General features: G+C 43.0%; 1 protein-coding gene across 2 annotated transcripts; it reads left to right on the top strand.

The window, feature by feature from the left end:
• Positions 1-30,873: 30,873 nt before the first annotated feature.
• Positions 30,874-118,979, top strand: GPR149 (G protein-coupled receptor 149). 2 transcript variants are annotated; one of them, XM_085880091.1, is made up of 6 exons: positions 30,874-31,800; positions 68,940-69,144; positions 71,466-71,681; positions 91,707-92,080; positions 99,843-100,208; positions 116,512-118,979. In XM_085880091.1, the coding sequence occupies exons 1-6, from the start codon at positions 30,874-30,876 to the stop codon at positions 116,854-116,856; spliced, it is 2,433 nt and encodes an 810-aa protein (XP_085736217.1). In that variant the 3' UTR covers positions 116,857-118,979. The 2 variants fall into 2 exon arrangements, with proteins under 2 accessions (XP_085736217.1, XP_085736218.1); XM_085880092.1 differs by lacking the exon at positions 71,466-71,681.
• Positions 118,980-144,179: the final 25,200 nt, after the last annotated feature.

Genomic DNA, 144,179 nt, shown 5'->3' with positions numbered 1-144,179 from the left:
ATGGGGTTCACACAGGATGAACCCGTCAGTGTTCCAGACTCCATGTTTTTTTTTCTTTTTTTTTTTTCTTCGGCATGACGGTGATCTTGACACTTCGATTTATAGTGCGGTTATGATTTAAATCGTTGAGCGGCAGCCTATTAATTACATTATATTATAACCGCACTAGAAATCGAAGTGTCAACATCACCGTCATGATGAAGAAAAAAATAAAATAAAACCATGGAGTCTGGAACACTGACGCTAAACATTACCTCGACATGTTTCGACTTATGAGTAACTTACAAGTAACGTGTGTCGACGTGTGTCAACGATCGCATAACGTGCCTACAACTTATGGCCAGCGTATGCGGAATGTGTGCGTCATACGCTGGCATACGTCGAAAAATTTTGAGCATGTTAAAATTTGTCGACAAGCTCGGTGTACTACGACGTATGCCAGCGTGCTCTTAACGTATACAAAACTTACCCATAACGTATTCGACATGTGCCAGCGTATTCGGCAAATTTTTCATACGTCGGCATACGCTGGCTAAATCGTCAGGGTGTGACAGCGGCTTGACACTTCGATGTCCATCGGCACACAAAATTACAGCTTTCTACGTGACCCGAAAGGTACTGATCTTTAATATCAGTCAGTGAGTCAGCGAGTAAGTGAGTCAGTGGTTAGAATAAGCTTTATATATTAGATATTGTTTTCGAACAATCCATAGATGGACATGACCAGAGATAATGCTGTTAAGAGGCTTTGAAAATCAAGAGGAAAGGAAATAACAATTACCAAGGCGAGATCAGGTTTGAGAGGAGAGGAAAATGAAGAATATTGTCAAAATACTTGTGGGTTTTCAACTTTGAACAGGTGATGGATGGATTACAATGAGAACGATTTGCTGTGAGATCACAATGGGATCATAGAAACAGACCTATGACTCGTCTGCCACGAAAGAAAAGGAGATTATTTACAGTTAACCGAAACTGTGCTTTGCACAGTGAACTTAATTGCTTCTCTCGGTGAAAGATCAGCAACAGGTGTCTCAAACGAGGAAGAAAATATTCCACTCCATAATGGGGACCAACGCCTCATTACAAAAGAAAAGCATACCAGGTAATGAACGACACTGAAAAGGTGACCTTTATGAGAAACCACGATTAAAACATGAGCAGCACAAAAAGGTCAACACAGATTATGATGGGCCCATTCTCACCCTTCCTTTGCACCGGAATATTTCAGATCCTGTGACTGTTTCTTGGCACAGAGCTTGAATGAGAATGACAATAAAATGAGATGCAGCAAAACGAACATGGTACGCATTGTAAAGATTAAGAGGGAGAAATGTTTTTCATTGCTGTTCTATTTTTCAAAGGGAATTAAAATAGATTCACATATTCAAACGGATTTTTGCTACACAACGTTTTCGGTGGATTTTTTTTTTTTTGAAACCTTCTCCTTTTGCCGCACTACTACGACATGTGCTTTCAACCCAGCAGGCCATTTCCTCACCCTGCTCTGTCAAGTGGGGGGAAAAGAAGAAGTTTCAATTTTGAAATTGAACAATTTGATAAATGGCCCGGAAGACGCAAACATATATACGAGGTGTGTTCAAAAATTATCCAACCTTAATTTTTCGTGCGTAAACAAATGAAGCTCGGGAGGCGTGGTTTGGTGCACGTATGTAGGCGATCCTAGTCCATATGCGTGAATATTTTCCCCGCCTGCAGAAGCTGTCAGTCGCCGACAGACCGCCGATGAGTGAGGAAGTGTAAGTGAGCGCCGTCGGATTTTCGTTTTTGACAAAATGACGGAAAAACTCGAACAATGCCACTGCATCAAATTTTGTGTAAAGCTTGGCGATTCCCAAGTGGAAACAATCCGCAAGATTCAACAGGCCTTCGGGAACGAAGCAATGGGCACCACACAGATAAAATAGTGGTACAACCGCTTCAAAGATGGTCGCACATCAGTGGAAAGTGAAGCACGTTCTGGTAGGCCCTCAACATCCCGAAATGAGATCGTCATTGACCAAGTCAGGACCCTGCTGATGCAGGATCGTCGAATCATGATCAGAGAACTTGCAGACGAAGCGGGCGTCAGCATTGGATCCGTTCATTCCATTGTGACTGAGGATTTGGGCATAAGGAGAATCTCAGCGAAGTTCGTGCCAAAGCTGCTAACGATCGAGCAGAAGCAACTCCGTTTGGAGATCACACAGGACATGCTGGGGACTGTGAACAGCGATCCCAACTTCTTCAACACAGTGATCACTGGAGATGAGACCATAGTGATCCGTCATTTTGGCAAAAACGAAAATCCGACGGTGCTCACTTACACTGTTTTTTTGTATACCTTGTCGAGGCTCGTATGAGAGCGAACACACAACGCACATCAAGGGGGGCATGAGACAGGAGGGGAGGGAGTGGGAAGGACAAATAGTGGGGAACAGAGACATTTGGAGATCTGTGGAAGGGAGAGGGATGGGACAGGGAACATGGGGAATAGGAGGGGGACATTACAGGGACTTTCATGAAGGAGAGTAGGAAATTTGAAGGAGGTGGGATTGGGTGGATTATCGGGGGTAGGAAAGATCGAGGATTTGGATGGGGGATGATAAGAGATGGTGGTGAACAGCTGTTTTGAAGGCCTGGAGGGAAGAATGGGAATGAATAGAGTGAGGGAGTTTATTCCAAAGGCGGGAAAAAAGAGGAATGAAAGAGTGAAGATGAGCAGTGATTCGTGATTTTGGTAGTTTTACCAGAATGGGGTTATTGGCGGACCTTGAGAGGCCTGTGGAAATGTGGTGGGGACAAATCGCAGAGAGAGCGGGGGGGGGGGGGCGAGGCTGGAGAGTAGATGGTAGAAGACAGAAAGACCACCGACCAACCTGCGGTGATTAAGTGAGAGGCCCAAAGACTCAGCCTCATTGCGGGAGATACCAATGATCCGAAATGCCTTGATTTCTACAGCGTGAAGCCAAGAAAGATGGGAGGCAGGAGCACCAGCCTAGAGGGGAGAGCAGTACTCCATCAGGCTGTGGACAAAAGCTTTGTAAGTGGTCAGGAGCTCAGGTGAGCCGAGGAAGGACCTTGCACGCTGCAGGATTTCCAGTCGGCGACTGGCTTTGTTGGCGAGGTTTGAAATGTGGCTTTCCCAGGAAAGGTCATGGCAGATAGTGAGACCCAGAAGCTTGAAAGAAAGGACTTCTTCCAGAGGATTGTAGTGAAATTGGATGGGGGGGGGGTTCTAAACGGTCCTTTCGAAGAGACAAAGTGAGAGTGTGAGATTTGTCCGGATTGAAAGACATGTTTCACGTGTTGGACCAGTGTGTGATTTTATCCAGATCTGCAGTGAGCGAAGAAGCTGCTGCTTGCCGGTCTGAGGGATGACCGATGGTACGGCAGAGGGTGGAGTCATCAGCAAAGAGATAAAGAGGATTTTCCAGAGAGTCAGAGATCGTTGATGAAAACCAGAAAAAGAACGGGGCCCAGAACGCTACCTTGAGGAACTTCAGCCTGGACAGGAAGGGGGAATGAAATAACTCCATTTAGAGCCACACGTTGACTGTGACAGGAGAGGAAGTCTGCGAGCCATGAGTGGAGATGGCCTTGGATACGATAGGAAGAGAGTTTGGTGAGCAGGGAAGGGTGCCAGACTGTGTCAAAAGCACGTGATATATCCAGGGATACGGCTCGGATTTCCTGTCTGGCATTGAGGGCTTCCATCCATTGTTGGGAGAGCAGAAGCAGCATATCCAGGGTAGAGTGACCTGGTGTGAAACCAAATTGATGATCATAAATCAAGCCATTGGAGAAGAGGAAGGATTTGATGTCTGAGGCGATGATGGATTCCATAACCTTGCTGATGATTGGGAGAAGGCTGATTGGTCTGTAGTTACAGGGATCTGTTTTTGCACCTTTTTTATGCAGGGCAGTGATGTTAGCAGATTTCCAAGCAGATGGCAGATGACCTTGGGCAAATGAGAGGGTGAATAGAACAGAGAGAGGGTGAGCAAGAGCAGAAGAGTAGGCTTTGAGGAAACGTGGGCTGATGCCGTCTGGACCGGTTGCAGAATCTGAGTCGACTTTTGACAGCAAGCTCTCCACCTTGTCAGGAGAAAAGGACACAGAGTCCAGGGACAGTTGGGTGCGACTGGGTAAGGTGGGTAGAGAAAGTGATGGGTTTTGGACACAAGATTTAGCTGCAAACACCGAGTTTAGACATTCAGCTTTTTCACGTGTGGTATCAGCAGTGCTGCCATTTGAGGTAAGGAAGGGGATGGAGGGGGAATATACACCAGAAACAGATTTGATTAGATGCCACCGGGATTTTGAGGAGGGAGAGAGGTTTGAGAGTTCAGACTTGTGATGAGAATGATGTTGTTATCTGACTCTCCTGAGGGTAGATACACACTTGTTCCGAGCTTTATGGAAGGAACTGAGATTGCCCGCAGTTGGGTTTGCTTTCCATGAGGCAAAGGCAAGTTGTTTCAGGACAACTGCCTCACCACAAGCTTCAGTGAACCAAGGGCGGGAGGAAGGGTAGGACAACTGAACACGAGAGGGGATAAATCTGTGCATGAGGGAGAGCAAGTTTCTTTGAAAGAATTCCCAGGATGAGTTGATGTTGGAGAAAGTAGAGATAGGAGACCAGTCTATAAGTTTGAGGGCTGCCTGGAGACCCTGCCAGTCGGCTTGAGTGAAATGCCAGACTCGACAGCAGCGAGGTGGTTCTCTGATAATAGCCAGAGAGATGTCCACTTTGACAAGGACGTGGTCAGAAAAACCAATTGGATCGAAGGAAGAGCAGCAGATATTGTCAGGGATATTTGTCAAAATCAGATCCAGAAGAGATGGAGTACCATTGGTTGAGATCCGGGTGGGGAAGTTGACCAATTTCGTCAGTCCCAATAAGTCGCAGAAAGCTTTTGCTGAGGTGCCATGACAGGTGAGAGAGGTACCCACACCGAGCCAACTGGCATGATGACAATTGAAGTCGCCACATATGAGGAAGAGAGAGTTTGGATGAGAAGATAGAAGTTGGTCCATGTTTTCAGATAGTAAGGTGTAGATGGAGTCATCACTGTTAGGTGGACGGTAGAGTACACAAATAAACATGAGGAGGGAGTTGAGGGGAAGCCGTAGCCAGAGGTATTCCTGGGGGGGAGTGAGGGCAGTGCATGGAGAGTGAGAAATAGAGTCTTTGATGAAGAGAGCAACTCCTCCACCAGGGCGAGGCTCAGGTCTGTCAAACCGGATGAGGGAGTAACCAGGGAGAGATACTTGGGAGTCAGACACGTGTTGGGGGAGGAAAATTTCTGTGAAGCAGATTATGTCTGGTTTGTCAGTGGCAACCTGTATGGAAAGATCTGAAAGGTTTGAGCGAAGGCCCCGGATATTTGAGGTCCATACTTTTAATGAAGAGGTAGGGGAGGAGGCTTTGGGTGCAGGGGTGGGGGGGAGGCGGAGGTTGGACAAGGGACGAGGGGGGAGTTAAGGAGTGTTGTTGAAAGAGTGTGGGGGATTGCAGAATAGCTAGGGGAGGGGGCCGAATGAGGAGTAAAGGCTCTGTGGTGCTGGGGGAGATGGGGGACAAGAGAGGGGGGAAGAAGGCAGTTGAGGATTTGAGGAGGTGGAGTGAAGAGATGGAGGTGAGAGGGCAGTGAAAGGAGGCAGCTTTGTGGATGGGAGGGGGGCAACTTTGGGAAGGATGAGTGAGGGGGATGACTGGTGGGAGAAAGGTGAGGGGGGAGTTTTTGAGAGAGGTGAGAGGCAGGCTTGGAGGGAGAAGAGTGGGATGGTTGCTTTGAGAGTGAGGGGTGAGAGGAGTGAGTTGGCACTGAAGTTGGAAGAAAAGAATGGTTGATGGAAAGCAAACATTCATAGCAAACTGGGGTTTTTATAAGTTTTAGGTCAGTTATGCGATTAAACACATTTCTTGAGGGATGCAATAAAGGCGAATTCAGAGAATGGAGAGAAGAAACACTGAAACAGTTGGATTTTTTCGGCAAGGTATGAAGGAAAGATCGAATTGAGAGCAGTCTGTTTAAATAGCAGAAGAGTAATGCATTCTGATACAGTCAAGAGTACCACACGTGTGAAAGAGGAAGATGAAGCATTATAAGAGATCGTTTTTGTTCTTATTATTAATGTTTGAGAGTTTTCAACAGATTAGGTCATGTAAGTGTTGTACAAAAAACGAGGAAGAAGAAGAGGAGGAAGAAGAGATGATGAAGAAGAAGAATCAGAGAAAGGTCGCGGTTTTTTTTTTTTTTAAAGATAAGAAATAGAGTGATTAGTTGGGATGGGGGACGTTAATAAAGTGGGAAAGATAGAAATTGAAGATAATGGGGAGAAAAAACAAATAAACACGATCGTACACCGATGGGGAACAAAGGGTAGGCCTCAAGCCTCAAGGATAGGCCTCAAGCACCCAGAAAGACAAGTTCGACGAAATCTCACAAAATAGCACGATTTTTGAAACAAAACCGAGCTAGGAACACACAGTAACATGTTGCTGAGAAAATAAACAGTTAAAACGGGACAGATAACGACCGGAAACTTAACTTTGAGATCGTCAGCAGGGAGCCCGCAAGGAGACCTGCCAACGCTCCAAACCCAGAACCGGGAGGACATTTCCTCACTCATCGGCGGTCTGTCGGCGAGTGACAGCTTCTGCAGGCGGGAAAATATTCACGCATATGGACGAGGATCGCATACATACGTGCACCAAACCACGCCTCCCTAGCTTCATTTGTTTACGCACTAAAAATTAAGGTTGGATACTTTTTGAACACACCTCGTGTATATATATATATATATATATATATATATATATATATATATATATATATATATATATATATATATATACATATTTTTATATGTATGTATATATACATATTTTTATATGTATGTATATATACATATTTTTATATATATGTATATATACATATTTTTATATATATGTATATATATATATATATATATATATATATATATATATATATATATATATATATATATATCCACACACACACACTCACACACACACACACACACACACACACACACACACACACACACACACACACACACACACACACACACACACACACACACACACACACACACACATATTTATATGAGCAAATACAACCCGTCGCTTTGCTGAAAGGGGGTATTAAGAAGGGGGGTTGAGGGAGGGAGGAAAAGGAGAGAGAGGAAGAGAGAGAAAGAGGGGAGAGAGAGGAGGCAGGAGGGAGAGGAAGCTCGTGAGGAAGGGGTGAAGAGTGAGGAGTGGGGGGGGGCGAGGTGGGGAGAGCTACGCCTCACCAGATGTTGCTATACCATGGGAGGGAGAGGATGCAAGGAGTGGGTGAGAGTGGAATATATATATATATATATATATATATATATATATATTATGAAAAAAAGAAGAGAGAAAGGTGAGGGGTGGAGGTGGGGTTAGTAAAGAGAATGATATGTTATGCTTCATGACCAAACGCACACAACAAAAACAAACTCATGCCCGAACAGTTGTGTGATTTTGTACTTTTTGGATGATGGCAAGCAGTCAATGGCAGTGATTTTGGACTAAACAATGCAGAAATCAAGAAAATGACCAAATATCCAAACCACAAGAATGAAGTGAAAAGATCTTGGAAGCTGAAGAATGCCAAAGTTGTACCAGTGATAGCTGGACCTATGATGACAAATGACCTCACAGTGATATTAAACATAGGGGCAGTACCCGTGGGTGCTCACCTGATTGTGGCTGGATAAGATAACCAGTGAACCACTGGTCGGCATGGATGACCAACAAAATATATAATGGAGAAGAAAGTAAATACCGATGGATTTATTTTTTAATGTCATTAACAAACCTTGGTCCATCATGGGTGATAAAGGTTGTGGTCAAGTGTGATCGAAATTGTGTGTGTGGTTTCAGAAAATAAAGCAAGAGAGATGGACAGGTGGGGGGAGGCGAGTTCGCCGAGAGAAAATGTTTTGCTTTGTGAACACACACGCGCGCGCACACACACACACACACACACACACACACACACACACACACACACACACACACACACACACACACACACACACACACACACACACACACACACACACACACACAACACACACAACACACACAACACACACACACCAAACACACACACAATTAGTGCTTGGCCGATGTCGGCAATTCTGCAGGAATTGGCAGATTGGAGTCAGTGTGATTACCGACTACAATACATACTGCATACAACCCAAAAACTGGGTGCATCTTTCACTTTATTTTGGTGGAATTTCAATGAACAAAATATACAAACAATATTGCATTATAGACATTTTAGGGAGATGTGCAAAAACATTAATTTTTCTAAACAGCTGCCAATCATCATGTGACGGGTGGGAAAAAAGTTTGGCGCTGTAATTTAGAAAGCATGTTAATATGGCAAATAGCTTGGAAATCCGGTGTTACCAAACATATTTTGCTTTGTAACTCACAAAGAGAAATCATATAACCTTTGTAAACCATGTACCTCTACCTTGTAGCAAATGCCGACTGTACCTCCCGATCGAGACACAAACTGTATTGCGATCAACTGCAGGGTGCACGGCAAATGGCTTAAGCACTCAAGCAAGCACTCCAATTTGTATTAGGTGGGTTGATAAGGAACGGCTGGCCAGGCTGTGGATGCATATAGGATTCTTTTAACTGCATATAGCTTCATAAAGGATTCCTTTACCTTTAAAGCCGGTCTTCACCGCACCCACAGCAGTTAAAAAATTAAATAAATTCGTTCAAATAATGACTTTATCTACAAAAGAGTGGCTGTTTAATGTAGAACGACCTTGGAGACATCACAAAGTTGAATTGCCCGTGAAATAAACATTGCAGACGTCTGCCACATTGCCTGCTCGTCTGTGAATGCATCACGTGGTGCATTGTTCGTGGTCTGCGTAAACGTTATAACTTTTGTTAAAACGTCCATTTTTCACCAGATTTGCTTTGATCCCCGGCAGAACACATTGCAATGCCTCCGGAAATATATATATATATATATATATATATATATATATATATATATATATATATATATATATATATATATATATATACAGATCTGGCTGGCAGATGCTATGGGTGAGCAGTCCTTCTGGGAGACAATACATGAAGTCTTGCAGTGAATGCATTAAATCAAACATCTCAAAGAAGCTGGTTAATTGTGCCATATTCTTCAATCATTTGTTCACTCAATATAATTCTCCAAACAGTTGAAAAATATTAATTTAATGCCTTGGAAATTTCACATTTTCTTGGGAAAAAAACAAAACAATATATCTATGTATATATGTATATATATATATATATATATATATATATATATATATATATATATATATATATATATATATATATATATATATATATATATATATATATATATATATATATGTATATATATATATATATATATATATATATATATATATATATATATATATATATATATATATATATATATGTATATATATATATATATATATATATATGTATGTATATATATATATATATATATATATATATATATATATATATATATATATATATATATATATATATATATATATATATATATATATATATATATATATATATGGAGAAGGAGGGAACATAGTCTTGTTTACTTAAAGTAAATAGGGTTATAGGCTTCGTTTTAAGACTCGTTATTTCTTTCAATTATAACATTTCACTCCAGATTTCGACACTTATTTAGGCCGGACAATATCCCATCCTCAAAACCGAAATAATATTTCGAAGATATATTTTAATTAGTCCATGGGAGTCTACCGTGGAAAATCGTATCATATAATGCATGAAATCGCTCGAAGCTCCTAATTTGAAAACTAGAGTACTTGCAAAAGCAATGTCTACATCAATTCCTAATGATGATGAACAAGCATTCGATAATGAGTGAATAAAGTGAAAAAAAACTTTATCGTTCGGAAGTTATTGCAGCCTGTTCCAAGTCAAGGCATGGTTGAGCAGGCCAAAAAACATGGCGGCTTCAGAACCCAGTGAGGTTACCCAAGATACGCCTTATGACCCATCGAGAGCGGTGACCAAGGATGCACCTGTTGAAGGATATAATTAAATAAGGCCCGATATTATCTTCAAAAGGGGTGTTTCAATCAAACCAGCATTTGTGGTAAAACTACCAAAATCACGAATCGCTGCTTCCTTTCACTCTTTCATTCCTCTTTTTTCCCATCTTTGGAATAAACTCTCACACTCTCTTCAATCCCACTTTTCCCTCCAGGCCTTCAAAACAGTTGTTCACCACCACCACCTCTTATTGTCCCCCATCCAAAACCTTGATCTTTTCTACCCCTGTTAATCCACCCCAACCCCCCTCCTTCAAATTCCCTGCTTTCCTCCCTGAAAGTCCCTGTAATGTCCATCTTGTATTCCCCGTGTTTCCCACCCTATCCCTCTCCCTTCCACAGTTGTGTCTCTGTTCCCCACTGTTTTGTCCTTCCCACTCTCACCCATCTTGTCTCATGCCCCTCTTGCTGTGAGTTGTGTGTTAGCTCTCACACGAGCCTCGACAAGCTCTACCAAAAAAAAAAAAAAAAAAAAAACCCCCCTCCAACCCCAAGTCCTCAATTCCACCCCCTCTTCCCAACATCTCAATCTCCCTCTTCCAACTCCATGCACCCCCACCCACAACTCTCTGTCCTCCCTTCCCCGTTTCTTTCTGTTCTTAACAACGTTACAGAAGGAACTTTGGCACATGAGCAGGCCATTTGGCCGATATCATGCCTGCGTTGTTCCTGTCCCTGTTTGTAAAGAACAATGTTAAAAGTGGATAAAGATGGAACATTAAATTCACAATAACTTCTTCCTTTCTTCCCTTGTCCTTCCTATAATTCACGGACCGGTCTTTGTCTGTTTATTTGTTTGTCAGGCTATTCCTCCTACAGTTCTGGGCCAATTACATCCAGACTAGCTACATAGGATCAGCATGAACCCAATTAGTGTATAGGGGTGTTTTTTTTTTATCTCTGCCGGTGGTCTTGGGGGAGGAGTGGACACAAATTTTCTATTTAAACGTATAACGTGTAGCGCCACCTCCAGGTGGTGGAGGGTATTACAAGCAACCACCATTTCCAGTGCAGTGTTCCTGTCCCCACGTTTTCCAGTGCAGTGAGGTGTATTGAATTATAAGCAGTAGGTATGTTTTGCTTCATGCACATAACCCACATTGTTTTTTTTTCTTCTACAGAGCTGTCAATTGCCTATCCACCGCCCCAATAAAGGTATGTGTCAGAAGAACGTGTTGCATGCTTGCAACAAGATCGCCCATACGACAGGTACTCTGCTCATTTGTACAAGGTGGTTCTGTCAAAGTTAATTTCTGTAAAACAGGCTCCGATTGTCCTGACATGATTTGGTTAAGGTAACAATGGAGTTTGAAATTTTCTGGAGGAATTAATGCTTCATCAAAATTTCATTTTGATTCAGGAGTTAGTATGGCTACTCTTAACCCCTCTTGTCATCAGGTGATGACATCAGCTTCCTCTCTTAGGAATAGGACATTCCCAGGCACCCACCCAAAGGGACCGCATCAGGTTAACCCGAGAAGACCGCCGTCTGGTGGACGACACCTCAGTACCACCCCGACACACACTTCCGCAATCTGACCCGGGAATGTTACCCTGTGGTTTCCCTCCTATCAACAAAGATTGGGTGTTCCGAAGGCTTTGCCCCAATCCCGTCATCCAGTGAGCGGCCCTGCGAAGGGAATCTGCACAGGAGGTACTCTCACTGAGTGGGTTTTCCAGATTTTAAAAAATAATTTTGGAATGTTTTGTGGAATGAAGGGTTTTACGGTGGCCGGAGTGGAAATCCTGCCACCAACCTCCGAATAAAAAAAGTAACCCAACTGCAGGAGGACGTCCGCAGACACAGTTGGGCACGAGATATGGATGGCCGTTTGCTCACAAGGAGCTCCTCCGCCCTTTGACAGGTTTTTGGGTGTCCATATCATACACCCTCCTCACCAAGAAACCAAGAAACTTGGTGAGGGAGACGGTTTCGTCGCCGACAACCCGACCATGGAACAGGTTAGTGTAGCAAGTAATACCTGTAGCAAGTCACAGATGTAATTTGACCTGACGTGACTTCCAATCCACCAGCAATCAATTCAGAATCATAGTCCAGCAGGTCTAGCTCCGCAATGGCGGTTTCAGAGTAAATATATCTGACAGGTCTTCGGTCAATTACTCTTTGTCCAAGAGGATGGTGCAGTGTTAGCACACTCTTACCTATGAAATGTCTACCCCGGGATAAATTCCGAACTCGGCTATACTGTCGTATTGGTGCTTCGCAGGCAGCCGTTGCAACCAAAGGCATGCCTTCCCTCTGATAGACGTTAATCTTTGGCACCTCTCCTCCGGAATTAATTGCTGGTGGATTTAAAGACACCATGCGTGATGTCGTTTTGTTGAGGATTTGTGAGTTGGTTGATTTAGTGAACTCTAATCTTGGCCAACCTCCAGATTCCTGCCGTGACTGGCCACCAAACCAATGTCCCGAGTTGTGGATCTGGCACTACATCATACATCCAATGCAAGCGCATGCAATGACAAAAGGAATACGTGTATAAATAAATAAAAATTCGGAAAACAGCACGGATACATGTATCCATACATCACACACGGAAAAATATAGCATCTGATGAATGTGGTTCAATGCTATTGCAAACACCTTAAAGCAAGAACTTCAACAATATTCAATCATACATCAATCATTAAATCGGGTGATAGATACCTCTCCGAAAAAATGATTTAAAAAAAACAAGTTTTGCGACAAAATCCAAATAGAAAAATGTATGCGAGTGTCTTTTGACTTTCACATTTCTTACAAAAGAAGTTAAACTCCAATTTCAAAAACTTAAACACGAATTTCAGGGATATTGGTGGAGAAGGATCAACACCTCTGGTTTGTGTTTTACCAGGTTGTATTTACTTGGTGAATCGTGCTTTTATTTTTCCTGACCAGGTCTTTCCGGTATTTTGGAGCGGTCTTGCAGACCGTATAATGTGAATTGGAGACGAATTTTGAAATTGAGTAACTATTGCTTTCAGTAATAACACTGCATCATCTTCACTTATTTTCGGGAACTAATTCAAGTCACTTCCACTCATTTAAAACATGCATTTGACCTGACTTTTCCCTCCACTCCCTTTCCTAATGATGTGCCTGATTTTATCACAACTTAAAAGATGCATTACATACTAATGAGGCATGCTTGCATACTGCAAGCATGTACTGGGGTGCATCCTACATGCAAACAAAACAAATATTGGCCTCATATATTTGATGAAGTGGATTGTGCTTGTGTTGTGAAAACAGCTAAATAACTCCAGTAAATCACGAATGAGTGATCAGAATGAGCTCTCTATTTAACAGTTTAAGATATAATTATTTTTCATGGAAAAAAATGTCAAAAATTATAACACAAAACTGTTGTTTACATTCTAAAGGGATTTTTGGAAATGCATTAAGTTGAATTTATGATTTCAGGTCAAAAAAAAATTAAAACGTTAATGGGTGGATCTGGAACTTATAAACTCAAGTGGAAAGCAAAAAAGTAATTTTTATATTCTTGTATCCGCTCCTATGTTGCACGTCGTAAACAACGGAGCCAATTTGAGTTATCGTGTCAAGTTAACATCTTTCCCTTTGTGATGCGTTCATTGAATTTGGATTCGTAACAACTTACATAATAGGCTGCAAGAAAGCTGGCGATTCTGTGTCTGGTGTGTTAAACCACTGCAAATCGCACAGCCAGTGATTTTCCATTTCCAAAAAAAACTTAATTCCATTTCAGAAAACGAATTCCATTGTGTGTTCTCTCCAGGCCTCTTCTCCCAGACTCTTCCAGAATCCTGGGCAGTCCTATTTGTCTGTCACGATTTTCTAACCATTCATTATAACCGGCGGACTTTAAACAAAGGTCCGACTGCATATGCAAATGTGCATGTGCAGTACTTAAAATATGTCCTGCAACACTTACCACTACACTGTCTGTGAACCATAAATGCTTACTACTTCCAACCACTCACTAACCATCATCGACTGTACAACAAAATCTCACAGACACTTCTTAAATCATGCTTCCATAAACCTGGAAGCATTAAGACTGGAAGTCTTTTGCTCACAGAGTAGTTACTGCATGGAATGGTTTCCCTGGATGGGAAGGGGCAGCAGAAATGGGAGATACAGTGCCTTCATAAAGTATTCACAACCCTGGACTTTTGTCACATTTCGTTGTGTTACAGATTGAATTTGAAATATATTTGATGTAAAAATTTTTTGTCACCGATCAACAAAACATACTCCAAAATGACAAAGTGAAAAAATGTTTTTAGAAATTTTTTACAAATTACTAAAAAATGAAAAGTGGAAATGTCTTGCATCAATAAGTATTCAACCCCTCGGGTCAATACTCTGTAGAAGTGCCTTTGGCAGTGATTACAGCTTCGAGTCTTCTTGGGAATGGATGTATCAGCTTTACACTTCTGGATTTGGGGATTTTCTCCCATTCTTCCTTGCACATTTCTGGGGAGCATCAGTGAACAGCAGTCTTCAAGTCTTTCCACAGATTCTCAATGGGATTGAAGTCTGGGCTTTGGCTGGGCCACTCAAGGACTTTCATGATATTGTTCTGAAGCAATTCCAGTGTTGCTTTGGCTGTATGCTTGGGGTCATTGTCCTGTTGGAACGTAAATCTTCACGGCAGTCTGAGGTCTTTTGCACTCTGAAGCAGGTTCTCCTCGAGGATTTTCCTGCATTTGGCTCCATTCATTGTTCCCTCTATCCTTTCAAGTCTCCCAGTCCCTGCAGCTGAAAAGCATCCCCGTAGCATTTTGCAGCCACCATCATGCTTCACGGTGGGGATGGTGTTAGATGGGTGATAAGCTGTGCTTGGTTTACGCCAGACGTAGTGCTTTGCATTCAGGCCAAAAAGTTCAATTTTCGTCTCATCAGGCCACAGAATATTTTGCCTCATGCTCACAGACTCTTTCATGTACCTTTTTGCAAACTCCAGGTGTGCTGTCATGTGCCTTTTTCTCAGGAGTGGCTTCCATCTGGCCCCTCTGCCATAAAGCCTAGATTTGTGAAGTGCTGCAGAGATTGTTGTCCTTCCGGCAAGTTCTTCCATCTCAGTCACGGAACTCTGTAGTTCCATTGGAGTGGTCATTGGGTTCTTCGTCACCTCCCTGACTGAGGTCCTTCTTGCCAGGTTTTTTCGTTTAGTCTGACGGCCAGCTCGAGGAAGAGTCTGGGTTGTTCTATATTCTTTCCATTTCCTAATGATGGAGCTCACTGTGCTCTTGGGAACTTTCAACACTTTATAAATTGTTTTTTATGCTTCCCCACATCTATGTCTCTTTACAATCATATATCGGAGTTCTATGGACAGTTCCTTGGACTTCATGGTAGCGTTTCTGCTCTGACATGCACCGTCAACTGTGGGACCTTATATAGAAAGGTGTGTTTCTTTCTAAATATTGTCCAATAAATTGAATTGGACACAGGTGGATGCCAATCAAGTTGTAGAGACAACTCAAGGTTGATCAAAGGAAATTGGATGCATTTGAGCTCAATTTCGAGCGTCGTAGCAAAGGGGTCAAATACTTATTGACTCAAGACATTTCAGCTTTTCATTTTTAATTAATTTGTAAAAAATTCTAAAAACATATTTTCACTTTGTCATTATGTGGAATTTTGCGTAGATCAGTGACAATTTAAATTTTTTTTTTTAATTTAATCAATTTTAAACTCAGGCTCCACAACAAAATGTGAAAAAGTCGAGGGGTGTGAATACTTCCTGAAGGTGCTGCATGTAGCATGATATTTCGATAAGTTGGGGATGAGTTATGACAAAACTTGGTGGATGAGTTTGGTAGATGACAACAAGAAGCCAATTAGATTTTGTTGTTTCTTCTTCTGGAATTGTGGCTTCGAGTTGCATCAGTATGAAAAAATTGCAACTTTCCGAGCTCATTTGGATGAATCCACCAAACATCTATACGAGTTATTTCAGTGAGTGGTTTGAAAGAACTTTATACAGGATATTACATGCTACTTAAAAACAAAACGAATTTCAACAACAAAAGGCCACTTCATGTTTTTTCAATCCTCATCTCGTTATCAGAGAATGCTTTGAAAATATGCACAGGCGTTGTTTTATTCATTTATCTCGAAATGTTTCAAAAATATTTTAAAAATAACAGCTCGGTTCAAAAGCATTATTAAACATGAAACTTTCTTGGTTCGGTCTGCGATCTCGGCTGCCTGAGAAAAGGCCGCAGGCCGCTTCTCTCCTGCTTCCCACTCCCTTGCGTCTTCCTGACAGCTCTTTTCATTATGCTCCCACGATGTCACATCAACCTGTCTTTGATGTTTTCCAATAATGACATTGGTGCACTTTGTTCGATCTCATTGCAGACAGCACACCATCCCTCCTCCACTTCCTCAATGTGGAACTACTCTCCTTATTCAGCATAATTATGCCAAATTACCTCATCGGTTATACATGCAATGTAAGTTAATCCAATTTTTTGGGGACTTACTCAGTGTTGCATGTCTCATTGTTGGCATGTAACACGATCTTGTACCCTACTTTTATATGCTGTATTCCACTTGATGAATTGTAAAGCTGCACTGCCAACGAGCAAATATGAATGCCTCGGGAAAAGCACCGCACGTTGCTTATTTAAGGAGATTAAGGTTAAGACATCAAAGAGAGACCCCAGGGTAAATGGCTCATGTCTCCTCAGTGTGTGTAATGCAGAACAAAGTATAGTGCAGTGGGGTTGGATATGATGATGAGTAAGTAGAGTGTCGTGCCTGTCGCATAGTACATTGGACAGTGTAGTGTGATGCATGCATTCTGCTGGCAGAATGGCCTAAAGGTACACACATGCCACTTTGAGCCGTCTCGGCTGGTTTTGAATCTCAACCCAGGGGTAAACCGTCATCCCAGTGTTTCGCAAGCAGGGCGAGACATCAGTGTGTGCACCATCCCTCGGATGGATGTTAAACCCGGCATCCCATCTGCCGGCCGTAGTTGGTGGATGTCAAAGATCCTTTGGTGTCCTTCATGAGGATTAGGCGAGTTATCGCCGGGACTCTGAAAAAATGACAAACTCCTACCCACACCAACTGCAGTCGAACGTTAGGCCTCACCAGCCATTTTGTAAAAGAATTGGGCCAATAAATTTCCTCGGCCAACCCCACAGATAATGTGGGATTAATTGGAGCCACTCAAGAACTAGTAATTTGCAGTATGATATTGTTACGATTTTGGAAATGTACCCCAGGGCATTCATGTATAAGTAGGATTTCTCAGAATGAGTTATTTCATTAGTTTATGTGGTCGGGAGACCTTTGCCCTTTGTCCGGGGGATTGAAGGGGGAAATGTGTCGTGAGGTGAGTCTGTGTATTCCTGGTGTGATGTCTCCCCATTTGCCGCTCTCAATCTCTTCAATCCATCAACAATCTGCTTCACCAAACCTCAATTCCACAATCCCTCATAAACCCCATCAGTTTTTCCTTCAACTCCGCAGTCGGTATATTCTCATCCTTCAGTCCGTCTGTGTCCATCTTCCTCCCCACTCGATTCACTCATTATTTTATCTTTTCACAATCAACCATCTGCTCGTCTGTCGACAAATCACCATCCCTCCGTCGAACCCCATATGAGCTAACAATTCCCTCAAACAATTCATCCTCTGGACCGGTCGAATTACCTTCACCCATTCTTCCTTCCCTGCACTTCCACATTCATCACACAGGACAACGCTTCTCTCATACACACAGTTCAAAGGAGCATTTGTGTGTGCAAAGGAGTGGCAAGATCACCGGTGACTGCTGAACTATTCGAGTGTTCGCGTGCGCGAAGGGAGAGGAGGGACTGGGGGTGCCCGTGGCTGTCAGACGTCACCTGACCAAAACAACACGGGGTTTTTTCACTACTCCCTCGCTGAACTCTGCCCATCGGATGAGCACCAATGGGAAGGGTGTGTGCAGGGTCAACAGATGCTCGCATGAACATTGCTTCCTCGAAGCCACACCCAGCCTGGCCATATGTCGGCCAGGACATGGCTCAGTTTGTGGCTGTTGTGTTGTGCGCTGGGAACTCGACCAGAAGACTGCCTGTCTGCTCGGAGAATCATCTGCCAGAATGAACTGTGCTGAGTCCGGGACAAACTGCCCTGGGTCCAAGGTCCTCCGCTGGGTGAGGGGGGCGTGAGTCGAGGGTGTGGTGACCCCAATAATTCCCTCGTGCAATGTGCAGCTGAAGAAACACTCCCACTATCTTTTTCTTGCTTTCTTGAAGCACGGCTAACCGTCTACTTTTGATGCAAAAAGAGAATCAATCGTCTTAAGGAGTTATCAACAATTGCCCTCTGAGCCCACGTGGGCGAGGAATTGTTCGCACCTCACACCTTTCCTCGAAACCGATGCTATCACTACACTGCACTCTCAATGACACCGCATCAACACTCCACCTCCCATCCTCCCATCCTTTCCCCATCCCCCCTAACATATTTGGACTGACACAGTCCTGCCTGGTTGCGTGAGGTTAAGGAGTCGTCGTCCCCATGCTCCATTCTGCTCCTCTTCTTTACAGAATGAATGATGGAGCCATGTCTTGTGTGTCTAAGTAATCTCACATGAGGGGAAAAACATACGTTTTCGGGGTAAGTCTGATTCTCCATGTCTTTGCCTGCCTGCTTGCTTTGTTGTAAATATGTGCTTTGATGATTGCCTGCTTATAAAATGAGAAAGATTGCTGTTTGTTGCTATTTCATGAACAACTTTCAAACCTGCTCACTCCTTTCTTCCATTGGTCTGGCATAGCATTTATGTAATGTATAGATGGGAAGTTTTTGTCCCACACATTGGCTGTGTGATTCGCCAATGCTGTACTCAAGGTCACTTGTGCTCATTTTTAGCTCAGCCGTAATAAGTACTCGGGTGTGCATTGAGGGCGCTGTCCCCAGTTGAGGTCATTATTTCGCCAATAGGTAACATGACATTAAAGGTGTGAGGACTTTGTTGGACCTAATTATCCAAACCGGCATCCATGGTTGCTTAACAACCTGTCAGGCCACAGAGTTATGCATGGCTGGCGGCCTCAGGGTTAGGGGGTCGAGCGGCAGGTCCATCAACCACCCCTTGGACCTCGTCCATACTTGAAGCAGACCCACAACAAGATATTGGATTAAAAAAAAAATACTTCGAAGGGCTTTAAATTGTTGTTCATATCGAAGAAGCTGCAACAACCATTGATATTCAAATCATAAATCCTCCATTGACTGCAGGCTTAGGAAAACGTTTTCAGGGACTGGATTGGAATGGCTAATTCATGGTGCTGATCTCTAATACAGAGAACTCCTGCTGCTGCGTCTAATTGATTGGGTCATTGAATTGTTTTGCCATTTAATTGATGCATTTTTGGTCACCAACATTATCATCATATAATCAACATTATCATCATCATACTTACCTGCCCAATGGTTGTTTTATCTTTTTCAGCTTTCTTGGCGAGGAAAATATGTTGGGTGGTTCGCCATTATCTTCTCACAGAGCCGGGAGGATGCCATTGTCTTCTCACAGAGCTGGGAGGATGCCAGACAGGAAAGGAATTTACAATTCCGCTCAGAGCCCTTAGTGACCCACTCCTTTGGAAAAGGAGGCTCAGAATCTTTCATGCCCACCAGTGAGCGATTTCACATGAGACATCCACTTTAACATCCCCTCCAAAGGACCACACACACGTTGACACAACGCTCGGCCTTCAAAGCATGAGGACGAAAGTGCACATTGGTAGGATTTTAAACTCGGACTAAACACATCAATTTATTTATTAGTATGCAGTCCGTAGCTGTGTGGCTGCATCATTTTTTCTGGGGGTGCAGATGTGCCATCCATCCATTGGGACCATACTCTGAGCAGAGAGTTGGTGCTACCGAAGCAGTCTCCCAGGCTCTTGAGCACAATCCTGGACGGGTCGTCACTCCAACACAGGATACCAGCAAGGTCGACTGCGTTTTGAACTCAAGGCTCGATGATCTTCAGCCAGCAACCTAAACCCGATTTAAATAATCTTGCATGGTGACCCTATTTAAATGATTTTGAATGTTGAGCCAATTTAAATGATCTTGAATGTTGACCTGATTTAAATAATCTTGCATTCTGACCCTATTTATTTAATCTTGAATGCTGGCCCAATTTAAATGATCATGAAATGTGACCTGATTTTAATAATATTGCATAATCTGATTTAAATAATCCTGCATGCTGACCCTTTGTGAATAATCTTGCATGTTGACCCAATTTAAATAATCTTGCATGGTGACCCAATTTGAATGATCTTGAATGTTGACCCTATTTAAATAATCTTGAATGTTGACCCGATTTAAATAATCTTGAACGATGACCATATTTAAATAATCTTGAATGTTGACCCTATTTAAATAATCTTGAATGTTGACCTTATTTAAATAATCTTGAATGGTGACCCTATTTAAATGATCTTGAATGTTGACCCTATTTAAATGATCTTGAATGTTGACCCTATTTAAATGATCTTCAATGTTGACCCCATTTGAATGATCTTCAATGTTGACCCGATTTAAATCATCTTGAATGTTGGCCCTATTTAAATAATCTTGAATGTTGACCCTATTTATATAATCTTGAACATTGTCCCAATTTAAATGATCTTGAATATTGACCCTATTTATATAATCTTGAATGTTGACCTAATTTAAATGATCTTGCATGGTGAACCTATTAAAATAATATTGGATGTTGACCCTATTTAAATGATCCTGAATGTTGACCCGATTTAAATAATTTTGAATGATGACCTGATTTAAATGATCTTGAATGTTGACCTGATTTAAATAATCTTGAATGTTGACCCTATTTATATAATCTTGAATGTTGACCCTCTTTATATAATGTTGACCTAATTTAAATGATCTTTAATGTTGACCCTATTTCAATGATCTTGAATATTAACCCAATTTAAATAATCTGGAATGTTGACCCTATCTATGTAATCTTGAATGTTGACCCTTTTTCAATGATCTTGCATGGTGACCCAATTTAAATGATCTTGAATGTTGACCCTACTTAAATGATCTTGCATGGTGACCCTATTTAAATAATCTTGAATGTTGATCCGATTTATATAATCTTGAATGTTGACCCGATTTAAATGATCTTGAATGTTGACCCGATTTAAACGATCTTGCGTGTTGACCCAATTTAAATGATCTTGCACGGTGACCCTATTTAAATAATTTTGAATGCTGACCCGATTTAAAGAATCTTGCATGTTGACTCCATTAAAAAAATCTTGCATGTTGACCCTCTTTCAATGATCTTGAATGTTGACCCCATTAAAATAATCTTGCATGTTGACCCTCTTAAAATAATCTTGAATGTTGATCCGATTTAAATAATTTTGAATGTTGACCCTATTTAAATAATGTTGAATGTTGACCTGATTGAAATGATCTTGAACGTTGACCCTATTAAAATGATCTTGAATGTTGACCTTATTGAAATGATCTTCAATGTTGACCCGATTTAAATAATCTTGAATGTTGACCCTATTTAAATAATCTTGAATGTTGTCCCTATTTAAACTATATTGCATGGTGACCCAATTTAAAAGATCTTGAATGTTGACCCGATTTAAATAATCTTGCACGGTGACCCTATTTAATCTTGAATGTTCACCCTACTTAAATGATCTTGCATGGTGAACCAATTTAAATGATCTTGAATGTTGACCTGATTAAAATAATCTTGCATGCTGACCCTATTTAAATGATCTTGCATGGTGACCCTATTTAAATAATCTTGCATGGTGACTCTATTTAAATGATTTTGAATGTTGAGCCGATTTAAATGATTTTGAATGTTGACCTGATTTCAATAATCTTGCATTCTGACCCGATTTATTTAATCTTGAATGCTGGCCCAATTTAAATGATCTTGCAATGTGACCTGATTTAAATAATATTGCATGATCTGATTTAAATAATTTTGCATGCTGACCCTTTGTGAATGATCTTGAATGTTGACCCCAATTTAAATAATCTTGAATGTTGACCCGATTTAAATAATCTTGAATGTTGACCCGATTTAAATAATCTTGAATGTTGACCCTATTTAAATAACCTTGAATGTTGACCCTATCTAAATGATCTTGAATGTTTACCCGATTTAAATAATCTTGAATGTTGACCCGATTTAAATGATCTTGAATGTTGACCCGATTTAAATAATCTTGAATGTTGACCTTCTTTATATAATGTTGACCTTATTTCAATGATCTTTAATGTTGACCCTATTTAAATGATCTTGAATGTTGACCTGATTTAAATAATCGTGAATGTTGACCTGATTTAAATAATCTTGAATGTTGACCCTATTTAAATAATCTTGAATGTTAACCCAATTTAAATAATCTCGAATGTTGACCCTATTTATGTAATCTTGAATGTTGACCCTTTTTCAATGATCTTGCATGGTGACCCAATTTAAATGATCTTGAATGTTGACCCTATTTAAATGATCTTGCATGGTGACCCTATTAAAATGATCTTGAATTTTAACCCAATTTCAATAATCTTGCATGGTGACCCTATTTAAATAATCTTGAATGTTGACCCAATTTATATAATCTTGAATGTTGACCCTATTTCAGTGATCTTGCATGGTGACCCTATTTAAATAATCTTGAATGTTGACCGTATTTTTAAAATCTTGAATGTTGACCTGATTTAAATGATCTTGAATGTTGACCCTATTTCAATGATCTTGCATGTTGACCCAATTTAAATGATCTTGAATGTTGACCCGATTTAAATAATCTTGCATGGTGACCCTATTTAAATGATCTTGAATTTTAACCCAATTTAAATAATCTTGAATGTTGACCCAATTTATATAATCTTGAATGTTGACCCAATTTATATAATCTTGAATGTTGACCCTATTTCAATGATCTTGCATGGTGACCCAATTTAAATGATCTTGAATGTTGACCCTATTGAAATGATCTTGCATGGTGACCCTATTAAAATAATCTTGAATTTAAACCCAATTTAAATAATCTTGAATGTTGACCCAATTTATATCATCTTGAATGTTGACCCTATTTCAGTGATCTTGCATGGTGGCCCAATTTAAATGATCTTGAATGTTGACCCTATTTAAATTATCTTGCATGGTGACCCTATCTAAATAATCTTGAATGTTGACCCTATTTATTTAATATTGAATGTTAACCCGATTTAAATGATCTTGAATGTTGACCCCATTTCAATGATCTTGCGTGTTGACCCAATTTAAATGATCTATAATGTTGACCCGATTTAAATAATCTTGCATGGTGACCCTATTTAAATGATCTTGAATTTTAACCCGATTTAAATAATCTTGAATGTTGACCCAATTTATATAATCTTGAATGTTGACCCTATTTCAATGATCTTGCATGGTGACCCAATTTAAATGATCTTGAATGTTGACCCTATTTAAATGATCTTGCATGGTGACCCTATTTATATAATCTTGAATGTTGACCCGATTTAAATGATCTTGAATGTTGACCCTATTTCAATGATCTTGCCTGTTGACCCTATTTCAATGATCTTGCCTGTTGACCCAATTTAAATGATCTTGAATGTTGACCCTATTTAAATGATCTTGCATGGTGACCCTCTTTTAATAATCTTTAAAGTTGACCCTATTTAAATAATCTTGCATGGTGACCCTGTTTAAATAATCTTGCATGTTGACCCTATTTAAGTCATCTTGCATATTGACCCTATTCAGATAATGTTGCATGTTGACCCTATTTAAATAATCTTACATGTTGACCCTATTTAAATATTCTTCCATGTTGACCCTATTTTAATATTCTTCCATGTTGATCCTATTTAAATAATCTTGCATGTTGACCCTATTTAAATAATCTTGCATGGTGACCTTATTTTAATAATCTTGAATGTTGACCCTATTTAAATAATCTTGCATGTTAACCCTATTTAAATAATCTTGCATGTTGACCCTATTTAAATAATCTTGCATGTTGACCTGATTCAAATAATCTTGCATGTTGACCCGATTTAAATTATCTTGCATGTCGACCCCATTTAAAGAACTTTTCATGTTGGCCCTCTTTAGATGATCTTGAATGTTGACCTGATTTAAATAATCTTGCATTCTGACCTACTTTAAATAATATTGCATGATCTGATTTAAATAATCTTGCATGGTGACCCTTTTAAAATAATCTTGAATGATGACCCTATTTAAATAATCTTGAATGTTGACCCTATTTAAATAATCTTCAATGTTGATGCAATTTAAATGATCTTGAATGTTGACCCTATTTAAATGATCTTGAATGTTGACCCGATTTAAATAATCTTGAATGTTGACCCTATTTATATAATCTTGAATGTTGACCCTATTTAAATAATCTTGAATGTTGACCCTATTTAAATGATCCTACATGGTGACCCAATTTAAATGATCTTGAATGTTGACCCGATTTAAATAATCTTGAATGATGACCCTATTTCAATGATTTTGAATGTTGCCCCTATTTAAATAATCTTGAATGTTGACCCTATTTAAATGATCTTGAATGTTGACACTATTTAAATGATCTTGAATGTTGACCCCATTTAAATGATCTTGAATGTTGACCCTATTTAAATAATCTTGAATGTTGACCCTATTTAAATGATCTTGCACGGTGACCGTATTTAAATAATCTTGAATGTTGACCCTCTTTAAATTATCTTGAATGTTGACCCGATTTAAATCATCTTGAATGTCGACCCTATTTATATAATCTTGAATGTTGACCCTATTTAAATAATCTTGAATGTTGACCCGATTTAAATGATCTTGCATGGTGACCCAATTTAAATGATCTTGCATGGTGACCCAATTTAAATGATCTTGAATGTTGACCCGATTAAAATAATCTTGCATGTTGACCCTATTTAAATAATCTTGCATGTTGACCCTATTTAAATGATCTTGAATGTTAACCCGATTTAAATGATCTTGAATGTTGACCCTATTTAAATGATCTTGAATGTTGACCCTATTTAAATGATCTTGAATGTTGACCCAATTTAAATGATCTTGAATGTTGACCCAATTTAAATAATCTTGAATGCTGACCCTATTTAAATAATCTTGAAAGTTGACCCCATTTAAATGATCTTGCACGGTGACCCTATTTAAATAATCTTGAATGTTTACCCTATTTAAATTACCTTGCTTGTTGACCTGATTTTAATAATCTTGAATGTTGACCCTATTTATATAATCTTGAATGTTGACCCTATTTAAATGATCTTGCATGGTAAACCAATTTAAATGATCTTGAATGTTGACCCGATTTATATAATCTTGCATGTTGACCCTATTTAAATGATTTTGAATGTTGCCCCTATTTAAATAATCTTGAATGTTGACCCTATTTATACAATGTTGAACATTGACCCTATTTAAATGATCTTGCATGGTAACCCTATTTAATAATCTTGAATGTTGACCCTATTTAAATGATCTTGAATGTTTACCCGATTTAAATGATCTTGAATGTTGACCCTATTTAAATTATCTTGCAAGGTGACCCAATTTAAATGATGTTGAGTGTTGACCCGATTTAAATAATCTTGCATGGTGCCCCTATTTAAATAATCTTGAATGTTTACCCGATTTAAATGATCTTGAATGTTGACCCTATTTATATAATCTTGAAAGTTGACCTTATTTAAATGATCTTGCATGGTGACCCCATTTAAATAATCTTGAATGTTGACCTTATTTAAATGTTCTTGCATGGTGACCCAATTTAAATATTCTTGAATGTTGACCTTATTTAAATGATCTTGAATGTTGACCCAATTTAAATAATCTTGAATGTTGACCCTATTTATATAATTTTGAATGTTGACCCTATTTAAATGATCTTGCATCGTGACCCAATTTAAATATTCTTGAATGTTGACCTTATTTAAATGATGTTGAATGTTGACCCGATTTAAATAATCTTGCATGTTGACCCTATTTAAATAATCTTGCATGTTAACCCTATTTAAATAATCTTGCATGTTGACCTTATTTAAATAATCTTGCATGTTGCCCTGATTCAAATAATCTTGCATGTTGACCCTATTTAAATTATCTTGCATGTCGACCCCATTTAAATAACTTTTCATGTTGGCCCTCTTTAAATGATCTTGAATGTTGACCTGATTTAAATAATCTTGCATTCTGACCCTATTTATTTAATCTTGAATGCTGGCCCTATTTATATAATTTTGAATGTTGACCCTATTTAAATGATCTTGCATCGTGACCCAATTTAAATATTCTTGAATGTTGACCTTATTTAAATGATCTTGAATGTTGACCCGATTTAAATAATCTTGCATGTTGACCCTATTTAAATAATCTTGCATGTTAACCCTATTTAAATAATCTTGCATGTTGACCCAATTTAAATAATCTTGCATGTTGCCCTGATTCAAATAATCTTGCATGTTGACCCTATTTAAATTATCTTGCATGTCGACCCCATTTAAATAACTTTTCATGTTGGCCCTCTTTAAATGATCTTGAATGTTGACCTGATTTAAATAATCTTGCATTGTGACCTACTTTAAATAATATTGCATGATCTGATTTAAATGATCTTGAATGTTGACCCGATTTAAATAATCTTGAATGTTGACCCTATTTATATAATCTTGAATGTTGACCCTATTTAAATAATGTTGACCTTATTTCAATGATCTTTAATGGTGACCCTTTTTAAATAATCTTGAATAATGACCCAATTTAAATAATCTTGAATGTTGACCCTATTTAAATAATCTTGAATGTTGACCCTATTTAAATGATCTTGAATGTTGACCCGATTTAAATGATCTTGAATGTTGACCCGATTTAAATAATCTTAAATGTTGACCCTATTTAAATAATCTTGAAAGTAGACCCTATTTAAATGATCTTGCATGGTGACCCAATTTAAATAATCTTGAATGTTGACCCTATTTAAATGATCTTGAATGTTGACCCGATTTAAATAATCTTGAATGTTGACACTATTTATATAATCTTGATTGTTGACCCTATTTAAATAATCTTGAATGTTGACCCTATTTAAATGATCTTACATGGTGACCCAACTAAAATGATCTTGAATGTTGACCCGATTTAAATAATCTTGAATGATGACCCTATTTAAATGATTTTGAATGTTGCCCCTATTTAAATAATATTGAATGTTGACCCTATTTCAATGATCTTGCATGCTGACCCAATTAAAATGATCTTGAATGTTGACCTGATTTAAATAATCTTGCATGGTGACCCTATTTTAATAATCTTGAATGTTGACCCTATTTAAATGATCTTGCATGGTGACCCTATTTTAATAATCTTGAATGTTGACCCTATTTAAATAATCTTGCATGGTGACCCTATTTCAATAATCTTGCATGTTGCCCCTATTTAGATAATGTTGCATGTTGACCCTATTTAAATAATCTTGCATGTTGACCCTAATAAATATTCTTCCATGTTGACCCTATTTAAATAATCTTGCATGTTGACCCTATTTAAATAATCTTACATGTTGACCCTATTTAAAGAATCTTACATGTTGACCCTATTTAAATAATTTTACATGTTGACCCTATTTAAATGATCTTGCATGTTGACCCTATTTAAATAATCTTGCATGTTGACCCTATTAAAATAATCTTGCATGTTGACCCTATTAAAATAATCTTGCATGTTGACCCGATTCAAATAATCTTGAATGTTGACCCCATTTAAATAACTTTTCATGTTGGCCCTCTTTAAATGATCTTTAATGTGACCTGATTTAAATAATCTTGCATTCAGACCCTATTTATTTAATATTGAATGCTGGCCCTATTTAAATAATCTTGCATTGCGACCTACTTTAAATAATATTGCATGATCTGATTTAAATAATCTTGCATGCTGACCATTTGTGAATAATCTTGCATGTTGACCCAATTTAAATAATCTTGAATGTTGACCCGATTTAAATAATCTTGAATGTTGACCCTATTTAAATAATCTTGAATGTTGACCCTATTTAAATAATCTTGAATGTTGACCCTATTTAAATGATCTTGAATGTTGACCCTATTTAAATGATCTTGAATGTTGACCCTATTTAAATGATCTTGAATGTTGACCCAATTTAAATAATCTTGAATGTTGACCCTATTTAAATAATCTTGAAAGTTGACCCTATTTAAATGATCTTGCACGGTGACCCTATTTAAATAATCTTGAATGTTGACCCTCTTTAAGTTATCTTGAATGTTGACCCAATTTAAATAATCTTGAATGTCGACCCTATTTATATAATCTTGAATGTTGACCCTATTTAAATAATATTGAATGTTGACCCTATTTAAATGATCTTGCATGGTGACCCAATTCAAATTATCTTGAATGTTGACCCGATTAGCATAATCTTGCATGGTGACCCTATTTAAATAATCTTGAATGTTGACCCTATTTAAATGATCTTGAATGTTGACCCAATTTAAATGATCTTGAATGTTGACCCTATTTAAATGATCTTGAATGTTGACCCTATTTAAATGATCTTGCATGGTGACCCTATTTAAATAATCTTGAATGTTGACCCTCTTTAAATTATCTTGAATGTTGACCCGATTTAAATAATCTTGAATGTCGACCCTATTTATATAATCTTGAATGTTGACCCAATTTAAATGATCTTGAATGTTGACCCTATTTAAATAATCTTGAAAATTGACCCTATTTAAATGATCTTGCACGGTGACCCTATTTAAATAATCTTGAATGTTAACCCTATTTAAATGATCTTGAATGTTGACCCAATTTAAATAATCTTGAATGTTGACCCTATTTATATAATCTTGAATGTTGACCCTATTTAAATAATCTTGAATGTTGACCCTATTTAAATGATCTTGCATGGTGACCCAATTTAAATGATCTTGAATGTTGACCCAATTTACATAATCTTGCATGTTGACCCTATTTAAATGATTTTGAATGTTGCCCCTATTTAAATAATCTTGAATCTTCTTCTTCTTCTTTCGGCTGCTCCCGTTAGGGGTCGCCACAGCGGATGATCCATTATCCGCATAGTGATTTGGCACATGTTTTACGCCGGATGCCCTTCCTGACGCAACCCTGGTCGCCTCTTACGACACAGGGATATGGTACACCTATTTTAACCGGGGTATACACCGGCCCAGTATACTGGTACTCCTTTCGCCAACCTCGGAAGGATGACAGGCTGAGTCAACCCCCTGGTGTATTAATTCAGTGGCTCAACGGGGCTTGAACGCAGGACCTCTTGGATCCCAAGCCGCTGCCCTAACCACTGCACCAACACCAGGCTCTTAAATAATCTTGAATGTTGCCCCTATTTAAATAATCTTGAATGTTGACCCAATTTAAATGATCTTGCATGGTGACCCAATTTAAATGATCTTGAATGTTGACCCGATTTACATAATCTTGCATGGTGACCCTATTTAAATAATCTTGAATGTTGACCCTATTTAAATGATCTTGAATGTTGACCCGATTTAAATGATCTTGAATGTTGACCCTATTTAAATAATCTTGAATGTTGACCCTATTTAAATGATCTTGCATGGTGACCCTATTTAAATGATCTTGCATGGTGACTCTATTTAAATGATCTTGAATGTTGACCCGATTTAAATGATCTTGAATATTGACCCTATTTAAATAATCTGGAATGTTGACCCTATTTAAATGATCTTGCATGGTGACCCAATTTAAATGATCTTGCATGGTGACCCTATTTAAATGATCTTGCACATCATTTGACATCCTTGAATTTGAGAAGCCGGTGATGAAGCGTTTTTATGATTCATGACACATCAGCACATGAGCGTTCAGAGACTGTGCGCAATGCGATCTTTCTACTCGTCTGTACCGGACGAGCAATTGCCCTTTAATCGTGTTTATTGTTGGACACAAAACATATCAGTTTTGTGTGTTTTAAAAAGTACTGTGTTTCCATAAATTAAGTGCAGACAGATACAAAAGTAATTTTCTTTGGGTAATCACAAGAAATACTGCTGGCACGAACTTCATGGCTCATAACACAACGGTACTCTGCTCTTTGACTTCACAATGAATGTCACTGGTCATGGCGCACTCTGCACGCCCTCCCTCAAATTCATGCCAGATTCATGCCCCCTCCCCACCACCCACCGCAGTCTCTGTTCTCCCTCCTCGCATCCGCACTCCTCCTCGCCATCTGCATTGCTATAAACCTCCGAGGGAAGTGCTCAACACCCAGCGAGGTCTCCATCCACAGCACTGTGCAGTTGGGCTATGGGCGTGACGGTTGAGGCGTCGGTCGCCAGGGCAACAGCGAGTACCAGTGACACATCGAGTCATTTTCTCTTCTTAACGCGTCGTCTCACAATGGCTGGGGATGGGTCGTGGGGTTCCGTGGAGTGGGCGTGAGTGAAGGGCGACCTCAACTCCTAATGCCCTCCCCATCAGTGAACGACACATAAGGAATGGTTCTCTCACAAGCCAGCTCCGACCACTTGAGATGAGGGGCACCTTATGAATACACGTGGCATTGAATCTCTGCAACTGCTTATTTGCACTTTTCTTGCCCTGACGTGCTGCAGTCAACGAACTTGGAACGATGAGCATGAGTCTCACACGCAATGGGACTAATGCCTCTGCTCACACTGATGGAGGCACGTTCGGTCCCCCTGGAGTTGTCTTTGGTGCAGTCGTGCTCACTATGGCGGTTATGTCCTTTTGGTGCAGTACCTTTTCAATGTGGCGCCTGATTCGGGTGAGTCTCCATGGGAGGGTGAGACCCCCGAGCTCTGAAACCACAGAGTCTACTCTCCTGCTCTGCATATGCACCGATGATGCTCTCGGTGCTTTGAGTGTGGTCGTGACCCTCATACTGAACCTCTCGCTCACGGAACCTGTTCAGCCGCAGTCGGCACTCTGCACCTCCTCAGCCTTCTTGCACACCTTTTCTGGTCTTACCGGAAGCCTGCACTGTGCGGGTCTTGCTTCAGTGCAAGGGAAACGATCCGTGTACCCCCGAGCTGGAGCAATTTCCGCAGCGGTGGTTGTGGTCACTTTATGCCTTTTTGCTGCACTTGGCATTTGGGGTGATGTGGTCCCGAGGTCCTGGGGAGGTTGTTTCGTGGATGCGACTGGAACGCATGGTCTTCTGGTGTTTGTGGTCTACGCGGTGGCCCTTTGCAGGCTTACCCAGGTCGCTCTTCCCACAATCCCAAGACTTTTCTGTGCCCTTCCAGCACGCACCAGTCTCCTGGGAGAACGCAATTCGACGATGCCGTTGAAGCCCGAGATAACGTATCTCACGGTGGAGCGCTCAGGTGTATACCTGAGTCCGGCGACTGACAGCAGGTCGTTGGTTCCGATAACACCTTCGCAGTTGTCCTGTGTGAACCACGCTGCTGATGTCAGTGGTGGAAGTGGTCGTGGATTTGAAGTGAACAATGAATCCAGTGATGGGACATTTGTCAAAAAACGATGCGTCGTCTTCATAGCTTTTCTGAGGGTCCTCCTGTGGTTACCACTCATGGTAAGTACCTCAAGCATTTATACCAATTACTACCAATGGTGTTTTATGTTTTTCTTCAACTCGATGAGATTACTCCATCTTTACTCCCATTTCCTTCACGTGTCAATGATGGGCCAAATGGTCTCATACAGGATCGTGTGACGACTACCTCCACTCGGTGTAGTCCCATGGTGACTTGGACGCTTTGTATATCAACTACCAATTCTGCGTGTGCAACATAAATACCTAAAATGAAATCTCTTCGATTCCGGACAAACGATTCACCTTGAATGCGGAAGGGGCAGGGCGTAAGCCAAGCTCCGCCCCTCTCTCCACTGGGTGGGGCACCTGATTGATATTTTTTATGACGTTGCCCTACTGAGTGTCGTCACAATGATTCACATACTGGTGTTTGTGTGTTTGTTTGTTTGTTCGTCGTGCTGCTCCTCCTACAGTTTTGGGCTGATTTCATCCAGACTTGCTACATAAGATCAGCATGACCCCAATGAATGTGTAGCAGAGTTTTTATCTTTGCAGGAGGTCTTGAAGGGGGGGGGGGGTCAGGTGTCCAATCAAAGCGGGACGTCTTGGTTCCCGGTCATCACTGCCAGCAGTTATAAACATGTTGCATGCCTGGAACAGGACCGCCCGTAGTTCAGGTACTCTGCTGGTATGTATAATGTGTTGAAGCAAATTTTGGGGCACTTGGCCAAAGGTGACACACAAACACTGTGAGAGCGTGCCGCGCACACACGCGGCAGGAAACGGCTCACTCTGACATACATGGCGTCCTTAAAGTCCTTGTGCAACTTTGAACTTTTATAACTTTTGATGTTCCCATGCAAGGTACAAACTATTAATGTCAAACGAAAGTCTCATTCAGAAAGTTTTTAGTCAACACAGCTCACATTTCGAAGGTTCAACAAAGCCGTCATCTTTTGTAATACATCATTCAATCCGATATTCCAACTTGTGGAAAACTTTCTCAGGTTGCTGCTGAGTCGTCGTGAATGGCATTTGTCATCAAAGCCCTAAGTTCATCCAAAGAATGTGGTTTTGATGAGTAAATAAGATTTACACAGCCCATGAAACGTCGGCCCATGAGGATGGATCAGGCGAATGAGGTGGTCAAGCAACTGTTTTACGTCAACCGATGCACTTGTCTGGGAAGCCGTCGTGCAAGAACCGACGCACATTCGAAGCACAGTCAGGGAGCCTCGTGTTGCTTGTTCAAGGTGAATATGCGTGACTCCCTGAAAGAACACCAGGCATTCATCTTTGATGAGTGTCCTTAATGTTGTCAGATTTCTTGAGATTTTGCTGTCCTCCAATGTGGTACCTGTGGTTGGTGGACTTCACCACTGATGTAGAAGTTGCCTCATCGGAAAATGTCAACTTGTCAAGAAAGCCACGGGAATTGTGCATTTAACAGCAACAATAATAACAACATAAACGGCAACAAAACCTGATGGACTTTCATGCACCGTTCACAGTTTGCATCAATCGTGCGAACACCGAAAGTTAGAAAAGGTCAAAGTTTCACAAACAATTTGTGGACACCCTGTATATAAATTCGTGGTGATGTCTCATTGACATATTCTTATTCCCGATTCGTTTTCTCATTTGACAAACCAACCTTGGAATCCTTTGAAGTTGCGACATATGCTCCAAAGGATGATGACATTGTTTGGTTTGAATTTCAATCTTGGGTTTTGTCCTTGTTCTACCGGATGAATGCGTGCCTCGTGCATGGGAATCACAAATGCAAATGGAGAAGATTACTGGTCGAGCGAAGCATTCGCTCGAAAAGCTTTTCATGTCGCAGAGAAATCTCTTCCAGTTGACTGTTGTTTGGCTTTCCATATCAGGGATATCCTCAATCCGTGCGTTATTGTCCGTGTGAATCTGCTAATGGAGTTTCCTGGTCTGGCCTGGCTTGTTTCGTAACAGGTTCACCATCACCTGGGTTACCAGAAAAGATAGATGACCGGCCGGAATTTTCAGCTGAAAAGAGACCCGGCCTCGTTACTTGGATAATTTACGGAAACGTGAGCAGCCTTTTCCTAACTGCGAGTTCAGGATCGAATTTTCAAGTGAAAATGGACAGTGTGATGGGTTTTCCCGTTCATCCTTTTTCCTTCCATTTGGAAGCACTATACCATCACGCATGATGGATTACCGGACCGTCGGTGATGGAGCTCGTTTTTCCATCTGTTAATCTACATGGTTGGTGGTCACACACAGTCGCTTAGGAAATCATTACCGGGAAAAACATCATTAGATCCTCTTTTCTCCTACCTGTGGGACCAACTTCCTCAGTCACCTATAAATCTCATTCTTCTCTTCAGTGTAAAAGTTTCCTGTTCAGTGTAAAGCAACCAAGGCAACTGTTCAAAGGATCATCAAATATGGAAAGGTTGGAGCCGATAGGTGACATAGGCCTTGAGAAGGTGACACTCGGTATAGGCCTTAGGATTCAGGCCTCTTGTGTCAGCTTATGGCCCATTGCAATCGGAATATATCCGACCTATATAACGAGGGTTATTGTTAGCTCGCCTGTTCGAAGAACAGAGAGCTATAGTGATACCCCCGGCGTGAGCGTCAGCGTGAGTGAAAATGTTAAAGTTTTTGGTGCAAGTTATTTTTTCCTTTCTAATGTTTTTATCCACCACACTATTTTTTATATACCCGATATATATATATATATATATATATATATATATATATATATATATATATATATATATATATATATATATATATATATATATATATATATATATCGGGGCGTATTATGTGATACCGGTCATCTGTCCGTCCGTCTGTCTGTCTGTTTGTCTGTCCTGTCTGTCTGTCCCGTCCGTTTCTGTCTGCACTCTAACTCCCAAAGTTTTCAACTTTCACGTTTCATATTTGGTACATAGGTACACACTGTGGAGACGGTGTGTCGTGACATACGTTCGTCATCTAAAGTGGTTGCCATGGCAACCAGGATGCTGTTTTCCATGCAGTAGCACAATTCTGTATATGCCTTCTTGTTTGGGCGTATATTGTGCTCACTTGCGCACTTGTTACTGATTACAATATACAAATACATATATTGCTCAAAAATTATTTGGATCAGACTTCACTGCAATGCTTTATAAAAAAATATTAATTATTAGACGAGTCTTTTAAAAACGATAAATGTATAAACAGGCGAGCATTGGGTGGCTTTGACACCAACTCTGGTTTATTATCAGGATTAATCTAGGTGGCGGTCTGTTGCCTACAGACCACCCAAAGAAAGGGAGGGTTTTTATGCCTCCATTGATGAAGTCGCCAGAGGCATTATGTTTTCAGGTTGTCATCTTCAGGTCCTTGGTGCTTCCAGTCTTGCTCAGCCGATGTGAGACTTGGACTCTGACCAGGGACCTGAGAGGGAGACTTAATTCCTTTGGTACCAGGTCTCTTCGGAGAATCCTTGGCTATCGCTGGTCGGACTTTGTGTCTAACGAGCGGTTGCTGAGAGAAACTCAAATGAGATTTGTTACCTGCATAGTCCGTGAGTGTCAGCTGAGGCTCTATGGACATGTGGCTCGTTTTCCTGATGCTGATCCTGCTCACCAGATTCTCTCAGCGAGGGAGTCTCGTGAGTGGAGGAAGCCAATGGGCCGACCACATGCCTCGTGGTTGCAGCAGGTTGATCGGCATCTCAAGGAGATGGGGATGGGCCAGGCATCTGCTTAGGGGATGGCCAGATGGAGGCCCCTGGAGTCCCGGAGGAAAGTGGACGTAGCGACGCGCTACTCCGGCGCATGCTCCCACACTTGACCCGACCTGTCCGTACGTACGTAGTCCATCCATACTAATTTTCTATTTTCTCTGCAACCGCTTATCCGATTGACACAAAATTTCCTCCATCGGTGTGACTACTCATGTAGAATGTTTCAATGATAATTGTGGCGTCATAGGTCACGTGGTGTGGTCACGTGGTGTGGCCATATTAGAAAAACCAAAACACTTTGGATCTCTGTATCTCTGAAACCACATAAGGAAAAAAAATTGAAACTTGGCACATGGCTAGTACTCATCATGGGGAATGAGTGTGAATTTTTTTAATGACATCATAGGTACCCTCGTTATGACGTCATAAATACATATGTAGAACGCCACATCCGATCAGTATGAAAAATTTTGAGGTTCATCTTGGGATAAAATGGTCCACAGAAATTTTTTTTGGGTCACATGGTTTGGCAGCCACATTGGATTTACCCTAAAACCTCCAAATATACAACACTCAAAAGAAGTCCTGGTGAGGGTCTGCAATCTCATTGCTCTTTTTCTTCTTTGTAATGTATTTCATAAATAACGTAAATTTTATTCTATATATATAAATATATATATATTTTAATCTCAATACTTCCATTACTCAACACCATCGACAAACATGTATGTTTAATCAATAACATTAATGAAATAATTTAGCTCATTAAAATAATTAAATCATTGTTATTATTATATCAAATGCAATGCAATAGGAACTTGTTTACATGAAAAACCAACCAAACTTAAATAAAAGGTGACGATGTAGTCTTAAGAAATTCTCACAAGACCTGATCAAACAATCAGCCAAATATCCCTTGTTTAACATGATGGGAAAAAAACCTCGCACGTTCCACAAAATCATCCTTCACTGAACAAATTCTTGCAAATCTAAGTAGATGAGATGAAAAGACATTGTAACCCATTTTAATTGGTACATTGCGACCTGAAAAGGTGCACTCGACCACAGGGAAACTGAAATCATCAACTTTATGATATACACTTGAACTAAAACCATTCTGTCCAACTCCAACCAACACATTCAGATATGTAGCAACTGTACAATCAATACCACTCCTGTTTACAATCAGGTTGTCTGAATAAATCTTGTGAAGCTGCCTATCAAAAAATATTGTAGTTTACCACGCAAATATCATCGACATAACGACACGTACGAGATAATATTTTAGCTAATCCTAATTTTTTTTCTCCTTCATCAGTTTCTGCATCATGTCAGAAAGGTACATTTTGAATAAAACTCATGCAGAGGAAGAAAGTAGTCATGGAGGTAATGCTTATTGATCCTACAAAGTATAAAAATATTAATATTTAAAGTCTTTAATAAAACAACTCCAACCCATCATTCTCGTCTTCAGCCATGGTCAATGTTAAGTTGCATTGTTGTGTGCTAAACATTTTGAGGATGTAAATAGTATAACCTCAAATTATTCAGTCAATTCCATCCAACGTACTGTAAAATTACCTTTTCGTCCATTTACTTCACCGAGAAAACTTAGCAGTCTTAACAGTTCGTAACTATTATGTGGACCTGGGGTTGGAAGGGGGCGTGAGGGGAGAGTTGAGGACTTGAAGAAGAAAGGGGGAGTGGAGGACAGCGAGTTGGAGTGGGGGAGGGGGGCAGAGAAGAGACAGAGTTGGGAAAGGAGGTTGAGGCTTTGAGAGGGGAGGGTTGGGTTGAAAAAGAAAATGTTTTTTTTTTCTCACAAGACCTGATCAACCAATCAGCCAAATATCCTCTGTTCCGCACAACGAGCAATATAATGTTTGCGGGAATATCTGCATCCCAGCCAATGTTTAAAGGAAAAGTGGAAATAATGATTGAGGGTGTAAGAGCTGGATAATTTTCAAAACTTATCAGCCACTTGCAGTTTGTAGTTTGCTTGAGGGCATCAGGATAAAAAATTAAGCTTGAGTCTTGTTTAGATTAGGGAAACACTAGCCCTGGCTACCCGTTGCTTTGCTGAAGGGTTTCATGAAAAGACAGCACGTAGTACTTCACAAACATATTGCATGACTATCTGTGAGTGTCAATGAGAATGTGAAATGAAGGAGCACATGCAAAAAACCAGATGTTTAATAACACTTAATTGTTGTCATGGTGATGGTTGTTTGTGTGCTCCTTCCGTATACTCATATAATATTCTCTTGCTTTGAGAAGTACAGCAATCCCTCCATGTTCGAGAGTTCTGCATTCACGAATTCCACGTATCCAACAATTGGAAAATGTATACCGATCCCTAATTTGCGACCCATCGACTACCAGTATTCGCGAGTTTGAGAGGCCCCATCACCCTACCCGACGTTGCCTCCCACCCACCCTACCACCAACACCGGGTACATGAGGGGGAAGTTTGCAGATGTTGATGCTGTACAGTACTGTATTTGGTTGCAGAACCACAAACACCTCATTGCGCCTCTCAATTCTCCATCGTGAACTTGTAATTGCTGTTAATCATGGCCGAGAAATATATGATGAGTGGGGAAGGAAGGTGAGTCTGCTGGAACGAAGTAGAATAAAGTGATGAGTTTGAACAGAAACCGAGCTGTTTGTGTTAGACAGGCTGCCTCCTGGTACGAGTGCGTTCCCAGTGGGCATAAATCATCATTCTGACTTCCTCTCTAACACCGCCACCATTATCATCATACGACAATAAAACACTGTTTTGTATACTGTACTGTAATTGATTAATTTTAATCCTTCTTCATAAACATTTACCATTCCCCCCCCCCCACTCCCCACCTGATGTTCAGTCTGACCCAGGAACCCAACCCCAATTTTCCCATTAAACCGAGGTATCCATATTCGTGTATTCTGCATTTGTGAGGTTTTGTAGGAACACAACCTTTGCGAATATGGTGGGTTTGCTGTATTATTATATATAATTTTGTGTGCTCCTTCCGTGTCCTTCTTAAGGGTCCCTGTTGGTGTAGAATAATAAATGTTCCCACTGGAACCACTGCCTTATGCTCCCATTCCCCACTTCTCCTTCTTCAATCATGGAAAGATGGGCTTTAAAAACACGAATCTTTATGATGAAATGGACACAATTTTTTGTTCCAAGTAATAGATGGTATAATTTCGTTGGATTATGTTATACGTAACCGAGTAAGTGTGGAAGTATAGAAAGCTCAACTTAAATGACAGCAACAAAAATTAATCTCTGACATGTGAATGCATTGGTTTACTGTCGAGATTCAAGGATGCTTTATCAACACCACTGACTTGCTTAATCCACAAAACCATTTGGAAGTGTTGTGTTATAAGATCATCGAAGTTGTATAACACCACTTGAAGTAGTATACCATGCAGTTACTTCGCAGGTGGCATTTGTTGTTTTGCTGAAAAACTATTTTAAAGTTTTAATTTGTAACTTGGAAATTAGCAGATATTGAACCAAGTGGATATCATTGCAGACGGAGCAAAATAATAATTTATCCACATTGTAATAAAGTAATTATTCTCCTTTGAAAAATAACAAATTATGTTTTTCACCTTCAGGGTTAATATTCTTGGATGTGATTTGGACTTCATCAATGATGCTTTAGTGTCCATTTGTTTAAAGTCCAAACTTTGATGTGACTCTTTCCATCAGAGGTGTAAACGAATATTGTCGGCATAGATCAGAGTTGAGTTGAATTTTTTTTTAATTAAATTGTTAAATGTCTTCAAACTTGAATTGCAAAGGGAACTGGAATAGCCACTCGGTAGAGTGCGTACCTCTGCCAGGCTGACTCGTTTACGTTTTGTATCCCACTGATAGGCTGGACATGGATTCGAACCTGAAATAAAGTTTAATCGGCTTGTTCTTGTCACCTAACCAACTCATCCACCAGGTTTCGTCCAAATCAGTCCATATTTTTTCTTCAGATATCCTGCGATATGTCATTTTTAACCCAATCTCTCAATGGTGAAAAATCACTCTAAAAATGCTCGGGTTCAGATCCGAATTCAGATTTTCACAAATATCGAATCGTTTCTTCCTCGTCACATACCCAAACTCTCCACCAAATTTTGTCCGAATCCGTCCACAACTTTTTGAGATATTTTGTTCACAAACAAACAAACAAACAGACTGACAGGCGTGAAAACATAACCTTTATCTACCTTTGGTGGCGGAGGTAATAACATTGCCTTCCACATTGTGAATTTTTGTACAATTTCGAGACGGAATCATTCTAATTTGATGAAAGGCGGTTTTGTATTGCTGCTTTGCAATATTGAAACAATGAGGTGTATACGCTTGAATATTGAAAACAAAGAAAAGCACTCGGCGTTTCTTGGGCTATTGTGGGTATCCCATCTTCTATAGGCCTAAATATTTCTCACGTGATGTCACAATGCCACGTGCCTTTGTTTCTCTGTTATCTTGCCAGTCAAACTTTACCAGCACACTGAATGTTTTTTTTCTTGCCCAAAATCACTGATCCTATTTACATTGCCTGAGACTTGTTCGGCAAGACGGCAGGAACCCTTTAGAAATACAGCATGAAGGACATGGAAGGAGCACACAAACAACAAACAACCACAGCCACCATGACAGCAGCAAGGACAACAACTTCATGTTTTAAAAGATCCATTTTTTTTTCGCATGTTTCACTTCATAGTACATCCTCATTGAGATTCACAGATAGACATGTAATAAGTTTGTGAAGTACATCATGCAATAGCTTGATGACACCCATCAGCGAAGTAATGTGTATGTACACCTAGTTATTATGGAGAATCATTCAGCATTCCAGCACACACTCTCCATTCATTTGTGAGCGGAGACATCACAACCAATGCTAATCTGGACCATTAGGTGATCAGGGTTTGATGAGAGTTGCCCTATTTACAGCATTGATAGAGCACTATTACAACAGCCAATCAGCCCGACAGAGTTTAGTGACATGTCAATGTGTATACAAGCAAACAATTGTTGATTAATATTGGTTGGTACTTATTTTGGACATCACAGGAGCCTTCTGTTTCTTTAACCTGTTCCATCAACCCAGCTGGCCACAAAATATTTGGAGCTGTCGAGGCTCTCATAAACTCTGTTGGGCTCCTTTGTGTCATCGGAGGAAGTGTTTCCTCGATAATTGGAGATATCGGGATACTGAAGGTTGGGCAGCTGCTCCATATTAGCTTGCTTCTCCATGGGGTCAACAAGTTTCCTGGCAAGCTGTAAGGATCTATGACCCCAGCAACTTCTAAAATCTGAATATACCGCTGCCTGCTCTGCTTATCCAAATAAAAAGCAACATTACATGTGCTGGAGCCACTTGTAGTTGGAAATATTTCTCCAGACATTTTGAGTGATCCCAGTCAAGATCCGGCTTTTAGATTTTTTTTTACAATCTTGGATGATTTATTATATGGTGGATCCAACAGGTGGTGTCACGAGTTTGCATCAGTGAGAAACTTATTCCATACAACAGCACGTTTGTCCCGTCTGTCCGTCTATCATGTAAAATATAGCGAGATGATGTGAAATATCTGTCCACAGAATTTCTGAGGGACATATCTCACGAGATCGTGAATTGGATATCGTTTTGACTGCGACTTCATACCTACCATAACTCTAATGGAGACCGGTAATGTCTGAGGGACGGTGCGGCCTGACTGCTGGCGACCGAGAGACCTTGCGCCAAGCAAACAGGGCAGATCATCTGTTTGTCATATTTTACATTACATGGAATCTCCGCTAGTTCACATAACCTTTTGATAGCCCCAAGTAAAAAGAAAGTTGAGACAAAAAATACCGGTCATTTTGTTATTCTCTCCAGTTACATAGACTGCCGTTTCCTAATTGAATAAAATTCTGCAACCAATCTGGAGGATCTTTGCTTTTAATCATTAAATGATGAATAAATTAATAAACGAATGGAAACTGCCTTCCATTCTATGTCTCAAAGTCTATCTGATTCTCTTGATAATTCACACTGTCTCTCCACAAGGATCAGCAATGAAACTATCAAATTCACCTCTCTGACAGTCACTGCAAGAGGCGCAGTCCCTGAAACTTCTTGACCTCACTATCTGACATAATCTTTCCTGGGAAAAATCACATCACCAAATTGGCATCAAAGACTCATCGCGTCTGGCTATACTGCATCGAGCTTAGACAATCAAGAGCTCTCCACATGCACAAGCCTTTCATATGGAGCTCCATGGAGTATTGCTGCCCTTTTGGGACTGGGGCTCTTGTTTCCCACTTTTCTCCTCTTGAAGTGGTCAGAAACAAGGCCTCACACACCATTAGAATCTCAAGATAGGAGTCACAGGACACAGATTCCCAAGGATCATTACTCTCTCTCACCAGTGGCAGGTTGGTGGGCTCCATTTTATTCAAGCTCATCTGTTCAACCTCCCCAAATCCAGGTTAGTTGCCCACCTACATTCATCGCTCCCTTATTCTGCCAATTGTGGAATTGTCTCCCTGTGTGCATTGTTTCCTTACACTCACTGCAGTCTTTTAAATGTGTTGCCCATCATGACCTTGTGCATTCACCAATACACATTCACGATCTCTTCTGCACGTGCTGATTTTTTTTCCAATTCTGCTCCTCTCTGGGCTATTGTTATTCCTTTTTTTGTTATTCCTCGTTTCTTCCATGTGTACATCTATATCCACTTTTCTTCTGCCCCGGATTCCAATACCCTTTGGTAGTCTGTAAACCTGCCATTCATTATTTGATATCAGGGTACTGTAGACCTGCATAACCCTCCTCCATAAGCCTAGAGCCCTAGACCTGCATAGAAAAAATATTTCATTTCTATTGTCTACTTGTGTCTTTGCAGTTCAAGCAAAAGTACAATGAACTCTCCTTATGCATGACGTGCATCGAGGATCCTCCACAAACCTCTCATGGCGTTAAAGAATAATATCGTCTTGACGATGAAAGTAACGATACATTTTAAACAGGCCCAACTTACTGTCATGACTTCAGCCGCAGTAACCGATGTGTACACAAGAACATATTGAGTGACATTTTATGTTGAAAACAAGCAATAATGATACTTGTATTTAGAAATAAACTAAACACCAACTTCAGCAAGGAAAATATACGTAAAATGTCATAGCCCCCGTTGTTTTAGTCAATTTGCTGTACAGAGAGTGATCTCGAAAAAGAATTGACAAGTAGATGTAAGCCATCATTCCTTATCTGTATGCCAAGTTTGAACAACATCGGTAAATACATGTCCGAGAAATGGTTGAGGACGTGTTCAACACCGGGTTTTTTTACAACTAAAATGGCCGCCAGTCGGCCATCTTGGATCTGATCTCGAAAAAGAATGACATGCAAATGTGAGGCATCATTCCTTATCTGTATGCCAAGTTTGAACAACATCGGTAAATACATGTCCGAGAAATGGTTGAGGAAGTGTTTGACATCGGTTTTTTTACACTTAAAATGGAAAATGGCTGCTAATCGGCCATCTTGGATCTGATCTCAAAAACGAATTGACAAGTAGATGTAAGCCATCATTCTTTATCTGTTTGAACAACATCGGTAAATACATGTCCGAGAAATTGTTGAGGGTTATTGTTGTTGAGGTTATTGTTGTTGAGGGTTCAACACCGGGTTATTTTTTTTTTACACCTAAAATGGAAAATGGCTGCCAATCGGCCGTCTTGGATCTGCTCAAGAAAAAAACTGAATGAAAAAAAAGAAAAAAAAAGGTATACTGGACTTCTGTCTCTTCTGGACCTGATTTTGACAAATTTCCCTGACAATATCTGCTGCTCTTCCTTCGCTCCAATTGGTTCTTCTGACCACGTCCTTGTTAAAGTGGACATCTCTCTGGCTGTTATCAGAGAACCACCTCACCGCCGTCGAGTCTGGCATTTCACTCAAGCCGACTGGCAGGGTCTCCGAGCAGCCATCAAACTTACAGACTGGTCTCCTATCACTACTTTCTCAAACATCAACTCATCCTGGGAATTCTTTCAAAGAAACTTGCTCTCCCTCATGCACAGATTTATCCCCTCTCGTGTTCAGTTGTCTTACCCTTCCTCCCGCCCTTGGTTTACTGAAGCTTGTGGCGAGGCAGTTGTCCTGAAACAACTTGCCTTTGCCTCATGGAAAGCAAACCCAACTGAGGAGCAATCTCAGTTCTTTCCACAAAGTCTGAACAAGTGTGTATCTACCCTCAGGAGAGCCAGAAAACAACATCTTTCTCATCTCAAGTCTGAACTCTCAAACCTCTCTCCCTCCTCAAAATCCTGGTGGCGTTTAATCAAATCTGTTTCTGGTGTATGTTCCCCCTCCATCCCCTCCCTTACCTCAAATGGCCGCACTGCTGATTCCACACGTGATAAAGCTGAATGTCTAAACTCGGTGTTTGCAGCTAAATCTTGTGTCCCAAACCCATCACTATCTCTCTACCCACTTTACCCAGTCGCACCCAACTGTCCCTGGACTCTGTATCCTTTTCTCCTGACAAGGTGGAGAGCTTGCTTTCAAACCTCGAGTCAGATTCTGCAACCGGTCCAGACGGCATCAGCCCACGTGTCCTCAAAGCCTGCTCTTCTGCTCTTGCTCACCCCTCTCTCTGTTCTATTCACCCTCTCATTTTCCCAAGGTCATCTGCCATCTGCTTGGAAATCTGCTAACATCACTGCCCTGCATAAAAGGTGCAAAAACAGATCCCTGTAACTATAGACCAATCAGCCTTCTCCCAATCATCAGCAAGGTTATGGAATCCATCATCGCTTCAGACATGAAATCCTTCCTCTTCTCCAATGGCTTGATTTCCAATCATCAATTTGGTTTCAGACCAGGTCACTCTACCCTAGATATGCTGCTACTGCTCTCCCATCAATGGATGGAGGTCCTCAATGCCAGACAGGAAATCCGAGCCGTATCCCTGGACATATCACGTGCTTTTGACACAGTCTGGCACCCTGCCCTACTCACCAAACTCTCTTCCCATGGTATTCAAGGCCATCTCCACTCATGGCTCGCAGACTTCCTCTCCTGTCGCAGTCAACGTGTGGCCCTAAATGGAGTTCTTTCATCCCCTCTTCCTGTGCAGGCTGGAGTTCCTCAAGGTAGCGTTCTGGGCCCTGTTCTTTTCTGGTTTTCATCAATGATCTCTCGGACTCTCTGGAAAATCCTCTATTTCTCTTTGCCGATGACTCAACCCTCTGCCGTACCATCTGTCATCCCTCAGACCGGCAAGCAGCAGCTTCTTCGGCTCACTGCAGATCTGGATAAAATCACAAACTGGTCCAACACGTGGAACATGTCTTTCAATCCAGACAAATCTCACACTCTCACTATGTCTCTTCTGAAAGGACCGTTTACAAACCCCCCATCCACTTTCTCAACAATCCTCTGGAAGAAGTCTTTTCTTTCAAGCTTCTGGGTCTCACTATCTGCCATGACCTTTCCTGGGAAAGTCACATTTCCAACCTTGCCTCAAAAGCCAGTCGCCGACTGGGAATCCTCCGTCGTGCAAAGTCCTTCCTCGGCCCCCTTGAGCTCCTGACCACTTACAAAGCTTTTGTCCGTAGCCTGATGGAGTACTGCTCTCCCCTCTGGGCTGGTGCTCCTGCCTCCCACCTTTCTCGACTTCACGCTGTCGAAACCAGGGCTTTTAAGATCATTGGCATCTCCCGCAATGAAGCTGAGTCTTTGGGCCTCTCACTCAATCACCGCAGGTTGGTCGGTGGTCTTTCTGTCTTCTACCGACTCCTCTCCAGCCTTGCCCCCTGCTCTCTGTGCGATTTGTCCCAACCACATTTCCACAGGGCGCTCAAGGTCCGCCAACAACCCCCTTCTGGTAAAACTACCAAAATCACGAATCACTGCTCATCTTCACTCTTTCATTCCTCTTTTTTCCCGCCTTTGGAATAAACTTCCTCACTCTATTCTTTCCCATTCTTCCCTTCAGGCTTTCAAAACAGCTGTTCACCACCACCTCTTATCTTCCCCATCCAAATCCTCGTTCTTTTCTACCCCCGATAATCCACCCAAGCCCACTTCCTTCAATTCTCCTGCTTTCCTTCCTGAAAGTCCCTTTAATGTCCATCTTCCCCTCGCCATGTTCCCCGTCCCATCCCCATCCCTCTCCCTTCCACAGTTCACCTGTGTCTGTTCCCCAATGTTTTGTCCCTTCCACTCCCGCCCCTCTTGTCTCATGCCTCCTTGCTGTGAGTTGTGTGTTAGCTCTCATACGAGCCTCGACCAAGGTATAAAAAAAAAAAAAAAAAAAAAAAAAAATACCATCATGGGTTGCCTTTGTGCCAAGTACGAATGAAATTGGTCCATACATGTCCGAGATATGGTTGCACACGCACACACACGCAGACACAGACTCAAGAAGTGAGACCAAACTCATCAGCCCTCGTTTTGGACGAAGTCCAGCGTTAATAACAAACGTTTGTGTTAATAACAGCAAACCTGCATAACCTCCACAGTAAAACCGCTTCTTCAGAGAAAGCGTTCTAAAGGGTAAATACTAGAGGATTCTAAAGGGTAAATTCTAAAGCTCTTATGGAGCAAATTCTAAAGAGTTTTAAAGGGCAATTCTAAAGTGTTCTAAAGGATAAATGTTGGAGGGTTTCCAAAGGGTAATTCAAAAGGGTTATATAGGGCAAATTTTAAAGTTTTAAAGGGCTCTATAGGTTAAATTCTAAAGTTCTAAAGGGTTTAGAATATAGGGTTCCAAAGGATAATTCTAAAGGGCAAATGCCAGAGGGTTCTCAAGGGTAATTATAAAGTTCTATAGGGTAATTATAAAGGGTTATAAAGGGTAATTTGGAAAGTTATAGGGTTTAATTCTAAAGGGTAATTCTAAAGTTCTAAAGAGTAATTTGTAAAGTTATATAGGTTCAATTCTAAAGGGTTCTATAGGGTAAATTCTAAAGTTCAATAGGGTTCTAAAGTTTAATGCTAAAGAGTTCTATATGGTAAATTCTAAAGTTCTTGAGGATTCTAAAGAGTCCTAATGGGTAATTTTGAAAGTTCTTTAAGTTAAATTCGAAAGGGTTCTAAAGTTAAATTCTAAAGGGTAATTTATAAAGTTATCTTCTTCTTCCTCTTTCGGCTTGCTCCCGTTAGGGGTCGCCACAGCGGACCAACTGTCTCCATTTCGCTCTATCCTCCACATCTTCCATTGACACTCCAACCACCCGCATGTCCGCCTTCACCGCATCCATGAACCTCTTCTTTGGCCTTCCTCTTCTCCTCCTGCCTGGCGGCTCCATCTTCAACATCCTTCTCCCGATATACTCTGTTTCCCTCCTGTGCACATGTCCAAACCATCTCAATCTCGCCTCTCTCACTTTGTCTCCAAACCGTCCTACCAGCGCTGTCCCTCGAATACACTCATTTCTTATCCTATCCATCCTCGTCACTCCCAACGAGAATCGCAGCATCTTTAACTCTGCCACCTCCAGCTCTGCTTCCTGTCTTTTTGTTAGCGCCACCGCCTCCAAACCATACAACATAGCTGGTCTCACTACCGTCTTGTATACTTTGCCCTTCACTCTTGCAGCTTGGCTTCTGTCACATATCACTTCTGCAAGTCTACTGCGCCCACTCCATCCTGCCTGCACTCTCTTTTCACTTCTCTCCCACACTCTCCGTTACTTTGGACAGTTGATCCCAAGTATTTAAACCAATCCACCTTCCCCACCTCAACTCCTTGCAACTGCACCATACCACCACCCTCCCTCTCATTTACGCACATGTACTCCGTCTTACTCCTACTGACTAACATTCCCCTTCTCTCCAGTGCGTACCTCCACCTCTCAAGGCTCGATTCAGCCTGCTCCCTACTCTCCCTACAGATCATGATGTCATCCGCGAACATCATGGTCCATGGAGACTCCAGTCTAATCTCGTCCGTCAACCTGTCCATCACCATTGCAAACAGGAAAGGGCTCAGAGTCGATCCTTGGTGCAATCCCACTTTAACCTTAAACCGGTCCGTCATTCCTACCGCACACCTCACCGCTGTCACACTGTCCTCATACATATCCTGCACGATCCTCACATACTTCTCCAACACTCCCGACTTCGTCATACAATACCACAACTCCTCTCTTGGCACCCTATCATAAGCTTTCTCTAAATCCACAAACACACAATGTAACTCTTTCTGGCCTTCCCGATACTTCTCCATCAACATTCTCAAAGCAAACATCGCATCAGTGGTGCTCTTTCCTGGCATAAACCCATATTGCTGCTCACAGATCATCACCTCTCCTCTCAACCGAGCTTCCACTACTCTTTCCCACAACTTCATGGTGTGGCTTAACAACTTTATCCCTCTGTAATTTCCACAGCTCTGCACATCACCCTTATTCTTGAAAATCGGTACCAGTACACTTAATCTCCACTCCTCCGGCATCCTCTCACTTTCCAAGACTTTATTAAACAATCTGGTTAACAACCCCACTGCCATCTCTCCTAAGCACTTCCATGCCTCCACTGGTATACCATCTGGGCCAACCGCCTTTCCACTTTTCATCTTCTTCATAGCAGTCCTCACTTCATCCTTACTGATCCACCCCACTTCCAGATTCACTATCTCCACCTCTTCCAACCTTCTCTCTCTCTCTCATTTTCTTCATTCATCAGCTCCTCAAAGTACTCCATCCACCTTCTCAACACACTCTCCTCGCTCGTCAGCACATTCCCATTTGCATCCTTTATCACCCTAACCTGCAGCACATCCTTCCCAGCTCGGTCCCTCTGTCTTGCCAATCGGTATAAATCCTTTTCCCCTTCTTTTGTATCCAACTTCTCATACAGCTCGTCATATGCCTTTTCCTTGGCCTTAGCCACCTCTCTTTTTGTTTTTCGACGCTACTCCTTATACTCCTGCCGACTTTCTTCATCTCTCTGACTATCCCACTTCTTTTTTGCCAACCCCTTCTTCCTTATACTTTCCTGTACTTCCTCATTCCACCACCAAGTCTCCTTATCTTCCTTCCTCTGTCCAGATGTCACACCAAGTACCTTCCGAGCAATCTCCCTCACAACTTCTGCTGTCGTTGCCCAATCCTCCCACCCATCTTTACCAACATCCAACGCTTGTCTCACCTCCTCCCTAAATTTCACGCAACAGTCTTCCTCCTTCAGCTTCCACCATCTGGTCCTTGGTTCAGCCCTCACTCTCTTCCTCAACCTCACCTCTAAAGTCATCCTACAGACCACCAATCGATGCTGTCGAGCTACACTCTCCCCTGCCACAACCTTACAGTCACTAATCTCTTTCAGGTTGCATCTCCTACTTAAGATGTAATCCACCTGTGTGAACTTTCCTCCACTCTTGTATGTCACCCTGTGTTCCTCCTTCTTCTTGAAATACGTGTTTACCACTGCCATTTCCATTCTTTTTGCAAACTCTACCACCATTTGCCCTTCCACATTTCTCTTGTTGAGACCGTACCTCCCCATCACCTCCTCATCCTCTTTATTCCCTTCCCCAACATGTCCATTGAAATCTGCTCCAATCACCACTCTTTCATCCTTGGATACACTCTCCACCACTTCATCCAACTCACTCCAGAAATATTCTTTATATTCCATCTCACACCCCATATGTGGGGCATATGCACTGATGACATTCATCATCACCCCTTCAATCTCCAACTTCACACTCATCACTCGGTCAGACACCCTCCTCACCTCCAATACCCTCTTGACATGATCTTCCTTCAGGATTATCCCAACACCATTTCTTTTTATAAAGAAAATTTATAAAGTTATATAGGTTATATTATAAAGGGTTATATAGGGTAAGTGCTAAAGGGTTCCAAAGTTTAATTCAAACAATTTCTACAGGGTAAATTCTAAAGTTCGAGAGGGTTCTAAAGTTTAATTATAAATGGTTCTACGTGGTAAATTCTCGAGTTCTAAAGGGTAATTTAAAAAGTTATAGAAGTTATTTTCTAAAGGATTCTATAGGGTAAATGCTGAAGTTCTAAACGGTTCTAAAGTTTAATTATAAAGGGTTCTATAGGATAAATGCTAAATTTCTAGAGGGTTAAAAGTTTAATTTGAAAGGGTTTTAAATTGTAAATTCTCAAGTTCTCAAGGGTAAACTGTCAAGGGTTCCCAAAGGTGAATTCTAAAGGGTTCTAAAGGTTAATTGTCAAGGATTCTAAAGGGTAAATTTTAAATGGTTGTACATTTTAAAATATGGAAATTGTGGATGGAGTCAGGCAAACTATCCAATCAATGGGTGGAACTCGCACACTCGTGTGGATGCAGGGTTGCACGCACATATCCTTTCATATAATGAAAAACAACTCTGAATTCCTTTCTGTAGAAGCAACGAAGGAGTGCCTTTGTTGGTCGCAGACTGGCTGTGCAAATCAAGAGATGCAATGAGTTTCACTGAAAAATAGATTCCCAATAAAGGACAAGACATGACATCGACCACAAAATACTGGGAAATTTACGAAATTGCATTTACTGATGAATAGTGTATTTTTATTTTATTTTTTATTTTTGGCCTTTGGGGAATGTTCGCATCACTGCCTTTTTATCAGCAGCATTTTATTGCCCAGGCCAAGGTGCACAAATGTGTTAAAAAAGCCAAAAGCTTTCTTGAAACAAGAAAAGCATGATAATTTTTTTTCTTGCCCCACTTTGTGAATCAATGCCTCGCACGCGAAGCACCAATCTGACAGCTTATAGTCAGACTGGCAATCAAACCCAGATTAGACACGGAAAATGTAAGTACGCTACCTCTGTACCATCCCAGCACACCACTTGTCTTTATGAAAAATAAAAATGTAAAAAATATGATGAAATGAGGTGACCATGGAAAACCAAATTGCTCGATAGAAAACAGCTACTGCCCGATGCGATTTCATGAAGGTGATGCATATCGTGCAACCATCGGGAGAATACATTGTGTGTCTTCCATAAAGAATTGTGGGATATAATAGGGTAATTTACCATGTTGGCAGCAGAGAAACACTGGGTAGAGCTTAACTTTAGAATGATCGATGTTATTTTGTGAAGAAAATAGGAAACACCAACAACGATAGGATCAATGAATGGTAATTCTTGTGCATGTGTGACCCCCCCGCAACACAACATCCATCAACCCCAAGGGAAGGTGGTTAACTGTGAGTGTTTTTTTAATCTCTTCTGTAGTTCAAAGAATTGTTGAATGAACTGCTTTGAAAGTAGGCACATCAGAAGCTTGGATCCCACAAAGCAGTGGGCAGCTTAACCCAAGTGTCAGCATGGGATTTTCAGGGTCACACACATAACTGCACATTTGCAATTTGTTTTGAAGAAAAACAAAAACACAACTGGTTTTATTAGGGGAAGGAGGATAGCTGAGAAGTCTGTGTGATTTCATTTGAGCTGTCTGGGGACTGAATTCAACCTAATGGCTTTTGGTTAATCCTTTGCGACTAGCCATCTTGGTGCTGAGTGGATGAAGAGTTCCAACGCAAAACTAATTAAAAATTAACAAACAGTTAATCATTTAAGTAAATGCCTAAAACCTAGGATTGCAAAAATATCTCTAAACATAAGTGTCGAAGCTTTATACCATTTCGGATTGGTTCTTGTTGTTCACTGATGTTTGTGTTGAGTGCTCATTGCCCAACAACGATCCCTCTCTCAATGCCCATTCCCATCTCCCCCCTCACCCGCCTCCTCCCATCTTCCCCTTCAACTCGGCACCACTCATCTTCCCACTCACCCCATCTCCCATCTTTCACCCCAGCCTGCCCCCCTCCAACCTTCATGTGGCTGCGACTTCCCTTCTGTTCCCACTTCTCTTTTGTCTGTTGGTTTTATTGTTCTCCTCACAGTTACAACTTCATTTACACCTATGTGTCAGCCAACAAGGACCAACTTTTAACCAATCCCAACTCTCTCTTCCTCATATGTGGTGATTTAAACTGTCACCATGCCAATTAGCTGAGTGTTTGTGACTCTCTCACCAGCCATGGCACTGCAGCAAAGGACTTATGTGACTCCATGGGACTGACTCAATCGGTTAGCTTTATGACCTGGATTTTTGTCAATGGAAAATCCTCCCTCCTGGACTTGGTGATGGTCCATTTCCCTGTAAATTTCAGTAAAAACTGGAGAAATGGGGGTGTTCTAAAACTTTCGACCGGTAGAGTACATATATATACACATGTATATATTTATATATATATATATATATATATATATATATATATATATATATATCCATATATATGTATATATGTATATATACATATATGTATATACACACACACATATATATATATATATATATATATATATATATATATATATATATATATATATATATATATATATATATATATATATATACCGAGGGGGAGGGGGAGAGGGAGAGGGAGATGTGGAGGCTTTTTTTATAGTTTATTTCTTGTACACAATAACCCTTCAACCTCACTTTAGTATTTTTCCATTGGTGAAGGGAACTCATCCATGAAGTCAGAAACATGTTCACGTTGATGTGTATTCGATCCTTTTGTTCCCGAGTGTTTGGATCATCCGTTTAATAAGGTGTCGACAAAGCAGCAATGAAAACACAACATGAGCCTTACGACATGAACCTACCAAGATTTTGTTTTTTTCACGTAAAATCTGTTGAATTAGCAATTCCTCTTTTAACCTGCATGCCACAGTCAGCTGTTTCCCCCCAATATTTGCAACCAAGCAGCTTGTGCAATTTCATTAAGGGATGACGAATCACAATTTGTGGAAGGTGAAATGTGATTAAAATGCTCCGAAAGCTCAAAGGATCTGCACACAATTTATCTCTGCACAAATTACAATGGTTGATTAAAAAAAATTATACACAGTACAGTATTTGAATCGTTATTCTTGCAATTAATGAATTTAAATTTTGTGCCTTCACATTTCATTGGTTCACACTGATCATTTCAGGAATGTTACAAGGCAGTGACACTTTGTGTTTATATTTTTCAATTTTGCATAATATCCTCATCAATGTAACCAAACCAATTTGATGACAAACCTCAATGAACTTGTAATCTCAGAATTTGATTTCCAGTGCTGAGACAAAACACACCACTGCACAGTTCAGTTGCAATATAATGAAACGACGTTTACTTGTCTTGTAAGTGCAAGTTATATGGTGTGGCAGGATAGCCCAGAGGGACGCAACTCTCCTTTGAGCTGTTTGAATCCTGACGCAGCAATAAACCGTCGTCCTGGTGTTTCACAGGCAAGGTGAATCATCAATGTGTGTGCCATACCTTGTTAGACGGCGTCTCTTCTGCTGGCATTCATTAGTGGACGTTAAATATCCCATGGTGTCCTTCGCCAAAAGTGGGCGAGCCATCGCCGGTACCGTAGACCAAGTTACAAATTCCTTCCCTAACTGGCAGAGGGAATTGCATCAGTAGCACAGCTGTGCCTTCAGCCAATGATGCTACCACGCAGCCTTGAGTTACATCCAAACGAAGAAAATGCACAAAGTACGTGGTGCAATTTGAGATTTTGAAATGAGTGATTCACCTCTCATTTAGCTGCTTACAGGACGTGTGAGAACGTCTGGATGTTTCATTTGTACTCGTCACTTTTCTCTCTCTCTCTCTCTCTCTCTCTCTCTCTCTCTCTCTCTCTCTCTCTCTCTCTCTCTCTCTCTCTCTCTCTCTCTCTCTCTCTCTCTCTCTCTCTCTCTCTCTCTCTCTCTCTCTCTCTCTCTCTCTCTCTCTCTCTCTCTCTCTCTCTCTCTCTCTCTCTCTCTCTCTCTCTCTCTCTCTCTCTCTCTCTCTCTGTGTGTGTTTGGCAAGATTAGAGACTTAATCTATCGACTTGTTAAATAAACCAGCAAGGAGCCCTCTGGTTTGATGAGGTTTCTTATATCTGATTTCTACTGGAGAGAAGTAGACGAGCTAGGTGGTTAGTGTGATTCAGTTTTGCCTGATGCATCTTTTCATTTATCGTCATTTGTACGCAACTGCACGGCTGCTGGTTAGCATCAGTTCGTGCAGGGATGCCATGGCGCTGCTGATGCAGTGCCCCTTGTAGGTTGGAGCAGGAATTGGCACTTTCCTGAGGGTCTCGGCGCTAGTTCAACGACTCTTCACGAAGGACACCATCGGTTCTTTAACGGCCACAGACGTCTTCTTATTTTGCATGCAGCACATGGCTGTGAGTAGCATCATTAGCTGAGGACGTGGCTGTGCCGCTGATGCAATGCCCACTGAAGGTTGGGGAAGGAATTTGGAATTTGATCAGTGTGCTCGCCTACTTTTCCCGAAGGACACCATGGGAGCATAAAGGTCCAACAATTAATTCCGGCAGATGAGACACCCAGTTTAACATCCATCAGAAGGACAGGTTATTGTCAGGTCAGGCCAGATTAGATCTGTGACTTGCTACAGGTACCGTGTAAACCTATACTAACCTGTTCCATAGTCGGGTTGTCGGCGACTAAACCGTCTCCCCCACCAGGTTTTCTGGTGAGGAGGGTGTTTGTATATGGACACCCAACAGCTTTAAAAACAAAACCTGTCAAAGGGTGGAGGAGCTCCTTGTGAGCCAACGGCCATCCATGTTTAGTGCCCAACAGTGTCTGCGGACGTCCTCCTGAAGTTGGGTTACTTTTTTGGGGGAGGTTGGTGGCAGGATTTGCACTCCGGCCACCATAAAACACTTCACTCGGCGAACCATAAAAACGCAAAGAAATCTGAAAACCCACTCCGTGGGAGTACCTCCTGTGCAGCTTCCCTTCGCAGGGCGGCTCACCGGATGACGGGATTGGGGCAAAACCTTCAGGACCCCCAGTCTTTGATGATAGAGGAAAACCACGGGGTAACCTTCCTGGGTCAGGTTGCCGTAGTGTGTGTCGGTGTGGTGCTGAGGTATCGTCCACCAGATGGTGGTCCCTTCAGGTGGGTGCCTGGAATGTCCCATCCGTAAGAGAGGATGATCACCTGTCTCTGTTATCATCTGTGCTCAAGTGTTTAGACATCGGTATTGCAGCACTCTCTGAGGTTTGGAGACCGGATAGTGGCAAGATCATGGTGGGTGGTTCCACCTACTATTGGACTGGTCGCTGTGATGGTTACCATGCCCAAGGAGTTGCTGTGGCTGTGCCCAATAAGCTGATTCCAATGGTAATTGATGTAACACTGGTTAACAAGCAAATTATGAGACGAAGGATTCGTCACTCCTTGGTGTCGTTTCTCGGATCTCTGTAGATGCTCCGACTGAGGTGAGTGATCTCACAGTGAAGGACGCATTCTATGTCACGCTCAAGTCTGTGGTTGATCAGTGCCCCAGACTAGATACTCTCCTCGTCTTGGGGGATTTCAGACTACACTCTGATGTCTGAAAATATTTGTTATTATATTTTGATACAATCTGATGTCTGAACTATACTCTGGTACTGAGAGTGCAGTGAGATGTGGTGATACCTTCTCCGACTAATTTCCAGTTGTTCCTGGAATTCGTCAGGGGTGTGTACTGGCCCCCAAACTTTTCAGCACTTGTATGGACTGGATTCTGGGGAGGATGTCGGAGAGATCAAGCTTTGGTCCATCGTTTGGGAATGTCAAGATCTCTGACCTTGATTTCGCAGATGATGCAGTCATCTTTGCAGAGACTTTAGATATCCTTTTGGGGGCCCTCGAGGTGCTGAATGAGGAGTGCAAGCCACTGGGATTATGGGTTTCCTGGGTTAAAACTAAGATCCAGGCTTTCAATGATATGTTGAATGCTGTTATCTTGTCTGTGCCTGTTTGTGGTGAGGATGTTGAAGTCACGTAGAGATTCACTTACCTTGGCAGTGACACTCATGTCTCTGCTGGCTGTGAGCCAGAGGTCTACATATGTATGGGTCAGGCCTGGAGAGTCATGAATTCACTGTATCTTTTTTTTTTTTTTTTTTTTTTTTTTTTTGTATACCTTGGTCGAGGCTCGTATGAGAGCTAACACACAACTCACAGCAAGGAGGCATGAGACAAGAGGGGCGGGAGTGGAAGGGACAAAACAGTGGGGAACAGACACATTAGGTGAACTGTGGAAGGGAGAGGGATGGGGATGGGACGGGGAACATGGCGAAGAGAAGATGGACATTACAGGGACTTTCAGGAAGGAAAGCAGGAGAATTGAAGGAAGTGGGCTTGGGTGGATTATCGGGGGTAGAAAAGATCGAGGATTTGGATGGGGGAAGATAAGAGGTGGTGGTGAACAGCTGTTTTGAAAGCCTGGAGGGAAGAATGGGAAAGAATAGAGTGAGGAAGTTTATTCCAAAGGCGGGAAAAAAAGAGGAATGAAAGAGTGAAGATGAGCAGTGATTCGTGATTTTGGTAGTTTTACCAGAAGGGGGTTGTTGGCGGACCTTGAGCGTCCTGTGGAAATGTGGTTGGGACAAATCGCAGAGAGAGCAGGGGGGGCAAGGCTGGAGAGGAGTCGGTAGAAGACAGAAAGACCACCGACCAACCTGCGGTGATTGAGTGAGAGGCCCAAAGACTCAGCTTCATTGCGGGAGATGCCAATGATCTTAAAAGCCCTGGTTTCGACAGCGTGAAGCCGAGAAAGGTGGGAGGTAAGAGCACCAGCCCAGAGGGGAGAGCAGTACTCCATCAGGCTACGGACAAAAGCTTTGTAAGTAGTCAGGAGCTCAAGAGGGCCGAGGAAGGACTTTGCACGACGGAGGATTCACAGTCGGCGACTGGCTTTTTGAGGCAAGGTTGGAAATGTGACTTTCCCAGGAAAGGTCATGGCAGATAGTGAGACCCAGAAGCTTGAAAGAAAAGACTTCTTCCAGAGGATTGTTGAGAAAGTGGATGGGGGGGTTTTGTAAACGGTCCTTTCGAAGAGACATAGTGAGAGTGTGAGATTTGTGTGGATTGAAAGACATGTTCCACGTGTTGGACCAGTTTGTGATTTTATCCAGATCTGCAGTGAGCGAAGAAGCTGCTGCTTGCCGGTCTGAGGGATGACAGATGGTACGGCAGAGGGTGGAGTCATCGGCAAAGAGAAATAGAGGATTTTCCAGAGAGTCCGAGAGATCATTGATGAAAACCAGAAAAAGAACAGGGCCCAGAACGCTACCTTGAGGAACTCCAGCCTGCACAGGAAGAGGGGATGAAAGAACTCCATTTAGGGCCACACGTTGACTGCGACAGGAGAGGAAGTCTGCGAGCCATGAGTGGAGATGGCCTTGAATACCATGGGAAGAGAGTTTGGTGAGTAGGGCAGGGTGCCAGACTGTGTCAAAAGCACGTGATATGTCCAGGGATACGGCTCGGATTTCCTGTCTGGCATTGAGGACCTCCATCCATTGATGGGAGAGCAGTAGCAGCATATCCAGGGTAGAGTGACCTGGTCTGAAACCAAATTGATGATTGGAAATCAAGCCATTGGAGAAGAGGAAGGATTTCATGTCTGAAGCGATGATGGATTCCATAACCTTGCTGATGATTGGGAGAAGGCTGATTGGTCTGTAGTTACAGGGATCTGTTTTTGCACCTTTTTTATGCAGGGCAGTGATGTTAGCAGATTTCCAAGCAGATGGCAGATGACCTTGGGAAAATGAGAGGGTGAATAGAACAGAGAGAGGGTGAGCAAGAGCAGAAGAGCAGGCTTTGAGGACACGTGGGCTGATGCCGTCTGGACCGGTTGCAGAATCTGACTCGAGGTTTGAAAGCAAGCTCTCCACCTTGTCAGGAGAAAAGGATACAGAGTCCAAGGACAGTTGGGTGCGACTGGGTAAAGTGGGTAGAGATAGTGATGGGTTTGGGACACAAGATTTAGCTGCAAACACCGAGTTTAGACATTCAGCTTTATCACGTGTGGAATCAGCAGTGCGGACATTTGAGGTAAGGGAGGGGATAGAGGGGGAACATACACCAGAAACAGATTTGATTAAACGCCACCAGGATTTTGAGGAGGGAGAGAGGTTTGAGAGTTCAGACTTGAGATGAGAAAGATGTTGTTTTCTGGCTCTCCTGAGGGTAGATACACACTTGTTCCGAGCTTTGTGGAAAGAACTGAGATTGCCCTCAGTTGGGTTTGCTTTCCATGAGGCAAAGGCAAGTTGTTTCAGGACAACTGCCTCGCCACAAGCTTCAGTAAACCAAGGGCGGGAGGAAGGGTAAGACAACTGAACACGAGAGGGGATAAATCTGTGCATGAGGGAGAGCAAGTTTCTTTGAAAGAATTCCCAGGATGAGTTGATGTTTGAGAAAGTAGTGATAGGAGACCAGTCTGTAAGTTTGATGGCTGCTCGGAGACCCTGCCAGTCGGCTTGAGTGAAATGCCAGACTCGACGGCGGTGAGGTGGTTCTCTGATAACAGCCAGAGAGATGTCCTCTTTAACAAGGACGTGGTCAGAAGAACCAATTGGAGCGAAGGAAGAGCAGCAGATATTGTCAGGGAAATTTGTCAAAATCAGATCCAGAAGAGATGGAGTACCATTGGTTGAGATCCGCGTCGGGAAGTTGACCGATTGAGTCAGTCCCAATGAGTCACAGAAAGCTTTTGCTGATGTCCCATGGCAGGTGAGAGAGGTACCCACACCTAGCCAACTGGCGTGATGACAATTGAAGTCGCCACATAAGAGGAAGAGAGAGTTTGGATGAGAAGATAGAAGATGGTCCATGTTTTCGGAGAGTGAGGTGTAGATGGAGTCATCACTGTTCGGTGGACGGTACAGTACACATATAAACATGAGGTGGGAGTGGAGGGGAAGCCGAAGCCAGAGGTATTCCTGGGGGTGTGGGGGAGTGAGAGCAGTGCAGGGAGAATGAGGAATAGAGTCTTTGATGAAGAGAGCAACACCTCCACCAGGACGAGGCTCAGGTCTGTCATACTGTAAGAAGGAGTAACCAGGGAGAGATACTTGGGAGTCAGACACGTCTTGGGAGAGGAAAGTTTCTGTTAGGCAGATAATGTCTGGTTTGTCAGTGGCAACCTGTAGGGAAAGATCTGAAAGGTTTGAGCGAAGGCCCCGGATATTTGAGGTCCACACTTTTAATGAAGAGGTAGGGGAGGAGACTTTGCGTGCAGGAGGTGGAGGGGGCGGGGGAGGGTAGGACGAGGGACGAGGGGGGGAGGTAAGGAGGATTGCTGAAGGAGTGTGGGGTATTGCAGAATAGCGAGGGGAGGGGGCCGAATGAGGAGGAGAAAAGGCTCTGTGGTGCTGGGAGAGAGGGGGACAAGAGACAAGGAAGATGGCAGTTGAGGATTTGAGGAGGTGGAGTGAAGAGATGGAGGTGAGAGGGCAGTGGAGGGAGGCAGGTTGTTGGATGAGAGGGGGGCAACTTAGAGAAGGAAGAGTGAGAGGGATGAAAGGTGGGAGAAAGGTGAGGGGGGAATTTTGAAAGAGGTGAGAGGGAGGCTTGGAGGGAGAAGAGTGGGATGGTTGCTTTGAGAGTGAGAGTGAGGGGTGAGGGGGGTGAGTTGGCACTGAAGTTGGAAAAAAGAATGGTTGATGGAAAGCGAGCATCCATGGCAAACTGTGGTTTTTAAAAGTTTTAGGTCAGAGATGCGATTTAACACAATTCTTGATGGATGCAATGAAGGCGAATTCAGAGCATGGAGAGAAGAAGCGCTGTAATAGTTGGATTTTTAGGCAAGGAATGAAGGAGAGGTCGAAATGAGAGCAGTCTGTTAAAATAGCAGAAGAGTAGTGCATTGTGAAACAGTAAAGAGTACCACATGTGTGAGAGAGGAAGATGAAGCATTATGAGATCGTTTTTGTTGTTAATATTAATGTATGAGAGAGTTCAACAGATTAGGTCATGGAAGTGTAAAAAAAAAGAAATCGAGGAAGACGAGGAGGAAGTTAAGAGGAAGAAGAAGTAGCAGAATCGGGAGAAGGTGAGCGTGTTGTTGTTGTTGTTGTTGGGTATATATATATATATATATATTTTTTTTTTTGAGATAAGAAAGAGATTAGTTGGGAGAATGGGGGATGTTTGGAAAGTGGGGAGGATGAAAATTGAAGGTAATGGGGAGGATAGAAATTGAAGGTAATGGGGAGAAAAAACAAACAACAACAAAAAAAAAAAACGATCGAACACCGAGTGGAACCGGTAGGCCTCAAGCCTAGGACTAGGCCTCAAACACCAAGTAAGAACGTCGACATAAATACTCACAAAATAGCACGATTTTTGAAACAAAACCGAACTAGGAACACACATTAACATGTAGGTGAGAAAATTAAACAGTTAAAACGGGACAAATAACAACCGGAACTTAACTTTGAGAACATCAGCAGGGAGCCCCGAAGGAGACCTCTTGCCGCTCAAAACCGGAACCGGAAGTGAATCTTGGGGTGTGGCGTTGTCGGTACCTGTGCAGGAGGATGAAAGTCCAAGTCTTCAGGTCCTTGGTACTTCCAGTTTTGCTCTGCGGATGTGAGACTTAAACTCTGACCAGGGTTCTGAGACGGAGACTTAATTCCTTTGGTAACAGGTCTCTTCGGAGAATGCTTGTCTATCACTGGTCAGACTTTGTGTCCAATGAGCGGTTGCTGGGGGAGACTCAAATGGGATTTGCCATCTGCATCGTCCGTGAGCGTCAGCTGCGGCTGTATGGACATGTGGCTCGTTTTCCTGACGCTGATCCTGCTCAACAGATTCTCTCAGCGAGGGAGTCTCGTGAGTGGAGGAGGTCAATGGGCTGACCACTTGCCTCATGGTTGCAGCAGGTTGATCGGTATCTCAAGGAAATGGGGATGGGCCAGGCATTTACCTGGGGGATGGCCAGACGGAGGCCCCTGGAGTACCGGCGGAAAGTGGACGCTGCGTCCAGCTCATGCTGCCATACCTGGTCTCACCTGAGAGGGATGGCACACACATTGATGCCTTGCCATTCCTGCGAGACCAGGATGACACCTTGGAGCTGGGCCGAGATTCCAACCCAGGCAAGCTGGCTCAGAGACGAGTATGCATACCTCTCGGCCACCCTGTTTCATTGATGTAAGTTATATTTAATTTTTGTCACACGTGTTTTAATGGGTTATATTTCACTTTGATTACAAGATTCATGTGTCATAATTTAATTTTCAAATTGACTGCTTTGTATCTGGAGCTAATTATTCCTATTTTATTCCCAGTTTTATTCGCAGACAACTGTGGAACAAATGGTGTTCAAGCTGAATTACCATTCACAAATAATTTTCACTCTCGTTGCAAAAGTTGTCATCGTGATGAAACATCTCTTTCACAATAGGAAACACCGGCAATATGGTATTCTTCAAATTCCACCTTCATTCTGGTCAATATTGTTCTTTCATTGCACTGCATCTATCTGTTGTGTATATCAGACATTTGATCATAATATTCTGCTTACACAACTCTCATCTTTCCTGAGTATCTCAAGATCTTCTCCAATTTGTACATGGGTCAGCTTATAAGGACATCCATTGGTTCGTGGGCGCCAGCAGTGACCACTATTTTCGTTGTGTCTGTCTGTCTGTCTGTCTGTCTGTCTGTTTGTGACTCTCTCCAGAGCATAGCTCCGTGACGTTTGATGCGATCTTGATGAAACTTGGACACAAGCTCGATATCATGGTGTAGTTGTCTTTTTGTATGAGGCGCGTCAGACGCCCCTTGTGGGTGGAGCCACGCCCCCTTGAACTTTTTATTTATTTATTTTCTACATTTTTTTTCTCGCAATTCCTTTTCCTAGAAGCTGTGCGTGATGTCCATAAGTACAACACATAAAAAATCCGATTTGATTTGGTCAATTTTGATGGAAGAGATAAGCTTTTACGGTAGGGCTTCCTCAATAATGCCCACGAACCATCGTCGCCTCCCGGCTTGTTTGTACTTTTTTTTTTAATATAATGGAGCAAGTGTTTGTATCTTTGTACGTACTGCATGTCTGCTTTCTACTCATTGATTCTTCAGCTGGCCTGACGCCACCCACAATTGTAAATCTGAAAAAAACAAGGGCTCAGGTCTGCCATGTTGATGCTGTGCAAAGCCTCTTCGTAAGTGTCATATTCACAATCGCGATGCCCTCCCTATAAGTTTTCCGTTCAGTGTAAAACAATCAAAGAGACTTAAAAGGATCAAGTGTCGGAAGGTCGGAGTCGATTTGCGTCATGGGCCGTGTGAAGGAGACAGTACGTAAAGAACTCCGGCTTCAAGCCTTACATTTCAGGCCTATGGGCCAGTGCATTTGGAATTATCCAAGCTATATAACCATGATGTACATTTGCACATGAGCAGTACATATGCTTTTGCTGAATGTACATAACATGGGTTATTTTTTTATTTTCTGGAGCGATTGAGGCAGGGGTCTGTTGCCTATACACTTCTCAAATAAAGGGATGCGTCAGAAGAACGTGTCGCACGCTTGGCACAAGATCGCCCGCAAATCGGGCGTTGTGCCAGCACACATCAATGACATCAAGGACAAAATGAACATAAACATTGTTCTTTGTCCGTTGCTGATGGACAAAATTGATGGCTCATAGATGTCCGCTGGTGTTTTGTGAGTGATGCGGAGTCGTTTGTTACTGAGCCACCTGGGTAAAGTAAGCAATCCTCTGTGCAACTTCCTTGGTACATCACCTGTAGGACTATAGGTGAGACGACTTGCTTTCAAGATCCGTGCATGTTCATATTATTATGATCTACATGGGTATTGCAATGTAAAGTGGGAAATGTTTTTGATTTGTAAGAGTTGTTTTTATGTCTCTGACCTGTTGGGGTTTTGCTTTGAGATTCCAGCTGGAGGAATTTGTAAATATCTCAGTGATTCACATATTCATTATTCATGGGCGGCACACAACACACACTCTCGTGTGCAGCCTTGGTTAAGCGCACAGCTATGCCGCTGATGCAGTGCACCTACTACCAGTGCACTAATGCTCATTTCACCGACCTTGGAAGGATGACAGGCTGAGTCAACCCCACCTGGAGTTAATTCGGTAGCCGACGGGGCTCAAACTCAGGACCTTTAGATCCAGATCCTAAGCCAGCCACCCTAACTGCGAAGCTGACGCCAGGCTTTAAACATGGATATCTCATCTGCTTTCAGGTGAGCAGTCACAGAGGTGGTAGATCTTAATACAACCAGACAACAGCTAATGGGGGAGCTTGCACATTGGAGAGTGCCTCAGGAAATAATAGGCTGTGTCATGGCATGGAGAAGTCGGTGGGGGCTGGGAAGGGGAGGGGGGCAGGGAGGAAGAGAGAGAAAGACAGAGAATGAGAATTTGCTGCAGAAAGAAAATGCAACTCCCCTCCTCCCACCCTACCCCAAGGCAGGTGTGAGCGCAGTACGAGCACATCCCATTTCAGAAGCCCAGGTTCAATGAATGATTGCTGTGGGTGAACTCCAGCCAAGGTTGTTGCTATGAGGAACATTTTTTTCTGAGAAATTGCAGCCTTGCTTTCATGTGTTTTCCAGATGGCAGCTCCTATTTTGTTTAGCACTGTCAGGCTCTTGGTGCCCTATTACATCACATTGGCTGCCCAGTAATGGATATATATATATATATATATATATATATATATATATATATATATATATATATATATATATATATATATATATATATATATATATATATATCCACTTTCTCTTATTCTCATGCACTCTTCTCCAGAACCCCTCATTTTTATTCATGTGGCACAGTGTATGAATTCTGCGCAAGTTCTGCTTTGACAGTTTCTCCTTGTTTCTTCCTGAGACGTGTCGCAGGTGTGCAAGAGCTCCGCGTGGTTGTTCTTGTTTGTTCACACATGTTCTTTATTCTCTGTGTGTAATTAAACCTATGTGCAGAACTTAGAGATTTAAGTTTTGCCACTGATTTACGATTGCTTGATTGAAATGGTAACAACGTGGACATTGTTGAGTTAAGATCCGAGCCGAGGGGATTTTCAGTAAATTTCTCACGGATGCTCAGATATTAATAAATAGTGCTGTATATATGATCGATAATTCAAGTGATGATTCAAAAATTTGCCAATCACAAAAAAAGAGAGAAAACAAAAGAAGTGCCAATCACAAAGTGCTGAAAAAAGCCCCAGTGTTGATTTTCAATTTCGCCAGTGACGTCAAACTCAGAACCCACCTTGATCCAAATGGCAGCTTCACAAAGGGAAACAGTGCATTTTGAATTCGGATTCCGATACCGACTCCACAGTCATTAGTAACTCTGAAGGTCAAATATTTGTGTTAAACGTCTGTGTTCAATGAAATACACATTTGTGTTAAATCTCTCTGTTCAATGAAATACACATTTGTGTAAAATATGTGTTAAACATCTGTGTTCAATTAAATCCATATTTGTGTTAAACGTCTGTGTTCAATGAAACACACATTTGTGTTAAGCGTCTTTGATCAATGAAACACACATTTGTGTTAAATATTTGTGTTAAATATTTGTGTTCAATGAAATACACATTTGTGTTAAATATTTGTGTTAAACGTCTGTGTTCAATGAAACACACATTTGTGTTAAACGTCTGTGATCAATGAAATACACATTTGTGATCAATGAAACACACATTTGTGTTAAACGTCTGTGATCAATGAAATACACATTTGTGTTAAACGTCTGTGATCAATGAAATACACATTTGTGTTAAACATCTGCGTTCAATGAAACACACATTTGTGTTAAACGTCTATGTTCAATGAAACACACATTTGTGTTAAATGTCTGTGATCAATGAAACACACATTTGTATTAAATATTTGTGTTAAATATCTCTGTTCAATGAAATACACATTTGTGTTAAACGTCTGCGTTCAATGAAACACACATTTGTGTTAAATATATCTGTTAAACGTCTGTGTTCAATGAAACACACATTTGTGTTAAACGTCTGTGTTCAATGAAACACACATTTGTGTAAAACGTCTGTGATCAATGAAATACACATTTGTGTTAAATATTTGTGTTAAATGTATGTGATCAATGAAACAAACAATTGTGTTAAACGTCTGTGATCAATGAAATACACATTTGTGTTAAACGTCTGTGATCAATGAAACACACATTTGTGTTAAACGTCTGTGTTCAATGAAATACACATTTGTGTTACACCTCTCTCTTCAATGAAATTCACATTTGTGTTAAACATCTGCGTTCAATGAAATACAGATTTGTGTTAAACATCTGCGTTCAATGAAATACAGATTTGTGTTAAACGTCTGTGATCAATGAAACACACTCTTCTTCTTCTTCTTCTTTCGGCTAGCTCCCGTTAGGGGTCACCACAGCGCATCAACCATCTCCATTTCGCTTTATCCTCCAAATCTTCCATTGACACTCCAACCACCCGCATGTCCACCCTCACCGTATCCATGAACCTCTTCTTTGGCCTTCCTCTTCTCCTCCTGCCTGGCGGCTCCATCTTCAACATCCTTCTCCCGATATACTCCACTTCCCTCCTGTGCACATGTCCAAACCATCTCAATCTCGCCTCTCTCACTTTGTCTCCAAACCGTCCTACCTGCGCTGTCCCTCTAATATACTCATTTCTTATCCTATCCATCCTCGTCACTCCCAACGAGAATCGCAGCATCTTTAACTCTGCCACCTCCAGCTCCGCTTCCTGTCTTTTTGATAGTACAACCGCCTCCAAACCATACAACATAGCTGGTCTCACTACCATCTTGTATACTTTCCCCTTCACTCTTGCAGCTACCCTTCTGTCACAAATCACTCCTGCAACTCTTCTCCACCCACTCCATCCTGCCTGCACTCTCTTTTTCACTTCTCTCCCACACTCTCCGTTACTTTGGACAGTTGATCTCAAGTATTTAAACCAATCCACCTTCCCCACCTCAACTCCTTGCAACCGCACCATACCACCACCCTCCCTCTCATTTACGCACATGTACTCCGTCTTACTCCGACTGACTATCATTCCCCTTCTCTCCAGTGCGTACCTCCACCTCTCGAGGCTCGCCTCAGCCTGCTCCCTACTCTCCTTACAGATCATGATGTCATCTGCGAACATCATAGTCCATGGAGACTCCAGTCTGATCTCGTCTGTCAACCTGTCCATCACCATTGCAAACAGGAAAGGGCTCAGAGTCGATCCTTGGTGCAATCCCACTTTTACCTTAAACTGGTCCGTCATTCCTACCGCACACCTCACTGCTGTCACACTGTCCTCATACATATCCTGCACGATCCTCACATACTTCTCCACCACTCCTGACTTCCTCATACAATGCCACAACTCCTCCCTTGGCACCCTATCATAAGCTTTCTCTAAATCCACAAACACACAATGTAACTCTTTCTGGCCTTCCCTATACTTCTCCATCAACATTCTCAAAGCAAACATTGCATCAGTGGTGCTCTTTCCTGGCATAAACCCATATTGCTGCTCACAGATCGTCACCTCTCCTCTCAACCGAGCTTCAACTACTCCTTCCCACAACTTCATGGTGTGGCTTAACAACTTTATCCCTCTGTAATTTCCACAGCTCTGCACATCACCCTTATTCTTGAAAATTGGAACCAGTACACTTAATCTCCACTCCTCCGGCATCCTCTCACTTTCTGAGACTTTATTAAACAATCTGGTTAACAACCCCACTGCCATCTCTCCTCAGCACTTCCATGCCTCCACTGGTATGTCATCTGGGCCAACCAGCTTTCCACTTTTCATCCTCTTCATAGCAGTCCTCACTTCATCCTTACTGATCCACCCCACTTCCAGATTCACTATCTCCACCTCTTCCAACCTTCTCTCTCTCATTTTCATTTATCAGCTCCTCAAAGTACTCCATCCACCTTCTCAACACACTCTCCTCGCCCATCAGCACATTCCCATTTGCATCCTTTATCACCCTAACCTGCAGCACATCCTTCCCAGCTCGGCCCCTCTGTCTTGCCAATTGGTATAAATCCTTTTCCCCTTCTTTTGTATCCAACTTCTCATACAGCTTGTCATATGCCTTTCCTTCGCCTTCGCCACCTCTCTCTTTATCTTTCGCCACCACTCCTTGTACTCCTGCCTACTTTCTTCATCTCTCTGACTATCCCACTTCCTTTTCGCCAACCCCTTCTTCCTTATACTTTCCTGTACTTCCTCGTTCCACCACCAAGTCTCCTTAGCTTCCTTCCTCTGTCCAGATGTCACACCAAATATCTTCCAAGCGATCTCCCTCACCACTTCTGCTGTAGTTGCCCAGTCATCCCACACCTCTTTACCACCATCCAACGCCGGTCTCGCCTCCTCCCTAAATTCCACGCAACAGTCTTCCTCCTTCAGCTTCCACCATCTGGTCCTTGGTTCAGCCCTCACTCTCTTCCTCAACCTCACCTCTAAAGTCATCCTCCAGACCACCAATCGATGCTGTCGAGCAACACTCTCCCCTGCCACCACCTTACAGTCACTAATCTCTTTCAGGTTGCATCTCCTGCTTAAGATGTTCAATGAAATACACACTTGTGTGAAATATTTGTGTTAAACATCTGTGTTCAATGAAACACACATTTGTGTTAAATATTTGTGTTAAAGTTCGGCCCAAGTCACATTTGCTCTACGGCGAGGATACAGCGGCCGTACCCCCCCCCCTTTGAATTGATAGAAACGTGCGGCGGCCGCAGAGTTTCTGCGGTGGCCTCAGGGTGGCCCTACGCCGTTTGGCTATCTTTTACAGGCCGTAGGGGTCGCCGTTCAATTATAACGCGGAGTTATAACTTTTTTCATTTCTACGTTTGCCGTAGCAATTCGACATGCCGTAGTTGTGACATAGTTGTGTTCCACGTCGACCGTACGTAGGGCGTACGGTGGGCTTGCGTTATTCGTGCGGATGCCGTAGTCTCTTATCAATGAAAAATGAATTTTGCCCTAAAAACCTTATACATTTTAAAAAAGCGAACACAACGTGGCGTTCATGTTTGTTCACACGTCTCCCCCACCTGTTCGAGCCGCATCTTTGCGCTTTGTTCCTTCAGTTCGTCGGTGGAAGTCCTCGTGAAAGCATCTCTCGTGTGTCGATCGATACTTTACCTCGTGTTTTCACCTTGATTCGTGCTGTTTTTTTTTTCTTCTCATCTTGTGTTTTAATTAATAACAAAAAAGCAATCCGATCACGTGGTGTGACGGACTGTCGGGCAAGGATTTAATTTCACAGAAAAACCGGTTGTAATTTGGAATATCCATGATTACCTCAGCCCGATGCGTTTGATGAAAGTGATTGTGGTTCTGGGGGCATCATGTTTGGTGAGGTGCCCTGAGGGCAGCGCTCTCGCAGAATGCGCGAGCGATCGGAACCCAGGCCGGAGCTCGAGCCTGTGTGGAACTTTGGATGTGGTGATTGTACCAGTTTACATACAATACACCGCCACCGAAGGTCATTTACTCATCTTATTTTACCTTAAACATGGGGAATTTCAGTTGAAAGTGGGTTTTCTTGGGGTCCAGGAACAGATTAATTCACTCCATTATTTCTTATTGGGAAAATAGTTTGGGAATCGAACTTTTTGCAATTCGAACAGCCTCCTGGAACGAATTCAATTCGGATTCTGGCGGCACCACGTACTGGTATAATCCGAACTGTTATATTTTTATTTCAGTAAAAAAAGAACTGGTATATATATATACCCACTCGTTACCGTCTGTCTGGCCGCACGTTCGCCTTAGGGCCCCCCTGTGGTCGCCTTAGGACACCTTGCGTTTGCCTTGAAAATTATAGGGCCGCCACAGGGACGCCATAAGGTCACTGTGCGACATCAAATCAAAGACCGTACGGCACCCCCACGTTTTCGGTCTCCACGATTTCTAAATACGCCGTGCGTCTACCCGAAAAATAAAAACATATGTGACTGCTACATTGTGTGACCGTGGAAATACTGCGGCCGCCGTATAATTGCTCGTGGCCGTAGATTTTGGAGACCCCACGGCCGCCGTGACTAATGTGACTTAGGCCTTAATACACAAAAACCAAGTTGTGCTTTTGAGTTCCCTATTAATCTCAGTTATTGATCTTGTGCATCTATGGTGGTTTTATTTTTGAAATCACATTGTTCATCAGTTCCAGTTGCTGTGCTCCATCTCCTTTCATGATGCGTTTTACACTTAACTCGATTTACTATCTCGTGAACTTATATTATATCCTGTGATATTTCTAATGTCGTGATGGTTTTAGGTCTCTTAACATTATATATTCTTTATGTCCTCGATATTTATTTTTCATTTCATCATGGATGAGATTATGTTGATTGGTAAGACATTGACAGACAGCCAATTTATCTCAAGGCAGGTTGGAAAGCCCTTGAGGATCCCGTATTACCCTGTTCACCGCAAAACAAGGTGGACGAAGAAACGAGTGAAGCAAAATTATTAATGCACTCAGGTTTGAGACAGCTTGATTTAATGTTTGACTTGAACTGGAATAACCTTCGAGTGATGTCTTCTCCCTTGGATTCCCCGCAGGCCATTTTGCCTTTGGGCTACGTGGGAAACAATCAACCAAAGGTCGGTGTGACTGTGAAGGAAGCGGGTGCTTTTTTTCTCAGCGTGTTGGCGATGGGCAGCTCTCCACTGCTACTTTGTGCTCGCCACTGGCTCGGCGCCCCCTGCGGCTGTACATTCAACTGGAGTCGACTTAGTCATCATCTCACTGACCGGGATCATAGAGGTGCAGATTCACACAGACACACACATTATATAGAGATGTCCATAAATTAACCCCCAGCTTTTCCAGCCAAAGAAAGCTGCAGAAAGTAACCAAGAAAAAGGGAGTATGCCGTCAGCCTTTTGCCTTTCCAACCCGTACCCCGATTCCTCTGCAGCTGCGGGCATTTACAAGTAGCACATGCATGAGAATCCCAATATTCACATCTCTCACCCATAATTGGAGGTTCTGAAGTGAGATGGCTGCTTGCAGTCCCTGCCAGTTAGCCTGAGTGAACTTCCAGACTCTCCAGCACTGAGGCCACTCTCTGTGAATAGCCAGAGAGATGTTGACTCTCACGAGCACATGATGAGATGAACCAATTGCAGCAGAGGAAGAGCAGGAGACATTTGCGGGAAAGTTAGTCATCACAAAGTCCAGAAGGGCGCATTTTCCATTTGGAGAAATCCAGGTCAGACAGTTCATAGATTGAATCAGTTCCCTGGAGTTACAGAAGTCATTTGCTGAAGTGCCATGGATGGTGAGAGAGGTACCAACACCCAGCCAAGTTGCATGGTGACAATTGAAATCACCACATATGAAGGAGAGAAGCTTGGGATGAGTGGTTAAAAGTTGGTCCTTGTTGTCTGAGAGAGTCATCACTGTTTGGAGGATGGTACAACATACAGACAAACAATAGGTGGGTGCAGAGGGGAAGTCACAACCCAAGTTACCACTGGGTGTTGGGAGGTGTAAGAGCAGTTCATGGACAGTGAGAAATGAAGTTCTTGATGTAAAGTGAAAATCCACCACCAGGACATGGTCCAGGCCTATCAAATCACAGGACACAATAGCTCGGGAGAGACCAGAAGGAGTCATAAACATCCTGTAGGAGGAAGGATTCTGTGAAACAGATGATGTCTGGTTTTTATGGCTCCATTAATTCCCACCTTCTAGTGGGGTCAGGAGCATTTTTTGGCTTCAATCTTCAACGAACTGGCTGATCATCAGGCCTGACATTTGAATGAAGGTGGCAGGAATTTGGAATTTTTTGAGAGTTCTCACAATAACTTGCCTACTCTTCACGATTGACACTATCAGATCTTTTTGCATCACCCTGCTAACATCAGAAGAAGGGACATTCAGCTTGATGTCCATGCGACAGACGGCATACTGTGATTCAATACCCTGCCTGCAAAGCACCAATCCGACAATTTATTGTCGAGCCAGTTGTTGAACACAGATTAGATGGCTCAAAGGTTTGTGGGTTCTGCACTATTCTCCTCCTAATATTCCTTCATCTCGTAAAGATGAGCCTTGAAGCTCCAATAACATTATGCTCTAATTTCCTCATTTCAACTCCAGAGGTTTCCTTGACAATTAAGATATTTTTTGTCCTTCAAAGTCTGTTGGGAAATTTGCCAGGATCATGGTTTGGAAGCTTTCATTTTCCTCATTGTGTAGCACCTCACTTGTCAGCATTCCCCGTCCCTCTCCCTTTCCCCACTTCAAGAAATGCTCTTTGTCAATCTGATTTTGTACACGATTTCTTGTCTCGTCTTATCCCCAATGCTTTTTTTTTTCATAAGGTGTGTTAACGGTTCTCAAGATTGAATTTTACTAATGTATTATGAATGCAATTTTCCTTCCATTGCAATCAATTCCAATGTACAGGAAGTGGACAAAAAAAACAAACAAATCAAAACAGGAAACACCTGGGGAAATGAGGGACATCAAGCAATGGCTTCCACACAGGTGTGGCCCATGTGTTAATTCAGCAAATGCATCCCAGCATGCTTAAGGTCATGCTTTAAAATGCTTCACAGGCCTGGTTGTCTACAATTATGGCGAGTATTGGTTCAAGAGAAGATGCCCCCCTCCCCACTCCCAATGCCCCATCCACAAAAGTCTGGTCGCCCAATGGTTTGATGAGCGTGACGCTGATGTTATCAATGTGTCATGGTCTTCTCAGTCACCAGATCTGAACCCAATTGAGCATTTATGGGATATTCTGGAATGATGCCTGAAACAGCGTTTTTCCACCTCCATCAAACAGGTGTGAGTTGATTGACCCTTTCATGGAAGAATGGTGCCGCAGAATTCCTGACACCGGTGGACTTTATGCCACGGCGCATGCAAAGCCACACTGGCCGCGCGTGGTGTCCCAACACCATAATAAGTTCCTATATATTTGTGTTTACATTTTTATTTGTCCACCAACTGTAAATCACAACAGCACCGTGGGTTTTTTTTTCCCGATGTGGACTGAATTTGAGGATTGCCCGAAGATGTGGCTGGTAACTATGCTGTGAATAATTCTCAACGCGCTGCGTTTCACGTTACAGGAGCTCGGTCGGCGTTTGGCTTCAACCTCTCCTTCCACAAAGGCTATTCTGTGTATGGAGCCGCGAGTTCTTCCACTCCTCACTACAACTTTACGGGCGACAGGGTTCGCGTGGTGATGCACACCGAGGGAACCCACGACCGGGATGCGGCAGAAAAAATCACCATGCCACCCACACTAACAGCATCCCCTCCAACCATTGAGGCATCCCAGCATGGTTTGTCGTTTGGGGCTTGTTTTCAGCACCTTTTATTAACCAAGATTTCCCCCCCCCCCCTTCCATTAAATTAGATCCAAAGTTTCAAGCCGTTAAAGCAATCAGGTGAAAAAATTATCGGCATTGAAAAGTGTTTTCAGCAGTTCTTCTTGTTTTGTAGACAGCTGTGCCGCCGATGCGGTTCCCCTCTGTCAGTTTGGGCAGGAAGGTGTAATTTGCTCAGGGTACCGGCGATAGCTCACCCACTCTTCACGTGAGATATTTAACATCCACCAGATAATTCCGGCAGAAGGGACGCCGAGCTTAACGTCCATCCGAGGGACGGCACATGCACTGCCTGCGAGACACCAGGGTGGCAGTCTATAGTTGGCTCGAGATTCAAACCTTGACCAGACGGCTGATAGGTGAGCGTGCATCTCCTGCCAGGCTCTTCGTGCAATTTGTGAACCGTGACATGACACACGATAATCAACAAAGACGAGTCATCCAAAAAAAAATCACATCAATGCCTTCCAATCTACAGAAATCCATCTCGAGGTGACTGCCAAGGTAACACAGGCTTGATATGATGGAAAGGCTGTGCTGTCTGTGATCGAATAACAGGAAAGTATGAGTGACAGGAAATCGCTGGAAGCTTTCCCTGAATTTTCTTTTTTTAACACAAGCTGGTGGTGAGGAATTTTGAGATCCACAAAAAATGCAATCCAAGAGGAGACTTTAAGCTAACCCTCACAACTCCTTGTGACTTTAGGCTAACCCGAACAACTCAAAAAGGTGGAGGATCTCCTTGTGAACCAACGGCCATCCATATCTAGTGCCCAACTATGTCTGCAGACGTCGTCCTGCAGTTGGGTTCCTTTTTTTTTTAGGAGGTTGGTGGAAACATTTGCACTCGAGCCACCGTAAAACCCTTCACTCCGCAAAACACAAGAAAATAGCAAAGAAAACTGACATCCCAATACATGAGAGTACCACCTGTCCAGCTGCCCTTTGCAGGGAAGATCACTGGATGATGGGATTGGGGCAAAGCCTTTGGGTCCCCACTCTTTGACAAAAGGATGAAAACTACGATGTAACCTTCCTGGGTCAGATTGCGGTAATGTGTGTCAGGGTGATGCTGAGGTGTCGTCCACCAGATGGCGGTCACCTTGGGTTAACCTGAGGTGGTCCCTTCAGGTGGGTGTCTGGAATGTCCTATCCCGAAGAGAGGATGATCACCTGTCTGTTATTATCTGAGCTCAAGCGTTTCAACTTCGGCATTGCAGCTCTCTCTGAGGTTTGAAGACCGGATAGTGGAGAGATCATGGCGGGTGGTTACACCTAATATTGGTCTGATCGCTCTGATGGTTACCACGCCCAAGGAGTTGCTGCAGCTCTGTTCAATTAGCTGACTCCAATGATAATTGAGGGAACACCGGTCAACGAGCCTATTATGAGACTTAGGATTCGACACTCCTTGGGTGTCATTTCCCTGGTCTCTGTTTATGCTCTGATTGAGGCGAGTGATCTCACCGTTGAGGACGCATTCTACGCCACGCTCGAGTCTGTGGTTGATCAGTACCCCAGGCGAGATACACTTTCAGTCATGGTGAATTTCAATGCATCGACTGGAACTGATAAGGATGGTTGAGACATGTATTTGTCTCCATGGGTCTGGAACTGTGAATGAGAATAGCACTAAGTTCCTTAACTATGCAAGAAGTCATGGACTTCGGGTGGCTGGTTCATGGTTTCAGCACCCACAAGCTCATCGCTGGACTTGGTATTCCAACGCTGGCGGTGTGGCAAAGGAGATTGACCATGTGCTCGTTGATGGTCGCTGGAGGATGATCCAGAACTGCAGGGTCTACCGGAGTGGTTGGTTCCTCAATACTGACCACAGGCTTGTGGTGCAACTCTGAAGTTGCAGATTTAATCTGGGAGAATGGTGCCATCCCAGTTTATGCTCTCAGTGCCAAGCAAGGTCTTTGCTCGGATAATTCTTTATAGGGTTCGCCAACATCTGCATGAGCATCAGCATCCAGAGCGGTGAGGCTTTACACCAAAGAGGTCATCGATTGACCATATCCTTGTCCTACTGGTGCTCACCAAATACAAACGAGAGTTTCAACAGGGGATACTTGCAGCCTATGTTGAATTCTGCAAAGCATTTGATTCGTTGAATCTGGATGCCCTCTGGAGGATTCTAGGTCTTCCTGGGGTGCTACCAAAATTGATCGATCTGATGTCTGAACTCCACTCTAGTACTGAGAGTGCTGTGAGATGTGGTGGTACCATCTCTGACTTATTTGCAGTTGTTACTGGAGTTCGTCAGTGGTGTGTACTGGCCCCCATACATTTCAGCACTTGTATGGACTGGAGTCTGGGGAGGATGTTGGAGAGATGAAGCTGCGTTGCATAATTTGGGAATGTCAAGATCTCTGACCTTGATTTCGCAGATGATGCAGTCATCTTTGCAGAGACTTAAGATATCCTTTTGGGGGCCCTCGAGGTGCTGAATGAGCATTCAGAGCCGCTGGGATTACGGGTTTCCTGGGTCAAAACTAAGATCCAGGCTTTCAATGACATCTTGGATGCTGCTGTCCCATCTGTGCCTGTTTGTGGTGAGGTTGTTGAAGTCACAAAGAGATTCACTTGCCTTGTCAGTGATATTCATGTCTCTGCTGGCTGTGAGCCAGAGGTCAACAGACGTCTGGGACGGGACTGGGGAGTCATGGATTCACTGGATCATGGGGTGTGACGCTGCTGGGACCTGTGCAGGAGGATGAAACTCCGAGAAAAGGTCCTTGGTGTTTCCAATCTTGCTCTACAGATGTAAGACTTTGACTTTGACCAGGGATCTGAGAGGGAGACTTAATTCCTTTGGTACCAGGTCTCTTCAGGGAATGCTTGGCTGTCGCTGGTCAGACTTTGTGTCCAATGAGCGGTTCCTGAGACTCAAATGAGATTTGTTACCTGCATAGTCTGTGAGTGTTTGCTGCGGCTGTATGGACATGTGGCTCATTTTCCTGACACTGATCCTGCTCACCAGATTCTTTCAGCAAGGGAGCCTCTTGAGTGGAGGAGGTCAATGTGCTGACGATGTGCTTCATAATTGCAGCAGATGGATCAGAATCTCAAGGAGATGGGGATGGGCCAGGCATCTGCTTGGGAGATGGCAAGATGGAGGCCCCTGGAGTACCGGCGGAAAGTGGACGCAGCGACACATTGATCCGGTCGATGCTCCCATACCTGACCTGACCTAACAACATCCTGGAAGGTCACGCTTTGACCTAGGTAAAATCAAAACTATCCTCTTGAAAAACTTATAAATAGGAAGTAAAAATAAAATGCATGAAAACGAACAGTAATGCATTACAAAATGCTGCTCAATGCAAACAGTATTGCTGAGAGTGCAATGCCACATAAAATAGGTGGCCATATAATCAAGGTTCATTAATTCGTAGAAATAGGTCAAAGTTCAGGTTGGGCCTGTGTTGGCTTTTCGGTCAAGGTAGTTGACTTAAAATCATAGGGTCTTGAGTTCAAGCCCCTGTCTTCATTGAAGCATTTGTCATTGAATTAACACCAAGTCAGGTTGATTCAGCCTGTCATCCTTCTGAGGTTGGCAAAGTGAGCATAGGGTTGAATTCAAGGCAGTTTGCTTTTTGATCAGTGAGATTAGAGCATTTAATTTCCGGCCTCATATCCTCCTCTGGAATGTCACTTTAATTGACGGATTCATCATGTCTCGACTCCCTCCAAGGAGGGAGGGAGGGAGGCTGCACTGTTTTTCTGTCCTTCCGACAAAATACAATTTCACAGCATTTCTCCATTTCTGAGCCAATCCGATTTAAGTTTGGAAGCAAGATGCATGTTCTTTTTCGATTCAGTCCGCCGTTCCGCTTTTCAAGGGGTCAAAGATGAATCGCGAAAAAAAAACAAAAAGTCACCAATTTTGTCTTGCCATTCCCTTGTGTCTGAGTCAAAAGAGATACAGTTGTGCAGAAAGGGTGCTTTGCAAACAGACCCTGGAGAGATGGGTGGAATAATTTTGGTGGGGTCTTTTGGGGGTATGCCTGGTGTTGGCTTCATGGTTCGGGTGGCGGGCTTTGGATCCTTGGGTCCTGAGTTCAAATCCCGCTCAGCTGTTGAATTAATACCAGGTTGGGTTGACTCTGCCTGTCATCCTTCCAAGGTCGGCAAAATGAGTGCCAGCATGCTGGTATACTGTGTCGGAGTGGCGACCCGTCCAGGATTGTGCCCAATAGCCAAGGAGACTGCTTAGGCCACACCAACACTCTGCACAATGGATGGATGTATGGATTTGGGGTTGTTGTTTGTTTATTTTTTTAACAGGGGTCAAAGTTCGAAATTGGTTTGCAAAGTGAGGGGTTTTCGGCCTGCCATACGTGTGCATTTCAACCAATCTGGACAATAATTGTCAATGTGATACCATACCACATGTCCTCCAGAAGGAGGTGGACAGACATTAGTTTGTGTGTTTTTCTTTTGGTTCCATGAAGAGTCAAAGGTCAAATTGGTACACAAAATGAAACGTTAGTTCTGGCCTGCCAAGCATTTATATTTCAACCAATCCAGAAAGATGGCACAAAAATACCTTTACTTTCCGCACAGTCCCAACCGACGAGAGCCGGCGCACCTTGGTCTGGTGTCTTACTTTGACAAATGTCTATACGTTCACATACACATGAAAATACATCTCACGATGTCACGGAACCGCATGATCACGAAGTAGGTCACACTGACCTAATTTATAGCCTGCTCTGAACTTCAAAAATAATTATTCGCACGCAGCCGGTGTCTGCTTGGCTGCATCATTTTCTGGGGGCATGACTGTGCCGCAGACGCAGTGCCCCCAGTACCAGTAAGCTGCGACTCATTTTGCCAACCTCAGAAGGATGACAGGCTGAGTCAACCATACCTGGTGCTAAATCAACGACGACTGGTGCTTGAACTCAAGACCCTAAGATCTTAAGTGAACGACCTCAACCGTCAAGCCAAAACTGCCCAATTCTGAACTTTGACCTATTTCTACGAATTAATGAACCTTGATTATGTGGCCACCTATGTTATGTGGCCTTGCACTCTCAGCAATACTGTATGGATTGAGCAGCATTTTGTAATGCAGTCCTGTTCGTTTTCATGCATTTTATGTTTCCTTCCTATTTTCAAGTTTTTCAGGAGGATAGTTTCGATTTTACATAGGTCAAAGGTCAAAACATGTCAGAACATAGCAACGAGAATTTAGGTCTCCTTGAAGACAGATTTAGCAATCTGTTATTATTTCATGACATTTGGTGGGGAAAGCAAATTCTGGGAGACATTCGCCCACCAATGCAATGCGTTAACGCGAACGAATTTCGTTTATTGCTGATTTATTCTTAAATTGAAAAGCCCAATTTGTTGCTCTTCAGTCTTGACATCCTCACGTTATTGAATTTTGTTGCAAAGTGTTTCTTTCTGCTTTAAATCTTTTTTTTTTGTCCCCACACATTGAAAGGGCTTCTGGAACCTTCAGTTAGCTGGTTGATGTGTGTTCACAAATTAGTCTCCGGATATTGCTTTGTAATTCAAGCTCTGTCGTATATTAGAAACTTTTTTTTTCCTTCCTTTTTAATGCATTTTACCCGATTTTAATGGCGACTCAGCTCTCGCGTGGCTTATAACAAACAGTGTCTGGTATTGCACCTGCCAATAAGGCCAAAGCAGTTTGACGGATTGCTAATTTCAATCGATTCACCCAAACCACCATCCATCCATCCATCAGGACCATACTCTGTGCAGAGCGTTGGTGCTGCCTCATCAGTCTCCTTGGCTATTGGGTACAATTTCTGGATGGGACGCCACTCCGACACAGGACACCAGCAAGCCGGCACTCATTTTGCTGACCTCGGAGGGATGAGAGGCAGAGTCAACCCCAACTGGCATTAATTCAACAGCCAAGGGGGAATTGAACTCAGGATTCTAGGATCCCAAGCCCACCGCTCTAACCGTTAAGTCAGCACCAGGCATATGGACAACCTCACGTGGGGTTAGGTTCCTCCATTCTAATGATGTGCAATATCATGATCATCACCATCAGGTCCATGGAAGTGACGGTAATCCTGTTGGTCTTGTGATGTGCACGAAGCATGGCACTGGATCACGTTGGTGCCGCAGTTTGGAGGACTCATTGATGACTGTCAGTACAAATTGAAACACTCACCACACCACACCACAACTTGCCTCAACCCCATTTGAAAACTTCAACATATTGAGCATCCACAATATTATATATACATTGTCTCAGCGAATGGGAGAGTGATGACACAATAAAATCAGAACATAACACAACAAAGGGAACATCAGGAGAAAGGGGAAAACACCAACAGCAGGAAGGAGGGAGAAAGTATATGGAGATGCAGAAACAAGGGATGCAGGTGACAATGAGGGTTAAGGGAGAATGCAAAAGTTGTCAAGATGAATACGTAAGCAAGATTTTGGGAGGGGTGTGGGGTGGTTTAATGGATGTAGAAAAGATCATCATTTAGGATGGGGGATGACTGAGCATGGTGGTGAACTGCTATCTTGAAGACATGGAGGGAAGAATGATTCAGTATCTAAGAGAGTATGGAAGGTGGTTCCACACGGAGGAAAAAAGAGGAATAAATGAGTGGAAGTGAGCAACGATTTTTATCGAGGCAGTTCCACGAAGAGGGGGTTGCTGGTGGACCACGTGCATCCTGCAAATACCTGGTGGGGATTGGGGGGTGGGAGAGCACTGTGAGGGCAGAGGGTGCAAGTCCAGAAATGAGGCAGAAGAAGACACAGGGACCACTGACCACCGGTGGCGACTTGATCGGCCTATAGACTCGGCTTCATCACAAGAGATTCCAATGATATTGAAGGCCTTTGTTTCCACGGCATCAAGCTGTGCAAAAAGTGAGGCAGGGGAGCCAGCCCAGAGGGGAGAACAGTACTCCATCGAGCCACGGATGAAAGCCTTGTAGGTGGATAGGAGCTCAGGTGTGCCAAGGAAAGACTTTGCACAACAGAGGATGCCAAGTCGGCATCTGGCACTGGAGGCCAATTATGAAATGTGCCTTGCCCAAGTAAGACCATGACTGAGAGTGAGACCTAAAAGTTTCAGTGCCTGAACCTCTTTTGAGAGGGTTGTTGAGAAAGATGGGAGGGTTTGTTGTGTGGTAGAGGTAGAGGGAGAGAGAGGTTTTTTGTTTTTTTTGGAATACATTGTTGAGGCCCATATGAGAGCAAACACACAACGAACAACAAGGGGGTGGGGGTGGGGGGGCAGGAGACAAGAGGAGCAGGAGAGGGAAGGAAAAAACAGTGGGGAACAGAGACATTGGGAGATCTGTGGAAGGAAGAGGGATGGGGCGGAGAACACAGGGTACTCAAGATGGACATTACAGGGACTTTCAGGAAGGAAAGCAGGGAGTTTGAAGGAGGTGGGGTTGGGGTGGATTAAAAGGGGTAGAAAAGATCATGGGTTTGGATGGGGTAAAATAAGAGGTGGTGGTGGGCAGCTGTTTTGAAGGCCTGGAGGGAAGAATGGGATTGAAGAGAGTGTGGGAGTTTATTCCAAATGTGGGGGAAAAAGAGGAATGAAAGAGTGAAGGTGAGCAGTGATTCGTGATTTTGGTAGTTTTACCAGAAGGAGGTTGCTGGCGGACCGTGAGTGCCCTGTGCAAATGTGGTGGGTGGGGGGACTACGACGATGACGACATATCACAGACAGAGCAGGAGGGCGGGTGGAGACTGGAGAGTAGACGGTAGAATACAGAAAGACCACCGACCTGCGTGCGGTGATAGAGTGAGAGGCCCAAACACTCAGCCTCATCGCGGGAGATACCAATCATCCTAATGATATCTTGGTTATCTTGGTTTCCACAGTGTGAAGCTGACAAAGGTGAGAAGCAGAAGTACCAGTCCAGAGGGGAGAGCAGTACTCCATCAGGCTGTGGACGAATGCTTTGCTTGTTGTCAGGAGCTCAGATGGGCCAAGAAAGGACTTTGCATGATGGAGGATTCCCAGTTGGCGACAGACTTTGGAGGCCAGGATGGAAATGCAGCTTTCCCAGGAAAGATCATGGCAGATAGTGAGACCTAGAAGTTTGAATTAAAGGACTTTCTTCCAGCGCATTGTTGAGAAAGTAGGGGGTGGGGGGGGGGTTCCAAATGGTCCTTTTGGAGAGACGTAGAGAGAGTGTGAGATTTGTTCGGATTGAAAGACATGTTCCACATGTTAGACCAGTTTTTGATTTAATCCAGATCTGCAGAGAGAGAGAAGAAGATGCTGCTTGCCGGTTTGAGGGATGACAGATGGTATGGCAGAGGGTGGAGTCATCAGCAAAGAGTCATTCCCAGGATGAGTTTATGTTCGGGAAAGTAGCGATGGGAGACCAGTCTCAAAGTTTGCTGTCTGCTTGGAGACCCTCTGAGTCAGCCTGAGTGAAATGCCAGACTCGACGGCGCTGAGGTGGTTTTTCTAATAAGAGCCAGAGAGATGTCCACTTTGACAAGGACGTGGTCAGAAGAACCGATTAGAGTGGAGGAAGAACAGCAGATATTTTTAGGGAAATTTGTCAAAATCAGATCCAGAAGAGATGGATTACCGTTGGTTGAGACCTGGGTTGGGAAATTGACCAATTGAGTCAGTCCCAATGAGTTGCAGAAAGCTTTCGCTGAAGTGACATGGCAGGTGAGAGAGGTACCCACACCTCGCAAACTGGCATGATGACAATTGAAATCACCACATATGAGGAAGAGAGAGTTCGCATGAGAAGATTGAATTTGGTCCATGTTTTCGGATAGTGGGGTGCAAAAGGAGTCATCACTGTTTGGTGGATGGAACAACACACATATAAGCATGAGTTGGGCGTGGAGGGGAAGCTATAGCCAGAGGTACTCCTGGGGATGTGGGGGAGTGAGGGCAGTGCATGGAGTGTGAGAAATAGAGACGTCTTGAAGGTGAAAAGTTTCTCTGAGGCAGATTATGTCTGGTTTGTCAGTGGCAACCTGTATGGAAAGATCTGTAAGGTTTGAGCGAAGGCCCCGGATATTTGAGGTCCACACTATTAATGAAGAGGGAGGGGAGGAGGCTTTGGGTGCAGGGGAAGGGAGGGGAGGACAAGGGAGGAGAGGGGGAGGTATGGGGAGTTGAAAGAGTGGGGGTTGTTGAAAATCTCCTTTTTTTTCTAAATTGATGTCCCACACCCCTTTGTTTCTTCGGTTTATAGTATCCTCTACCAAGATACATACCTTCACTCTTGTGGTATGGGGAAAGGAACATCCCATCCCCCTGTAATTATTTTATATGTTCCCAACTCGTGTTTCCTCACAATAACCATCGTGTTTATTTCTTGGAAAACTTCACGGAGGTGAATTCTGATCGATATAATTTCTCCATGAAAAGAAATCATACGATTATCTTGGTCGGTTATCCTAAAATTTACTCTGTATGGTTTTTCCTGACACAGAGAGATAAACCAGATTTTTGGGTTCCATATTGAATTTATAACCAATTGGGGTTGAGTATGCGCTGAATGAAAATATTGTATTTGTTCTTATTCCATCATTATAAGCACCATCAATCAAATCACAGTGAATTAATACCGAATTTATTCCTGAGGATATTTGAATGACATTATCATTGTAAAACGTCCCATTCGTTTCAATCTTTTTTGGGGAGAAACCCAATAACTCTCGAAATGAATTATCAATTGTGAAATCAACCTTGTAGTTATTTTTAACTTTAATCGTTGATTTTGAAGTATGTTTTTGAATGTCTATAACAATATTTTTTGGTTCATCACCCTGTTCTTTCATAAGGTGAGCAATTTCGGAAGATATTTGAGAAATCTCATATGCTCCGGGTGAGACTGTTATCGTTTTGTATCCACTTCCCGGATTATAACTAAACTTGTCATTTTTCTCGGTGATTTTAAGCAAGGTATTATAAGTTTCCATAGACAATAAAGACGCCTCGTATTCTTTTGTTGCATCAAGTTTCAGTGGGTATGGAAATGAAAATGTGTGGTCACTTGTTGTGAAATTAAAACAAAGGATTGTGCTTCTCATCTTATTTAATATGGGATAAAATGTCTTTGTATTGACATTTATTAATTATTTTCATGTTCATCAACTGGTCCAAAATGGCTGATGCTTCATTAAAACAATTGTTATTTCACCATTTTCATATATTTCAATATTTATTAACATTAATATGAGTTGTAATTTTTTCTTCACTTATACTTGTCTCTGCTTTTCATACATTTGCATTGAGTTTCTTCATCAACATCAAAACCAAATGATAAAATCTTAACTCCATTTCCACTCGATGTTTAATAATTTGTCTCATTCCTTCTGGATTAGTTTCCAGTATTCCAAGACCACAAGATTTTAGTTTCTTAAACTCACTCTTACAATGTGAATATTTTGTTGTGCCAAGAGAAACCTCCTCAAATATTTGACTTTCATTCCTCAATCGCATATGTTCCTCCACTGAAATATAGTAATAATCTTCACCTTCCACTTCTCCTGGTCGCATTGCTCTGGTTGTTATAGATACAATATGAATCACATGAGAATTATATATGAATTATAGATACAATTTTAAAAAAATATTTACAATATTTTCATTTGGACTATTCAAGAACCTTGATTTATGAAAGTTTTTTCCAGAAGCAGATTTACCCACAAGATTTATAACAATAGTTGCCATTTATATATGTAATTGTTTATAAAATAAAAAATATATCCCTTAATAACTCATCTTGTTTCACAACAAAATATTTATATTTTTCAGTCGTGTGCTTCATGTAATCCTCAAATTTCTTTTTACTACATAATGTAGAACAATTGTCTCTCCTAAAATTGTTTATATGTATTGAATTTAACTTTAATAAAATAAAAGTATTAGCCTTGTTTCTTATTGAGCGACGAGGGAGTTGAAAGGATGATTGACTAAGATAAATACAATTACAATAAGAATATCTCCCTCTTGCATGGTAGCTATCCATTACCGTTTGGTTTCTCTCATTAACACAATCATCAAAGATAACGAGGTTCTTTTTTGATTTATCCAAATCTTGGGGAAAAGGTATATCATCCGTATTATCACTAAGAATACAAGTTATCGGCTTTGATTTCTTTTTATATCTCTGTGTATCACAAAATAGTTGTATTATATCTTCATTGTTGTTATCATTTTGTTTGTTTTGAAGTTTAAATAAACAGATTATATCTTCTTTTTGAAGACCAGCATTAAAACCTTGTGAGAGTGGTTGATACTCAGGTATCGGGTTGATATAAAAAAATTTCAAACAACTATAAAAATGATGAAACACACATTGACCTTCTCTACTTTACTTCAAAGGAAAAATCACATTTTTTTTTTTTTTTTTTGTATACCTTGGTCGAGGCTCATATGAGAGCAAACACATAACTCACAGCAAGGAGGCATGAGACAAGAGGGGCGGGAGTGGAAGGGACAAAACAGTGGGGAACAGACACATTAGGTGAACTGTGGAAGGGAGAGGGATGGGGATGGGACGGGGAACATGGCGAAGAGAAGATGGACATTACAGGGACTTTCAGGAAGGAAAGCAGGAGAAATGAAGGAAGTGGGCTTGGGTGGATTATCGGGGGTAGAAAAGATCGAGGATTTGGATGGGGGAAGATAAGAGGTGGTGGTGAACAGCTGTTTTGAAAGCCTGGAGGGAAGAATGGGAAAGAATAGAGTGAGGAAGTTTATTCCAAAGGCGGGAAAAAGAGGAATGAAAGATTGAAGATGAGCAGTGATTCGTGATTTTGGTAGTTTTACCAGAAGGGGGTTGTTGGCGGACCTTGAGCGCCCTGTGGAAATGTGGTGGGGACAAATCGCAGAGAGAGCAGGGGGGCAAGGCTGGAGAGGAGTCGGTAGAAGACAGAAAGACCACCGACCAACCTGCGGTGATTGAGTGAGAGGCCCAAAGACTCAGCTTCATTGCGGGAGATGCCGATGATCTTAAATGCCCTGGTTTCGACAGCGTTAAGCCGAGAAAGGTGGGAGGCAGGAGCACCAGCCCAGAGGGGAGAGCAGTACTCCATCAGGCTACGGACAAAAGCTTTGTAAGTGGTCAGGAGCTCAAGAGGGCCGAGGAAGGACTTGGCACGACGGAGGATTCCCAGTCGGCGACTGGCTTTTGAGGCGAGGTTGGAAATGTGACTTTCCCAGGAAAGGTCATGGCAGATAGTGAGACCTAGAAGCTTGAAAGAAAAGACTTCTTCCAGAGGATTGTTGAGAAAGTGGATGGGGGGTTTTGTAAACGGTCCTTTCGAAGAGACATAGTGAGAGTGTGAGATTTGTCTGGATTGAAAGACATGTTCCACATGTTGGACCAGTTTGTGATTTTATCCAGATCTGCAGTGAGCGAAGAAGCTGCTGCTTGCCGGTCTGAGGGATGACAGATGGTACGGCAGAGGGTGGAGTCGTCGGCAAAGAGAAATAGAGGATTTTCCAGAGAGTCCGAGAGATCATTGATAAAAACCAGAAAAAGAACAGGGCCCAGAACGCTACCTTGAGGAACTCCAGCCTGCACAGGAAGAGGGGATGAAAGAACTCCATTTAGGGCCACACGTTGACTGCGACAGGAGAGGAAGTCTGCGAGCCATGAGTGGAGATGGCCTTGAATACCATGGGAAGAGAGTTTGGTGAGTAGGGCAGGGTGCCAGACTGTGTCAAAAGCACGTGATATGTCCAGGGATACGGCTCGGATTTCCTGTCTGGCATTGAGGACCTCCGTCCATTGATGGGAGAGCAGAAGCAGCATATCCAGGGTAGAGTGACCTGGTCTGAAACCAAATTGATGATTGGAAATCAAGCCATTGGAGAAGAGGAAGGATTTCATATCTGAAGCGATGATGGATTCCATCGCCTTGCTGATGATTGGGAGAAGGCTGATTGGTCTGTAGTTATAGGGATCTGTTTTTGCACCTTTTTTATGCAGGGCAGTGATGTTAGCAATTTTCCAAGCAGATGGCAGATGACCTTGGGCAAATGAGAGGGTGAATAGAACAGAGAGAGGGTGAGCAAGAGCAGAAGAGCAGGCTTTGAGGACACGTGGGCTGATGCCGTCTGGACCGGTTGCAGAATCTGACTCGAGGTTTGAAAGCAAGCTCTCCACCTTGTCAGGAGAAAAGGATACAGAGTCCAGGGACAGTTGGGTGCGACTGGGTAAAGTGGGTAGAGATAGTGATGGGTTTAGGACACAAGATTTAGCTGCAAACACCGAGTTTAGACATTCAGCTTTAGACTTTAGACATTCAGACATTCAGTTTAGACACATTATACTTTCATCAAAAATTTATCAAGATTAACAAAATCACAACTTTTCAAGAGAAAATGTAAAACGTATCCTTGTAAGAGATGTCTCAACTCCTTTCACACAAAAGAACGATTAAATCAACATTCGAAATATTGTTGTAATCATAAATCAACCATAAGCAATTTGCCAAAAGCAGGTTCAAACATATCGTGCAAAGATTTTAACAAATCTCTAAAACATCCGTTTGTGATATATACTGATTTTGAAAGTATCCTTGAAAAGATTGAAAAAGAGAGTATTGAAATGGATAAACCTATTTATATTGGAACAACAATTCTTGACTTGTCAAAGTCGTTAATGTATGACTATTACTCTTGTAATTTAAAACCAAAGTATAAGGATAACGTGTCATTGTTATACATGGATACATATAGTTTTATATTGGAAATTAACACAAGTGATGTTTAAGGATATGATTGATAATGTTGATGTATACTGGACTTGTGCGTGCTGGTACTTGCGTGCCTGTAGGTGCGTGCCCGTACGTGCGTGGCCATACGTGCAAAAAAAACCAAAAAAAACAAGCAGTCATTGACTAGTACTTACGAAATCGTCAACTTGACCTCTGACCTTGTCTAATAAAAGCTGTCTCTCGAGAAGGTAGCGACGCAAACCAGAAGTTTCTACGATGATTCTGTCCCAAACCATCAAAAATTGTAACGTCGACCGAAGCAAAAATCTCCATTTCTCCACGCAATTATTTAATATTATTTTATCAAAGTCACAAAACCGTAATATTCGGCCATTCACCAACAATCTTTACATAATCCGACGGCTTAGCGAGTCAGGCATGCGACGATAACCTTAATTGGGATAAAAAAAAGACTTTTAAACACCATCTTTATCGAAAACACCGTCAGCGTGCACACGGAAAACCTTTACGTGACTCAACGACGCCTCTGCTCGAGCGCGCTGCACCACGTGACGAGCCGTGACGCGGTGAGTGAAATATTTTTTATATAATCTTAAAACGTCTCCAAAACATCCGATTTTTACCAGAATTTTGACAACCCAGACAACAGCGTCCTAAGCGATCACAAAAACCAAAGCCAAAATTAAAATCGAAGTTAAAACGAACTCGTAATGTCGACCGAAGTAAAAATACTCCATTTCTCCACATGAATTTACGGAATTACGTTTGACCTCACTGTGACCTTGACCTTTGACCGATTTTGACCAAAATCTAATCAGCGCTACCCATCTCCCTCCTGAATCACTTGGTGTAATTTGACAATGGTAACTTCTTCCATTCTCGAGTTATCGTGCCTACAAACACACAAACACACAAACATACAAACACACACACACACACAAAAACAAACAAACACACAAACAAAGGACGGAAGTCATCAATATAGATTTCGAAAGTAATAATTGTGACGTCATTCGTGACGTCATAACACCGTGTCCTGTCATTGGTTGGCAAATAAATGGCCATAACTTGGGAACCGCTTGTCCTATTAATATCAAATCTTGAAAGGGCGCATCCACAGGTCCCCAGCAATATTCTTGGCAAGTTTCAATTAGATTGGACCAGTGGTTGTCGAGAAACAGCGGTCGCAGACACACACACAGAGATTGCTGGAATTTTAGATAGACTAGTGCGGGCCCGTAGTTGTGTGCCCGTACTGCGTGGCCATACCTGCGTGGCTGTACGTGCAAAAAAAAAAAACTTTCAAACCGCGTGCCAGAAACAACAAACACACAGGCCGTTCCTTCACTCTCACATGCCTGTAGGTGTGTGCCCGTACGTGCGTAGACGTACGTGCGTGCCCGTACGTGCAAAATTTTTTTTTTTTAATTGTCACGTCAATCGTGATGTCGTAGAACCGTGTCCTGTCATTGGTTGATAAATAAATGGCCGTAACTTGGGAAACGCTTGTCCGATTAATATCAAACCTTGAAAAGGCACATACTCAGGTCCCCAGCAATATTCCTGGCAAGTTTCAATTAGATCGTACCAGGGGTTGTTGAGAAACAGTGGTTGCAGACACACACACACATACAGACAGACAGACAGACAGACAGACAGACAGACACACACAGAGATTGCAGGAATTATAGATAGACTAGTGCGTGCCCGTACGTGCGTGACCGTACATGCAAAAAAAAAATAAAAAAAATTGTGATGTCAATCGTAATATCATAGCACCATGTCCTGTCATTGGTTGGCAAATAAATGGCGGTAACTTGGGAACCGCTTGTCCGATTAATATCAAATCTTGAAATGGCACATCCACAGGTCCCCAGAAATATTCCTGGCAAGTTTCAATTAGATCGGACCAGTGGTTGTCGAGAAACGGCGGTCGCAGACACACAGACAGACACACACACAGAGATTGCTGGAATTATAGATAGATGAAGATGATACAAGTAATTATGTCAGGTGATGTGTTGTTTTCATCAAAGAATAAAAAGGTTATTGGTAAGTTCAAAGATGAATTATGTGGGAAGGTCATGAGTGAATGTATAGGATTGAGATCAAAGTCTTATGCTTTCACGTATATTGATAATAATAACATTGAAAGGTGTGATGAGAAGCTAAAATAAGAAAGCATTAGGAGCTTTTGATGATAAATATATATATATATATATATATATATATATATATATATATATATATATATATATATATATATATATATATATATATATTTTAGAGAATGGAATCAAGAGTCTCCCTTGTGGTGACAAGTTTTAGTGTTAAGATATTGGGTTGGGGATTTTAACAGGCAACCGCCATCTTTTTACTGATTTCTAAATGATAGAACCAAGCAATAACCAAAACAAAGAGTGGAGATGTAATCAGCCTTGGTATTTAAATGGGAAACATAATGAATGTAAGAAATATCAAATAAGTCTTTTGGAAGAAATAACCAGGGTAAAAGTAGATAAAACAAATAAGCAGATAAATTTAATTACAAATAGGTTGGAGGATGGAAAGAGAAAAATAAATATCCTTGAATGGACTGAAAACTTTGATGGTTATCAATTGAACAATGGAAAAACAATTTACAACAATCTCAAAATGATATGTGGCTCAGCAGTTTGTCAGACAAGAGCATTAAGAGAAGTTTATCATTTTATCTTTGCTCAACAAAGATACTTCAACCAAGAAGCAAGTTCCAAGTTATTGTTTGTGAATGTAGTGGATGGAAATGAATGTGATAAGAAAATTAAGTTATTCCTGAAAGTAGAACATGGACAAATATTCGTTGGTTCGGTCTTTGAGTGGAATGAAAATATGAAAGGGAAGAAGTGCTTTAATCAGTAAGTCTCAATCTTTCATCGTCTCAATTTTACATTTGCTTGTGTGGGAGGGAAGGGGATAGGTGGGGAGGAAATGAGTCTCCTATTTTGAGCTTTTGGTGCTTGGGTCAGAAAGTTTTTCCCTTCCCCCCCCCCCCCCCCATTCATTTGAATGGGCGTACCAGAAACCACATTTATCATCTACTGAGTTGGGATGAGTGATTAAAAGTTGGTCCATGTTGGCAGAGAGTGAGAAAGTAAGAGGATGAGAGAGAAATGTCGATGGAGTCATCATTATTGGGAGGACGATACAACATACATACAACCATGAGTTGAGAATGGAGGGGAATTCACAACCAGAAGTACTCCTCGGGTCTTGGAGGTGTAAGAACAGTTCATGTAGAGTGAGAAATTGAGTTTTTGATGTAAAGGGTGACTCCTCTGCCAGGACAGGTTCAGGTTGATCAAACTGGAGGAGGCAATAGCCAAAGGAGGGACACAAATGAGTCAGGGACATCCTGTTAGAGGAAGGATTCAGTTAAGTTGATGTCCAGTATATCGGCAGTGGCCCGGATTGAGATGTCTGGCTGGAACAGAGACCTCGGATATTTGAGATCCACACGGTTCGGGACAGGGGGAAAAGAGCTACTGGAAGGACATCTGGATGTGCAAAGGAGCAAGGAGAGGGTGTGGGGTGGGAGGAATCCGGAGGGGGCGGGGGGGGGCGACAGGGAGGAAGCTTGGAGTTGGAAAGTGGAAGTTGAGAGGGGACTGGATGAGGATGCTTCTGGGTGACCGAAGTTGATGCTTGGTCAAAGACTGGTCCATACACTATAGCATCATCTGCATAATGTGAGATACTGCAATAGACTGAAGCCGGCAGGTCATTCATGAAGATGACAAATAGCGACAGACGAAGGACACAACCGTGAGGCATTCCAACGAGTCAATTTGCCCAATCCAACTCGACTCCAATCACTCTTCATCACAGGATTCTGATGCCTCAGTCATCTGCCAAGAGGTGCGAAAGCTTTAGACTCCGCAACGTTATACAGCACGAGATTGTTCTTACACCTCTCACGGTCGAAAAGTTCCTCAATTAGCTGCATGCTGAACAAAGCCGGCTGCATTCTGGTGCCTTGAGCTTGAACTCGAAACTGTGCCTGTGACTGTACCTGTCCTCCAATGGAAATATTTGAAGAAGGTTAACTGGATAGATCATCCGTCTATCTCACTGCATTAGCACAACTTTTTCGAATCCTCCTCTCCCCATCAGTTGCGATCATGTCCTTGACCGTTTCATGCAACATCCTTCCGACTTGCTCTCCACACAGCCTACAAATATCCTGCGTTATCAAAGTTGGGGGGAAGCTGCGTCTACAAATACAAAGTGAAGTAGGAGCAGAAGTCTGCTCATAACAGACTTCCATGGAAAGTTGGGGGGAAGCTGCATCTACAAATATCCACACAGCCAATCATGTTTTATATCCAATCATAGCCACACAGCCAATCATATATATTTTATATATATATAGTGGTTTTATAGCCACACAGCCAATCATATATATTAAATATATCGCAATTTAATGCGATATATCGACAAGGTAGGCATGTTCATTAGCACAACTTTTTCTAATCCTCCTCTCCCCATCAGTTTCGATCATGTCCTTGACCGTTTCATGCAACATCCTTCCGACTTGCTCTGTCACTCCATTTTCTTCCTCGTGAAATGCTTTGCCGCTTATAAAGTTGACATCCCCATCATCCCTTGCCACTGCTGCTTCCATGGCCTGGAGGACCACTTTTTCACAGCCACCGCAGAACCGATGTACATGGTTTGACTTGCTGTCGAACACGTTATACATATCAATGTCATGTCTTGATCCCCCATGCAGGACCATCGCACGCATGCCACATGTTTCATCACGAACTTCCAACCTTGTTGTCCATGGCAAAAAATGGTTCTGCAATGTGTCTTCTTGGTGTCTCTTCAAGCGTTTCGCCTGTACCTTCTCTTTGACCTGTCTGGGTTTCCTGCAAACTTTCTTCTTGTTATCGGAACAACTCACAGACCCTCGTGATTCCGATACATAAAGAGCATCATCTTCACCCTCATATGGGCCTCGACTTGGGGATGCACATGAGCCAACAAGAGTCTCAAGTTCGTGAGGATTCTTTCCGAGGTTTCATGCGACATGGCTCCCCTGCACGCCGACTTGCTCTTTAGTCTCACCTTATGCTCTTGATCCTTGTTTCAATTGCACGGTGAGTAAAAAGGCCAAATTACATGCATTTACTCTCCCTCAAACTTACTTAACTCAAGCCTGGTGTTGGCTTAGTGGTTAGGGTGGCGGCTTGGGATCCCCAGTGTCCTGAGTTCAAGCCCCGTTGGCTGCTGAATTAACACCAGGGGGTTGACTCAGCCTGTCATCCTTCCGAGGTCGGCGAAATGAGTGCCAGTGTACTGGTCCCGGTGTATGCCCCGGTTAGAATAGGTGTACCATATCCCTGTGTGTCGTAAGAGGCGACCAGGGTTGGCGTCAGGAAGGGCATCCGGCCATAAAACATTGCCTCACAAAAAGCCAAACCCCTGCACAGCAGGGAAAAATGGCTGTAAAAACGGTCATTTTAAACTTACTTAACTCGTAATTCCTGAAACTCTACAAGCAAAAGTGAAGTAGGAGCAGAAGTCTGCTCATAACAGACTTCCATGGAAAGTTGGGGGGAAGCTGCGTCTACAAATATCCACACAGCCAATCATGTTTTATATCCAATCATAGCCACACAGCCAATCATATATATTATATATATATAGTGGTTTTATAGCCACACAGCCAATCATATATATTAAATATATCGCAATTTAATGCGATATATCGACAAGGTAGGCATGTGCATTAGCACAACTTTTTCTAATCCTCCTCTCCCCATCAGTTTCGATCATGTCCTTGACCGTTTCATGCAACATCCTTCCGACTTTCTCTCCACACAGCCTACAAATATCCTGCGTTATCAAAGTTGGGGGGAAGCTGCGTCTACAAATACAAAGTGAAGTAGGAGCAGAAGTCTGCTCATAACAGACTTCCATGGAAAGTTGGGGGGAAGCTGCGTCTACAAATATCCACACAGCCAATCATGTAGATGAGTGTCCTGCAGTAATGTTTTGCTTTGTTGTCATGGTGGTTAGCTGTTGAGTTAGCTTGGATATCACCGACTTGGATAAAAATGGTGCTCAAAGCAAAAAAGGCAGCAGTGAAACAGTGAGGTCTTGAGATAAGGAAAAGGAAATGAACTGTTTGATGAAATTAATGAGCCGAAAGACGAGGATGATTTCCGCAGTATTTATGATGTAAGTATTTGGAAATTGATTGTTTGCATTAAGTGTTGGGATCTGTGATGCTTGCAGTGCCTTCTGCAACATCTGTATTCATGACACCTGCGGCTGAAGGAGCTGATGGCAGGGAGGGCAGAAGCGGTGCTGGTGGCAGTCGCAGCAGGAGGGGATCACACCTCGTTAGTGCTCAAGTGTTGCCTTGTGACTTTCGTGATGAAGTGTCGGCCATGTTTGCCGGACATGCTCGACGTCCCGCATCGATGCAATGCAGTGAACGCAGACGCTCTGAGCGCAGACCGACCATCTCCAATGGACATAATGGCATTGGAGGAACAAATGGGTCTTCCAACCGGGCCGAGGGCTCTCAGAGCCGTGAAGCTGGCCTTCATGCTGAGTCGCCTGACTGGGAATGGGTTCGGAGCATGTCTGACAGAGCTCCAAGACAGGTAATACTGAATATTTTACTTGCTTTGATGCATCACACATCCATTAGCTGTTTGTTGCAGAGTGCTGGTTCCATGCTGCCAAAGTAGTCTGGTGTTCAGGATTACAATGGGTAATTTTTTTTTCCATTGGGGCAGCAATTATGGTACTCGGCAAGGTCCCTGCACACAACAGCCTACCCTTTGTGAGACAAACCATGGGTCTTTTATGTTAACAAGGAGCAAATGCTGATAAACTGGACCGACAGATGGACAGGACAGCTCACTCAGTGATGCAATGCCCTGTTTGCGAAAACGCCTATCGAACAGTCAATAGTCAGGTCAGAAATCAAACCCAAATGACACAGCTTAAAGACGAGTTTGCTACATCTGGTTTTGCACACTCACCTCTGAGCCGTCTGCTGAGCCATCTAGCCTGTGTTTGAATCTCGGCCTCTCTATAGTTCTGTCATCCTGGCGTCTCACAAGCAGGGCGAGGCATCAATGTGTGTGCCGTCCCTCGGATGGACGTCAAACTGGGCATGCCATCTGTCAGCATTAGTTGGTGGATATTAAAGATCCCATGGTGTGTTTCGCAAAGAGTAGGCAAGCCATCGTTGGCACCTTGGCCAAATTTAAAATTCCTGTCCTAACCATCCCCCAGCCCCGCAACCCCCCATCCCGTCTGCACCTGCCCAGCTTCCCCTCCACCCTGGAACCTAGCAGCTTGTCCAGCCGACTCTGCTCATGAGAAGGTTGAAGGCCTCAATTCTGTGTTTGCTTCCAAATCTTGTGGCTCCAACCCCTCGCTCTCTGTACCTACCCGACCCAGTTGCACCCAACTGCTCCTGGACTCTTTACCTTTTACACCTGAGAAGGTGGATACATTTCTGGCACCGCTCGACTCCGATTTTGATTCTGATCCTGCAACTGGACGGGACAGGGTGTGGGACAGAGGGAATCAGCTCACGTGTCCTGAAAAAACCTGCTCTGCTGCTCTTGCACATCCTCTCTCTGTCATTTTCACCCATCGTTTGTGCTCTAGGTCTTCTTTCATCGAATCAGCCAATGTCACCACGTAGCATAAACTAGAACGGCACTCGATAGTGTGTCTACCTCCACCAGGCTGAAGAGTTTACCTTTTGTATCGCACCGATAGGTCGGATCTGGATACGCACCTGAACCAAAATCGAATCGGCTTGTTCTTGTCACTTATCCAACTCGTCAAGCTTGTTTTGTCGTAACTTGTTCACAATCTTTTGTGATATTGTGCTATATATTTGTTGTGCTATCTATATCGTTTTGGCCCTATCTTTCAACGGTGAAAAATCACTTAAAAAAACGAAAAATCTGGTATCCGTATCCGGATGTTCACTAAAATCTAATAATTTCATCCTTATCGCACACTCAACCTCTCGAAAAAATTTCGTCTGAATCCGTCCACAACTTTTTGAGATATCCTGTTCACAGACAGACTGGAGTGAAAACATAACCTCCATCCACCTTCGGTGGCGGAGGTAACAAGGTACAGAAACTGATGCCCTCAACTACAGACCTATCAGTTTACTTCCAATCATCCGGAACGTCATGGAATCCATCATTACAGGTGACATAAAATCCTTCCATTCTCCAACAGGCTCATCTCGTATCACCAATTTGGATTCAGATCAGGTCACTCTACCTTGGACATGCTGTCTTTACTCTCCCAACAATGGATGGAGGCCCTCAATATCGGACATGGGATCAGGGCCGTATCTTTGGACATATCTCGATCTTTCGATACAGTCGAGCAATCCCGCCTTGCTTTCCCAGCTCTGTGCCAATATCATCCAAGGCCAACTCCACACATGGCTGACTGAGTTCCTCTGTTCTCATATCCAACGCTTATCTCTCAATGGAATCCTTTCAGCTCCTCTCCCTGTTTAGGGTGGAGTTCCCCAAGGCAGTGTTCCAGGCCCTACATGATTCTTAATATTTATCAACAATCGATGTGACTTTGGAAAATCATTATTATCTATTTGCTGATGACTGCACACTCTGCTCGGGCATCCATCATCCTTTTGACAGACATGCAGCAGACTCTTCCCACTCTTCAGACCTTGACAAAATCACAAGATGGTACAACACTTGAAAATGTTTATCAATCCTGAGAAATCCCTCTCTCTCTCTCTCTCTGGAAGGACAATCTGGCAAACCTCCCCCCCACAATGTAATTTCTCAATAATCCACTTGAGGAAGTTCAGTCGTTTAAACTCCTGGTTCTTACGATCAGCCGTGATCTTTCTTGAGCAAACCAGATTCAAAAGTTGGTCCCCAAAGTCATGCAATTCATCGTTAGCACAACTGAACTCATGTCCACCAACAATGCCTTTATCGACAGCTTAATGGAGTACTGCCCTCTCCTCTGGGGTGGTTCCCCTGCCTCACACCTTGCTTCGCTTGATACTGTGGAAACCAAGCCCTTCAAGATCATTGGAATTTCCAATGATGAAGTTGAGTCGATGGACCTCTCACTTTGTCATTGCAGACAGATAGGAGGTCTCTTTCTATTCCACTGCAGAAGAGAGGTATGCCTACCTCGAAAAAGGTGGTGTCTGGTTCTTTGGACAAGTCAAGGTTCTTTGGACCCTCTTGGTAGTGTCATCACCGGATCAAGGCATGGTGCTTGTTGTCGGCACTTACTCAACACATCTACCAAGTTTTGTCATAATCCGTCCACAACGTTTTGAGATATTCTGCTACGTATCGTTTTTTTTAGCCCGATCTCTCAACGGTGAAGAATTACTTTAAAAAAAATCCAGTATCCGGATCGAGATCCCGATCCTCACCAAAATCGAATCAATTTGTCCTTGTCTCACTCCCAACCTGTCCACTGAGTTTCCTCAGAATCCCTTCTGAAACTTTTTGAGTTATGCTGCTCACAGACACAGACAAACAAACAAACGGGTGAAAACGACCTTCCGTCCACATTCAAGGATTTGGTCGGAAGATTGGAGCCGCAGGAGATGGTAATGGAAGGGAAAGATTGAAGGTGTTTCATACAAATGCCCGGAGCTTCATTGAAAGATGGAAGAGCTGGATAGCGATGGCTACGACAGAGTTGCTGTAAGCAATATAACTGGAGGACTGGAACGAATGGCTACAGGGTTTCTAGTCCTGCAGCGTAGTCTGATATTTCAGATCAATTGTTGAAATTTGCATAAAAGCACAAAAATTGGTACAGATGTAGAATAATGTATTCTGAACAATTCTAGATATGGAGCCACCCGAGATTGTGCCTTGGTCAGCTTCGGCGACCATTTTCCAAAATGGCCACCATTCTACTTTAGCGAAATTGGCTATATGCTCTTATTTTCTTATTGTATTGGTGGTAGATATAAGGAAAGTGTAAAATTCAGTAAATTGACCATGAAAAGGCGTATTGAAATATTATGAGCCAGTATTTTCGGGGAAAAAAGCCATTATTTGATTTGTAAATTGCTGCTCTCCTGAAAGTTTTCGCTGAAAAGTACCCATTATTGCCTGGAGAACAAGAGTCTAATGATATTCATCACATTCAATGGGTTTGGAATCAACAAAAATTGCATTATACATTACATACTTTACTCTTTTGAAAAGGGAACTGATAATCGTGATAATGACAAACTCAGAAAATGTAGTCAAATTATTGCACACTTCACTTTGAAGCGGCTACGGTTTACTGTCTACTTCCATTCTACCAGGACACATGGTACATGCATACATCAGTCTAGTATAATATGAGCTTCTGAGCTCAAGTGTACTGGCTCTGGATCAAGAAGTCAACACTTTTACAAGCAATGCGACTTTGCATTTGCACATTCTAAGCGAGGCCGATATCTCGGTCTGTGTCTACTGCGTCTGTCTACTGGCATTCTCCCTCACAAGCACACAGTCCAGTGCATTGCAGATGAGCCTTCTTGCATTTGCAGCGGTTTCTACAGCCTTTTTTGAAGCCGCACGACACCAGCTTGAAGGAGCTTTGTGAAGCCTCAGGGACCCATCCTCTGTTTGCCGCCAGCCCCAGCTTGTTGGTGATGGAAGCACGGGTTGAGGGACCAAGACCTGCCCCCAGACATAGCCACCCTGGAGGACTGATCTCTTCACATGCTGTTCCAAAGCATCGTAGGTAGGTGGGATGCGCTGGTCGGAGTTCCTCTTGGTGAAGAGTTTCTTTCTAGCCTCGTTGACGTCCGTATATGGGCTGGTGCGGTCATAGAGGAGCACCACAAACCTTTCAATGCAGTGCATTGTGTCATCCTGGATGTTGACTGGCGTGGTGGTCAGGGTCACAAGAGAATCTGTCAGTTCTGAAAACGAGTTCCATGTGGCCCAGGCATATTTCTTCCCATGCCCCACGAATGCTGATACCGTGTCACATCCGGTGATGGCGTGGAAGACGGAGGGCACGTGCCTTCTGTGGACCGAGGGTGGCAGCTATTTCATGGGCAGGGATGTAGCGGTATTTCTTGCCCGTCCCAAAGACAATCCAGAGTTCATCCACGCATGGTAGTGCCTGGGCTACCATCACCGCCAAGACGACGACGTCGGTGTCTACGGTTCGAACTTGAATCCGACGGTGATCATGTTCTGCAGCATGGGCCACATGTAGCCAATATTACCAATTACAACACCACTCCCACCACTACCACCACCACAACAAAATACTTCTGAACCTGTCGCTGATGCTGTGCGCGAAAATGGATTTTCCCATAAAAATGACCATTTTTCCCCAATACAATGGTTGGAAATATAATAAATCAACACAAATGACATTTGCATTGTTTTTCTTTGTAAATGCACATCACATGGAGTATTTATCACCTCTGAGAAACCTACAAAGAGAATAACAATGACAGATATCCCACGTTGTTGAAGTAGAATGGCGGCCATTTTCCAAAATGGCCACCAAAGCTGACCAAGGCAAAATCTCGAGTGGCTCCATATCCAGAATTGTTCAGAATACATTAGTCAACATATGTACCAATTTTGGTGCTTTTATGAAAAGTCGAACAATTGGTTTGCTATGCTGCAGTACTATTCTGGGTGTGGTATAAAAGAGAAAAAGGGAGGAGATGTTGCAATCTGGGTGAAAGATAGTGTTGCATTGATGGAAAGGGATGACACGAAGGAGGGAATTTCTGTATCGGAATCTGTGTCGTTTGAGATTCGGGATTGTAAGAACAGTAAGATGCTTTTATAGGGTTCTTGGTGTGAGCGAAGAGCAGGAACGATGGATATGTGAAGAATTTAAAAAGGCATGAGCAAGGGAAGAGTATTGATATTGGGTTTTTTATATATTTTTTTTCAAACTTGGCAGGGATAGATTGGGTCCAGGAAAGAGGAAAGGCCGAGCAGATGAGGATTTTTCTGTCTACTATCCAAGATTGCTTTTAAACCAGTTTAGAGAAGAGCCCACGAGGGGGAGTTCTGTGTTGGACCTCTTTTTAAGTAACGATCCCAATGTGGTAGAGACAGTGGAGGTGGGAGAATATTGGAGAGTAGCAAATGTAGCACCCTTATTTAAGAAAGGATCCAGAGAAGATTTGGGAAACTGTAGATCTGTTAGTTTGACTTCAGTTGTGGGGAAGGTCCTGAAGACATTAATTAAGGACCAGATGTGGAACCATTTCAATGAATACAAACTAATTAAAGGAAGTCAACAATTGACGTTTAACAAATCTTTTGGAGTTCTATGAAGCAGTTTCCGATTGGATAGATTGAGGAAGTGCAGTGGATGTGGTGTATCTTGACTTTGAAAGGGCATTTCATAAGGTACCACAGAGGAGGTTGCTAGCTAAGGTGAGGGCTTGTGGATTGACTGGTCAGGTAGTGAACTGGATTGCAAACTGGATTAGTGATGGTAACCAAAGTGTCGCTGTGAGTGGGAAGATATCTGACTGGGAGGATGTAAGTAATGGGGTATCTCAGGGATCAGTACTGTGACCATTATTAACCCGTCCCCCACGTAACAGGAGATGGGGTTTCGCAACTGATTGTGTACGTGTATGTGTGTGCGTCCAAGCCATAACTTTATTTTTTTTCCATTTGAGATTTTGTTATCAAATTTTCAACAAATCTTTATTTTATGAGACGATGGAGAACACTGATTGATAAAATGTGCAATTTCTTTTTTTTTTTTGGAGCTGTTGTTTTCATCAAGTTTAGTGCGAGTACAAAGCGGACACGGGGGAGCTTTGCATTTTGAGATGCCATCTCAGTTATTCGTAGTTTACGTGAATGATTTGGATTGTGGGGTAAGAGTTGGTTTTCGAAATTTTGCAGGTAATGCAAAGCTTGGAGGTAAGGTGGATAACAGAACTAGGGGGTTGACCAGATTCAGGAAAGTCGAGATACTTTTATAGATTTGGCAAATTATTGGCAGATGTTGCTTAACATAAAGAAATTTTAGGTGCTGGGGATGGGTAATAATCATGAAAATAGAGATTGCATCAATCTCAGAACATGTCACGCAGGAGAATGATCTGGGGGTGGTAATAGATACGAGGGGGTAAGCAGACAGTCTAATGGCAGGCAGCTATAGGTAAACCTACCAAGGTGTTAGGTTGTATTTGTAGGAGGATAAATTAGAAATCAGAAGAAGTGTTGACAATGTGTAGGAATTTAATGAGGCCTCATCTACAATAGTGTGTACAGTTTTGGTCGTGACAACCGAGGAAGGACGCAGCTGTCAAGCAGAGGGTTCAGCATAGAGTGACGCGATTGACTCTGGGTCTAGCTAGACTAAGCTATGAGGAGGGAATGAAGGAGACAGAACCTTGTACATTAGAAAAGAGGGGATCGGAGGGGATCTGATAGAGATGTTTAGATAATGAAGGGTATTGACAAAATAAGTGCAGAACAGTTTCTAAGCAGAATAGATAGTGAAAGGATAAGAGGTCATAGCCTGAAAGTGAAAAAGAGGAGAGCCAGCACAGAATTAATATAAGGCCGTATGTGGGTCGTTCATTCAGAAAGTTGTCACCTCCACCACCGAAGGTGGACAGAGGTTATGTTTTAACCCGTCGGCTTGTCTGTCTGCAAGTAGGATATCTCAAAAACAGGAGGAACTGATTAGATGTTGGTGAAGATCTGGATACGATAGCTCCTTAAGTGATTCTTCACCATTAAGAGATAAGGCCAAAAATGATGTCCCGTATAACACAGAATCTCAAAAAGTTATGAACGGATTCTGCCCAAACTTTGTAGACTCGAGTGTGTGACATGGACAAATTGAATCAATTTTGGTGAAGATCTGGATTTAGATACATTAATTTTTAGGTGTTTCTTCATTTTTTTGGGGCCAAAACCAGAATATGTTTAATGATATCTCAAAAGGTTGTGGCTGGAATATGAGAAAACTTGGTAGATGAGTTGGGTGGGTGATGAAAATAAGCTGATTAGATTTTGATTAAGGTCTAAATGCAGATCTGGCCTCTCAGTGGGATACAAAATGTAAACTGTTCAGGTGACGGAGGTATGCACTCGACCGAGCGTCCCAGTTAATGCATCGAATGGTTTCCCGAGAAAGGTAATGAGAGCAGGAAGAGTATATAGGTTTAAATTGGAATGGGATATGTGCCTAGATACTTTGGAAATAGAAGGGTGCAGAGATATTGGCAGGACTTGAAGGAAGCTTGTGTCTGAATGGGTGATGGTATCTGGTGTTGGTGTAACTCAGGCATGATGGGCCGAATAGCCTCCTCCTGCACCAAAGTTGCTTGAATATCCGATAATTTGATGCTATATATTTCTATGTTTGCTGCAGAGAGCTGGGAGTGGCTTGGCTACACAATTATGTGCGATCCAAGGAATGGTTTCATTACGATCTCCAACTGGAAAAACCTTGTCGCTGTCCACTTATGAAGTGAGCGGGACTGGGTCGCATGCCCTACCGGTGCCTCAGAAGGTTGAAGTGTACCGATCTAAAAGTGTCGGCCACCAGCCAGAGGCAGGATCAAGTGGTGGAATGGCTGGCTGTGGAGGAGGGGGCATCACTGACACCAATGTGAAGATCCACCTTGAGGTGCTCGAGATCTGTAACAACGGTGATGCTGATGCAGTGTCCATCGTGAGCAACATTAGCCAGGCTTCGACTCGTGCGCGCTCACCTTCTCTACGATATTCGCGCAAGGTATGGACATTTTTCTTTGCCTTTTCTGCATGACAAACAGAACTGCTGTTGTTTTTTTTTTTTTTTTTTTCTTAATTAGATCCTTTTCACTCCAGTGTGTGTGTGTGTCGTTTGTTATCTCCATAATTTGGGTTTCAGAAGGTGGAATGGAACCCTCCCAGGACTCAAAATTTCCACCTTCGTTTTGGTAAAGCATCGTGATTCATAGCCCAAGTTGTGAAGTTGTGTTGTTCGCAGAGTTTTGTTCCAAGGGCTCTTCTTCGGATTGTCACTGCTCCCCAGACAGCCTCCAACTTTAGTTTGTTTGTGGTAATGTTCCCAAGGATGGTTTGTAGGATCTTTGTGAAGTTTCTTAATCATTCCTGTAGCTCCAATTATCACTGGTACAATTTTGGCGCTCTTCAGCTTCCAGGATCTTTTCAATTCGTTCTTAAGGTCTTGATATTTGGTCATTTTCATGATTTCTGCATTATTTAGACCAAAATTTCTGGGTCCTGAAACCTTTAAATAACAATGCCTTGTTTTCCTTTTTGTATCTGAGTACGATGTCCAGTCGCACTATGAGTTTCCACTTTGAGTTTTGAGTTTTGGGTCCACTATGAGTTTTGGGAAACTAGGATATTGAAATTTCTGTTGATGTGCCAGTGGATTACTCTGCATACCTTGTTGTGCCTTTGTGCGTACAGCTGTTCTGACCTGAGTTTTTTTTTTACATGTCGATAGTAGGTGGCAATTGCTGTTTCTACCTCGCAGAACCTACACGTGTCTATTGGCTCAGTCCTGCCATTTTCTCAAAGCCATTGGTGCAGTGGCCTTCGTCTTGCCTGGTGTTGGCATAATGGTTTGGGTGGTGGGTTTTGGATCCTCGGGTCCTGAGTTCAAATCCCGCTCATCTGTTGAATTAACACCAGGTTGGGTTAACTTGGCCTGTCATCCTTCCGAGGTCGGCAAAACGAGTGCCAGCATGCTGGTATACTGTGTCGGAGTGGCGAGTCATCCAGGATTGTGCCCAATAGCCAAAGAGACTGATTAAGCAGCACCAATGGTCCGCACAGAGCATGGTCCCAATCTCCTCCTCTCCTTGGTTTTGGGCATTTATCATGATTTGTTCTCCATTCCAATTGAGCTGACCTCTTCTTAGTCATTCCAGTGATCTTTCTTTGTCTATCGTCAAACCGTTCGTCACTATATATCTGTTGATGTTTTGTCTTGTATTTTTATTCCGTCTTTTTTGAAATCGTTGGGGACTGTATTTGTTATTGTTTCGGTTTGGTGCATGACATCTATTTGCACCTGTATTTGAAAAAAAAAATTTGCTTGGTGGGTTATGGATACTTTCTCTGGCTTGTTCTCTTTGTGTTTGCTTCCAAATTGGGTTCAGTCGTCCATTGCACTTTTCACGTATTTAGCCGATCCAACAGTTGTCATTCTGTGCACTTGTTGCAGCTCCATCAGACCGCGGCTTCCTCCTCGTCTCGGTAGGTACATTCTCGGGATGCATTGATTCTTGTAAAACATTTTGTGGATGGTGAGGAGTTTCCTTGTTTTGATATCCAGTTTAATGATTTATTGTTGTGGCCAGTGTATTATTCCGCAGCTGTACTGGAATACTGGTACTGCGAGCTGTGTAGCTCCTGTGTTGTGGTATTTAGGTCGATGTTTATCCATCCATCCATTAGGACCATACTCTGTGCAGAGCGTCGGTGCTGCCGAAGCAGTCTCTCGGGCGATTTGGCACAATCCTTGATGACTCGCCACTCCGACACAGTATACCAGCACACCAGACATTCCCTGATTTGATGTCAGGATACACCTTCGTCCTTTCCTCATTAATGAGGTTGCACAGCGGGTCAAGGGCCAAACAAAACAGGAGGGGCGAAAGGCCGTCTCCCTAAAAGATCCTTCGACATACCTTCACCCCCTGGTATTTCGATCTTTCCTTCCGAGGGCTGTAATATCGATGTGGTCTTCCAAAGATCCATTGATTTCTCTCTCAGTTTGATTATATTTGAGGGTTAATCGATTACGAGTGCATGCATCTTATCATCCATGAAGGTGGGACACTATTAAAAGCTTTTTTTTTGTCCTCTATCCATGCTTATTGTAATTTTCGAGTATGGCGTTGTTTCGTAGTAGTGGCGTATTGTTCTGCGGCGTCCCTTCTGTTCGGTCTCTAGGCCTCCTTCTGGTGTTAGATGATGATGTTTCACTTCTGTGAGGACTACTGTCAGAAGTTTGTACATTGTTAGTAGACAGGTTATTGGTCTAGACTTGTGAGGTAGTTGTTGGGTGTCTTCAGATTTTGAGATGATGAAGGTGTTACCTACTGTGAGCCACTTATCCAAAGTCTCATCCTCCTGGATAAGTTTTTTGAATGCTCGAGCATCGTGATCATGGTGAGCATCTAGATGCTTTTTCCAGAGGTTTGGAATTCCATCCAGGCCTGGCCTTTTAAAGTTTGGCATTTTTGATATTTTTTTTCTTATTTTTCTTTGTTAAATTTCACCGGAGGCATTTCCTTTCGATGTTTTTTTTTTTTCCTCCAAGTTTTGCATCCAATTCAACTCTGTTGCATTATTTTGGGTCTTCATAGATTCCTTTCCAGAAATTTTCAAGTTTATCTTTTTTCGGGGTGAGGGGTGAGGGGTGGGGGGATTTGATATGTTTTGCTTTTGTTTCCCGAGTTCACAATATAATCTTTTCGGGTTATTTTCAACAATGCGGTTTTGTTTTCTCCCTTTGTTGACTTCATCATAGTTTTTTTGGTTCGCGGGCGCCAGCAGTGACCACTATTTTCGTTGTGTCTGTCTGTCTGTCTGTTTGTGACTCTCTCCACAGCATAGCTCCGTGACGTTTGATGCGATCTTGATGAAACTTGGACACAAGCTAGATATCATGGTCTAGTTGTGTCTTTTTGTATGAGGGGCGTCCCACGCCCCTTTTGGGCGGAGCGACGCCCACTTGAACTTTTTATTATTTTTTTCTTGCAATTTCATTTCCTCGAAGCTGTACGTAATGTCCATAAGTACAACATACAAAAAAAATCCGATTTTATTTGGTCAATTGTGACAGAAGAGATAGGTTTTTACGGCAGGGCTTCCTCAAAAGCTTCGACTAACTCAATTGTTCCTATTGTGGCATTGTTCAATAATGGGCGCGAACCATCGTCACCTCCCGGCTTGTATTTTAAAAAATCTTCCTTGCAATCATTTCTGTTTTGAATTTGCTTTGAGCAACTATAACTTCTAGGTCTTTATTTCTGATATTGAATGTGTTTTTGTTATTGTGTGTGTGTGTGTGTGTGTGTGTGTGTGTGTGTGTGTGTGTGTGTGAGGCATAGTTTTTGTGGGGTTAGACTGGAGCTTTCTGATGTGGAAGGTGAAACACCAAAATGATGGTCATGACCTCCTCAGTTGATTAGGCAAATTAAGTACAAAGAATCTGGAAGAATTTCCACGTTTTAAACAAACGGCATATTAAGGTGTATAGAGCAGCTTAAAAGGTCCTTCCACATCATGGCATTCTAATTACAAAATAAATAACAAAAAGAATGATAACAATGTAACAAAGCCTTTATATTAATCAACACAAATAATATTAACAATAATTATCGTAGTATCATTTGTCAATAATAATACTGAATGTATAATCCCCCCCACCCCCCCCCCCCACTCCGCCCTGGCCCAATCACATCTGGGCTCGGTGAAAAGGCAAGGCAATGCTCAAGCAGTACAGCAGGTGGGTACGCTACGGGGCTGTGAAGACCAATGAAAATTTGGTCCAATAGGCCAACGGGCCCACCCGCACATCAAAAGAGGTCGTGTTGACACTGCATAGGAATTTAGTGAGGCCTCATGTGGAATATTTTGTTCAGTTTTGGTCATGAACTGAAATGTAATTATTGTCCCTTCCTAGGAAGCAGTTTACTCTCATAAGTGTCCATGACATTGGCCAATGTGCTGCTGTCATTTTAACAAGGCTTTTGTAAAAAGTGATTTGGAATGATGCATGATGTTTCTTGGCAAGAAAATGCTGTACAACTGTAATCATGAACAAAAACGATAGAATCCTCAGCCTGGTGGATCTCATCCAAGATTTTCAGCCAAATGTCCTCAGGGATCCATAATGGTCTTTTAACTTGCACAAATTCATGGGAAATCAGCAAAAGTTGTTCAAAATGGCGTTCTTCTCCGGGATTTGTGGACAACGTTGAAAACCTTCTCTCTTTTTTTTTTTTTTTTTTTTTTTCGATGATGGATAATTAATTTGTACAAATTTTTGTCAAAAAAACGACTTCGCCTGAAACAAGATATTTGGAAACTGCCATCGAGCAGCTTACGGATGAGCTGACATTTGCATGAAGGTTTATGGAATTGCCTTTCTGTGTCTGTCCTCTTTCCCCTGAAGTCCTTGAAGTTGGCAGGCCATTACCACCTCATGTTTTTTTTCTTGCTTTTGTTCATCTTACAATATGTGGGAAGTGCTGCTCATATGCAGGATTTAGTGTTCATCCCCAGTTGGTTTCAGAATATCATGGTGCTGAGCTTTCTCTGTGGGGCATTGCAGGATTTCATTTTGGTTTGACAACTGAAAAATATATCCAAATCAGGATGTTGTCACTTGAATTGGAACTCGGAGATGCTTTGCAGCCCGATGCCACACTTGTGGTATCGTCCTGCTTTATGGCACAAGCTATCGTGCTGGGAGGATTTGTTGATGCAGGGAGGGAGGGTGAGCTGTTGCAATAATGTATCGTGTAGGTGGTGAAGCCGGATAACCCCTGTCAGTTCAGGGGTGGATATCGAGTTGAGATAGTGGGGAGGTGATTGAGCGAACATTCTATCCTGAATGTGTTCCAGCTTCCTAAATGTTGTTTCCGACGCTCCATCCAGGTATTTGACAGTATTCTATCATACTCGTGTTCAGGTAGACGTGAGCGGTCAGGAAGTGAGCTGTTCATTGCAGAGTGCTTAGCCTCTGCCAAGCCCCTAAACCACAATATTGATGAGGCTAAACAGCCCCGAAGGCCTAAACCACTAAAACTGTAGCTTCCAGTCAATTGACAGCACGAGCTGTTTTGGATATTGACCCAGGATGTTGTGACGGGATGATTGTAACATTGAAAGTTGGGCGCAACTAACTGCCTGGGCATCTATTTTCCTCTCGAATGCTGACACGTTCATTCTTCGACTCCCATATTCCCCCTGCACCCTCTGCATATCTACAAATATGCTCTGTTCTTCTGATGTGCACCTGTTTCCCTTTCTTGCCTATTTTTCTCCACCAACCTATTTTCCTGCAGGTTTGTTAACATCCCACCCTCTGTTATTTAGCTTGTCAATGGGCATTGATCATGCGTCTGGATTAAAAAGTACTGGATGGGCACACATTGTATGGACATACTACAGCCACATATACACAAACAGACATTGTAAACCTTCACTGGCAATAACGAGGTAATAGCTCTTCATTTTAATTTTTTAAAATTTTTTATACAAGAACGTTGAAAATTTATGGAAAGGTTGTAATGGTGGAGTGAGTATCACACATCGGAGAGTATTATCATGGCTTATGCCTGGTGTTGGCTCAATGGTTAGGGTGGTGAGCTTGGGATCCTCTGATCCTGAGTTCAAACCCCACTCGGCTGTTGAATTAATACCAGGTGGGGTTGACTCTGCCTGTCATCCTTCCGAGGTCGGCAAAATGAGTGCCAGCATGCTGATACGCAGTGTCGGAGTGGTGACCCATCCAGGATTGTGTCCAATAGCCAATGAGTCTGCTTTGGCAGCACCAACGCTCTGTGCGGAGTATGGTCCCGATGGATGGATGGATCATGGCTTCCCAAAGACATTTCTTGTGACAGAAAGCCCTGCGGGAGCTGATTGAAATCGGCCAATATGATATTTATCTCCATGCTCATCCAGACCGCTGATTCAATGGATCAGAAAGGGAATACAATATCATGAAATCTCCAAATGGATTTTTGCAGTGACCGCGTAGTCCTCGGAGTCCATATTTCTTCAGTGTCCACACTGCTCAGTTTTGTTAATCTGACAGAAGGGAGACAAGAAGCAAGCACACGTTATACTGATACAAAGATCACATGCAAATGATGCTGAAAAATATTAGAAATTAACACATAATTTGATATAATCCAGGGGGTTATCACTTCTTCCTCGACTTCTTCATTCACATCGCCGTGTGTTATCACTGTAAAGGGTTTAAGGGAGCTAGTACAGACAGGAGGTAGTGAGCTTGTATCAAAACTGTCAGGGTTTAAAGCAATAGCAGAAATACAGGTCGACTCGCTTCGGTGTGGGAGATACCGCGTTACGATTCGAGGCACAAGATCAATGCTCGCTCAAAGCCCCAAAAACTCTTGCAGCGCAAGCCAGCGTATAGAAAAACGATTGCACAAGAAGGTTCACGGGCTCCTTTTGAAAACTTTAACTGCAGAGAAATTGTGTTAGCCAAAAAGTTGTTGCTTCGGTCCGAGGTTAATAGCCCTAATTCCACCCTCTGGAGAACATCACCACTTTTGGGAATCTCCTCGGTGAGCACATCTAAAGGTTGGGAGCACCTTGCTTTGTCACGTGCATGGATGCTGAGCGATAATTAAATTTTACATTTACTTCTGTAGCATAGTTGCGAAGTTTTGTATTTTCCCTGATGTGGAAGAATTTTTTTTTCTTTCAAACCGCTTGGATACGACGTCAGACACATTGAAGATATTGAAAAATATCGGACACATTGAAAAGATTGCAATTCCTCAAAATAAGCTTCTTGCTTACTGCCTACAAATCTATAACCCATTGAGGGCAACCTTGAAATCCATCCATCCATGCATCCATTCATTGGGACCATACTCCATGCAGAGCGTTGGTGCTGCCTAAGCAGTCTCCTTGGCTATTGGGCACAATCCTGGACGGGTCGCCGCTCCGACGTGGGATGCCAATAAGCTGGCACTCATTTTGCCGACCTCGGAAGGATGACAGGCAGAATCAACCTCACCTGATATTAATTCAACAGCCGAGTGAGATTTGAACTCCAGGATCCCAGAATCCCAAGCCCACCACCCTAACCATTAAACCAACATCAGGCATATTCAGTGTCCCATGGGCTGGAAGAAGGGTAGGATAACTGAAAATGAGATGGGATTAATCTGTACGTAAGAGAGCAGGATTCCGTGGAAGAATTCTCAGGCTGAGTTAACATCAGGGGCAGTAGATATGGCAGACCAGTCCTGAAGAGAGATGGATACTTGCAGTCCCTGCCAATCCGCTTGAATGAAATGTCAGACTCGCTCTAAGAATAGCCAGAGAGATGTTGACTTTCACAAGCATATGATCAAATGAAGGAAATGGGAAAGGATAAAGTTGAGGAAATAGAATCTGAGTACCCAAGAATACACCCAGGACTCATTTGCTAAATAAATCTTCAAGATCCTTTCCACCCTAAGGCCTTTCCAGACCCCTTCGCCCCTTTAAGACACAAGACCTTTCAGACCCCTAAGACCCCCAAGACCGCAAATACACCTTAGACCTGTAAGACCCTCAAGCCCGATTAAGACCCCTTGTCACCCTTAAACCCTTCTGATCCATTGGACCCTTTAGACGCTTTATAATCCTTTCGAGCCCTTAGATCTTTTAAGACCCTTTCGACCCCTAAGACTGTGTAGACCCCACAAACCCCATTTGAACTCTTTGACCCATAAAACCCTGTAAACCCATTAGACCTTCTGTCTGAGGGCCTTCTGCAGTAACACTTGAAGGTCACCAGCCATAATCAAAAGGCCTCCCATTGGTAAACTGCCTCAGTGCCAAGCTAAGAGGGCGCAAGGTAGAATTGATTCATTTTCTCTTTCTTTTTCAGATTCTGCTCATCTTTGTCAGTAGCAAAGTGAAAAGCTCCATGAGGAACAGAAAAAAAAAAAATCCGTCGTGGCAAAGAGAAAATGATGTCGATGATAACAATTTCACACCGTGGTCATCAAATGGGATTTTTTTTTTTGTGATTTTATCCATTTTTCTCATTAGTCTTAGGAATTTTTCAATATATCAAAATGAAACTTACACTGATTATTTGTACGTATGGGTAGGATGTGTGTGTGTAAAATATGGTCAAAATTAGTCAAAGGCCAAGGTCAATGCCATCCAAAACACGTAAAACACCGATTAAGCGACAATCACCACCTCATTAGAAAATATATCAACATAGTTTGTTATGTACAATATTCCATCATGTAAAACACTTGATAGGTCAAATGTTCCAAATTACCAAATTGCTGTTTCCATGGCAACCATTGTTTATCTGGATTACTCAAGTATCGTGCTTGACACGACGTGTGTGTGTGTGTGTGTGTGTGTGTGTGTATATATATATATATATATATATATATATATATATATATATATATATATATATATATATATATATATATATATATATATATATATTTTGAATCACTAACGATAGTTCTTCTTCTGAGCGGACCACCATTGTCTACAAGGAAACATGTACCATGTGTCATGGTCCACGTCATCACTTCACGTTGAATTCCCATTTCTACCGATGCACACTCCAAAAAAATTTGCTCATTTGAGACGAGACATCTTTGAACCTGCGAGTACCGTGCGAGTTGGAAATTATTCCACATCGAGGAGAAAGGACAAGGAAATTCAACAACTTGCGTATAAACATTCCAACCCTCATCTTATTTTCACCTGAAAACGAGCAATTAAATTTGGACATTTTGAAAGACAAGTGGAAAGTCTCACACTCTCACAGGCTGCTTCTGTTCAGCAAGTGCCGCTGATTTTTCTCACCTATCATATTCATGCTGTTGGATCTTGGATTAAGTAAAATATTATGTCTTCAGCTCAGAATCAACAGCAAACTAGAAAGCATCTCAAAATGCGAAGCCCCGCTGCATCTGCTTTGTACTCTCAACCAGATGACGACGACGGTTAAAAAAATAATTGCACATTTTATTAATGTGTTCTCCATATTCTCATAATAAAGGTTGTTGAAGATTTTCATGACAAAAGCTCAATTGGTAAAAATGTTAATGTCTGTACACACACTGAAGCTCAAACTATACTAATAAATGTCAGGGTGTCACCTCCATAAGTCCAAAACCATGAAACCTTGCGGCCTGAAACCTTTCATGCATACGAAGGGAACGCCAAGGAAGTGCGCGACTGAAACCTGGGTGTTTGTGTTAATTTAAACACCCATTTTGAAGATAATTTATGGCCTCATTTAATTATCCTTGATGTTTTTTGGCCTGCTCATCAATGCCTTGACTTGGAACAGGTTGAAATGATTTTTTTTCACGAATTTTTTTTTCACTTTCCTCACTCATATCATCGAATGCCTGATTATCATACCTATGAATCGCTGTATACATTGCAATGCTTATAAATTCCCGGAGACGCCAGCATTTGTGGCTTTATTTCAATTCTGCACATGCCATAACCTCCAGAATCTCTTGATCTCAATCAAATTTCAAAATTTAAGCTCCATAGTTTAACTTAGCAGTAGTTCTGACTGCCAAAAATAAAAGTGTTCATCCGTCCAATTTGGAGATTGTTCGACATTTTGGGGGTCTCCGGGAGGTGTTTAATATGACGGTTCGGCGATTGCTAATCACTTGCCAAGCCAGCCGTTCCTTATCAACGGTTTTGTTGGAGTGCTTCCTTGAGTGCTTAAGCCACTTTGTGAGCATTCTACAATATTCACACTGCCACCGAATACTGTATATTGATTGACTGGAACAAAATTCAGAGGCCATTCGCTTGCATTTCGCCCTGCAATTTTCTGCTGTGCGCCGGGCAATGGTTGGCTTACTGAAAATGTGCAATTTTATTTTACACCATGTTTCACCTTTTTGTACCATCTCCTTTCATTCTATGACCCATCACTTTGGCATAAACAAATATACTGTATATAAGAGTAATCAGAGATTGAAAACCCTCCTCAGGACTTGTTTTGTGTAATGTGGTGTGTTGTGTGGTGTTTGTGTAGTTTTGTGTGGAATTTGTATACTGGTGTGTTCCGTAATTAATAAGAAACATAAGTAGATCTGCCATTTTATAAATGCTGGCAGTAATGACTGGTTCAGCCATTCCAAAGAAGATTTTTGAAGGTTTTTTTTTGAAAAAACATCAATATGACTGCCAAATGACGTGACCAATGACGTCATCAAAAAAAATTGTGGACCATTTTACCCAAGATGACCCTCAAAAATTTTCATGCTGATTAGATGTAGCATTCTACACATGCAATTATGACGTCATAATGAAGGCAGCTATGAAATCATAAAAAATCACTCATTCCTTTTGAGAAGTACTTGCTATTTGCAAAGTTTCAATTTTTTCCTGTTTGTCCAATATGGCTGCCACACCACGTGATTTATGATGTAAAATTACCATTATAACATTGCACATGAGAAGTCGCACCAATGGAAAAATTTTCTCTCAATCTGACAAGCGGTTGCAGAGAAAAACACGAAAGTCCTCTGCGGACAGACAAACAAACAAGAAAAAAGATGTTGTGCAGAGCAGGATGCTTGCAAAATCCACCCCCTCTCCAAAGGTTGCCATGGATACATCATATTGTCCATATTTCATGAAGATTAAAATTCACAATCTTAATCAAAGCTCAGGTCAATCGGATGAAAATTGATTATTTTTCAGATTGAAATAGATGATTTTCGAAGTTTGACCTTGAGTTGACCTTTGACCTTTTGACCTCAAAAGATGGTTGCTTTCCCAATTCAGTGATTGACTTTGCAAATCCTGTTCAACTTACAAGTTAATACAATGTAAATTGATGATTGTTCTGTTGAAAATAGATTTTAGAAGTTTGACCTTGAGTTGACATTTGACCTTTTGACTTCAAAAATAGTTGGTTTTACAGTCCACTAACACAACATGCAAATCTTGTTCAAATTTCAAGTCAATCGGATGAAAAATGACGATTGTAGAAATTTGACTTCAAGATGACCTTTGACATCAAAATCAATAGGCTTCTCAGTTGAGACTACCTCAACAACTTGGTAGAGTTTCATGATGATTGGTCACCTCTCTCTCTCCCCTATCCAACAACTCTCTCCCTCTCCCCTATCCAACACCTTTCTCTCTCTCCCCTATCCAACAACTCTCTCCCTCTCCCCTATCCAACACCTTTCTCCCTCTCCCCTATCCAACACCTCTCTCTCTCCCCTAAAATCTCTCTCTCGTTCTCTCTCTCTCTCTCTATCTCTCTCTCTCTCTCTCTCTCTCTCTCTCTTTCTCTCTTTCTCTCTCTCTCTCTCTCTCTCTCTCTCTCTCTCTCTCTCTCTCTCCCCCCCCCCCGATCCAAAATATCTCTCTCTCCCCCCTATCCAACAACTCTCTCCCTCCCCCCTATCCAACACCTCTCTCTCCCACCACTATCCCTCTCTCCCCCCACCTTGCTTCCTTACCCCTCCCCTCTGTTGAGGACTGATCGTTGAGTTTTGAATTTGAAACTGCTTCACCATAGGGTAGCACGTGTGAATCAGATTTGGAATTAGCCGACCAGAGGGGTGCAAAGGTTACTGCTTGTGCCACCATGCTTGCAGACAGGCAGACTTTTGGCAGCTAAATAGCATGGGTTTAAGTGCTCCAGCCTGGTTAATTAAAAACCGGTGGCCATAAAGAAAAGGTTGCAATTTGGGGGCATTTTATCGTCTTCACTTCCCCTCCCCACTTGCTACATTCTCTTCCCCGCTCCTCGCACTGCCTTCTATTCCTTTCCCCAACCCTCAAGCTGCCATCCCTTCCCTTGCCCTCACGCTGCCATCCCTTCCCTTGCCCTCACGCTGCCATCCCTTCCCTTGCCCTCAAGCTGCCATCCCTTCCCTTGCCCTCACACTGCCATCCCTTCCCTTGCCCTCACGCTGCCACCTCTTCCCTTGCCCTCAATCTGCCATCCCTTCCCTTGCCCTCAATCTGCCATCCCTTCCCTTGCCCTCAAGCTGCCATCCCTTCCCTTGCCCTCAAGCTGCCATCCATTCCCTTTCCCTCACGCTGCCATCCCTTCCCTTGCCCTCAATCTGCCATCCCTTCCCTTGCCCTCAAGCTGCCATCCCTTCCCTTGCCCTCAAGCTGCCATCCCTTTACTTGCCCTCAAGCTGCCATCCCTTCCCTTTCCCTCACGCTGCCATCCCTTCCCTTGCCCTCAATCTGCCATCCCTTCCCTTGCCCTCAAGCTGCCATCCCTTCCCTTTCCCTCATGCTGTCATCCCTTCCCTTGCCCTCAAGCTGCCATCCCTTCCCTTGCCCTCAATCTGCCATCCCTTCCCTTGCTCTCATGCTGCCATCCCTACCCTTGCCCTCAAGTTGTCATTCCTTCCCTTGCCTTCATGCTGTCATTCCTTCCCTTGCCCTCAAGCTGCCATTCCTTCCCTTGCCCTGAAGCTGCCATTCCTTCCCTTGCCCTCATGCTGCCATCCCGTCCCTTGCCCTGAAACTACCATCCCTTCCCTTGCACTGAAGCTGCCATCCCTTCCCTTGCCCTGAAGCTGCCATCCCTTCCCTTGCCCTCATGCTGCCAACCCTTCACTTGCACTCACGCTGCCATCCCTTCCCTTGCCCTCAATCTGCCATCCCTTCCCTTGCCCTCATGCTGCCATTCCTTCCCTTGCCCTCAATCTGCCATCCCTTCCCTTGCCCTCACGCTGCCATTCCTTCCCTTGCCCTCACGCTGCCATCCCTTCCCTTGCCCTCAATCTGCCATCCCTTCCCTTGTCCTCACGCTGCCATTCCTTCCCTTGCCCTCAATCTGCCACCCCTTCCCTTGCCCTCAAGCTGCCATCCCTTCCCTTGCCCTCACGCTGCCATCCCTTCCCTTGCCCTCACGCTGCCACCTCTTCCCTTGCCCTCATGCTGCCACCTCTTCCCTTGCCCTCAATCTGCCATCCCTTCCCTTGCCCTCAAGCTGCCATCCCTTCCCTTACGCTCATGCAGCCACCTCTTCCCTTGCCCTCAATCTGCCATCCCTTCCCTTGCCCTCATGCTGCCATCCCTTCCCTTGCCCTCAAGTTGTCATTCCTTCCCTTGCCTTCACGCTGTCATTTCTTCCCTTGCCCTCAAGCTGCCATTCCTTCCCTTGCCCTCAAGCTGCCATTCCTTCCCTTGCCCTGAAACTGCCATCCCTTCCCTTGCCCTCAAGCTGCCATCCCTTCCCTTGCCCTCAATCTGCCATCCCTTCACTTGCTCTCATGCTGCCATCCCTACCCTTGCCCTCAAGTTGTCATTCCTTCCCTTGCCTTCATGCTGTCATTCCTTCCCTTGCCCTCAAGCTGCCATTCCTTCCCTTGCCCTGAAGCTGCCATTCCTTCCCTTGCCCTGAAACTGCCATCCCTTCCCTTGCACTGAAGCTGCCATCCCTTCCCTTGCCCTCAAGCTGCCATCCCTTCCCTTACGCTCATGCTGCCACCTCTTCCCTTGCCCGCAATCTGCCATCCCTTCCCTTGCCCTCATGCTGCCATCCCTTCCCTTGCCCTCAAGTTGTCATTCCTTCCCTTGCCTTCATGCTGTCATTTCTTCCCTTGCCCTCAAGCTGCCATTCCTTCCCTTGCCCTCAAGCTGCCATTCCTTCCCTTGCCCACAAGCTGCCATCCCTTCCCTTGCACTGAAGCTGCCATCCCTTCTATTGCCCTGAAGCTGCCATCCCTTCCCTTGCCCTCAATCTGCCATCCCTTCCCTTGCCCTCACGCTGCCATCCCTTCCCTTGCCCTCATGCTGCTTTTCCTTCCCCTCCCCTTAGACCCCTACCCATTACACCTCCACCCCACTCTCCGCCATCCTCCTCGCTCCCACCCTCCTCCCCTCCCAGAGTTTATGGTGACGTTTAGTGAGGAGTCTTTCTTTTTCTACCCATCCTCAACCTTCCACCCTGCCTGTCTCCCCCTTCCTCATCCCTTCTATCTCCCCCACCCCTCCTCCCTCCCCCTTCCTCACCTCTCCCTCCTCTCTCTCTCCATCCTCTCCTCCCTCTTTCCACCTCCCCTTAATATTGCCGTGAGTGAAGCGACTGGTTGTATTTGCTCGTGTTAAATAAATAAATTAACTGAAACGGTAATAAAACAAAACAAAACGGGGCGATTCGTGCTTGATGTGCTGCAGCGGGATAATCAGGGTTACTCATAGTCACTATGACTTTGCCCTTTTACATTTGGACCCAATTTTTAATGATCTGGACTCAGAGTATTTCACCTTTGCAGAACATTGATCAAAATACATCTTTCTGTTCAAAGATCAGGAAGCCACTTTAAGGGAGAAGGTAGCTTCTGTTTGTAGTGCAGCTGAATGCATTGAACTACCAGTTCGGGGCTGGCTACCAGTTCATCAATCGGTGTTGAACATCAACCCAACAGATAGCGTGTTGAACTACCAGTCAAATGTGTGCGCCATACCTCCGTCCCTCGGATGGATGTTACATTGGGTGTCCCACCTGCCGACATTCGTCGTAAGACATTAAAACTCCCACGGTGTCAAATCACAGCCCTGTGTTTCATACAAAAGAGGAACCACAACCACTTCTTTTTTCCACACTATAGTTGTCTAGCGGTAGACTTATACTATATCCATCCATCCATCCATCCATTGGGACCATACTCTGTGCAGAGAGTTGGTGCTGCCTAAGCAGTCTCCTTGGCTATTGGGAACAATCCTGGACACACCACTCCGACACAGGACACACCACGATCACCACTCTGACACAGGATACCAGCAAACTGGTACTCATTTTACTGACCTCGGAAGGATGACAGGCAGAGTCAACCCCACCTGTTATTAATTCAACAGCAGAAGGGGATTTGAAGTCAGGATCCTTGGATCCCAAGCCCACCACCCTAACCATTAAGCCAACACCAGGCATGCACTCAATCAGATGAAAATAAAAGGCTTTGTTTTCTCAATTCGTCGGAGTCCAAGAAAATGGTCTTGATCGTCATTTTCTTCTTGAGAATCTTAACAAAGGTCTTGCACACCGAGTAAATCACGACCACTATCTCAGGTCATCCCCAATCCAAAACCATGATCTTCCCAACTCACCCTCAACCTCTTCCCAGGTTTGCAGTTTTTCCTTCCTGAGAGTTTGCTTCTGTATCCATCTTGTCCAACCAATGCTTTCAACCCTAACCCCTCATCCCCCCCCCCCCCAACACCCATTATTTGACCACGTCTCACTCCAGCTTGTCCCTCAACCCTTGCCGCCATCATTTCCTGCCTCTCTTTCGACCACATTAATTTTGTTCAGTTGCATCCTGATCCATTCCATGTTCTAGCTCCTCCATGAGCCTCGACTTTGAATACAAACAAAAAAAAAAGTGTTGTTGATGAAAACAGATGAATGAGAAACGTTTATGCAATCGGTGAAAATAGATGCGTGACAAACGGAAGCAAGCCATCGAAGTGAGGGAAATTGGAATGCCAATGCAATATGTTAAGAGACATGTTGTTCAGAGATGAGAGACAAAATGTTTAACGATATGCTAACAGTTAAAGAGACCGGATGAAGCTCCTTCTTGTTGGGCCTGGAGTCATGCATTGCTGGAAATGCAAACACAAGCAGTTGAAGATGAGCAATTTCAACCAGAGTGCAGTGAGGTCAGGAGCGTAGCAATTGAGGCAGACATCTTGTGCCTTAACGGAGCAAGGCAAACTGCTGAAGCGTGCATTAATGGTGGACTTTATGTTCTCGTCATGGGCGGTGGTGCGTTTTACTCATTGCTAGTCATTCAAATTATTGTTTAGATCGCATTGAACTCCTTGATTCTTGCAATTCACTCTTTTTGAGAGGCTGGATTTGCAACTGGACCTGAACCAAAATCTGATCGGCTTGTTCTAATCCGCCTAGTTTTGTCCGAATCCATACAAATTTTTTTGAGACATCATGCTCCACGTCGTTTTTAGCCCCATCTCTCAATGGTGAAGAATCACTTAAAAAAAGTACCAGTATCCAGATGTGGATCTTAACCAAAACATACTAAATGTGTCCATATCACACACCCAACCGATCCCCCAAATTTTGTCCAAATCCGTCAATACCGTTTTGAGACATCCTGCTCTCAGACATACAGACATACAGACATACAGACAGACGGTGGTGAAAACATAACCTCCATTCCCCTTCGGTGATGGAGGTAACAATGCCTTCGGGTGAAATAATCCAATATTGAATCGTGCAAATACATTTCCTGCGTCGGAATATCTTAATTGGCATCAGGATCTTTAATTTGCTGTTGATTTGTGAATGTGTGTCTGTCGTGCAGGAAAATCGATTCGTCTCTGTCGAGCTGGATGAGTCTGCCTCGTACTCGCTGCACATCCCTGCATCAAATCCAGACAACGACAGCATCAACATATCTATCCCAGACACGGTTGAAGCACACCGGCGGAACAGTCGCAAGGACAGTAGTGCCCTTGGGATGGGTAGCGAAGGGATATCAGTGGTAGGATCTCCTGATATAGGAAATGTGAGTTGTGGATACCAGGAAGACATACAATTTCTGAACAAGGCTTACCGTGAGCGTGAAGCACAAACTGAGGATGTCGCGTCAGGTGCGCTCCGTGGAACGCTTTCTGAAAAATCTGATGCGAAAAGCGAAAGAAGCTAATGGAGCTCATGTTAAAGATTCTCTCTGAAGTCCCAAGGTTAAGTATGCCCCAAGACAAAACAACTCAGCTGTGCGAGGGAGTACGAACATTGACACAGTCCGATTGGATTTCGACTCGTACCTGGAATTGTATGTACGTGGAGATGTTGTTCAAAGCTGATTCTGTTATCTGGCAAGTGCGAATGGCACATGACACTGCGATGTTTCGACTTGACTTTCATCATGGTGAGACATTCATGCAAGGCTCAAAGATTGAAGGGTGCTCTTTGCAAAATAGCCATCATTTCCTCCTGGGGAACAGTTCTCTCCCGTGCAATATAATTATTGTCTCGTGCAATATAATTCCTCAGCTCAATTTGCCAAAGCCTGTAAAGGAGCTGCCGTCGTTTATGTCTCACAGGGTGGACTACCTGTCGTCAGAAATTGATTCCTGCTGCTTTGGTTCCATTTTATTCACAACGTAAGTGCGGCTGAGACGGTTCGTTTGCAGAGGTACGGGCCCAACAAGTTGCACCCTGGAGGACATGCGCAGCATTTGTTAGGCGGCTAACGACACGAGACACAATGGCAACTGGCTCTGACAGGCAAACATTTCTTTGAAAGAGCAAGTGACGCTGGTGACAGTGAAATAAAAATAATTGCTCTGTTTCCTTCTTTATGACCTCGCTAATTAAGGCCTCGGATGATGAAAGAACGACTCTTGGCATGGTTGCTGAGGACCATCATCCAAGCACTTAGGAATGCAAAGAAAATAAACCCGAGCTGTATTTTGGGTGGGCGAAAAAAAAAAAACATAAAATAATTGTCCAGCAGTCTAATACAGGTCAACGCTAATACAGGGTCGTAGGACCTTTTGCAGGTGCAATATGGTCAATTCGGGTCTGCCACCAGAACACCAGCATTCAAGGCATCATCAACACCGGATCGTGAACCACCAACACCAAACCCGGCACAACTCATGTTTTTGGATGCGGGTGCACCATCCTGGAGTGCACACTGATTCACAAGCTTGTTTTATTCACGTGACAGTAGTTGTTACCGTATTGTTCCAAAGTTGAAGTCTCCTGTCCACGTCTTTGTCTTGTTCCTTATTCAATCAAATGAGACTGAAATCGCGTCATGTTTGCAGATGTAATATGTGAACCAGACTCTGTGGTGCTGCAATGTGTTTGGGCAATCACCGATTTGTTGTGATCATCTGGCACCTGTTTTGAGGCATATTCGGGTGTCCAAAGTTGGGATGTAAGGGGTTCACTTTAAAACGTCTGTTCCACAACCAAGGTGCCAGATTGCAGAAGGTGATAGAATGGGGTTGAAGTAGTTTTGCTTTATTAGTTTCCGACCCATTGGCTGGGTCAGCAACTACTGAATTGGTAATACCACCGATTGGCCTGTGCTTCAATGTGCTAATGGTGAGTATTATTGGTTGGTTCACGGTGGCATAAAAGATGATGTGGAAAGACATTAAGAACACAGAGCTGGTGAAGCAACGGCACCCTTGTTTCACTGGTGCTACTGCCTGCAGGCATGCACCTGTCCGCTCAAGAAGTGCCTGTCCACCTTCTTCATGACTGCAAGCTCAATGTCAGCTGGGGTGGTCTTCGCACCTCCAAAGTATCCGCGAGTGCTCGCTTCCCCCAAGGGCTGTCATTTTGCAGAGTTCCCAAAGGAATTGGAATGCCTATAAACTTTTCACCATGTTAAATGATCTGTTGTGGCAAATGCACCGGAAATATTGAGAAAAAAAAAAAAACCGAACAAAAAAAACAAAAACCCAATGGCAGAGTGAGTACTTGACTGTATTTTCTCAAGCATAATAATTGTAGAGAACATGGTCGAAGTTGTCTCCAAATTCGATAACCATGAGTTCATCACAATCAAAACAGTCCAGCAATGTTTCGGTTCCTGTGTTAATTTCGACGTGGCTAAATTTGTGTCGTTGATGACTAAACGACTGATTGTTGATGACTTGACAAATGTCCAGGGTCCCAAAGCATTTACAAGTTGTGATCTCCTGGACTGGGTTTTCAAAATTGCAATGTGGATGTATTAAGCTAAATGATATCTATTTTCAGTTGTTCGATTTTTGAGAACAAAATGAAGGAATGTTTTACGGTTTCATTTTTATTCGGTGTTTGCTTGCGTTCTTCCCGACATTATCTTTGTAGTAAGGGCTGTTTTAACTCGTAATAAGTGTCCACAACCATCCTTGACCATGTTGCAGAACGTCGGCCGAAGCCCTTGTGCGAATGAAATGAAAAAGGACTCCACTGAAAGTTCCGGTCAACACAAAGTTCAGGATAATATTTTAGTGCTCATTATCTTCCATGTTGCCTATTGTGCCTCTCTGGCAGCAATTGTTCCACACCTCTGATACGCCACGTATGATAGAGAGTAGAGATGGTGCGAGCCTCATTCTCTCGAGCGCGAGTTGAGAAAAGCGGTCAAACAATTGAAGCCCAAGCTAGTGTTTCTTCCCGGTAAATAGTTTCCTGGGAATTCCTGGGAAATTGTGAGGAATAGATTCGGGATTCCTGCCTTTTGCCGGATTTTTTGGTTCCGGCTCAGAAAATTTTGGGTCGAGCAATCTCTAGTTTTAAGTGTAGATGTGCTTACACTTGTGCATTGTCTCTGTGCACCGACTCTCCCAACACAAAGGAAAGAATCATCAAGTTGTATTTTATGGCCTTCAAAGCCATCCCAAAATCAAGTTGATGAAACAAGAAATGTGTGCAATGCGAAACGCGAGCTTCATACAAAGTCGCATGATGATTGGATGGAAAATGTGGCCAACACTTCAAAAATCAAAAATAATCAGCTTTCTTCAGCCTGGGTTGTACAGGGTGTTTCATGTAGCAAGAATAAACGGTCTCCACCTTGCTTCGCTTCGCTCGGCCAAATTACCAGACTTGGCGATGTAATGGTTAGACGTTCGAGCATCCGCTCTGAGTCTGGGAGGTTGGCGGTTTGGACCCTCGAAAAAATACTGGAGGATACCAAAGACTTAAAATGGTACGTGCTGCTTCCTTGCTTGACGCTCAGCATATATATGGGATAGAGCACGGACAAACAACCACAATGCGGTCTTGATAGGCCCAATAGCTTTCTTGTGTGTTTGAGTTCCTTGTAAGATAACTCGTATGTTAACAATGTATCATGAGTCGGGGTAAAAGAGTGAGGGCTCTTTGAATATCATGTCAACCCGCCCCATAGATCAACAATGCCAATATGAAACTGTCGCAGGAGATGTCGAAATTTCAAACTTTTGGAAGACAAGTTGCCCAGGGAACAAACAACAAGAAGCAGCACAGATGAAAGATGGACAACCCTTCGTGATCCACTTTGACACAGCCACTGAAATCTTGGTCAACTCACAATGTATCAACCCAACTGGTTCACAGCAAGAACCAGGAGTTTGGAACCGGTTATTGAAGAGAAACGCCCTGCGTGAATGAATTACTTAGCAAAGCCATCCCATGAAACACGTGAAAAACTCCGACAAATCTTGCTGTGATCCTCAGATTGAGACAAGAAGTTGGATCTGGCCGTATAGGACTGGCCGAACCGGTGAACATAACCAGAAATATGCTGATGAAGGAGTCTTCCAAGCCAGTACAATGGAATAGCCTCAATGAATCAATTAGGTCTGTTCCAAGGAAAACTACACGATGGGAAAACTCATAACCAATCAACTTGAGCAGCTCGATCACCGAGAAGAGCATTTCTCAGATCTCCAAATCTTTCTGGCCGCTGTGTTTGTCAACAACATATGGGTTGTGCAAACAATGTCAAGGGTCATCAAATAATTTAATAATGGCATGTAAGCCACACGCAATTCAATTTGATGGGAATGAGTTCAGGAATTTTGCTCTCCGAAATGGAGTCAAGCAAGGCACAGTTCCCTTGCACCAAGTTCCCTCCAAGCGTTGCTGAATTGTCTTCTCCTTACTGCGATAACAAGCTCTCTGTCCCTCTCTCGTCTCTCGTCTCTCATCTGTCTCTCTGTCTCTCTTACCCCCTGCTGGTGTTTCGTGTTTTCTGGTGTGGTGTCATGGCGGCCATGTGTAGTTACTCTATTGTGGTGAATCGTTGGTGTTCCCCCCCTCCCTTCTGCCCCCTCCCTCTTTGCTTTTCCATCCTACTGTGTCTTGTGCTTATTTTCTTGTGCTTGTCCCTTTCTACACCTTTTCCTTCAAGAGAGAGTGAAAAAGTGTAAGAGTGGGCCTATTTGGGTGTGGCCTATCCGTTTTGTTTGATGAGGTTTTATTCGCTATTTTTGCTGAAACTCACTTTTCTTATTTTATTTAGTTTGACTTATTTCGATCTGTCTCTCCCCACCCACTTTTTTTTTTCCGGGATAGAGCAAAAAGGGGGTTGATAACTCACCGGCATGAGGAGTACACACCCTCAATGTGAGGCATTTGAAAATTTAACGTAAAAAGCATGCATTCGTATGCGTTCCGCCTGATGGAGTTCCTATTGAGGACATTATCCTCGCAGAGGGAGCCATTATTGGTGATGGGAATATCCGTGCTGCATCGCGCATGAATCAGAAAATCGTTATCTTTGTGTCAGGAGAGAGAGAGAGAGACAGACAGAGACAGAGACAGAGACAGAGACAGAGACAGAGACAGAGACAGAGACAGAGACAGAGAAAGAGAAAGAGAAAGAGAAAGAGAGAGAGAGAGAGAGAGAGAGAGAGAGAGAGAGAGAGAGAGAGAGAGAGAGAGAGAGAGAGAGAGAGAGAGAGAGAGAGAGAGAGAGAGAGAGAGAGAGAGAGAGAGAGAGAGAGAGAGAGAGAGAGAGAGAGAGAGAGAGAGAGAGAGAGAGAGAGAGAGAGAGAGAGAGAGAGAGAGAGAGAGAGAGAGAGAGAGAGAGAGAGAGAGAGAGAGAGAGAGAGAGAGAGAGAGAGAGAGAGAGAGTCAGTCGTTCACGATGTCGTGAGTCCTGGGCAGTGTGACCACTCCTTGGCTTTTTTTCACAACATCTTGGCTATTCGTTGTTCACCTTGGTGTCTTGGTTTTCTATAGGTTTTCTATTATCATCGCTTTTCCAAAATCTTGTGAATTCTTGGCTTTTTTCATTGGCTCACCTTGGCATTTATGAAAATAAGGTGTGGTCACACTGGTCCTGAGATATCCAGGGAAAGTGGTCATTTCATCATGGCTTCGCCAATGGATACACCCACAGCGAAAATCGTTATCTCAAATGCTCCACCATTCATGTCTAATGATAAGATGTCAGTTTTATCTCGTGATGAGCTTTATACGTCAAGTATTTGTGGTTCTTCAGGATCGAGGGGGTGAAACCGGGCTGAATATCTCATTTAAAATCATTTTGGATGACCGTGAGTACCAGTTGCATGCATCTTCAGCTACTCTGACGTCGATTCAATGTGTAGCCATTGGACATGTGAAAAGGTTCCGTCCCAAGACTACATGCGTAAAGTGTAGCGAAGTAGTCCATGCTGCCAATGATTGTATGAAGGATGTCCCTCCTGTGCCGAGAGTTCAGTCGTTGATAATGCTGCTGTTCCTGTCCCCAGTGTGGAACATGAGTGTGGAACCTAAAGTGGTCCCGAAGGTCTTGTTGGACAAAGACAGGGAACAAAATTCCGTCTCGAACGTTAATGGAGCGAAAGAAACTGAAGTCATGGAGGACAAGTTTGAGAGCCTGCAACATGACCCTACTGACCTAAATGCTAATTGAATTGATTATGAAAGCAGAATTAACACTGATATTGAGTGTGAAAACGAAGCCTCATTGTTACGTGTTTCTGAAGTGGAACAAACAGTGGATTTGAACTTTTGCTCTGTTTTAGCAAATGAGGAAAGAAATAGATTCACAAGTGCATGAAAATGAAGGATCTGTTCCGGATGAGGACAGTGGGCATCAGAGCACTGATGATCCCTGAACCAAAGATTCTCGAAAATCTTCAGAGGTATCTGTATTTAAAAAGGGCAGAGATGGGAGTGATGTCCGGGACACTGGTGGGACATTTTCTGATTTGTCGGAGTCAGAGGAGAAGGTGGAGGTGCCTGACTTGTCACAATCTCAGGTGAGTCAATCGAGTATTTCTCCCCCACCTTATTCTTTCCTTTCTCAATGAAACTTATAGACAATGAAATGTTGTGATAAAATAACAATTTCCTGATTTACTCTCCTTTATCCAAACTGCGAAGATTGTTTTAAAAATAATTCTGTGAAATTTAACCCATCAAAATCTCAGTACCATTGGTTAAGGAAAGCCATTACTGAAATAAAGTTTGAATGTTCTCAACAAGAAGTTAACTTCTTAACCAAGGAATGAAAACTTTCACCCTTGGAACAGTAAATATGAAGAGTGAGGGTGCAAATCCCATCGGCCAGACGGAGGTGACAAGCCTGTTCCAACGTAAAAATGACGACGTGATTCTATTGCAAGAAACTTGCATTACTGTGAAAATAGAACACGACTGGTTTAAGGTATTTAAAGGACGGTGCTTGTTTAGTCATATGTCTTCTGTGTCTGCCAGTGTTGGTTTTTAGATTCTCGTGGAGGATCTCTAAGTCTTACTCACGTTGTTGTTCTTCTTCTGCTTCTTGTGGACGTTTTTGTTTCACAGTCTACAGTTTTCATCGAAACTTCCTGAAACTTGGCGTATATATGTAAAAAATACCCTGCGCAAAAAGTGACCATCTCCGATTTAGAAAATTCCTCCTAGAAAAAAGTTATGACTTCAAAATATCTCCGCGAATGGAAATCGGCTAAAAAAATTATCTCCGAAAGTAGGCAAGCTTTTTGAATTCCGTTTGTGGGAATCGAACGGGGCATTAGCAGAGATGAATGACCGCACATATGATACATCACTAGGACGTCATATCAATTTTTATGACGTCATTCCTATTTTTTGACTTTTTTGTTTCACAACCCAGAGTTTTCATCGGATCTTCGTGAAACTTGCCATGTATATGCAGAAAGCCCACGCGCAGGCAGTAACCATCTCCGATTTTGGAAATTCTTCCGAGAAAAAATGTTGTCAATATCGCGCTAATGGAAATCGTCGATACCATTATCTCCGAAACTTGGCAATCTGTTTGAATTTTGTTTGTGGGAATCAAGCTGGGCATGAGCACAGATAATTTATCGCAAACCTGATACATCACAATGACGTCATATTCATTTATATGACATCATTAAGAGGACGAGGATCTTAGGTCATTTGAGCTTGTTTGTTAAGACCAGAGCGAGCACCTGATTTGTGTGTCTTTTGACAGGCGATAAAAAGGACGATTCATTTCTTTGGAATTGGTAGAGAATAACTTTAAGTTCACCATATTTAATTTATGCCTGGTGGTGGCTGAATTGTGAGGGTGGTGGGCTTGGGATCCTAGGATCCTGAGTTCAAATCCCTTTCGGTTGTTGAATTAATACCAGGTGGGGTTAACTCTGCCTGTCATCCTTCTGATGTCGGCAAAATGAGTGCCAGCTTGCTGGTATCCTGTGTCGGAGCGGCGACCCTTCCAGGATTGTGTCCATTAGCCATGTAGACTGTTTAAGCCGCTGTCACACCTTGACGTTTTAGCCAGCATATGGCAACGTATCAAAATGTATGTAAAACGCTGGCGTACGCCGAACTATTGATGTTTTTTTTTTCTTCCAGTTTTGGGCATATTCATAATAAGTTGGACGTATGCAAAACGTATTAGTAACGTACACAGAATGTTTCGATAACATATAGATAACTTATACAAACGAATGCTTAGCGTGTTGTCGGCGTTCACAACCTATGCCCAACGATAGTCTAATGTTTGCATAGCGCGCAGCGTATCGCCGACGATCACGTGGCGTAGCCTATTAAAAGGCTGCCGCTCGACGATTCAAATCATAACTGCACCAGATATTGAAGTGTCAAGCCGCTGTCACACCTTGACGTTTTAGCCAGCGTATGCCGACGTATGAAAAATTTGCCGAATACGCTGGCACATGTCGAATACGTTACGGGTAAGTTTTGTATACGATAAGAGCACGCTGAAGCACGCTGGCATATGTCGAAGTACGCCGAGTACGTCGACAAATTTTAAGCATGCTGAAAAATTTTCGACGTATGCCAGCGTATGACGCACACATTCCGCATACGCTGGCCATAAGTTGTAGGCACGCTATGAGATTGTTGACACACGTCGACACACGTTACTTGTAAGTTACTCATAAGTCGAAACACGTCGAGGTAATGTTTAGCTCATCCGAAACTTATTTCTAACCTATGAGTAACGTGTTTTGAACCTATGAGTAACGTGCTCTGAACCTATGAGTAATGTATCTCCAACGCATATTGACGTATGTCGACGTATTTGACGTCTTCCAGACGACCACAGAACTTATTGAACGTGTTTCTAACTTACAGCTACCGTATAATGGCGTATTGGCAGCGTTTAGGGGAATTGGCATATAAAAATGGGCTTCACAGGAGGAACCCGTCAGTGTTCCAGACTCCATGTTTTTTTTGTTTGTTTTTTTTTTCCTTCGGCATGACGGTGATGTTGACACTTTGATTTGTAGTGCGGTTATAATATAATATAATTAAAAGGCTGCCGCTCAACGATTTAAATCAAAACCACACTCGAAATCGAAGTGCCAACATCACCCTCATGCCGAAGAAAAAAAAAAAGAAAAAAAAAACCATGGAGTCTGGAACACTGATGGGTTCCTCCTGTGAACCCCATTTTTATATACAAATTCCCCTAAACGCTGCCAATACGCCATTATACGGTAGCTGTAAGTTAGAAACACGTTCAGTGAGTTCTGTGGTCGTCCGGAAAACGTCAATCAAATACGTCTACATACGTCAATATGCGTTGGAGATACGCTACTCATAGGTTCAAAGCACGTTACTCATAGGTTCAAAGCATGTTACTCATAGGTTAGAAATAAGTTTCGGGTACGCTAAACATTACCTCGACGTGTTTCGACTTATGAGTAACTTACAAGTCACGTGTGTCGACGTGTGTCAACGATCGCATAACGTGCCTCCAACTTATGGCCAGCATATGCGGAACGTGTGAGTCATACGCTGGCATACGTCGAAAAATTTTGAGCATGTTAAAATTTGTCGACGAGCTCGGCATACTACGACGTATGCCAGCGTGCTTCAGCGTGCTCTTAACGTATACAAAACTTACCCATAACGTATTCGACGTGTGCCAGCGTTTTAGACAAATTTTTCATGCGTCGGTAAACGCTGGCTAAATCGTCAAGGTGTGACAGCGGCTTTAGGCAGCACCAATGCTCTGCACAGAATATGGTCCCACTGGAATGGAATGGAATATTTAATGAATATGCACCGAGTAAGGAACGTAAAGCTTTCTTTTCTTCCCTGATTAATCACTTCAAATCCATGGATTGGGATCAACCTGTATGCGTGGGGGGAGCATTTAATTGTACATTTGAACCTGTCACAGATCGGAATTCTCTGGAACCACACCCTGAAGCTCATGTTGACCTGTCACTTCTTTTCTGGGATGGGTCTGCTCGATGTGTGGCGATTGCACCACCCGAACATTTTACAGGATGCGTGATGCCGGTATACCAAGTGTCACTCGCGAGACTCGACCGGTGGTCCATTAACTTACAGTATAGGAATGCTGCAGTTTCTTCCAATCTCTCCCCTTCGTTGTTTTCGGATCACCATTTGGCAAGCATGGACCTGTCGTTTCTTCAGCTTAAAAGTAAGACTGCTTATTGGAAATGCAAGACCAGTTTCCTTGATGATGATTTATTTAAGGAGACCTTTTGGGTTTCCTGATGCAAATTATTTGCAAAAAAACCCCTTTCTTTTCTTCTATTATTTTATGGTGGGATAATACGAAAACGCTGATTCGAGTGTTTTGCCAGCAGTACGAGTCAGTTGCAATCAACGATGATCATGCCACAATGGCTTCTTTAGAATCCGACATTCTGCAGCTAGAAAGTAAATTTCCAAAGAAAAATAGTGAGAAGCACTATAAGCTTCTCCGAGATAGAAAAGCTCAATTTAGGAACCTGATTCAGGAGAAAGTGGCAGGCTTATTGAATAGTTTAAATATACACAATTTAAAAGTTTTGGATACCCCCCAACAAATCCTTCTTCCATCTGGAGTCTGGAAATAAGCCATCACAGCAGGTTTTATCTTTGTTAGACCTTAGTGGGAATATTGTTTTTAATCCCGGTGGAATAAAGAACAGAATTCGAGAGTTATACGCTCATTTGTGTACAAAACGGAATGTTTGTGATGATATAATGAAACATGAAATCTCTCATCTTCCCTCCCTAACTGAGGCTCAGCGTGTGGAGCTAGATGCACCGATAACGCTTTTTGAATTGAGTGGTGCCTTGGCGGAGATGCTTTCGGGAAAGACTCCGGGAATTGATGGTTTACCAGCGGAATTCTTCATGGCATTTTGGAACCTTTTAGGTCCTGAGCTTCTGAACATTCTTGAAGAATCACTGCGATCTGATGAAATCCAACGAAGTTGCAGGAGAGCAATGGTGTCTCCTCCCGAAAACTGGACATCTCAGACAGATTATAAATTGGCGACCAGTGTCATTACTCTGTACGGACTACAAGCTTTTTTCAAAAGTACTGGCTAACCGTTTGAAGAAAGTTATTGACAACCTGGTCCTGCCTGATCAGAGCTACTGCATCCCTGGTAGATCTATGAAGGACAATGTTTTTTTTTTTCTGATTAGAGACCTGCTGGATGGTACCCATGTACAAAATATGTTTGGAATGATTTTCCTGGATTTTGAGGAGAACCGTTACTCATCACTCATGATGGATTAAGTAAGCACAGTGTTCACTGTGATGGATTAGGTTAATACGGTGTTCACTGTGATAGATTAAGTAAACACAGTGTTCAATGTGATGGATTGGGTTAATACAGTGTCCACTGCAATAGATTAAGTAAATACAGTGTTCACTGCGATAGATTAAGTAAATACAGTGTTCACTGTGATGGATGAAGTAAATACAGTGTTCACTGTGATGGATTAAGTAAATACAGTGTTCACTGCGATGGATTAAGTAAATACAGTGTTCACTGCGATAGATTAAGTAAATACAGTGTTCACTGCGATAGATTAAGTAAATACAGTGTTCACTGCGATGGATTAAGTAAATACAGTGTTCACTGTGATGGATTGAGTAAATACGGTGTTCATTGTTATTGATCAAGTAAATACGGTGTTCACTGTGATGGATTAAGTCAATACAGTGTTCACTGTGATGGATTAAGTTAATACAGTGTTCACTGTGATGGATTAAGTAAATACAGTGTTCAATATGACAGATTAAGTAAATACAGTGCATTTACTTCCCCCTTCCTAAAACCAACAGAATCACTGATGTGACTTTCCAACCTTTCCAACCAACCTGAGAAGTCCATCTTCTCAGCACGGATAATTCCGACACGCAACGGACGAACCATTCAAATTCATCGTTGGAAGACATTCGATTCAGGTTTAAGATCCAGGAGGATGTTCCGCTCGGTTTTGAGGCTCCTAAAGCAGACACACTGTAAGAGTTGGAACAATGATGGATTTGACTCTCCAGTTTCCAGCTTTTATACATAACGACACTCGTCATCTTCAATCATCATCGTGTGTGTGGAGTCCCATCTTGTGCGAAAGGGCATTGTCTGGTTAAGTTCATCAGCCTACTCGTCTGCTCCTGCAACTTAGTTACAAATAATTCAGTGACATAAATATGAAAATATTTAATTCATGTTCGAGAGAAAAGATTAATTAATAACACAATCCTTCCTTTCCAGTCCTCGGGGTCCAAGAGACCCAGCAAGGTTGTTGTTGGTGTAAATATATATTTCTCATATAACTTACTTCCAAATAAGTCCGTGGCAAATATGAACATATTTCATGGCCCCATAAACCTTGGAAGCGCATACCTATTGATTATGCCAGGCCATTTTTGGGCAAAATATTTATGGTCATTACTGATGCCGATTCTAAGTGGATGGACGTGCATCCCATGACAACAACTTCATCGACAACAACTTCATCCGAAGCCACCATCGGTAAATTGAGAAAGACATTTGCTGCACATGGGTTACCCACAACTTTGGTGTCAGATAATGGGCCATCATTCACGAATACAGAATTTCAAAAGTTTGTGGATGTCAATGGAATCACCCACCTCACCTCAGCTAGGTGCCATCCAGGGTCCATTGGGTTGGTTGAACGTTCAGTGCAAACATTTAAGCGGGGGGTATGAAGAAGCTTAAACAGGGTAGCATTGAGTCGAAAGTGGACCGATTCCTTTTCAACTACAGTATAACACTATAACACCTCACTCAACCACTGGGTGAGCAACATCAGAGCTTTTGATGGGAAGGAAGCTGAAGACCCATCTTGACCTATTACAGCCAGATGAGTCTGTCAAGGTTCGCAGAGTGCAAGCGAAGCAGTCAAAGTCCTGGCATGACAGATACACCGAGGTGAGACTTTTTAGTCTGGCAGATCATGTCTATGTGCTCAATTTTGCAAGTGGTAATCCCTGGCTGGGAGGAACTGTTGTCGAGAAATTTGGTTCTTCCCTCATTGTGGAACTCTTGGATGGATCACATGGATCACGTGAGACTGTCAACCTTTGATGTAACCGGTGATGTATCTGGTCCATCTGAACCATCCGTCGTGGCCAGTACATGGGAAAGGCCTGCAAACATCATTCCAGAGGGCAACACTCCAGAAGGCTCTTGCAGAGAACCTTTTCAGGGTGCTCCTGCTGCGGAGGAATGTGAACCACCACCTCCTGCAGCACCATTGGAAGAGCGGGTACCTCCTCACTCTTCCTGCCTCAGAAGACCTCCGAATCGTTTGGACTTGTGAACAGTATGCATACTAATTAACTTGGAATTAACTTTCATCTATGATTTGGTGCTGCGGTTACTCACAATATTTGCTATTACTGTGTTCTGCAAAGTGGTTGAGGCATTGTCTTGTAACTGATGATTTTATGTGGAATTGCTTCACGAGGGAGAAGTGCAGCATATGCCCCCATATCATCATCGGTGGTTTGGGCTGAGGGCATGCGGGGGATGATGTCAGAAAGTGTGACAATGGCGGTGATCCGAAAGGCCGCGTGTGTGAGCTGTGATTAAACTCCTTGCCTGGAAGGTCGAGCCTCTGAGTGATATATTACACTTCCTTTCCAGTCCTCGGAGTTTGCCGGATGACCTCATTAGCACGACAGTAGGTCCTGGTAACGATTTCTAAACTTGGAGGGAATCAAGCTGAATCATTTTGTGATGTCATTCCATTCCACAGCCATGGAGAAAAGTGTTTCTGTGTTTAATTTCCTCCAGTGAGATGTTCTTGCTCGAATCGACTTCTCTTTGGAGGTTTCAACATCTGAGATTTGTTTACTACTTCGATTCCTTTGGTAAAGGTAAGCATATTCTTGTTATTCTCATGATTTCACGAGTTTGAGGAGCTTTGCTAGTTTATGGGTCTTGCTGTTGGTCTTCTGAGTTTCCCAGACCCCACACATGGAAGGGGGGGGGGGTTCAGGAGCTGTGGTGGGGATGGGGTTTGAAGGCCTAAAGTGAGGAGGGGATCGATGCTTTATGGTTGACGGATGGTGAGACTTCGGTGTGGAGGGGAATGGGGAGGGAGTGGTGGTTTTTCTTGAATACCTTGTCGAGGCTCGTGTGAGAGCGAACACACAACGCACAGCAAGGCGGGCATGAGACAAGAGGGGCAGGAGTGGGAAGAACAAAACAATGGGGAGCAGAGACATTAGAAGATCTGTGGAAGGGAGAGGGATGGGGCGGGGAGCACGGGGAATACAAGATGGACACTACAGGGACTTTCAGGAAGGGAAGCAGGGAATTTGAAGGAGGTGTGTTTGGGGTGGATTAACGGGGGTAGAAAAGATCAAGGATTTGGATGGGAGATGATAAGAGGTGGTGGCAAACAGCTGTTTTGAAGGCCTGGAGGGAAGAATGGGATTGAACAGAGTGAGGGAGTTCATTCCAAAGGTGGGGAAAAAGAGGAATGAAAGAGTGAAAGTGAGCAGTGATTCGTGATTTTCATAGTTTTACCAGAAGGGGGTTGTTGATGGACCTTGAGCGCCCTGCGGATATATGGTGGGGACAAATCGCAGACAGAGCAGGGGAGGGGGGGGCGAGACCAGAGAGGAGACGGTATAAGACAGAAAGACCACCAACCTGCCTGTGATGAGAGAGTGAGAGGCCCAAAGACTCAGTCTCATCGCAGGAATTGCCAGTGATCCGAAATGCCTTGATTTCTGCAGCGTGAATCAGAGAAAGGTGAGACGCAGGAGCACCAGCTCAGAGGGGAGAGCAGTAGTCCATCAGGCTGTGGATGAAAGCTTTGTATGTGGTCAGGAGCTCAGGTGAGCCAAGAAAGGACTTTCCACGACGGATGATTCCCAGTCAGCGACTGGCTTTGGAGGCCATTTTTGAAATGTGGCTTTCCCAGGAAAGATCATGGGAGATAATGAGACCCAGAAGCTTGAAAGAAAGGACTTCTTCCAGAGGATTGTTGAGAAAGTGGATGGGTGGGTTTTCTAAATGGTCCTTTCTGAGAGACATTGTGAGAGTGTGAGATTTGTCAGGATTGAAAGACATGTTCCACGTTTTGGACCAGTTTGTGATTTTACCCAGATCTTCAGTGAGTGAAGAAGCTGCTGCTTGCCAGTCTGAGGGAGGACAGATGGTACGGCAGAGGGTGGAGTCATCAGCAAAGAGATAAAGAGGACTTTCCAGAGAGTTGGAGAGATCATTGATGAAAACCAGAAACATAACAGGGCCCAAAATTCTGCCTTGAGGAACTCCAGCCTGGACAGGAAGAGGGGATGAAATAACTCCATATAGGGCCACACGTTGGCTGCGACAGTGGAGGAAGTCTGCAAGCCATGGGCAGGGTGCTAGAACATGTCAAAAGCACGCGATATGTCTCGGGATGTGGCTCTGATTTCATGTCTGGCATTGAGGACCTCCATCCATTGTTGGGAGAGCAGAAGCAGCATATCCAGGGTAGAGTGACCTGGTCTGAAACCAAATTGATGATCGGAAATAAAGCCATTAGAGAAGAGGAAGGGTTTAATGTCTGAAGCGATGATGGATTCCATAACCTTGCTGATGATTGGCAGAAGGCTGATTGGTCTGTAGTTGCAGGGATCTGTTTTTGCACCTTTTTTGTGCAGGGCAGTAATGTTTGCTGATTTCCAAGCAGATGGCACATGATCTTGAGCACATGAGAAGGTGAATAGAACAGAGAGAGGGTGAGCAAGAGCAGAGGAGCAGGTTTTTAAGACATGTGGGCTGATGCCGTCTGGACCGGTTGCAGAATCTGAGTCGAGGTTTGACAGCAAGCTCTCCACCTTGTCAGGAGAAAAGGACACAGAGTCCAGGGACAGTTGGGTGTGACTGGTTAAGGTGGGTACAGAAAGCGATGGGTTTTCGACACAAGATTTTGATGCAAACACCGAGTTCAGGCATTCAGCTTTTTCATGTGTGGTATCAGCAGTGCGGCCATTTGAGGTAAGGGAGGGGATGGAGGGGGAACATACACCAGAAACAGATTTGATTAGACACCACCAGGATTTGGAGGAGAGAGAGAGAGAGGTTTGAGAGTTCAGACTTGAGATGAGAAATTTTTTTTTTGGCTCTCCTGAGGGTAGATACACACTTGTTCCGAGCTTTATGGAAGGAACTGAGATTACGCTCAGTTGGGTTTGCTTTCGATGAGGCAAAGGCAAGTTGTTTCAGGACAACTGCCTCGCCACAAGCTTCAGTAAACCAAGGGCGGGAGGAAGGGTAGGACAACTGAACACGAGAGGGGATAAATCTGTGCATGAGGGAGAGCAAGTTTCTTTGAAATAATTCCCAGGATGAGTTGATGTTGGAGAAAGTAGAGATAGGAGACCAGTCTATAAGTTTGAGGGCTGCTTGGAGATCCTGCCAGTCGGCTTGAGTGAAATTCCAGACTTGATGGCGCTGAGGTGGTTCTCTGATAACAGCCAGAGAGAAGTTTGCTTTGACAAGCACATAGTCAGAAGAACCAATTGGAGGAGATGAAGAACAGCAGACATTGTCAGGGAAATTTGTCAAAATCAGATCCAGAAGAGATGGAGTACCGTTGGTTGAGATCCGGGTCGAGAAGTTGACCGATCGAGTCAGTCCCAATGAGTCGCAGAAAGCTTTTGCTGAGGTGCCATGACAGGTGAGAGAGGTATCCACACCTAGCCAACTGGCGTGATGACAATTGAAGTCGCCACATATGAGGAAGAGAGAGTTTGGATGAGAAGATAGAAGTTGGTCCATGTTTTCGGATTGTGGGGTGTAAATGGATTCATCACTGTTAGGTGGATGGAACAACACACATATAAACATGAGGGGGGAGCGGAGGGAAGCCAGAGCCAGAGGTATTCCTGGGGGTGTGGGGGAGTGAGGGCAGTGTATGGAGAGTGAGGAATAGAGTCTTTGATGAAGAGAGCAACTCCTCCACCAGGACGAGGCTCAGGTCTGTCAAACCGGAGGAGGGAGTAACCGGGGAGAGATACTTGGGAGTCAGACACGTCTTGGGGAAGGAAAGTTTCTGTTCGGCAGATTATGTCTGGTTTGTCAGTGGCAACCTGTATGGAAAGATCTGGAAGGTTTGAGCGAAGGCCCCGGATATTTGAGGTCCACACTATTAATGAAGAGGGAGGGGAGGAGGCTTTGGGTGCAGGGGATGGGAGCGGAGGGGGAGGGTAGGACAACGGAGGAGGGGGGGGGGGGTTAGGAGAGTTGTTGAAATAGTGTCGGGGATTGCACAAGAGCTCAGGCATGGTGCCTGATGCAAAGCCTCTGTGGTGCTGGGGAACAGGGGGGTGGGGTGGGGGGGAAGAGAGGTGACATATGGCAATTGAGGATTTGAGGAGGTGGAGTGTTGAGATTGAGGTGAGAGGGCAGGGGAAGGAGGCAGCTTTGTGCATGAGAGGGGGGGGGGGACTTTCAGTGAGTTGAGTGAGGGGATGAATGGTGGGAGAAGGGACAGTGTGGAGAGGTGAGGGAGAAAGGTGAGGGGGAAGTTTTTTGGAAAGGTGAGAGGGAGGCTTGGAGGGAGAAGAGTGGAATGGTTGATTTTTGAGTGAGAGGTGAGAGGGGTGAGTTGGCACTGAAGTTGGAAAAAAGAATGGTTGATGGAAAGCGAACATTCCTCGCAAACTGGGGTTTTTAAAAAAATTTTTTAGGTCAGAGATGCGATTAAACACGTTTCTTGATGGATGCAATAGATGTGAATTAAGAGAATGGAGAGAAGAAACGTTGTGACAGTCGTATTTTTTCGTCAAGGTATGAAGGAAAGGTCGAATTGAGAGCACTTTCTGGAAATAGAAGAGTTGTGAATTATAATTCAACCATGAGTACCACACGTGTGAAAGAGGAAGAAGAAGCATTATAAGAGATCGTTATTATTATTGTTATTATTATTATTATTATTAATATGGAATAGGCAAAGCCGAGAACGAACGTATAATTCTTCTTACATTCGCTTCTTAAATATATCAAATTAAACAGTCTTTTTGCTTTGATAAAATACATATTACCTCAACATTACCTTCACAACAACAACTACACCGCCGAGAACAGGATCTCATCTGAAAAAAATAAATATTACCTCAACATTACCTTCACAACAACAACTGCACTACAGCTACAGCTACACTGTTCGGTTAAGAATAGCGCCCCAGGCTCGGATCGGTTATCGTTCCTTATGGTCAAACACTTGGAGGATCGGGTGTTTAGAGTGTTCCTGAGTTTCTTCAATAGGATTTGGGCTTTAGGAAAACTTCCCTGTGATTGGAAACACGCTATTGTAATTCCTATTGAAAGAGGGGAAAGAGGTGGATTTGTGCTGGATCACTGTCCCATCTTCATATTGTCCAATCTCCCTTATCTCAGTTGTTTGCAAATTAATGCAGAAAATGGTGAACAACCGATTGGTCTTCTTCTTGGAAAAGAACAACCTATTGTATAAAGGCCAGAGCGGTTTTCGAAAGGGACGGTCCGTTATGGATCACATTTCCGCGCTGGCAAATGATGCAAGGAAACCCCGAGGTAATCAGGAGTCCCTTCTGGGAGTGTTCCTCGATATCCAAAAGGCATACGATTCAGTCTGGAAAAATGGCCTCCTTTATAAACAGTAATCTCGGGGTCAACGGCAGAATGTACGATTGGATTGGTGACTTTTTATCTGATAGAACATTTCAGGTGAGGGTTGGCCTCTCCTCTTCGTTTCATTCTGATGAGGGCATTCCCCAGGGAAGCTGCTTAAGCCCAACACTCTTTAGTATAATGAGAAATGATGTTGCCTCCATCCGCAAGCTCCATAGCAAGTTATTCCTGTTTGCTGACGACATTGCGAAGTGGATCCGGTGTAAAAATCTTGCTATTTCGAGTAAAAAACTCCAGGGCGATATCCGGCTCGTGGAGAAATGGGCCGAAGACTGGGGTTTTAAACTATCAGCCGATAAGCCCAAGTTTATCATATTTTCCTGTAAGAAGAGAATGGATGATATAGCAATGGTAATTAATGGCACTTGTATCCATCCATCTCGAGTGGTGTCTTTCTGAGGAGTCACTTTCGATAAGGGACTCATCTGGACTCCGCAGGTGAAGGAGCTGATAGTAAATGTGCCAAAGGCATAAATTTATTACGTTGTCTCTCTGGAACAGAGTGGGGAGCACATCGTGACAGTCTTTTCATGATATACAAAGCTAAAATTCGTTCCCACCTGGATTGCGGATGCCTGGCTTTCGGTGATATGGCCAAGAGCAACCGTAAAAAAACTTGAGACTGTCCAGTCAAAAGCTCTCCGTGTCTGTTTAGGTGCTTTTACTAGCACTCCAGTGTCTGCCCTTCTGGTGGAAATAGGTGAGATGCCCTTGTCCCTTCGCTGGGAGTTGCTGAGAATGAAATATTGGGCTCGATCCACTTCTTCCGGGGATAGCCATCCTGGTAAATCCTTATTTGAAAATTGCTGGGAATACCTGAAGTTAGACAACAACTCCGCTTCCTTGCCTCTTGGCCTGGCCTGTATCAAGTTAGCCAAGGAAATGAAGCTGGACTCCCTTCCAGTCAGCCCCCAACATAAAGTTCCCATTTGGCCCCCCTGGACACTCGAACCCCTTCGTCTCTGCATGGATCTCTGGGGAAAAATGGATTCAGTTAATCCTGTGGTAAAGCGCAACCTGGCTATCGAGTTTATAAATACAAGTTGGAGTCAATCTTTGCATATATATAATATATATATATATATATATATATATATATATATATATATATATATATATATATATATATATATATATATATATATATATATATATATATATTGTTGTGGATTCGCGCCCGCCGGCGTGCTGGCGGCCACGTAACTCGAATCGCGGCACGTCGCCCACCGGACGGACAATCCCGTCGTGACCCTCTCGGACTAACGCCGGGAACTAGTCACGGGTGGGCCTTTCAGCCTCACCACGATCGTGCCAATCGGCCCCCCGCGTGGGATAGGGTTGTTCGCCAAATTCGACCTACCAAAGTACCCACACGGAGGGTAGACCGGGCGATCACACCTCGCCGCAGGTCGACTTCGGACACGGGCCACTTTAAGCGACCCGTTCCGTACTATCGGGATAACCGAGTGGTGTTATCGTCAACCTCGATGGTTCGATTAATTATTGGGCGTATTTAGCCCACGACCAACCCTTTACGTGAAGCAAGATGGAGATTCAATAAAAGAAAAGACGAAGCGAAACGGGAAAAACAGTTCAACATAAAGCACATTTATTCCGCGGCAAACGGAAAGCACACATATACAATCACAACAATTATGCACCAAAAGCAAATGTAAAAGTAACACGACAATTCTGCACAAAAAGCAAATGCAACAAAAGAGACACAATGCAGATCTACTACCGACTACCGAGCACACGGCAACACTTATACAGTTTTACTTCACAGACGGCGCCGACAACACATATACTCCAAAGCAAAAGAAAAAGGGGCCACCCTCATCGACAAGGGGGCAGACGGGCCTGGGGCCGAGACCGCGTCGAGCCTACCCGTCTGGTGATGAGCCGCAAAATGGCGGCGGCGCCCCGACTCCGCGGGCCTCGCTGGCACTGCCTGGAATGGGGTGGGAACGGGGCCCCCTTCTCACACTATCTCAGCGCGGGGGGAAACAGGAGGGGGTTGTTGATGCTCGGGGGGGGGGGGGAAGAGGATATCTGGCTGGCTTGGCTCCCGCGACGAGCGACTCCACTGCGACCTCGACCGTGTTCCCGGCCTCCCCTCTCCGCAGCTCCCCGACTTTGACACGAGCGCAGACCTCCACAAAGCTTCTTGGCTTCTCCAGCCTCTCCGGACCCCGACAGACACTCTCTCGACTGATTTCGCCGCCGCCACAACTCTCCAACTCTTTCCTCTTCTCAACTCTTCAACTCTTCCCAACTGCCTCGATTCACTCCACGCTCGGTGCTTTCTAGTCCGACAGGAGAAATCATATGCAGATTTTTGGATCAGGAACGGCTCTGGGGCGGAGCCACGCTCCCCATTGGACAGAGGAAAAGTGGGCGTGAATCATTCTTGATCCGCGAATCTGCATATAGCGATTATACTCCGACGCGCCTGGAGGCGGGGCCAAATCGCCCCACGCTCGCTGATAGGACGGAACAGAAGTGGGCGTGAATCATTCTTGATCCGATTTCTCGGAAAGGCTGGTGTTTTTGCACCCGCTGCTCGGTGCGCGCCCTGTACGAGTCCAGTATCGGTGCCCACAAGCGGCGCGGGAATGGCGGTGATACGATGGTTGCGAGGGCGAGTTGTGACGGTAAAGGTCGTGGCTGTTGGCGTTGCTGTTGTTGTGAAGCGTCGTTGCGGTTGGTGGTTGGTGTGTGAAAGCGGTTGTGGAGAAGGTGGATGTTGTGAAGGCGGTTCTGGAGAAGGTGGCTGTGGTTGTCGAGATGCGGTTGGTGGTGGTTGTGGTGGTAGTAATGGCGGTTGGTCCAAAATAAATATAGTAAAAGAAAAACGGCTATCCTGAAGAGTCGCAGCCCTCATAAATGACATTTATTCCCTCTAAACAACGGGTTTGGGCTAACTACACATATACTTACAGAGATATCTCACCTACGGGACCTGAATGGTGGTTTGCGAATTTCGTCAACCACAACACTACCCCCTCCCCTTTTTACAGACTCGTCCCGAGTCATCAAATTTTCGTGTGCCATCATGTGTAGTTTTCCCCAAGTACATTTTACCTACGGATCCCTGAGTGCGACATTCATGGTATTCGTGTCCCCAAAATAAATAACCTGAGGGCTGAGTAACTACCTAAACAAACCCACTCACACGGACGACTTAAATAAAATTGCCGGTGCTAAGACAGACATGCCGGGGGCGCACTCATATGTACAGTACATCTTAACCTTAACTTACAAATTTTACACTAAACCATGGCCCAGGATCAATGGACTCTGCCAAAAGAAAGCAGTTAGCAGGGAGCCAGGCTGCTCGCACGCAGTCTCTGGCTCAAACAATGCAGGTGACAGGGAACGTGGCCGGCTGCTCACATGCAGTCGTAGGCCTCCCCTTTTGAAAATGAACCCAGTGAACCACAACGGTGCATGGGCTGCACAAACGCAGTCTCCTGGTGCGGCTGCCCACAAGGCAGTCCCTGCAGAACACTGAACGGGCACTGACGCAAGCAACAAAACGGTGCACGGGCTGCACAAATGCAGTGTCCGTGCCAGCTCAAGTGGCACACGCAATGAGCACAACGGATGGATGGATGGATGAGTAGGGAAAGAATACTGGTTCTGGATCACTTTTCCCCATGTAAATGAATGGGGGATTTTCAGCCATGAAATTTTTCTTTTTTTTCCCCTAAAAAAATAAATCCCCTTTTTAGCCCAAGGTATATTTATTTGTCTCCCCTTTTAACCTGGAGCCTGCTGTTGGCTTAGTGGTTAGGGTGGCGGCTTGGGATCCCAGGGTCCTGAGTTCAAGCCCCGTTGGCTGCTGAATTAACACCAGGGGGTTGACTCAGCCTGCCATCCTTCCGAGGTCGGCGAAATGAGTGCCAGTGTACTGGTCCCGGTGTATGCCCTGGTTAGAATAGGTGTACCATATCCCTGTGTGTCGTAAGAGGCGACCAGGGTTGGCGTCAGGAAGGGCATCCGGCCATAAAACATTGCCTCAAGAAAAAGCCAAACCCCTGCACAGCAGGGAAAAATGGCTGTAAAAACGGTCATTTTTTATTTCCCCTTTTAACCTAGGGGCTCTCTATTCAAATAGCCCATACAACAAGATAAAGATTTGTTAAAGGTGATTCGAAAGAAATATCTGAAACGCCTAAGCCCCGGGGCACTCTCAATTCAAATAACCCATACAACAAGATAAAGATTTGTTAAAGGTGATTCTAAAGAAATATCTGAAACGTCTAAGCCCCGGGACACTCTTTATCAAATAACCCATACAACAAGATAAATATTTGTTAAAGGTGATTCTAAAGAAATATCTGAAACGTCTAAGCCTCGGGGCACTCTTTATCAAATAACCAATGCATATTGTTTAGCTCACTCATTGAACCTATAAACATTTGTTCATTCTCAAATTCCTTCAATAGTTTAATTTTCTTTGCACAATAATCCCCATCTAAAATATTGAAAAACAAAACATTTGAATCTTTATATTTTTTAAGATACCCCTTTTGTGCCATTACGAAATGATAAACTTCTCTTAATGATCTCATCTGACCACCTCCTGAGCCACAGGTTATTTTTCTTAAGCCCCGCCCACTTTTCATAAGCCCCGCCCACTTTCCTCTAAGCCCCGCCCACTTTTCTGTGGATTTTTATAAGCCCCGCCCACTTTTGCTAAGCCCCGCCCACTTTTCATGGGGTGTTTTTCTAAGCCACGCCCACTTTTCCTAAGCCCCGCCTACTTTTGCTAAGCCCCACCTACTCTTACATCATTTCCAGTTCATCTCTGACTCACAAAGAAATCACAAGAAAATTCCAGCATGTTATGGTTTTGAAAAAATTGCCCAAAGAAGGCCTGCGTGAGCTTGTCCAGGGAATTTCCACAGGAAACCACACCCAACACTCTTTCCCTATAAAAGCCTCATGCCCAGGCTCCATTTTAAACATTTGTTTTTGCTGGCAATGGTGTGCTGTGTGCTTGCCTGGAACTCTCAGACTTGTATGGAACTAAACCTTCAAGTTGATGAACTGGATTCAAACCTCTTATCTGTTGAGGTAAGATTTTTATGTTCCTATTTTTAGTTCCTTTTAAACATCGACTCGTTTAATAATTAAATAACTTAATTAATACATTATTATTTTCTCTCACAGGAAATTGTATCTGAAATGCAACATGAAAATACCGATTTTGCCACAACTTGGGGTGAAATTGTTGGCTTGGTTGAAGACCTTATGAGCGACCAAGACCGACAGAACGAGCAAGACCTTGAGTGGGATGACTTTGGGGTCCCTTGGAACTCTCTGACTTGTATGGAACTAAACCTTCAAGTTGATGAACTTGATTCAAACCTCTTATCCATTGAGGTAAGATTTTATTTTCCTATTTTTAGTTCCTTTTAAACATCGACTCGTTTAATAATTAAATAACTTAATTAATACATTATTATTTTCTCTCACAGGAAATTGTGTCTGAAATACGAAATGAAAATACTGCTTTTGCTACAACTTGGGGGCAAATTGTTGGCTTGGTTGAAGACCTTATGAGCGACCAAGACCTACAGAACGAGTTCGTCCTTGATGACCCAACCAAAGAGTTATACCTTGGAGACCAGCAAAATCCTGAAAAAGAGTTTTACAGCAATAGTACTCATTGTGAGTTATCAAGACAATACCCACTGAACAAGTTATACCTTGATGAGCCAGAATACAAGTTTTACCTTGGAGACTCACAAATTTTGAAAAAATCAGTAAATGAGTTCTGCCTTGATGGTTTAAATAACTACCTTGGAGACTCAGGAAAAGGGTTCTGCCAAGATGGTTCTAAATATGGGGCTTACCTTGGAGACTCACAAATTTTGAAAAAATCAGTAAATGAGTTCTGCCTTGATGGTTTAAATAACTACCTTGGAGACTCAGGAAAAGGGTTCTGCCAAGATGGTTCTAAATATGGGGCCTACCTTGGAGACTCACAAATTTTGAAAAAATCAGTAAATGAGTTCTGCCTTGATGGTTTAAATAACTACCTTGGCGACTCAGGAAAAGGGTTCTGCCAAGATGGTTCTAAATATGGGTCCCACCTTGGAGACTCACAAATTTTGAAAAAATCAGTAAATGAGTTATCCTTAAGAGACTTTGAAAGTTGGTTTTACTTTGAATACTTGAAATGTGGGTTCTGGATTGATAACTCACAATGTGATACATATCTTGGAAACTCAACGGGAATGTGGTTATACCTTGAAGACTTGGAAAGTTGGGTTTATGTTGGACACTTGAAAGTTTTTTGGGGGCTTTTATTTATTTATTTATTTATTTATTATTATTATTATTTTATTTATTTATATTTTGGAGACTTTTGGAGTTGCTATCACTCTTTGGGATCTAAACCTATCGATGTAGTTCTTTGTCGGATGGTGCTTGATGGGAGCAAGATCAAGAAAGTTCTGGGAAGAAAGTGCAGGCTTACTCCCCCTTTTTACGTCATCAAACCTGAAAGCCTTAAAAGACAGAATTGGAAGAAGAGAAAAAAACAAAAAATATACATTGTTCATTCTGGGAAGAAAGTGCAGGCTTACTCCCCCCTTCTACGTCATCAAACCTGAAAGCCTTAAAAGACAGAATTGGAAGAAGAAAAAAAAAACGTAAAAAATATATATATATAGGTGGAAATCTCATTTTGAAAAAGACATTGTGTTGGGCGAGGATTGAGTTGGGGTTGAGATTTTGAATGTGAGGGTTGGGGTTGAGATTTTGAATGTGAGGGTTGGGACACACACACACACACACACACACACACACACACACACACACACACACACACACACACACACACACACACACACACACACACACACACACACACACCAACAAACAAAGTTAAGCCTTGACTTCAGTTGAGGATTCTGTGTTTGGGGTTCACAGTTCTAAGAACGTCCACCCCTTGACACACATTATATACTGTTATACACCTCGGACTTGGCCCTCGAGTGTCCACAATGGTGTATAGTAGGAGGGAGTGAAGCGCCAACCCATTGCTCCCATAGCACACACATTATATACTGTTATACACCTCGGACTTGGCCCTCGAGTGTCCACAACGGTGTATAGTATGAGGGAGTGAAGCACCAACCCATTGCTCCCATTGCACACACACACACACACACACACACACACACACACACACACACACACACACACACACACACACACACACCAACAAACAAAAGTTAAGCCTTGACTATTCAGTTGAGGATTCTGCGTTTGGGGTTCACAGATCTAAGAACGTCCACCCCTTGACACACATTATATACTGTTATACACCTCGGACTTGGCCCTCTAGTGTCCACAAAGGTGTATAGTAGGAGGGAGTGAAGGGACAACCCATTGCTCCCATGGGTATTATCTGCTTAGTTTTGTCTTTTGTAATTCCTGTGAATAAAATGAACCTAAAATCTCTTCCCCTTCCAAATCATATATCTTATAAGTCCAAGGAACCGTATCTATTACATCAACAATTTTAAAACGTTCTTTCGTCCATCGTTTAGTAAAACCCTTTTCAAAATGAGATTTCCACCTATATATTCTTACGATATCACCAACTTTGAACTTAGGTTTTCTGACATTAATCTCTTTTTCATATTTTAATTTTGTAAATGTTTCTGATGGCTTCATATTTGTTGACGTGTGAATCGTGTCATTATACTTATCCACAATATCCTGAATAAAAGATGACCATTGTTGTGAACCGAGTTGTGTGAATTTTTTATATCGTCTCTCTTTTAAGGTACGATTAAAACGTTCAACAACAACTGCCTTCCCTTCATTAAAGGTACTGTATAATGTAATACTGTTATTTTTTATAAAATTCATAAATGTCTTGTTATAAAACTCCCTACCCTCATCAGTCCACAATTTTTTAGGTTTTCTCTTACTTTTATTAAATATCTTTTGGAAGGCTAACATAAGAGTATTACCTGTTTTGTTTTTTAATGGTACAACCCATGCATATCTACTCCTCAAATCAATAACGGTTAAAGCATACTTGTACCCCTTATCATTATTGAGTTCAATCAAATCAGCAGACCAGATATAATCTACTTCCTTGGAATAAACTTTCCTTCTCTGAAACTTTGTGAATATTGGTTTATGTAATTCATCAGCTAATTGCTCTTCAGTCTTAATAACATCATTAGAGCCGATAAGTTTTTTGAATTTCCAAGACCAAGTTTCAATTTAGCACTGATCATCTTCTTCACAACGAACCGATCAACTTTTTCTCTCAAGGTTGGATTTTGTATCAGAGACAAATTATACAACATTTCTCTATCGGCTTCATGCTTTTCTTGCAACGTTGTGGTATTCCCATAATCAATATCGTGTCTCATGCACACTTCATCAACTCTATTGATAGGCTTACTCCAGGATTTAGGATTGTCTGCCTCATCTAATCTTTTATCCAAGTTTGTGCCTGGGCCACAGAAAGAATACCCTGGAAGATGTAATTCCCCTGGTATTCCAGTAGTTGTAAATTTACTTCCTGATAAAAACTTTTGTATATCTCCTCCTAGTTTGTGTTGGGAGATAAATTGATTTTTTTTTGAACCACACACCGAACATATACCTTTTTGTATAACCCTGTTATTTTTACTTTTAATATATGAAATATTTTTAGTATTAGTTTTCTTTTTACATTTGAGACAATAACTCATTTATTTATGAGAAAAATTCCTGCAGAGTGCAAAAACCTTTTTAGTTTCCAACATGCACATTTGAATCTTGATTTTTAAAACATAAAGAATCCTTAGAAATGCCTTCACTCTCTCCCCCATTTATTTAAGAAAAAAAAAAATGAAAAACTTGAATTAAAATACATGTCTTCTCGATGTCAATAGTCTTGTCGAAAGTATTGTAAATAGACTTATCAATTCTTTTTTCCTCCTCGGTGGGTTGAGTTATTTTCTGTAATACCCCTAATCTTTTTTTAATCTCACTGGTTTCCATATTTTGATATTTATTTTGTCTCGCTCTTTCCTCCCTCTCCTCCTTCTCTCTCTTCTCTTTTTCCTCCTTCTCTTTCTTCTCCCTC

The sequence above is a fragment of the Eptatretus burgeri genome, chromosome 4 (genome assembly GCF_056783735.1).
Source record: "Eptatretus burgeri isolate ZD-2024b chromosome 4, Ebu_testis_v1, whole genome shotgun sequence".
NCBI lineage: Eukaryota > Metazoa > Chordata > Myxini > Myxiniformes > Myxinidae > Eptatretus > Eptatretus burgeri.
The sequence above is the reverse complement of the archived record's forward strand: the minus strand, read 5'-3'. Positions and strand labels throughout refer to the sequence as shown.

Bases quoted from the DNA above. Each gene is read 5' to 3' on its own strand.
- GPR149 (XM_085880091.1), top strand. From the start codon at position 30,874: ATGAGCATGAGTCTCACACGCAATGGGACTAATGCCTCTGCTCACACT. The intron at 31,801-68,939 runs GTAAGTACCTCA...GATTCCCCGCAG, and splicing joins TCCTGTGGTTACCACTCATG to GCCATTTTGCCTTTGGGCTA. The intron at 100,209-116,511 runs GTATGGACATTT...TCTGTCGTGCAG, and splicing joins CTCTACGATATTCGCGCAAG to GAAAATCGATTCGTCTCTGT.